The sequence below is a fragment of the Girardinichthys multiradiatus genome, chromosome 10 (assembly GCF_021462225.1).
Source record: "Girardinichthys multiradiatus isolate DD_20200921_A chromosome 10, DD_fGirMul_XY1, whole genome shotgun sequence".
In the NCBI taxonomy this organism is placed as follows: Eukaryota; Metazoa; Chordata; class Actinopteri; order Cyprinodontiformes; family Goodeidae; genus Girardinichthys; species Girardinichthys multiradiatus.
In genome coordinates this window covers 37056825-37201003 of record NC_061803.1, presented here as the reverse complement: position 1 = coordinate 37201003, position 144179 = coordinate 37056825, and the positions used below count along the sequence as shown (strand labels likewise).

Here is a 144179-nt window from a genome sequence, read left to right as displayed (position 1 = left end):
GGGGGTATGCGAAGCGTACATATTTTATTGTTCCTGGTCAGAACCTGACGAGAGGAGAAGGCATCCAAATGGTTGGTAAGGACAACAAAACATACACATATTACAACAATTCTCTTGCATATGCATGTGACCCACGTAACTGTAAATGTGACCCCAAGAAATGGCAGCCTCTGCACATCAGTAATAAGGGAAGAGCCACACCATTCGAAGCACATGCCAACGGAAACACATTCCACCACGATTGTTTGAGTAAAGAAAAGGAAAATGATTCTTCTATCTATATGGGTAACACCATGCAGTGTGGAGGCACATGGGTCTCCAAAGGAAATAATGAAAATGGAACATACTGGGTCAAGGGGGTAGCTTGGTTATGCGGGAATAATGCTTATTTTATATTACCCCCGAATTGGTATGGGGTGTGTGCTCCAGTTTTCACATCTGATCACACTATAATACTCAGTAAGGTAACGATGATACCCACAATCCCCAAAAGGCAAAAGAGAGATAGAGAAATGAAACCACACGACCCTATCTGGGGAACTAATGTCCTGGATGAATTTAAGCTTTAGCCAAAAGATGAGAAAGTGACACTATCTCTCCTTCCTTGGCTAGGTGTGGGGAAACTAATGCTGCGTGTGGAAACTTTAAGCTACCGATTAGGGCTGTTTTTGAATAACTCCATAATAGTAGAAGAGGGCCAAAACACAGAAATGAGTGCTATGCGAGCCATGATAATTCAGAACCGCATGGCTTTGGATATTCTAACCGCATCAACGGGTGGCGTTTGCGTTTTGTTGAACAACACCTGTTGCACATATATCCCAGATAATATACATTTCTCAAATATAACAGGAGTACTGAATAACCTGCAAAATGTCATGACACACGACCACCCGACTCCCAGCTCCTCTTGGCTAGACTGGATGCTCCAAGGGGGGTGGATGAATTGGGTTAAGATTTTCTTATTTGCCATAGCAGCATTCCTGATCATTCTGTGCACCTTGTCAATATGTATTATCCCATGCTGCAAATGCATGGTAAAAAGGATAGTAACTCAATCAGTCACAGTCGCATATGCAGCATTGATTCAAGACAACACCACACTGGACCCAAAAGCAGATGACTATGATGACATGTGGTAAATGCCTCAGTGTACTCATACTTGTACTTCATAAAATGACCTTATTGCAGAAAATCGAAAGAAGTTGCTGTTTAAGTGAAATGAGAAATAGTGCAATGATGACATGAACAAGGCGTTTTAATTATTTTACTTTTATTACATTTTATTTTCTTTGATTTATTACTGGTCCTTCTCAAAATATTAGCATATTGTGATAAAGTTCATTATTTTCCATAATGTCATGATGAAAATTTAACATTCATATATTTTAGATTCATTGCACACTAACTGAAATATTTCAGGTCTTTTATTGTCTTAATACGGATGATTTTGGCATACAGCTCATGAAAACCCCAAATTCCTATCTCACAAAATTAGCATATCATTAAAAGGGTCTCTAAACGAGCTATGAACCTAATCATCTGAATCAACGAGTTAACTCTAAACACCTGCAAAAGATTCCTGGGGCCTTTAAAACTCCCAGCCTGGTTCATCACTCAAAACCCCAATCATGGGTAAGACTGCCGACCTGACTGCTGTCCAGAAGGCCACTATTGACACCCTCAAGCAAGAGGGTAAGACACAGAAAGACATTTCTGTACGAATAGGCTGTTCCCAGAGTGCTGTATCAAGGCACATCAGTGGGAAGTCTGTGGGAAGGAAAAAGTGTGGCAGAAAACGCTGCACAACGAGAAGAGGTGACCGGACCCTGAGGAAGATTGTGGAGAAGGGCCGATTCCAGACCTTGGGGGACCTGCGGAAGCAGTGGACTGAGTGTGGAGTAGAAACATCCAGAGCCACCGTGCACAGGCGTGTGCAGGAAATGGGCTACAGGTGCCGCATTCCCCAGACCTGGGCTACAGAGAAGCAGCACTGGACTGTTGCTCAGTGGTCCAAAGTACTTTTTTCGGATGAAAGCAAATTCTGCATGTCATTCAGAAATCAAGGTGCCAGAGTCTGGAGGAAGACTGGGGAGAAGGAAATGCCAAAATGCCAGAAGTCCAGTGTCAAGTACCTACAGTCAGTGATGGTCTGGGGTGCCGTGTCAGCTGCTGGTGTTGGTCCACTGTGTTTTATCAAGGGCAGGGTCAATGCAGCTAGCTATCAGGAGATTTTGGAGCACTTCATGCTTCCATCTGCTGAAAAGCTTTATGGAGATGAAGATTTCATTTTTCAGCACGACCTGGCACCTGCTCACAGTGCCAAAACCACTGGTAAATGGTTTACTGACCATGGTATCACTGTGCTTAATTGGCCTGCCAACTCTCCTGACCTGAACCCCATAGAGAATCTGTGGGATATTGTGAAGAGAACGTTGAGAGACTCAAGACCCAACACTCTGGATGAGCTAAAGGCCGCTATCGAAGCATCCTGGGCCTCCATAAGATCTCAGCAGTGCCACAGGCTGATTGCCTCCATGCCACGCCGCATTGAAGCAGTCATTTCTGCAAAAGGATTCCCGACCAAGTATTGAGTGCATAACTGTACATGATTATTTGAAGGTTGACGTTTTTTGTATTAAAAACACTTTTCTTTTATTGGTCGGATTAAATATGCTAATTTTGTGAGATAGGAATTTTGGGTTTTCATGAGCTGTATGCCAAAATCATCCGTATTAAGACAATAAAAGACCTGAAATATTTCAGTTAGTGTGCAATGAATCTAAAATATATGAATGTTAAATTTTCATCGTGACATTATGGAAAATAATGAACTTTATCACAATATGCTAATATTTTGAGAAGGACCTGTATATTGTTTTACTCTGCCATGATTGGTGGTCGCCTTGGGCGGAGGGACCGTGTGAGTGTTTCCCACAATATAATCTGCTTTCCGTCCGTGGGTTTGTGCTCACACAGAGTGTTTTCTTTTACATGTATTTAATCATGACTTTATTCGTAATAAAAAAGGGGGGACTGTTAGGGTTTGAAAACTTTTGTATTGTTTATCACTCATGTCTGCTCTAAGTGCATTTCCCTCCTACATGCCACAGGAAGGGAGATGGGGATAGGAGTGAGTTATGCTTTTATCAGCAGCATCTAAGGGCTGCTCAACCAAGTCCCATTCTCCCTCTCTGTTTAAAATCAAGACACATGAACCCTAACCTTTCTGACCCCACACACACACACCCTGAATGTTTGTTGAACTGTGTGTGAACCAGCATGTATAAATAAAGAGAGAGGGGTGCCAACACTTTGTAGTTTGCACTGCAAAGTGAGCTACCCTTGCCACAAGTAAAACTGACTCTATATCGTTCCTTGCCTCTGAGTTGATTAAATAATACCTAACACTAGTATAAAACACGTTTAGTCCAAACTTTTTAAATAATGTTTGGCTGTCACTGGTATGATATAGTTGTAATACAATCATTTTAAGAAATGTAAAATTCTCTGGTCATTGGTGTAAAAACAGCTTTAGTCCAAATTTTCAAATGCTAATAATATATGGCTTTCACTGGTCCTTCTGAGAATTCTGAAAATCTATGAAAAGTAATGAAATCACACATTTAGGTAGATGAGAAAAGAGACCATATTAGGTAATTTAGGAGCAGGCGGTCTGATCACTGAGCTAAGTTAATAAAACACAGAACTCAGAGAATTCTCTCATCAAACAGTACTCACGGGGGAACTTTATTCTTCAAAAAGCGCACAGAATCTTCATCAAAATTCCAAAAGTCTCCCCCTCCTTCAGTCTTTACGGGGCGGTTTTTATACAGATACAAAGCTTTAGTGTGTATTTGGATTCTCTTGACAAATTGAAATGCATCTTATTCATTTACGTAATACATCTTGGCACTTACAACATTGCGTGTGTGCAGGCGCACACACACACAACATTGCTTTCTCTACTTTTCCGAGAATACACTCCGGCCCAACATCTGGAAAACATCAGATTGGGCTACGTAACATTTTATAATAACATTCTCATGACTGATCTGGATTATGAATTCCAATGTCACAGTGACCTGGCTGCAGTCATGAGATTTCCTGGCTGAACTGCACTAACAAGCCCATTAGTCTTTTTCTCTCGCCAAGAAGTTTCCCTAATGTAATCAGCTTGTATGTTTACTCAGAGTGAATAATTCTTCACATCTTGTGATGGTAAAAACAATAATAACACTTTAAGCTTTAAGCCTCGACAGTAACAAGAGGGAAAAAATCATATTTCACACTTTTCCGTAACAGGATACAGTTTGAGATTGCAAAAAAAACCTCAGCACAAAGAAGCAACATACAGGTCCTTCTCAAAATATTAGCATATTGTGATAAAGTTCATTATTTTCCATAATGTCATGATGAAAATTTAACATTCATATATTTTAGATTCATTGCACACTAACTGAAATATTTCAGGTCTTTTATTGTCTTAATACGGATGATTTTGGCATACAGCTCATGAAAACCCAAAATTCCTATCTCACAAAATTAGCATATTTCATCCGACCAATAAAAGAAAAGTGTTTTTAATACAAAAAACGTCAACCTTCAAATAATCATGTACAGTTATGCACTCAATACTTGGTCGGGAATCCTTTGGCAGAAATGACTGCTTCAATGCGGCGTGGCATGGAGGCAATCAGCCTGTGGCATTGCTGAGGTCTTATGGAGGCCCAGGATGCTTCGATAGTGGCCTTTAGCTCATCCAGAGTATTGGGTCTTGAGTCTCTCAACGTTCTCTTCACAATATCCCACAGATTCTCTATGGGGTTCAGGTCAGGAGAGTTGGCAGGCCAATTGAGCACAGTGATACCATGGTCAGTAAACCATTTACCAGTGGTTTTGGCACTGTGAGCAGGTGCCAGGTCGTGCTGAAAAATAAAATCTTCATCTCCATAAAGCTTTTCAGCAGATGGAAGCATGAAGTGCTCCAAAATCTTCTGATAGCTAGCTGCATTGACCCTGCCCTTGATAAAACACAGTGGACCAACACCAGCAGCTGACACGGCACCCCAGACCATCACTGACTTTGGGTACTTGATACTGGACTTCTGGCATTTCCTTCTCCCCAGTCTTCCTCCAGACTCTGGCACCTTGATTTCCGAATGACATGCAGAATTTGCTTTCATCTGAAAAAAGTACTTTGGACCACTGAGCAACAGTCCAGTGCTGCTTCTCTGTAGCCCAGGTCAGGCGCTTCTGCCGCTGTTTCTGGTTCAAAAGTGGCTTGACCTGGGGAATGCGGCACCTGTAGCCCATTTCCTGTACACGCCTGTGCACGGTGGCTCTGGATGTTTCTACTCCAGACTCAGTCCACTGCTTCCGCAGGTCCCCCAAGGTCTGGAATCGGCCCTTCTCCACAATCTTCCTCAGGGTCCGGTCACCTCTTCTCATTGTGCAGCGTTTTCTGCCACACTTTTTCCTTCCCACAGACTTCCCACTGAGGTGCCTTCATACAGCACTCTGGGAACAGCCTATTTGTTCAGAAATGTCTTTCTGTGTCTTACCCTCTTGCTTAAGGGTGTCAATAGTGGCCTTCTGGACAGCAGTCAATCTTACCCATGATTGGGGTTTTGAGTGATGAACCAGGCTGGGAGTTTTAAAGGCCTCAGGAATCTTTTGCAGGTGTTTAGAGTTAACTCATTGATTCAGATGATTAGGTTCATAGCTCGTTTAGAAACCCTTTTAATGATATACTAATTTTGTGAGATAGGAATTTTGGGTTTTCATGAGCTGTATGCCAAAATCATCCGTATTAAGACAATAAAAGACCTGAAATATTTCAGTTAGTGTGCAATGAATCTAAAATATACGAATGTTAAATTTTCATAATGACATTATTGAAAATAATGAACTTTATCACAATATGCTAATATTTTGAGAAGGACCTGTATATACAAAACAACATCAAGCAGGGGATCCGGTGAAGGTGGTGTGAAGGGGTACATATGTTTATCTTGAGCATGTGTGTGTGTGCATGTGAGTGTGTGCAAAGTAAGTCCGTGAAGCACTGTCACAGAGGCCATTGTCCTTGATGGTACGTTGGAATGTTCATCAACTGGCCACAATGTTCTGAGCAGGTCCACAGATGTCCTCAGGGAAGGGAGGGAGCAGAGCGTCATGTTTACATAACTTCCAGGAGAAGTTGAAGATAACCAGCCATCAAGGCCGTGCAGGGGAGCCAGATTCAGAAAAACAACAATTATTTGGGTTAGGCTGACACTTAATTGTCTGTCAGCCTTGAGAGTCTCGCTGGTGCTTCTCAATGGCGAATCCAAACACCCAAATTCCAGGTCCTTTCTGCCAGATCCGAGCGAGCAACTTTCTCCAAGATTTATCTCATTTCACCCCTGAATCCAGGAACCGCAACCTACCTGCGATCCTGTGTAAGGATCACATCCAGTCTGCGATTCAGCTCATGTAACATTTCAGTCTGAGTGTTGATCACTCTGCAGATACCATCATACATGCCAGGCAGCCTAACAATGGCTAGAACAGCTGCCGATGTTTTTCGAATTTCTGGATTTGCAGAAAAGCAGAAATCCTGTTATCAAACATCCAATTGTGTACACATCTTCGACATCCTCAATTGACAATATCGACAGACACACAATCGTCCACTTCTGCAAGGAGTCCATTGTGTATCCGGAGAAAAATGTCCCGTCTGGACAAGAGGGTTCCCCTTCACCCTGTCTTCTCATCGAGAAAATTTGATCAATTGCATTGAGAGACCAGCTGACCAAATTCATAACTCGGAATTTTGGAAGATATGCAAAAAGAGACTCCAAAAAAGAAAGACAAGACACAGCTGAAGCAGGGCAGATATGGGAGGGTGCGGGAGACAGAGAAAATCGTCCTCCACTGAGAGCAGAAAGAAAGAGCCTACGCTCACCCCAACGGATGTGTCTGGGTTTGGGGCCTTTTGGGTGTCCCTGGCCTGGGGGGTCTTGCGCCAGGGACTGTTGTCCCAACTAGGGTGGTGCCTTGGTGGCTCTCTGGGGCGGCAATTTGTGGTTGCATGCGATGCTTTTGGGGACCCTGTACCGGCAGACATAGGTTACTGGCATGGTGGCCGGGCTGCTTCTGGGCGGATCTGAGATGGGCTTGGGGGCTTTGGGTTCCTGGGGCGTGTCGGCTGGGGTCCTGGCTGGGCCGGGAGGGGGATTGGGTCCTGGCGGGTATGTCACCGGGGTTTTAGCTGGCGCATGCTCTGGCATCTGGCACCGGCCCAGGGGCCTTTGGTGCATCAGTGGGTGTAAGGGCCTCCTAAACGTTTCTTGACTCGCTCCACCAAAACACCCCAAAGTGGCTCAATAATATTTAGATCTGGTGACTGTGCAGGTCATGGGAGATGTTCAACTTCACTTTCATGTTCATCAAACCAATCTTTCACCAGTCTTGCTGTGTGCATTGGTTCATTGTCATCCTGATACACGGCACCGCCTTCAGGATACAATGTTTGAACCATTGGATGCACATGGTCCTCATGAATGGTTCGGTAGTCCTTGGCAGTGACGCGCCCATCTAGAACAAGTATTGGGCCAAGGGAATGCCATGATATGGCAGCCCAAACCATCACTGATCCACCCCCATGCTTCACTCTGGGCATGCAACAGTCTGGGTGGTACGCTTCTTTGGGGCTTCTCCACACCGTAACTCTCCCGGAAAACCGTAAAGGTGGACTCATCAGAGAACAATACATGTTTCACATTGTCCACAGCCCAAGATTTGCTCTCCTTGCACCATTGAAACCGACGTTTGGCATTGGCATGAGTGACCAAAGGTTTGGCTATAGCAGCCCGGCCGTGTATATTGACCCTGTCGAGCTCCCGATGGACAGTTCTGGTGGAAACAGGAGAGTTGAGGTGCACATTTAATTCTGCCGTGATTTGGGCAGCCGTGGTTTTATGTTTTTTGGATACAATCCGGATTAGCACCCGAACATCCCTTTCAGACAGCTTCCTCTTGCGTCCACAGTTAATCCTGTTGGATGTGGTTCGTCCTTCTTGGTGGTATGCTGACATTACCCTGGATACCGTGGCTCTTGATACATCACAAATACTTGCTGTCTTGGTCACCGATGCGCCAGCAATATGTGCACCAACAATTTGTCCTCTTTTGAACTCTGGTATGTCACCCATAATGTTGTGTGCATTTTAATATTTTGAGCAAAACTGTGCTCTTACCCTGCTAATTCACACTCTGCTCTTACTGGTGGAATGTGCAATCAATGAAGACTGGCTACCAGGCTGGTCCAATTTAGTCATGAAACCTCCCACACTAAAATGACAGGTGTTTCATCTTCATTGTCCAACCCCTGTACATTCCAATTAGTCCTAACCATTGAACAGTGCAGTCAGATTCAGTTATTTGTTCAAATTGGATAAAAAGTTTTTCTGTCTAAGGAAACCCAGCAGATTTCATCCAGTCAGTAACTTGCAGCATTCCCTCCTCCCGGATGAGACAGTGCACAGTCACTGGCGTTGACTTTGCAGCAATCCCTCATACTGAGCATGCATGTAGCGACAGTGGAGAGGAAAAACTCCCTTTTAACAGGAAGAAACCTCCAGTAGAACCAGGCTCAGTGTGAGCGGCCATCTGCCACAACTGACTGGGTGTTAGAGAGAACAGAGCAGAGACACAAAGAGAACAAAGAAGCACTGATCCATGAGTACGTTCTATGGGAAGGAAAAGTAAATGTTAATGGATGTAGCTCCTTTAGTCGTTTCACCTAGAAAGAAAGAACAGATCAAATCTGAGCCAGTTTTCAAGGTTAGAGTCTGAAAGAGAGCACATATACAGGTCCTTCTCAAAATATTAGCATATTGTGATAAAGTTAATTATTTTCCATAATGTCATGATGAAAATTTAACATTCATATATTTTAGATTCATTGCACACTAACTGAAATATTTCAGGTCTTTTATTGTCTTAATACGGATGATTTTGGCATACAGCTCATGAAAACCCAAAATTCCTATCTCACAAAATTAGCATATTTCATCCGACCAATAAAAGAAAAGTGTTTTTAATACAAAAAACGTCAATCTTCAAATAATCATGTACAGTTATGCACTCAATACGTGGTCGGGAATCCTTTGGCAGAAATGACCGCTTCAATGTGGCATGGCATGGAGGCAATCAGCCTGTGGCACTGCTGAGGTCTTATGGAGGCCCAGGATGCTTCGATAGCGGCCTTTCGCTCATCCAGAGTGTTGGGTCTTGAGTCTCTCAACATTCTCTTCACAATATCCCACAGATTCTCTATGGGGTTCAGGTCAGGAGAATTGGCAGGCCACTTGAGCACAGTGATACCATGGTCAGTAAACCATTTACCAGTGGTTTTGGCACTGTGAGCAGGTGCCAGGTCGTGCTGAAAAATAAAATCTTCATCTCCATAAAGCTTTTCAGCAGATGGAAGCATGAAGTGCTCCAAAATCTCCTGATAGCTAGCTGCATTGACCCTGCCCTTGATAAAACACAGTGGACCAACACCAGCAGCTGACACGGCACCCCAGACCATCACTGACTGTGGGTACTTGACACTGGACTTCTGGCATTTTGGCATTTCCTTCTCCCCAGTCTTCCTCCAGACTCTGGCACCTTGATTTCCGAATGACATGCAGAATTTGCTTTCATCCGAAAAAAGTACTTTGGACCACTGAGCAACAGTCCAGTGCTGCTTCTCTGTAGCCCAGGTCAGGCGCTTCTGCCGCTGTTTCTGGTTCAAAAGTGGCTTGACCTGGGGAATGCGGCACCTGTAGCCCATTTTCTGCACATGCCTGTGCACGGTGGCTCTGGATGTTTCTACTCCAGACTCAGTCCACTGCTTCTGCAGGTCCCCCAAGGTCTGGAATCTGCCCTTCTCCACAATCTTCCTCAGGGTCCGGTCACCTCTTCTCGTTGTGCAGCGTTTTCTGCCACACTTTTTCCTTCCCACAGACTTCCCACTGAGGTGCCTTGATACAGCACTCTGGGAACAGCCTATTCATTCAGAAATTTCTTTCTGTGTCTTACCCTCTTGCTTGAGGGTGTCGATAGTGGCCTTCTGGACAGCAGTCAGGTCGGCAGTCTTACCCATGATTGGGGTTTTGAGTGATGAACCAGGCTGGGAGTTTTAAAGGCCTCAGGAATCTTTTGCAGATGTTTAGAGTTAACTCGTTGATTCAGATGATTAGGTTCATAGCTCGTTTAGAGTCCCTGTTAATGATATGCTAATTTTGTGAGATAGGAATTTTGGGTTTTCATGAGCTGTATGCCAAAATCATCCGTATTAAGATAATAAAAGACCTGAAATATTTCAGTTAGTGTGCAATGAATCTAAAATATATGACTGTTAAATTTTCATCATGACATTATGGAAAATAATTAACTTTATCACAATATGCTAATATTTTGAGAAGGACCTGTAATTAGTTACAGTAAAAGCTCAGTCAATCGCCATGTCTAGGAGAGAGAAAGGGTTAAACACTAAAAGACAGGGCCATGTGGATCATCGGTAGAGGGTGAACATTAAGTTGTTGCCAGCAGAAGCTCGTACGATGCCCCTCTCCAGAAAGGTGTCACAAGTAGACACAGAGTAAGGCCAGGTGTAGCTTCTAGGAAGAGAAAAGAGAGAGAACAAAGTTAAAAGCTGAAATAACAGCAAATAATGCAAAATTGGAGAGTAGTGTGAGAATGTAGCGAAGAGGGTGAAAGTATTCATTATGTCCTCCAGCAATCTAAGCCTGTATCAGCACAACTACAGAGATAGCTCTGGATAACCTAAGCCATTCTAACTAAAAGCTTTATCAAAAAGGAAGGTTTTATCCCTAGCCTTAAAATTAGACAGTTTGTCCATCTAGAGCCCACTGATGGCCATTGTTATACTAAAAACCACAACGATTGGGATACCTCTCTCTGTCAGATTGACCATAACCATTGGAAATGAGGCCGGGTCATACAGGTAGCAGAAATGGAGGTTGTGTTTGCACCTCAACCATAACTGAGCTGATTTAGGCTAAACCTGACTCCCCCTTACTCCATCCAACAGGGAGGGAGGAAGGCTCCCTCTGTGATAAATTAAGCCACTCTAACTATAAGCTTTATCAAAAAGGAAAGTTTTAAGCCTAGCCTCAAAAGTACACAGGGTGTCCGCCTCACGGACCAAAACCGGGAGCTGGTTCCACAGGAGAGGAGTCTGATAACTAAAGGATCTGCCTCCCATTCTACTTTTAGACTCTAGGAACCACCAGTAAATCTGCAGTCTGAGAACGAAGTGCTCTGTTAGGAACGTATGGAACAATCAGATATCTGATATATGATGGAGCTAGATCATTAAGGGCTTTATATGTGAGGAGGAGAATTTTAAATTCTATTCTAGATTTAACAGGGAGCCAATGAAGGGAAGCTAAAATAGGAGAAATATGATCTCTCTTTTTAATTTTCATCAGAACTCTTGCTACAGCATTTTGAATCAGCTGAAGCCTTTTAACTGCATTTTGTGGACATCCTGATAGTAAAGAATTACAATAGTCCAGCCTTAAAGTAACAAATACATGGACTAGTTTTTCAGCGTCACTCCTGGATAAGATATTTCTAATTTTGGCAATGTTCCGGAAGGTGAAAGAAGGAAATCCTAGAAACCTGTTTAATATGGGATTTAAATGACATGTCCTGGTCAAAAGTAACACCAGGTTGGGACTACTTTATTCTGTGGCGGCTCTGGTTGGCAGGCTTATTTGGACCATGTAGACCCCTCTTTGTACATGGCCCTCTCCCCGGATGAGGATAGGGGTCATTGGGGACTGGGGTCGGGGTCCGGGCCAGGGTCACTCAGGTTCAGGCACGAGCCCGGGCTAGCCCAGATCAGGTTCAGGTGCTGGGGCAGTCTGCCTGTCTCCACCCCCGGAGGGAATGGGACCACCTCCTGGGTTCGGGCGCTGGTTGTCCCTATGGGGTATCGGCACCTGGACCTGGGAGTACAGAATATGTATGGGGAGCGTGAGTGAGTGTACGACGTCCATTGTTGTTTGCCTTTATGTTGGGTGCATGCGTTTGAGTGTTTTTTTTTTTTAAGATATTTTTTCGGAACTAGTGGCCTTTGTTTTTGACAGTAGGTAGACAGGAAAGAGGGGTAGAGAGATGGGGAGACGTTCGGCAAATGTCGCCAGGTCCAGGACTCGAACCTGGGACAGCCGCTTCAAGGACTCTAGCCTCTGTGTATGATAGTGCTTAACCCCTACACCATCAACTGATGGTGTAGGGGTGTAGTCAATCCCTAGTTGAAACTATTTTTGATCTTCCTCTGGCAGTGCATACACATTAATCAAGGACACCATAGTATTGTCAATCCTCCCTAACGATCACAAATCTGCCCTCTTTATCGCAGCACTCCCCCCATTATATTAAAATGCAATGTGTTTGATATTAGGGTTATCAGTCCCCCTCTCCTGGGCGTCATGGTGGCACAGTTGGTAGCACTGTTGCCATACAGCAAGAAGGTCCTGGGTTCAACTCCTGGCCAGGGCTCTTTCTGCATGAAGTTTGCATGTTCTCCCCGTGTACGTGTGGGTTCTCACCGGGTACTCTGACTTCCTCCCACAGTCCAAAGACATCCCTGTTGGGTTAATTGGTCTCTCTCAATTGCCCTTAGGTGTGTGAATGAGTGTGTGTTTGTTGTTTGTGTGTTGCCCTGCAATGGACTGGCAACCTGTCCAGGGTCCACGGAAAACCTGTAACTCCCATCTGATGCGAGTAAAGTCTGTCCTATCTTGACCCCGCTGGTAGGTCTAGGGCAATTATCTCCCCATAGAAGTGGGTAGAAGGTTTGGAAGCTGGTGAAATCGCTTCAATCCTAATAGTCCAACGTCTGGACATCTATTGTCTTCAGGTGCAGCTCCTCGTCTTTTGAAACTTCTTCAGCCTTTCTTTAGCTCTTTGCGCAGCAGTTGGCACCTGCTCTACCCAAGATTGCGCATTCCTCTGCCACTCCAGGTATTGGAGGAGTCATGATGCCGTGTCCTCTCCACTCGCAGCCGGCACCTCCACCTCGAATCCCCTCTTTGTCACGGTCTGAAGTTCTTTTGGCCCAAGATGCAAACAGTTGCTTGGGCTCAGCATATTGAAAACAGATCTCTTTAATTCAGGCTCAATGATAAGCACTTACAAAGTCGTAGGAGATTCACAGGCAGGATATCTCAGGCAGCATAATCCAAAGGAACTCAAAGACAGACGTGACAACATGACGAGCATGACATGAGGAACCAGCGAAGAATAATTAGAGGAACCGGGTATATAAGCAGGAATAGAAGGAGAGTGGACCAATGAGGGAGAGGCTAGGGTAATCAGAGGAGAAGTGGAAACAGGTGCGGGAACTAAAGGACTAAAGGAATGAATGGTTACTATGGTGACAAGAACTAGGAAACACAGGGACACGAGGGAACTAAACAATAAGAAAACCAAAGGGAAACTAGAATCTAAGGATAACAAACACTATCTGATAAGGAAGACCAGGGAAGCGAAAACCAACCACAACAAATACCAAATTAACCGGGGGAAGCAGGGAAAGCGAAGGCCTAGAATTACTATAAACTAAAACGTGAACAAGTGGAACCAAGCCTACTAAGGAAACAAATAACTATAAGCTATAACTGTTGGAAGGAACTTAAACAGTAGAGACTAATACGGAGAACTATACTAGAAATAAGGCTGGGGAGAACTATTAATATAAAAGGGAAATGAACACTGAGTAAATAATAACTGAAGGGGATCGAAGGACAAGAGGAGGGACTACTACAGCAAAGAGGAAAGGCACAACAAAGTAAACAGAAGGAATCAATAAACATAGCTATTAAACTAATAGAAACACTAAAGAGCCTAAAAAGGAAACCAACACAAAACCAGGACACCAGGACGCTCTAGGCAGGAGGTCAATGATCGACTTTGTTGTCGTATCAGTAGACCTTCGGCCACATGTTTTGCACACTCGGGTGAAGAGAGGGGCTGAGCTGTTCACTGATCACCACGTGGTGGTGAGTTGGATCCGCTGGAGGACGAGAAAGCCGGACAGACTTGGCAGGCCCAAGCGCATAGTGAGGGTCTGCTGGGAACGCCTGGCGGAGCTCTTGGCCAGGGATGTATTCAACTCCCACCTCCGGGAGAGCTTTGACCACATTCCGGGGGATGTTGGAGACATAGAGTCCGAGTGGACCATGTTCTCCGCATCTATTGTCGATGCTGCTGCCCTTAGCTGCGGCCATAAGGTCTGCGGTGCCTGTCGAGGCGGCAATCCCCGAACCCGGTGGTGGACACCGTTAGTAAGGGACGCTGTCAAGCTGAAGAAGGAATCCTATTAGCTGTGGTTGGCTTGTGGGACTCCTGAGGCAGCTGACGGGTACCGTGAGGCCAAGTGGGCCACGGCCTGGGCGGTGGCAGAGGCAAAAACCTGGGCCTGGGAGGAGTTCGGTGAGGCCATGGAGAAGGACTACCGGTTGGCCTCGAAACAATTCTGGCAAACCGTCCGCCGCCTCAGGAGAGGGAAGCAGTGCTTTGCCAGCACTGTTTACAGTAGGGGTGGGAGGCTACTGACCTCAACTGGGGACATTATCGGGCAATGGAAGGAGTACTTCAAGGATCTCCTCAATCCTTCCATCACACATTCCCTGGTGGAAACAGGGGACTTGGGGTTGGACTCTTTCATCACCCAGGCTGAAGTCACCGAGGTGGTTAAAAAGCTGCGCGGTGGCAGGGCTTCGGGGGTGGATGAGATCCGCCCTGAATACCTGAAGTCTCTGGATGTTGTGGGGCTGTCATGGTTAACACGCCTCTTTAACATTGCATGGTGGTGGGGGACATTGCATCTGGACTGGCAGACTGGGGTGGTGGTCCCCCTTCATAAGAAGGGTGAACGGAGGGTGTGTTCCAACTACAGGGGGATCACACTTCTCAGCCTCCCTGGTAAGGCCTACGCCAGGGTATTGGAGAGGAGAGTCCGGCCGATAATCGAACCTCGGCTTCAGGAGGAGCAGTGTGGTTTTCGTCCCGGCTGTGGAATACTGGACCAGCTCTATACCCTCTACAGGACACTCAAGGGTTCGTGGGAGTTTGCCCAACCGGTCTACATGTGTTTGGCGGACCTGGAGAAAGCATTCGACTGTGTCCCTCGTGATGCCCTGTGGGGGGTGCTCCAGGAGTATGGAGTCGGGGGCACTTTATTAGGGGCCATCCGGTCTCTGTACAAGCGGAGCAGGAGTTTGGTTCGCATTACCGGCACTAAGTCGAACCTGTTCCCGGTGCATGTTGAACTCTGGCAGGGCTGTCCTTTGTCACCGGTCCTGTTCATAACTTTTATGGACAGGATTTCTAGATGCAGCCAAGGGCCAGAGGGGGTCTGGTTTGAGGACCAGTGGATTTCGTCTCTTCTTTTTGCAGATGACGTGGTCCTGCTGGCCCCCTCTAGCCAAGACTTACAGCATGCGCTGGGGCAGTTTGCAGCCAAGTGTGAAGTGGCTTTGATGTGGATCAGCTCCTCCAAGTCCGAGGCCATGGTTCTCAACCGGAAAAGGGTGGTTTGTCCTCTTCAGGTTGGAGGGGAGTTCCTGCCTCAAGTGGAGGAGTTTAAGTATCTCGGGGTCTTGTTCACGAGTGAGGGAAGCGTGGAGCGGGAGATTGACAGACGGATCGGTGCGGCTGCTGCAGTAATGGGGGCGCTGTGCCGGTCCGTTGTGGTGAAGAGAGAGCTGAGCCGAAAAGCGAAGCTCTCGATTTACCGGTCGGTCTACGTTCCTACCCTCACCTATGGACATGAACTTTGGGTCACGACTGAAAGAACGAGATCCCGGATACAAGCAGCTGAAATGAGCTTCCTTCGTAGGGTTGCCGGGCACTCCCTTAGAGATAGGGTGAGGAGCTGGCCATCCGGGAGGGGCTCGGAGTAGAGCCGCTGCTCCTCCACATCAAGAGGAGCCAGTTGAGGTGGCTCAGGCATCTATATCGGACGCCTCCTGGATGGCTTCCTCGAGAGGTGTTTCAGGCACATCTCACCGAGAAGAGGCCCAGGGGACGGCCCAGGGCACGTTGGAGGGACTATGTCTCTCGGCTGGCCTGGGAACGCCTTGGGCTCCCCCCGGAGGAGCTGGAGGAGGTGGCTGGGGAGAGGGACGTCTGGGTGTCTTTACTGAGTCTGCTGCCCCCGCGACCCGGTCCCGGATAAAGCGGAAGACGACGAGTACGAAACGGAATGTGGAAAAATTCAATTTGATTTTTTTCTTCTTCTTTCTCCTTCCATTTTCCAAATGACAATAATCTAATAATGTCTCTCGGCTGGCCTCTGAGAATGTCTCTCGGCTGGCCTCTCAGCTCCTCTGAGAACGCCCAAGGGACCATTGATTAATTGATGAAAATCTAATTTTGCTGTCAGTTCTTTAAGTATTTTTTTCAATTTATTGTCCCTCCAGTTTATGTTAAAATCTCCCAAAATGATTACTTCACTGTTGTGTTTAAATCCTGTTAACAATTCTTTTAAGTTAGTATAAAAAGTTGAGCTGCAACATGATGGAGGATTGTACACTACCATAATATTAAAATTCATACGAGGTGAAAGACAAACATTTATACATACACATTCTATTAATACATGCTCATCTATTAATATCTCATTGACGTTAAATAAAGACTGTGGAAATGGTGGTGGACTTTTGGAGAACACCAGCCCCATACACCCCCCTTACCATCCTCAACAACACCGTATCGGCCGTGGACCACTTCGGGTTCTTAGGAACCACCACAGGAGCTGCTGGTCATCTTCTACACTGCCATCATTCAATCTGTCCTGTCTTCATTCATCTCAGTGTGGTTTGGCTCATCCACAAAACAGGACAGGTCCAGACTGCAACGAATAATCAGGAATGCAGAGAGAATAATCAGAGCTGACCTTCCCTCCATCCAGGACTTATACAGGTCTAGGGTCAGGAACAGAGCTGCTAAAATCTCTGCAGACCCCACACACTCTGCACATAAACTGTTCAGAGTTTTACCTTCAAGCTGCCGCTACAGAGCACTGATCGCTAAAACCAGCCGCCACAGAGACAGTTTCTTCCCCCAGGCTGTTTCTCTGTTGAACATTCAATAGAGTACAAAACAACAGCATACAGATGCTGCAAATGCACCTTTTTATTATATATGTGTATATTGTACATTGTAAATATGTATATTCTGTAATGCAAAAACAAAACCAAAGAGCAAAGTGTACCGGAGTCAAATTTCTTGTTTGTATGTAAGAACTTGGCAATAAAGCTGATTCTGAAATAAGTCTTTTATATAAATTAATACTCCCCCTCCTTGGCCCACAACTCTATCCTTTCTGAAACATGTATATCCCGGTACATCAATCATATTAGTAGGAATGTTATCAGTTAGCCAGGTTTCACTTAGACATAAAAAATCCAAGTTAGAGCCAGTTAGCAATGTTCTTATTTCCTCGCATTTGGGTATGAGACTTCTTATATTTAAATGTCCTCCAAAGATACCTTTAAGTTTAAGTGCAGGGTCCCAGACCACTCTAGCATGGTTAACAGTTTGAAAAAATAGATAATTTTTTTGTTTGTTTATTGCCTCAGTTTGTAATGTCTTTAATTTACGTCGGTCCGGTCTATGTCTCTTGGATTTTTTTTTTAAATTGGTCATTAAGTTCTCACTTTCACTTCTTTGTAACGGTTCGTTGGTGATAATCCCAAAAGTAGTATTCAGTGTAACAGGGGAGGCGATCCCAAGATCTCCAAGATGAAAATGGTCAGTACAAACGTTTGTTGACAGTGTACTGGCACCATCGATCTTCTGAGTTGATACATCAGACGCCGTAGCAAGGTAGCAAGCCGCAGCTCTCCCACTAGTCACGCCGCGCTCGCCACACAAAACAGTCTGATGAAACTGCTGTCCAACATCTTCCTGGATGTAAAACACACTCTCCAACGCATCACTGCCAACACCACTGGAGCCCCGGTCTCCAACAACTAGCCCCAGCTCGTTGGTGAGTAGCCCTTCGATACCGGCATAAGCAGATGTATTTGGTCCTGGATTAAGCTGTACATCACCTGCTAACAAGAGCAGGAGGGCCATATGTACTGATGTCAATATCTCCTTTGAGCGGCTTGATTTCTTAAGCGTTGTAGTTCGCCTCGAAGTTAGTCTGTGGATAGCATAATATATTGCAAAACGACCATGTCCGAAATAGCTCAAATGAACGGTGATTTCACTTTAAGAGTCCTGTCTTTGTTCAATTTGAAAAAGGCGACGTAGCAGAAATCCCACAACAAACAGAAGAAACAATCGAGCCAGAAAGATTTTGAGGAAGCAAGGCCGCTTTCCTTGTCTATTTGGAGCAAGCCTACCGCGTGCGGTGAATAGATCACCGGAAATCCATTGTTGACTTGTGTCTTTGCATTGTTGCTGGATCAATCCGTCAGATGACTCCTTAGTTAGAATTATACTGGGTGAAATGGCTTTAAAGTTGAAATCGTGGGAAGCAAACACGGAGCCCAACCAACCGTGTGTCGCCATCTTGGTCCTTGGTTCAAATGACATGTGTCAACAGGTGACTACCTTACCTTAGCATACAGCTTTACAGAGGTAGATAACTATCTAAATGTTGAAAAAAGATCAGATCCTATTTCAAATTCATTTTTGGAAACAACATATGAAATCTTACCCTAATCGTAGTAATATTTAAAATACTCTTAGCTGAAAGTTAAATGTAACTACACTATTTTTAAGTGCTTTTTGCATTGTCTTTTGTATACTGTAATCTAGATCATGAACCTAAGAGGGTCCAACAACAATCTGGCCTCAACAACCCTGGCGTTTTTTACTGAAACAGTACAAACCTTTGGTTTGCCACAAATGTAAATAAACTGCCTGGCCAAAAAGATTTTGCCACCTGGATTTAAGTAAGCAAATAGGTACGAGCCTCCCATTGGATAATTACTGCATGGGCAATTATGTTTCAGCTGGCAACAAGTTATTTAACCCCAAATGGGGCAATGAGTTGCCTCTCATTTCTTAAACAACCATGTCGAAAGACACATCAAATGGTTGTGGAAACGATGTCGGTTTGTTTCAGAAGGGTCAAATCATTGGAATGCATCAAGCAAAGAAAACATCTAAAGAGATTGCAAAAAAAAGGTCATATGGTCTGATGAGTCCAGATTTACCCTGTTCCAGAGTGATGGGAGCATCAGGGTATGAAGAGAGGCAGGTGAAGTGATGCACCCATCATGCCTAGTGCCTACTGTACAAGCCTGTGGGAGCAGTGCTATGATCTGGGATTGCTGCAGTTGGTCAGGTCTGGGTTCAGCAACAGTATGTGTTCAAAGAATCAGGTCAGCTGACTACCTGAATATACTGAATGACCAGGTTATTCCATCAATGGATTTTTTCTTCTCTGATGGCACGGGCATATTCCAAGATGACAATGCCAGGATTCATCAGACTCGAACTGTGAAAGAGTGGTTCAGGGAGCATGAGACATCATTCCCACTCATGGATTGGCCACCAGAGTCCAGACCTTAACCCCATTGAGAATCTTTGGGATGTGCTGGAGAAAGCTTTGCGCAACAGTCAGACTCTACCATCATCAATGCAAGATCTTGGTGAAAAATTAATGCAACACTGGGTGGAAATAAATCTTGTGACATTGCAGAAGCTTATTGAAACAATGCCACAGTGAATGCATGTCATAATCAAAGCTAAAGGCGGTCCAACGAAATATTGGAGTGTGACCTTTGTTTTTGGTGGCGACTTTTTTTTGGCTAAGCAGTATAAATCTTGTCTGCATTGTTTTGTTTTAAGAAAGTAATCAAAGAGGCACATATATAGTCATTGAACATGATTATGTAACCTCTGTGTAAAGCACAATATCTATAGGGTTCATGGAGATCATGGTGTGGAGAATGTGGATGTGGCACGCTTTATGTTGTCTATCCAGGGAACAGAAATGAGTAGCTTCATTGCAGGCAAAAGTGTCCACAACCAGAGGTCAGTTAATTTACTCCTCTATATCAATGTTTTTGTACACAGTCTGGAAAAGAAATAAATTTGAATTAAGTATTTATTTATCATGTATTTTACCTTCTCTCTGTCTTTTATGTTTTATTCCTTATATAAGTTCCCCATGTGCTCCTGTCAGTTGTCCTTAATTTTCTTTTCTTTTCCTAAACATCATCTTATCTTTTCTTCATTGTGTCCCAATTGACCAGTAGCGTTCACTCCTCCTACATGAGTACATACATTCCTTTCATTTTCTGCTTTTTACAGGTAGCCTAAATAAAGTAACTGGCAGATATAACAATCCTCAATAAATGCTGAGTGAACTTTAGTATTTCTTTAGCTATTGGTAACCCAGTAAAAGTTAACTTAAAGTTATTGACACCCCAACATGTCTATAACAGAACTGAACGACTGCAGCGAGATGTCTTCACTACAGGGACCAGCTGCTTTTTTTGTGGCATTAGAGGCTTTTAGTTTTTCATTTTTCTAACAATAGGTAGACAGGAAAGAGGGGGGGGAGACATTTGGCAAAGGTTGCCAGGTCTAGGACTTGAACCTGGGACAGCCACATGAAGGACTATAGCCTCTGCACATGGTCACGCCCTTAACCCCTTTACCACCAGCGCTGTGCCCAAACAGCTGCTTTTATCAAGTGCTGTATGATCTTGAAGAGGAGGGCTGTCTCAACCTGTCCAACAGCCTTCACATTTTGTGCTGCAACTATGTGTTCCTTCCTCCCATTCAGCAACACCTAAACATATTCAGAGATGGTTGGGATTACCACCCTCTATCAACAGAGGGGAACCTCTCTCCTAATCAGCTGTGGCATATTGGGCAGCCGTACACCTCTCAAGAATGTAACAAGGTAAGCTTTTCATTTCAATTCAATTCAATTCAAAAATACTTTATTAATCCCAAAAGGAAATTAAATGTTGTTTGTCTTTAATGCTAACATCAGGTAAAGTTTTATCTATCTGACCAATTTTTTTTCTTCTTCTTTATACATTTCATTAGATAGAAGTTCCACAGATTGAATGGGAATCCAGCGGTCTCATCCCAAGTGAGCCTAACTCTGGGGTTCTGGTTCCAGAAGTTGAATGCCCACCGAGTCCATGCGAATTCTCTGGACTCAGTTCAACTGTCAACCCACTGAGTGTGACAAATCTTGGTGTTGACTTCTATTTAGCCACAGTGTAGTACATGCACAGCATTGGCTATACTTAATCTTCCTTTTATTTATCATCTAAAATCCCAATATATTCATTTATCATTGTTGTAAAATTGGGACAAAATTTCAAAAAGCTCAAGTGTTGATGCTTTTATAAGGCACTTAAATTTAGTTTAGTTTATGTTTAACCATTTTGCTAATTGATATTAATTCCCTCTGTTGACTAAATACTAAAATGAGAAGTCTGATACATGGACATGAAAATATAGATGGTGCCAGTAATGAGTATCTTGAAGTGTCTACCATTAATTTTGTTTTGGAAGCATATTTAAAGAACACAGTTTCCTGATTGAAGTTATATAATATATTGATCTTAATGTGTGCCATAAGAATACAATTCTCCTAAACCTTTTGGTATTCCTTTGGTTTTTGAAAAGCCAATCTAGATTACATTTATAATTCAGAATTATTTAATTTTTGGAATAAAGACAGGATTTAAAAGTAAGACTTTTTTAATGATTATTTGAACAAAGCTGAAGAATTATTAGTGACAGAAATAGATATTTAGCATTAAGTAACATATGTGGTATCTTATCATTTGGACCTTGGATGATACAAATGGTTTTTTGTTTTTTATTTCATCAGCATTTGCAGTCTTGCGAACAATTCCACAACTTGAAAATCTTCAGTAAAATGTAAATTGTATGATTAATAAGTCTGTTGGATTTATTATATTATGCAATGTCTTGACACTTGCAGCTTATAGCACAATTACAGCTAATTGCAATACCGAACTGATGTGTTTCTCAAAATGCCCCCAGTTAAATTTTAAATTCCTTTTTATATTTAAAAAAAGAAAACAAGGGGTTGAGAATGTAAGTCTTACATTCAAACTAAATACATTGACTTTGTTTATAAAGACATTGGTTGGTAAAAAACAACCATTAACATACAAAGACAAACATACTTGTGTTTGGTGTTTTTAATTAACTGGGAAGTTCAGTTAACAACTTCAACATTAGCTCAACAATAGAACAAGCCAAACACCCCAATAAGGTTCAACTTTATATAAGTCCAAAATCATGGTCAATTGTTGGAATTAACTTCCCAGATCTTGGAACTGCTCAAATGTTGTGTAGTGGCAGGGCAAGCATAGGATGTGAAAACAGGTAGATGAAGATGGATGGTCTGCCTGCATTATTTCCACTCGCAATCATGTAAACAGTTTCAATTGAAGTTGCATATACTCTAGTTAGATCCTAGTTATAATAAAATGTAGTCAATCAGTTCGAAGTCATTGTCATTGGCAACCCAATCTTTTTGAGTAAGCATATGGTAACAGCAGATGGTTGATTGCATCGATTCACAAATATACATTTGCATTCAACCATAAAACACAAAGCTAAATTCCTGTCTCTACAAATCGCCAAAGGTAGCCGGTAATTACATATTTGACATGCAAGAGCACAGAACACACATGGACAGAATTTGCCTTATAGCTGATATGTCAATCTCTCTGGTTTAGCTGATAGTCAACATGTTCTAATCATTCATAAACATGTCTACCCTAACTAATGGGAAAAATCTAATTATTTTTATTTGGATTGATCTTGTAATTACACCAAATAGGTGTAACATCTGGTCTTATTTTATTAGCAAGAAATGTATGGTATGTTTCAGGTTCTAAAGACAATTTTGTTTTGAAAAGTTTTTTTGAAATAAATTATGCTAATATATGGATGAACAACATCTTTGTTTGGGGCTTCAAGGTCCTTCTCTCATACCTTTGCATCTCCTGTTGAACAGTGTTTTGTCTAACACACTGAGTGGGGAGGACCAGCAAAAATTGTACTGGCTTCCATAGGTTGACTTGGTCCTGGCCTCTCCCCATTTCTCGCTAACTGCTGGATGACTGCTGGTGTAAAATTACCAATGCAACTGAGAAGATTTCGTACTGCATTTCAATGTGTAATTTCTGTTGATCCTATCAAACAATTATTTAAAAAAGCATACAGCTTTAGGAAACTCTGCTAAGCCACATATCCATAATAAACCAAAACCTACTAATATAATAAATATACATGACAAAATTTCAAAACAAAGTTAATGATTTTTATTCACTTCTTTGTAAGAAGAAAAAAAAATTATTGCAAAGGATGACAAGACCCAGACTTCCCTCTCCCCAGCCACTTGGGCCAGCTCGTCCGGGGGAAATCCCAAAGGTGTTCCCAGGCCAGCTGAGAAACATAGTCCCTCCAGCATGTCCTGGTTCTTCCTTTGGGCCTCCTCCCGATGGGATGTGCCTGGAACACCTCACCAGGAAGGCGTCCAGGAGTCACCCTAACCAGATGCCTGAGCCACCTCAACTGGCTACTCTAGACGTGGAGAAGAAGTGGCTCTACTCCCGGATGACCGAGCTTCTCACCCAATCTCTAGGGGAGAACCCAGACACCCTGTGGAGGAAACTCATTTCAGCCGCTTGTATCTGTGATCTTGTTCTTTCGGTCATCACCCAAAGCTCATGACCATAGATGAGGGTAGGAACATAGATCGAAAGGTAAACCGAGAGCTTCGCTTTTTGACTCAGCTCTCTCTCCATCACAACAGACCAATACAGCGCCCGCATCACTGCTGACGCAGCACTAATCCGTCTATTGATCTCCCGCTCTATTTTTCCCTCATTCGTTAACAAGACCTCAAGATACTTGAACTCCTCCATTTGAGGCAGGACCTCCCCCCAACCCGGAGAAGGCACTCTACCCTTTTTCGGCTCAAGACCATGGCCTCAGACTTGGATGCACTGATTCTCATCCCGGCTGCTTCACACAACAGAGATGCAATCCTAAGGCCACCAATACGAATTCCCTCAACACCTTGGCTGCGCCTAGAAATCCTGTCCATAAAGGTTATGAACAGAATCGGTGACAAAGGGCAACCTTGGCGGAGTCCTACCCTCACCGGAAACGAGTCAGACTTACTGCTGGCAATGCGGACCAAGCTCTGGCACCGGTCATACAGGGACCTAACAGCCCGTACCAAAGGGCCCGGTACCCCACACTCCCGGAGTACCCCCCACATGATTCCCCAAGCGACAAGGTCGAACACCTTCTACAAGTCCACAAAGCACATGTAGACTGGTTTGGGCAAACTCCCATGCACCCTCCAAGACCCTGCTGAGGGTGTAGAGCTGGTCCAGTTTTCCACGGCCAGGACGAAAACCACACTACTCTTCCTGAATCCGAGGTTCGACTATCCAACGGACCCTTCTCTCCAGAACCCCGGAATAGACCTTACCAGGGAGGGGAGAGATTGGAGTGCCTGCCCCAAGGTCCCCAGGCTCCGCTCCCTCAGTCTTCAACTGAGGGAGCTGCTTCCAGAGTCCCACAGGCCAAAAGGACCCAGTAGGACCCAGCGGGTTCGAGGACTGCAGCTGCGACATGAACCAACAACCTTGCGACCACAGCTCCGGTAAGCCGCCTCAGCAATGGAGGCGCAGAACATGGCCCACTCGGACTCAATGTCCCCCACCTCCCCCGGAACGTGTTTGAAGCTCTCCCCGGAGGTGGGAGTTGAAGCTCCGTCTCCTGGGAGACTCCACCAGATGTTCCCAGCAGACCCTCAAGATTCGTTTGGGTCTGCCAGGTCTGACTAGCATCCTCCCCCACCATTGGAGGCAGCTCACCACTAGGTAGTGGTCAGTGGAAAGTTCCGCTCCCCTCTTCTCCCGAATGTCCAAGAAATACGGCCGTAGATCAGATGACACGACAACAAAGTCGATCATCGAACTGCGGGCTAGGGTGTCCTGCTGCCAAGAGCACATATGGACACCCTTATGCTTGAATATGGTGTTGTGGATGAGCACAGAAGTCCAATAACAAAACACCGCCCGGGTTCAGAACGGGAGGGCCATTCCTCCCAACCACACCCCTCCAGGTCTTACTGTCAATGCCAATGTGAGCATTGAAGTCCCCCAGAAGAACAAGGGAGTCCGGGGGGGTGCTCTCCAGCATCCCCTCCAAGAACTCCAAAAAGGGTGGGTAGTCAGAACTATCCTTTGGTGCATAAGCACAAACAACTGTCAGAACCCGTCCCCCCACCTGTAGGCGGAGGGAGGCTACCCTCTCGTTGACCGGAGTGAACCCTAACGTACAGGCGCTGAGATGGGGGGCAACAAGTATGCCCACCCCAGCTCGGTGCCTCTGACCAAGGGCAACCCCAGAGTGGAAGAGTGTCCAACCCCTCTCAAGGAGACTGGTTGCAGAGCCAGAGTCGTACGTCGAGGCTAGCACGACTATCCATAACCTAGCCATAACCTTTCTACCATGCACAACTCAGGCTCCTTCCCCACCAGAGAGGTGACATATCTTCAGGTCAAGATTTTACACACAATCTCAAATTAATTTGGCAGGTGTGTGACATTTTGTTTCAAGTAAATTTTTAGTGGTACAAGTAAAAATAATGCTGTGCAACTTCTCACATCGTAGTTCACAGATGTTTACATCCAAAATACAAGCCCGGATATTTTGAAACAAATCTACCTTCATAGATATGAGCTCTAGGTCAACTTTGATGAATATGAAGCTGTTCTGTCAATTGTGCTTGTTAACAACCACCCCTGGAAGTTGCTGGTTTGTGATTTTATTGCTAAGAAATTATTTGATCTTTTTGTATTTTATGATTTGTATTTTAGAACAGACCACAATAAAATTTTGCTATTATGCACATGACAAAGAACACATCATAAGCACACATCTCTACGTAAATAACGAAAAAGGTTACACAGATAGGCTCCCCACAAAGTATGCAATCAGGGCACCAAATAACCAATGCACAAATTGATCATGATTTCCCAATCATGTCGTCAAGCAACCACAAAAAATCATAAATTCCAACATCAACTGTAGATCCATGTTACTATAAAATTATGCGAACTCAAATTCTCTTTCTCACACACACACAAACTAATGTAGAAAATTTGACATTTGAAGCCATACACCATGCCAGTAGGTGGCGGTAATACACACCTTATGTTTTTTTTTTGTCAACCGCTCAAACAAAACCCACGAAGAAGATTTGTCCAGGAGTCACGCTGCTTCCGTGTGTCATTCATGTAACGTTTATTGGTAGTTATAGAGGACATTGAGCGGTGAACATAAACAGTACCGCTGTAATACTGGGAATGTGTGTATTTGTTTAACTGAGTTGAATCACTCAGTTAGCAGCTGCTAAGCCTAGCTAATATTAGCATATTTGACTAGCTGAGTGGAGGAAGGTTAAGGTCGTTCTGACTCATCAGGGTCCCTATCCACCGGGTAAGCGGGATTTAGTAACCTTAAAGAGCACAGAAAGCCTTCGGTAACAAGGCTTCTCCTAAAACGTCACGTCTTGGTTAGACCTGACAGAATCAGTTTGCTGGTGCCTGTTTATAACAGTTTGATGAATCATTTTGGTGAGTTTGTTATTTTACTTATTTTGTTCATGATGGTTTCATTTGATTTGGTTTCAACTGATTGCTACAGCCGCAGGCAAACATCTGTAGAAAAACGTTTGGCGGATTTTTAGTTAGTTGTTTTAGTTTGTAACTAAAGAAAAATCACAACTGTGACACCAATTTATTTTATTTCCCAGCTGAAGACCCAGAATTGCAGACACTTTCTGTTTTTATCCGAATTCTTCTGAGATGGACGTTGGCGTGTCCAAGTCCCGAGTGTTTGTCAGCTACAGCCCCCGAGTCCTCCTCTCCAAGTGAGACAAGCCTGTGTGCATGGTGGTGCTGTCATCTGCAGTCATGCGTTGTCCTCACACTGACTAAATACAATAAACAGTATGAACCTAGTACAGCAGCTTGAGATGCTTTTCATGCAGCAGTCAGGATAAGGAAGGCTGTTGTTTTCTACAAGCAGTGTGTGTGTGCACACATCATATACCCTAATCCTTAAATTAGGGGGGTTGTAATGGAATATGTGAGTGCTTTTGCTCAGTTTGTTTTATCTTTTGTCAAGTGATTGTGATGAAGTAATACTGGCTACCTTAGGAAAATCAAATGTTTCATAAAGTGGAGTTTCAACGTCCAGGAGACTGAGGTGCGAAGAATGCTAGCAAACATGTCTTCAGTTGTTTTATTGGAGACATTATTTGTTACCAGTGATGCTTTCATGCAGTAACTTTTGAGAACCCCAGATAGGCTTGAATTCAGGCTTGCTGCTGCTTTCATTTCTTTGCTGCATGGCTGTTACAGAGCTGCTCAGCAAGCAAATATGCCAAAGACTGCCCGTGACCCCAGCTAAGAGAAAAAACATTTAATATGTTGGAGAAGCATTAAGATACCTCACTATGTGATTAGGATTTAAAAAGCTGCAAAGCAGAGAGCTGTTTTAACCCTGAAATCACTGCTGGAAGTGTTGTGTCCTGTCTTAGGTGTAGCATCCCGCTGAGTGTGCGCTACGTCATGGATGCTGTGAAGGAGGGTCACAGAGGCACTGGTAAAATTGTGACTCTGGCTGCAGGCCTGTCAGTTGGGGCAACATTAGGCTACATTGTTTATCGTTACATCAGCAACACCAGCAGCAGTAAGTTTGGGTTGTTGTATATAAATCTATGAATGAATAGACAAAGAAACCCTAACTATTTGTTTTATTCTCTGATGTCCTGATCTATGATTGATTACTGTTGACAGGTCAAGGGCCTGACACTGAGGTGTCCAAAATGTTTCTTCCTGTAGAAGTCTATAGAAACATATTTAGAAGCCAGACTATGTTTCTGGATGAGGTAAGTAATTAACAACTTGTTTCATCTTATTTTGCCTTGATAGAGTTGGATGATTTTGTTGTTTAGGTTACACAAAAAGAAAAATCACACAGAATCCAAAGTTCCAGAGCTCTAGTTTTCTATCCATATTTAAAAAAAGAGATTCTTCTTATCTAACACACTATATTTATTAATTAAATAATTTCTAAAAGCATACAAACAGTAATTTACTTATTTAAAATAAACTAAAGCAGCTCAATGAGGCTGGTTGAACACATCAGTTTCTTGTCAGGACTGCTCATGGGTGTCCTTCCATTTTATTTCATTACAATTAATATTGAAAGCTTCTAGAAAACTCCTAGCAGAACAAGCCTCTGTGCTAAAAGATGATCCAAGCAAACAAAAGAGAAACATTCAGGAGTCTGAATGAAAACATCTTCTGTTTTCATTCAAAACTGAGTAGAACTGTTGGCACTCATTTTCATTTCTAGCACCCAAATATGTGCTAGAAAAACAGGAGATGAACAGAGTATTTATGTTTTCACATCTTTGGTCTTGTGCTAGTTTAATTGATGGCTGTTCTTTAATGTACAAGCACAGTTATTAATCCACTTCTGGCCTCTTTCTGTTTATGTTTCAGGTCAGCCAGAAGTCTGGAGCCCATGTCAGAGTTTTGTCAGATTTGGGGGAGCCAGGCTGTAAGGCAGCCGTATGTTTTCAGCTGCAGGGCTCAAAGGAACAGGTGCTATTGGCCCGCTGTGTCCTTGAGAACCTACTCACAGACTTTGAACCAGTGGTGGAGGTTCTAGAGGTTCCTCGGACAGCCTTTGGACGTGTTATAGGTACAATAATTTTTAGATTTGATTAGTTTTCCTTAGGACCTTTTTGCCTTTACTGATGATAAGACTGGGTCATCTCATTTCCTTGGTCTATAGTTAGAAATAGCCAGTGGCTAACTTGAGTGTATTGTGTCTCCTGCCAGATTAAAGATCTTTTACAAGGTCCAACTCAAGTGTTGCCAATTCACCCAGAATTTCACATCATCACGGATAGACATAACAACGGTCGTCATAACAAAACCTGTTATTTTGAATGAAAAGTTTCTAACATTCATTATACGGAGTATCTGAAGATTGTCCTCAATGTTTAAAGGCAGATCGCCCATCGTGCTCCTTGGCTGGAAGATGTAGAACATCTAGTGATAGAGCACTTGGTGAAAGCTGGAGCTTAATTTATTTTAGTAAGAAAATAAAAATGTGTGCACACATCACAAACAACTGAGCAAAGTCATCATGACCAGTTGGACAGTGGGTGTAAGGAGAAATGTATCCATGCATGAATTATTGATTTATTTATAAAGCAAAAGACCTACAGCTGAACATCTGCATGAAAATGGCAGAGTTCATGAAAAGACTCACTAATACCTGCTGGCGAAGTATAGAAAGTTAAAATAATAATGGATGAAGAATTGAGCCCTGTGGAATCCTACAGGTTACTCACTGTTTACATTTGCATGTGTGTGTTGCAGGACAAACAACTCAGCAAAAATCCAATTCTAACTAGGATCTTAAGCCATCTTGCTACTAGCAGCTGTGTGTGTTACAGGACGTGGTGGCGAGAGTTTGAAACTGATCACAAGAAGCACAGGAGCCAGACTAGATTGTTCCAGAGAGAAAAAGCACAGCTGTGGAGGACAGGGCTATGTGACCATCACAGGGACCAGACAGGAGGTGAAGCAGGCTAAGGTGAACCCTGACTCATTTGGATTTTGCAACTATAAACTTTTTATCAGGAGCTAGTTGGGTTGACTGCTCCTTTTGTAATATGCTTGCAGGAGATGATTCTAAAAAGAGTCAGAGAGGATGCAGTGGTGAGGACAAAGATCTCTCAATCATCTGCCCTTCGCCAAAAACGTTGGCATAAAGTCGTGAATCCAAAACCTTGTATGGAACCTGAGTCACCTCTTAGTCTAAATAATAATGGCACAGTCTCCTACACAGAGAAGAATGGACTTGTTCATTCCAATGAAGCCACAATAGAACCTATATTTCACAAAATGAAGGAGCTGAAAGACACAGACGAGCAGGAAGAAGAGAACAGCGCCTCCACAGATTCTCTCTCCGGAGTATCCAAGTTTGAAAGTCAGCCACACTGCAGGTTAACTATAATGGTTTATGTTTGACTCCAGTTATTTGACTTCTTCTCTGTGTCCCAGTTCCCAGCCCAGACCTGAGCTTCCAGCCTGATGAAAACTTCGAGGTTTATGTGTCTGCATCTGAAAACCCAAACCACTTCTGGATCCAGATCCTGGGTGTTCGCTCCCTCCAGCTTGACAAGCTGACCGAGGAGATGAACAACTTCTACAGCAATAAAAGCCCAACAGTAAGGACCTGCTGTGTAATATTCTTGTTGTTGGATGAGGCGAATGATGAGATCAGAGAGATGTTTCCAACACACTCAACATTAATTTATTCTCAAACTCGCATATAAAACAGCAGCAGCTTAAAAGTCCATCTAACCGGAACTACTTTTACATCTGCTATTTGTAACTCACAGCAACCAAAAGGAGTGCTTGTTGCTAAGATGTGTTGCTAAGCAACGCTATGTATTCACACTTAGTATACAACATTCTGTACTTTGTGTTAATCATGTCGTACTGCATGTCTGTGTCAAAGCTGTGGGTCAAAATGCAGCGGAGACATAAAGCAAAGATTACGGGACCAAAGAGGACAGAACCATTGTAAAACTGCACTGTGGACTGTACCAACTAATGATGTAAATACAATCTTTCATGAGCAACAGCAAAATTTAACATTACCATTCCTGTCAAAAGTTAAAGTACACATCAGCACATTGAAGGAGTGTGGCTTGTTTTTACTCTTAAGAATTTAGTAGCACCTGTTTTTAAATGATGGTGTTAACAGCAGCTTCAGATTAATTAAATTCAGACACTTTTGATTTCAGAACATGTTCCACATATTACAAAGTTCTCAAAAATTCGCTCATGTTTCTTTACACGCACAGAACCTTGAGTGACATTCCACTGGTAACCCACGGGGTTTAATATGACGTCGGCCCACTTGCTGCAGCTCTGACAGCTTCAGCTATTCTGGGAAGGTTTTCTCAAGGGTTAGGTTCATTAGGACCGTCTTTATGACAATTTTTGACCTTTCCTCCAGAGAGGCACTGATGTTAGACTAGAAGGCTTGGCTCACTGTCTCTGCACTAATTTAATCCAAAGGTGTTCTGCCAGGTTGAGATCAGGACTCTTTGAGGGTCAGTGGAGTCCTCAAACAACAAACTTTCTTTTATTCATGTCTTGAAGGACCTTGCTTTGTGCCCTGGTGCTCAGTCATGTTGGAACAGGAAGGAACCATCCCAAAACTGTTCCCAAAAACTTGTCAGATTGAAAATGTCTCGGTGTGCTGAAGCATTAGAAGTTCCTATCACTGGAACTAAGGAGCCGAGCCAAACTCACGAAGAACAGCCCCACGCCATAAATCCTCCCTCCACCAGACTTTAAAATTGGCACACTGTTGTCAGACATGTGCTGTTATTCTGGTAACTGCTTAACTCAGACTCATCCATTTAATCGAAAAACAGAGAGGCATGATTAGTCATTCCAGAAAAAACATCCCCAACTGCTCTAGAGATATTAAGGACATACAGGGGTTGGACAATGAAACTGAAACACCTGTCATTTTAGTGTGGGAGGTTTCATGGTTAAATTGGACCAGCCTGGTAGCCAGTTTTCATTGATTGCACATTGCACCAGTAAGAGCAGAGTGTGAAGGTTCAATTAGCAGGGTAAGAGCACAGTTTTGCTCAAAATATTGAAATGCACACAACATTATGGGTGACATACCAGAGTTCAAAAGAGGACAAATTGTTGGTGCACGTCTTGCTGGCGCATCTGTGACCAAGACAGCAAGTCTTTGTGATGTATCAAGAGCCATGGTATCCAGGGTAATGTCAGCATACCACCAAGAAGGACAAACCACATCCAACAGGATTAACTGTGGACGCAAGAGGAAGCTGTCTGAAAGGAATGTTCAGGTGCTAACCCAGATTGTATCCAAAAAACATAAAACCACGGCTGCCCAAATCACGTCAGAATTAAATGTGCACCTCAACTCTCCTGTTTCTACCAGAACTGTCCGTCGGGAGCTCCACAGAGTCAATATACACGGCCGGGCTGCTATAGCCAAACCTTTGGTCACTCGTGGCAATGCCAAACATCAGTTTCAATGGTGCAAGGAGCACAAATCTTGGGCTGTGGACAATGTGAAACATGTATTGTTCTCTGATGAGTCCACCTTTACTGTTTTCCCCACATCCGGGAGAGCTACGGTGTGGAGAAGCCCCAAAGAAGTATACCACCCAGACTGTTGCATACCCAGAGTGAAGCATGGGGGTGGATCAGTGATGGTTTGGGCTGCCATATCATGACATTCCCTGGGCCCAATACTTGCGTCACTGCCAAGGACTACCGAACCATTCTTGAGGAGCACGTGCATCCAATGGTTCAAACATTGTATCCTGAAGGCGGTGCCGTGTATCAGGATGACAATGCACCAATACACACAGCAAGACTGGTGAAAGATTGGTTTGATGAACATGAAAGTGAAGTTGAACATCTCCCATGGCCTGCACAGTCACCAGATCTAAATATTATTGAGACACTTTGGGGTGTTTTGGAGGAGCGAGTCAGGAAACGTTTTCCTCCACCAGTATCACGTAGTGACCTGGCCACTATCCTGCAAGAAGAATGGCTTAAAATCCCTCTGACCACTGTGCAGGACTTGTATATGTCATTCCCAAGACGAATTGATGCTGTATTGGCTGCAAAAGGAGGCCCTACACCATACTAATAAATTATTGTGGTCTAAAACCAGGTGTTTCAGTTTCATTGTCCAACCCCTGTACATTATATAGTTAAATCAATATTTAACTAACATTATCAAACTACAAACAGACAGCAAATGGTGAATAATCTTCCCAGCTTTTGTAAAAAATGAATTTTATTGTTTCCATGAGTTTGTTGAAAAAGTTCTACCTGCTGTTTTAACAGAGAAACAAACTTGGTTGTAGTTTTTTATGACTTTACCAGAACATCTTGGTGCGCTCTTAAAACATTTTCTACTACATTAAATAACAAGCTTGAACATATAATATGTTTAGTTAATATTTGCTGTTGTCTCAGCAGTTCTTTAAGATGTTTATATTGTATACAGTAATATTGTGACAATACATTTGCGATATATTGTGCAGCCCTGCTTTCTACTCACTGTTCTTGAGCTAGTCTGAAGGTCACATGAAGTTTGAAGGTCGGCATCCTTTCGCTGTGCAGAAGTACTCTGGGTACTCTGCAGATCAGCATCCTCTGACCCCACTCTGTGACTTTATGTGCTCTACCACTTAGTGGCTGACTTGCCATTGTTCACAGTTACTTTCACTTTGTTATAACACCATTAAGCAGCTGACTGTGGGATATTTAGTAGTGAGGAACATGATAACTGAACTCATTGAACATCCTACCATGGACCACGCTGAGCTCCTGGAAGCAACCCATTTTTTTCACAAATGTTGGTAGAAGCTGTCTGCCTGACTAGGAGTTGGATTTAATACACGAGGTCCAGGAAGTGACTGAAACACCTGAACTAAACGTTTGGGATGGGTGACATGATAGTTTTGGCCTCATACAGTACAGCCTTTTTTAATATAAATGTTAACACAGCTGGTATTGTGAGTCTGTAGGATAACGGGATGGAGACCATTGTGGTTGGAGACATTGTAGCAGCTCCGTATCGAGACCAAAACACATGGAACAGGGCCAAGGTGCTGGGAGTTATGGGATCTGGACTGCTGGGCCTTTACTATGTAGATTTCGGAGACAATGGGGAGCTTTCCAGGGACGGCCTCCACCCTCTCAGGTAAGAGATGCCATGATGGAGAGTTGGAAAAAAAATGATTAGATGTCCCGCTGAATTTGAATGTTTAGCCTCTGACTAATAAATATATTGATGGTGTAGACTTTTTTTCATAGTAGGTTTATTTAAAATTTAAATATGGATTATAAATTTATTTGTATTTCATCAAGTGAAAAAGTATGTGATCACTTACCAGCTGGCCAGGATTCTGACCTGCACAGAGCATTTGTGTTTATGAGGCACACAAGCTACCATGGGAAAGATTAAAGAGCTCTTAAAGGATGCCAGGAACCTGCACAGGGTAGGAAGGGGCTAGAAAGTGGAAGAATAATAGTTAGTTAATTTCCCTCGCTCTGAAGCTCCATGTAAGATCTCACCCTGGGGATAGGAATGATTCTGAGAAAGGTGGATGTTAATGATCTCATGAAAACTAGCACCACAGTCACCAAGAAAACAATTTGTAAAACATTATGGCATTGAGATTCTGCTGTGCCACCAAGGTTCAACTACTCAAGGGGGCACATGTGGAGGGTCATCTGGAGTTTGCCTTTGAACAGTTGAAGGATTCAGACAAGGCTTGTGAGAATGTGACCTCATCAGATAAGACGATGAGACATCTACTCAACTCACTGTGTTTGGAGGCGAAATAAAATGCCCTCTTTACTGTAGAGTCTTGGATGATTGGATGAGAACCTCCTGGCCCCCAGAACACTAAAGATGGGTCTCCCAGCATGACAGTGACCCAGAACATATGGCCAAAGTAACAAAGGTGTGGCTCTAGAAAAAGCACTGCTTTATCTGGTAGAAGATCTTTGGAGAAGGCTGAAATGTTGAGTTGCCAAGAGACATCCTTGATGATTTGGAAAGCATCTATAAAGAGGAGTGGACCATCCCACAAGCCTGAAATACAAATTAAGATTTAACATGTATTTTGTGTTTTTCTGTATTTTTTGTTGATATTCTGTCTCTGTCAAAATAAACCATCATAAATTCAGACAGCTACTGTCTTTGTAAAGATTTAAACTTAAATTCAGCAGGTGGTCAGCAATGTATTTCCCCCAATAAATAAATGTAGCTGGTTGAAAACCTAGAGAGTGATGTATGTTGAGGGCATCCAGCCCTCTTTATCCCCACTAAATGGCTTCCTCCCAATATGCACCAGGTGACCATTTCTGGTGAACATGTGTTTACTGTGTGTTTACTGTTAGGTTTAATCTGACCAGATTAGTTGCTTCTTTTAATTGTAGTCTCAGAAATACCAAACATTTATGTTTCCTTTGGGATGAATAAAGTATTATTGAATTGAATTGATTTATATTCTGTTGTTTTGTTTGAATACGCTACAGTAAATCATCCATTCAGGGGACTTGTCATAAATAATATCCTAGATCTGCAGCATCAAATCAACATTTCTGCTGTGAGAGAAATGGATTTTTTAGTGGGCTGCAGTGAGTATTCATGGCTTCACTTTACTGCAGGATATTTAAACTCAGTCAAGTGTTTTTCCTGTGCTCTACAGCTGCTGTCAGGAGCACATCTGAATGCAGCTCATGCTTCAAAAGTTATTAACAGCCTCATGCTTGTGTTGCATTAAAATTCCAGGAGTGACTTCCTCAGCTTACCATTCCAAGCTATTGAGTGCAGCTTAGCAGGAGTGAGGCCAAAAGGTAAAGTATTCATCCTAAAATATATATACGTATGAATGTATGTATGTATATATATATGTATATGTAGTCATTTTAGTGTGGGAGGTTTCATGGCTAAATTGGACCAGCCTGGTAGCCAGTCTTCATTGATTGCACATTGCACCAGTAAGAGCAGAGTGTGAAGGTTCAATTAGCAGGGTAAGAGCAGTTTTGCTCAAAATATTGAAATGCACACAACATTATGGGTGACATATCAGAGTTCAAAAGAGGACAAATTGTTGGTGCACGTCTTGCTGGCGCATTTGTGACCAAGACAGCAAGTCTTTGTGATGTATCAAGAGCCATGGTATCCAGGGTAATGTCAGCATACCACCAAGAAGGACAAACCACATCCAACAGGATTAACTGTGGACGCAAGAGGAAGCTGTCTGAAAGGGATGTTCGGGTGCTAACCCGGATTGTATCCAAAAAACATAAAACCACGGCTGCCCAAATCACGTCAGAATTAAATGTGCACCTCAACTTTCCTGTTTCCACCAGAACTGTCTGTCGGGAGCTCCACAGGGTCAACGTACGCGGCCGGGCTGCTATAGCCAAACCTTTGGTCACTCATGCCAATGCCAAACGTCGGTTTCCATGGTGCAAGGAGCGCAAATTTTGGACTGTGGACAATGTGAAACATGTATTGTTCTCTGATGAGTCCACCTTTACTGTTTTCCCCACATCTGGGAGAGTTACGGTGTGGAGAAGCCCAAAAATAGGGGACCCCCCAGACTGTTGCATACCCAGAGTGAAGCACGGGGGTGAATCAGTGATGGTTTGGGCTGCCATATCATGGCATTCCCTTGGCCCAATACTTGTGCTAGATGGGCGGGTCACTGCCAAGGACTACCGAACTATTCTTGGGGACCATGTGCATCCAATGGTTCAAATATTGTATCCTGAAGGCGATGCCGTGTATCAGGATGACAATGCACCAATACACACAGCAAGACTGGTGAAAGATTGGTTTGATGAACATGAAAGTGAAGTTGAACATCTCCCATGGCCTGCACAGTCACCAGATCTAAATATTATTGAGCCACTTTGGGGTGTTTTGGAGGAGCGAGTCAGGAAACGTTTTCCTTCACCAGTATCACGTAGTGACCTGGCCACGATCCTGCAAGAAGAATGGCTTAAAATCCCTCTGACCACTGTGCAGGACTTGTATATGTCATTCCCAAGACGAATTGACGCTGCATTGGCCGCAAAAGTAGGCCCTACACCATACTAATAAATTATTGCGGTCTAAAACCAGGTGTTTCAGTTTCATTGTCCAACCCCTGTACTTGTACCCTTGTAGTTTGTACTTTATAAAGGCCAGAATTGTACCTTTGGTCACAGTCTTGTATTCTCTTAGAAAAGATTAAAAAAAACCTGTATATACCAGCTCTATACCCTCTACGCGGTACTCGAGGGTCTATGGGAGTTTGCCCAACCGGTCCACATGTGTTTTGTGGACCTGGAGAAGGCATTTGACTGTGTCCCTCGTGGTGCCCTTTGGGGGGTGCTCCAGGTGTATGGAATCGGGGGCCCTTTATTGGGAGCCATCCTGTCTCTCTACAAGCGGAGCAGGAGTTTGGTCCACATTGCCGGCACTAAGTCGGACCTGTTCCCGGTGCATGTTGGACTCCGGCATGGCCGCTGGCTTTTTCACCGGTCCTGTTCATAACTTTTATGGACTGGATTTCTTGGCGCAGCCAAGGGCCGGAGGGCGTCTGGTTTGGGGACCAGAGGATTTTGTCTCCTGTTTTTGCAGATGACGTGGTCCTGCTGGCCCCCTCTAGCCAAGACCTACAGCACGCACTGGGGCGGTTCACAGCCGAGTGTGAAGCGGCTGGGATGAAGATCAGCTCCTCCAAGTCCAAGGCCATGGTTCTCGACCAGAAAAGGGTGGCTTGTCCTCTTCAGATTGGAGGAGAGTTCCTGCCTCAGGTCGAGGAGTTGAAGTATCTCAGGGTCTTGTTCACGAGTGAGGGAAGAATGGAGCGGTAGATCGACAGACGGATCGGTGCGGCTGCCGCAGTAATGTGGGCGCTGTGCCGGTCCGTTGTGGTGAAGAGAGAGCTGAGCCGAAAAACGAAGCTCTCGATTTACCGGTCGGTCTACGTTCCTTCACTCACCTATGGCCATGAACTTTGGGTCATGACCGAAAGAATGAGGTCCCAGATACAAGCGGCTGAAATGAGCTTCCTCCGTAGGGTGGCCGGGCACTCCCTTAGAGACAGGGTGAGGAGCTCGGCCATCTGGTAGGGGCTCAGAGTAGAGCTGCTACTCCTCCACATCAAGAGGAGCCAGTTGAGGTGGCTCAGGCATCTACACTGGATGGCTCCTGGACGCCTTCCTTGGGAGGTGTTCCAGGCATGTCCCACCAGGAGGAGGTCCCAGGGGACGACCCAGGACACACTGGAGGGACTATGTCTCTTGGCTGGCCTGGGAATGCCTTGGGCTCCCCCCGGAGGAAGTGTCTGGGTAGAGGGACGTCTGGGTGTCTCTGCTGAGTCTGCTGCCCCCGCAACCCTGTCCTGGATAAAGCTGAAGACGACGAGTACGAGTTTCAAACTCGTACTCGTAGGTGACTACCTCTTGAAGCTCATCAACAGAATGCCAAGAGTGTGCGAGCAGTAATCAAAGCAAAAGGTGGCTACTTTGAAGAACCTAGAATGTAAGACATATTTTCAGTTGTTTCACACTTTTTTGTTCAGTATATAATTCCACATGTGTTAATTCATAGTTTTGATGCCTTCAGTGTGAAGCTACAATATTCATAGTCATGAAAATAAAGACAACTCTTTGAATGAGAAGGTGTGTCCAAACCTTTGGCTATGAAATTGATTGTCAATCAGTTTTGCTTCCTAAGTGAACAGTTTGATTTCACAGAAGTTTGATTTACTTGGAGTTATATTGTGTTGTTTAAGTGCTCCCTTTATTTTTTTGTATATATATATTTACTGCTGTGTGTGTGTGTGTGTGTGTTCCTGTCTTGGCATCACAGTGAGAACCACTTTCCCAATTTCACCATCAAATTGAGGACCGTTTGTACCAAAGTGAGGACATTTTGCTGGCCCTCACGACCTATTTTGCTAACGGTTAGGTTTAGGACTAAGGTATGAATTGACTTTAGGTTAAGGTTAGGGTTAGGCATGCACTGGTAATGGTTAGGTGTAGGGTTATTGTCAGGGTTAGGGCATAGAAAGGGCTGAAAATGACTGAAAATCAATGGAAGTCAATGGGAGTCAACACATGGTCCTCACTACATATAGCAAAACAAGAGTGTGTGTATATATATATATATATATATATATATATATATATATACACACACACACACACACACAATGTGTTTATATGTATGTATACACTCACCGGCCACTTTATTAGGTACACCTGTCCAACTGCTTGTTAACGCAAAGTTCTTATCATTGTAATGTTTTCCTTATGTACAGTGCCCTGAGTGCCTTGTTGAAAAGCGCTATATAAATAAACTTGACTTGACTTTTTTTTGCAGATAGCATGTCTACAGTCAGTGTTTCTGCTTTCTTCAGGAGAGGCTTGGACTGAAGCAGCCCTGGACACATTTGAACAGTTGACATACTGCGCTGACTGGAGGCCTCTACTGGCCAAACTCTGCAATTATTCCCACTCTGATGTGTCGTCCTGGCCCAGTGTTAAGCTCTACGACAACAGCAAAGGAAAGGTTAGCCTGGTTTTTTATTTCCGTTGTCTGGATTTCCTGGTTCTGGGTCATTTCATCCCTTTAACCATATCAGACCTGCACTTTGCTGTTTAGTCTTATTTAACCCTGTTGTATCCAAGCTCTTAAACTACTGTGTATGACTTATTTTTTATTTGCAGTTAAACCCCTTTCATTAATTATAGAGATAAATAGTCCAAAAAGAAGAAAAAATGCTCTAATTTCACATATACTTGTACTCGTCATCTTCAGCTTCATCCGGGACCGGGTCGCGGGGGCAGCAGACTCAGTAAAGACATCCAGACGTCCCTCTCCCCAGCCACCTCCTTCAGCTCCTCCGGGGGGAGCCCAAGGCGTTCCCAGGCCAGCCGAGAAACATAATCCCTCCAACGTGTCCTGGGCCATCCCCTGGGCCTCTTCTCGGTGAGACGTGCCTGAAACGCCTCGCGAGGAAGGCATCCAGGGGGCATCCGGTATAGATGCCTGAGCCACCTCAACTGGCTCCTCTCAATGTGGAGGAGCAGCGGCTCTACTCCGAGCTCCTCCCGGATGGCTGAGCTCCTCACCCTATCTCTAAAAGAGTGCCCGGCCACCCTATGGAGGAAGCTCATTTCAGCTGCTTGTATCCGGGATCTCGTTCTTTCGGTCATGACCCAAAGTTCATGGCCATAGGTGAGGGTAGGAACGTAGACCGACTGGTAAATTGAGAGCTTCGCATTTCGGCTCAGCTCTCTCTTCACCACAATGGACCGGCATAGCGTCCCCATTACTCTGGCAGCCGCACCGATCTGTCTGTCGGTCCGACTTAGTGCAATGCGGACCAAACTCCTGCTACACTTGTACAGAGCCCAAATGGCCCCTAATATAGGGCCCCCGACTCTGTACTCCTGAAGCAACCCCCACAGGGCACCACGAGGGACACAGTGGAATGCCTTCTCCAGGTCCGCAAAACACATGTGGACCGGTAGGGCAAAGTCCCATGAGCCCTCGAGTACCCTGCAGAGGGTGTAGAGCTGGTCCAGTGTTCCACGGCCGGGACGTAAACCAAACTGCTCCTCCTGAAGCCGAGGTTCAACTATCGGCCGGACTCTCCTCTCCAATATCTGAGCGTAGGCCTTACCAGAGAGGCTGAGGAGTGTGATCCCCCTAGAGTTGGAACACACCCTCCCATCACCCTTCTTATGAAGGGGGACCACCACCCCGGTCTGTCATTCCAGAGGCACAGTCCCCGACTGCCATGCAATGTTGAAGAGGCGTGTCAACCATGACAGCCCAAATAACATCCAGATACTGTAGGTACTCAGGGCGGATCTCATCCTCCCCAGAAGCCCTGCCACCGTAGAGCTCTTTAACAACCCCAGTGACTTCAACCAGGGTGATGAAAGAGTCCAACCCCAAATCTCTTCCACCAGGAAATGCGTGAAAGCAGGATTAAGGAGATCCTCGAAGTACTCCTTCCATCGCCCTATAATGTCTCCAGTCGAGGTCAGCAGCTCCCCACCTCCACTGTAAACAATGTTGGCAAAGCACTGCCTCCCCCTCCTGAGGCGCCGGACGGTTTCCCAGAATTGCTTTGAGGCCAACCGGCAGTCCTTCTCCATGGCCTCACCGCACTCCTCCCAGTCCCAGGTTATTGCCTCTGCCACAGCCTGAGCCGTGGCACGCTTGGCCTCACGATACCCGTCAGCCACCTCAGGAATTCCACAAGCCAACCACAGCCGATAGGACTCCTTCTTCGGCTTGAGAGCATTCCTTACTGCCGGTGCCCACCACCATGTTCGGGGATTGCCGCCTCGACAGGCACCACAGACCTTACGGCCATAGCTACGGGCAGCAGCATCGACAATAGATGCGGAGAACATGGTCCACTCGGACTGTATGTCTCCTACCTCCCCCGGAGTCTGGTCAAAACTTTCCTGGAGGTGGGAGTTGAATACATCCCTGGCCGAGGGCTTCTCGCAGAGACATTCCCAGCAGACCCTCACTATGTGCTCGGGCGTGCCAAGTCTGTCCGGCTTCTTCTTCTTCCAGTGGATCGAACTCACCACCAGGTGTTGATCAGTGGACAGCTCAGCCTCTCGCTTCACCCGAGTGTCCAAAACAAGTGGCCGAAGGTCTGAAGACAAGACGACAAAGACGATCTTCGACCTCCTGCCTAAGGTGTCCTGGTACCAAGAGCACTGATGAACACCCTTATGCTTGAACATCGTATTCATTATAGATCACCATGACAAGCACAGAAGTTCAATAATGAACCACCACTCGGATTCAGATCAGGGAGGCCATTCCTCCCAATCACACCTCTCCAGGTGTCACTGTTGTTTCCCACGTGGGCGTTGAAGTCCCCCAGCAGAATAATGGAGTCCCCAGGAGGGGCACAATGCAGAACTCCCAACAGGGACACCAAGAAGGCCAGATACGTTCTACTGCTCGGCCCATAGGCCGAAAAGACAGTCAGAGGCCTGTCCCCAACCCGAAGGTGCAGTTTTGCGATCCTCTCATCCCCTGGGGTAAAACCCAACACGAGACTCTCTCCATGGGCCACTCCAGGGTAGAAAAGAGTCCAGCCTATTTTGAGGAGATGGGTTTCACAGCCCACGCTGTGCATGGACGTAAGCTCGACTATTACTAGTCGATATCTCTCGACCTCCCGCACAAGCTCAGGCTCCTTCCCCCCCAGCGAGGTGACATTCGACATCCCTAGAGCCAGCCTAAGTATCCGGAGATCGGGCCACTGAGGTCTCCACCTTTGTCCGCTGCCCGATCCTCTTTGCACTGGACCCTCATGGTTCCCCCTGCAGGTGGTGGGGCCCACTGTGGGATGTCCTTGTGTCTCTCAGTCGGTCTTGGCCCAGCCGGGTCCTGCGAGGAGCAACCCGGCCACCAGGCTCTCTCCGATGAGTCCCAACCCCAGTGCCAGCTCCAGGGTGGGACCGCTGCTCCACTGTACTGGGCGACGTCACGTGCCTTGATTGTGTGGTTCTTCTAAGGGTGTCTTTTTTTTTCCGGTGCTAGAGACCTTTATTTTTCATTTTTCCACAGTAGGTAGACAGGAGAGAGGGGGAGACATTCGGCAAAGGTTGCCGGGTCCGGGATAAGGGTGTCTTGATAATTTCACAAATAATTGAATTTCTTTGTATGTAATTTGCTAAATTGTACATTTGTTCATTCATTCAACTTTTTTTGAGGTTTTAAGGAAATGATGGTATTTATTCATAAGTGCTATATTCATTTATTCTATGTGCTATGTGCAGACTGGAGACTTATTACATTTTGTGCTTTGTAAAAACTACACAGCCCTCGATGAGGTCAGTAAACAGCCCTGAGATAGGGGATTTTCAGCAGGGACATTCAGCCTTCTCGTGAACCCCCGAAAAAGCTCTATATGAATATATGGACATGTGGATATTTCTAATAACATTTTAAAAATAAAATAAATTTAGCTAAAAGTTTTGAAATACAGAAAATACCTTTTACTATTGTATGTATAACAATTTCTACTGAGAAATAAATTAGAATTAAATTAGGACACCCACATTTATTTCCACTTAAAAAAACTAGAATCACACACAGGTGTCAAATCATGAGAACGACCCGTCACTCAGCACATTGAAGGAGGTTTGCTCCGTTTGAACCTCAGATATTTGCAAGTGTCAAAGAGGCTTCAAGAGAATGAAGGAAAATAGTCTGCAAGTGGAGGACATTCAAAACAACTGGCAACATCAAGATGCTAAAAGAAGTCTTCAAAAACCAATTAATTTTATCACAGGACCTACAGCAGGCTCTTCTTACTGTTGATATAAAAGTTCATATCTGTCCAAGCAAAAAGAGACTGAACAACTTTAACCCTAATGGAAGGTGTGCAAGAAGGAGATAAAGACCAAATGAGTCTAAAATGTAATCATCTGGACATCAGTACAGAGGACATGTTTGGCATAAACCAAATAAAGCAGTCCAGGAAAAGAACCTCATACCAATTGTGAAGCGTGGAGGTGGAGTAAAAAAATAAAAGCTGAAGCAGAACCAGACCCTACAACATGACTGACCTTAACTTACTGGAAATTGCTGAAACTATTTATGTGAGTTACAAAACCACATTTCCTTATAGTAAATGATGAGTTGAAAATAGTGTTGAAAATTACTTTTACTCCTCATTTATCAAAGTGGTATGAAATGTTCCCCCTGGTGTGTACGAATTGGTGATAGTTGGTGCAAAATGTTGACAGCACCATTTCACAAAAGAAAAAGTGAGTACATTTAGACCAAAACTGAAAAGGTATAAAATGGCAAAGGGATGGAGTGATCTGCACCTGGATATGTTTTTTTGGTTTGAACAAATTTAAAACAACCTGTTCACTGTAGGTCGTGGATATCGGCGAGGAGCTCATACAGCTGGGCCATGCCATCAGCTTCCTTGAAGCATTGAATGAGAGGAAGGAAAGGGACAATCTTGGCTGTCTGCAAAGCATGTTGGTGAGTCACAGTGTGGATTTAAATGTCCAGCATGAACTTGCACTCTCTCCTACATTTGCTTTAAACCTGACTTTGAAAACATCTTAAACTGGATTTGTTGTCCTCTTGTAGGATGATGTTATGGGAGCATCTTCAGAGCTCAGTCTGTCCTGCATCAGTTTGTCAGGTAAGTGGGAATACTTGGATGTAGTGTGAAAAGGGGCATACAGTCACACACCAAAATATACTAATCAGGGACTGTAAACAACTTATCCAGAGTGCCATGAACTTTGGGTCATGACCGAAAGAACGAGATCCCAGATACAAGCGGCTGAAATGAGCTTCCTCCGTAGGGTGGCCGGGCACTCCCTTAGAGATAGGGTGAGGAGCTCGGCCATCCGGGAGGGGCTCGGAGTAGAGCCGCTGCTCCTCCACATCAAGGAGCCAGTTGAGGTGGCTCGGGCCTCTATACCGGATGCCTCCTGGACGCCTTCCTCGAGAGGTGTTTCAGGCACGTCTCACCGAGAAAAGGCCCAGGGGACGGCCCAGGACACGTTGGAGGGACTATGTCTCTCGGCTGGCCTGGGAACGCCTTGGGCTCCCCCCGGAGGAGCTGGAGGAGGTGGCTGGGGAGAGGGACGACTGGGGGTCTTTACTGAGTCTGCTGCCCCCGCGACCCGGTCCCGGATAAAGCGGAAAACGACGAGTACGAAACGGAATGTGGAAAAATTCAATTCGATTTTTTTCTTCCTTCCATTTTCCAAATGACAATAATCTAATAATGTTAAATAAACCCAGTACCTTTGATTTAAATTAATTTGATATGCTTTATAGTTTTGCTAAATCATACGTTTATATTAAAAATTATTGGGTTTTTGACACTTGTTCAAAAATCAAACAAATGCCATTCCTCTTCCTGTTTGGTCTCAGGACAAATTTCAATTTATGCTGAACTGGGCATGTGGTTCCTTAAGAGGAATATGCATTTTATCTTAGAAATCCTGTTCATTATTTGATAAATCCAAGATTTTAAGTGGAGTGGATCTGAATTAGTGAATCAGTGAACTGGACCTGTACACACACTGAAAGTTGGAAGCTAACTTAAGCATTGCGTTCTTTAAGGATTTGTTGGACACTGCAGTTCAAACAGGTTCAAGGTTAACACTTAAAAAGTCTAAAAATGTATTTGATTAAAAACGCTGAAAGGTGTGTAAACCATGCCTATCCAGATTGTCTTGTCAGGTAACAAATGCTTCAGAACTAAACTTTGCTGTTCGAGTGTATTCGTTAAGGTAAACAACTGCATTTTAACTTTAATCATGTCACAGTCATGGAGGGGCCTTTTCAAACTGGTGTGATGTGACTATTAACATGTTTGTTTTTTGTCCCTCAGAAGCTGCTTCAGTCTCAGGAAGTGGGGATGATGGTGTAGAAGATGATCTGCTCTGAGAAGCATGAAGGTATTATTTTTTACTACTAGGACTTAATGAATCTATGCCTCTTTTCAATTCACGGTTTCAGTACTGCACGGCTCCACTCTGATTCATCTCCCTCTACTCCGCACCAAGAAAGCCACTATCGGGCCGGAAAAGCCAGTATTGGGAACAGTCACAAAACAGCCTGAGTGGATTGAAGGTGGCCAAAATAGAGCACATGGAAAAAGGGAATTAGAAACACTGTATTTGTTGAAATTGATGACGTTACCCCCCTGTCTTCTGGTCCAAGTAAAATAAAGAGGAGGAGGAAGTATTTTTGACCCATGCCTAACATCCTGAATCCTCATTGTGGAGCCTTTCCTACATGTCAAGTGTACTACTGTTGGCCCGGCCATTTTCACTTGTTTGTTTTGCTTTCTGGCTGTTCTCTTGTTCCCAGTGCTGTGTTGCTTGAAAAAATGTTTGTGTATTTTGTGTTCAAGATTCCGGAAATGCACTGAGACTTTGTGGTTGTGGCTGATTTCATGCTTTATTCATGTATAATTTCTTATATATGTTGGATATATTGAGGTTCAACAAATATTTTTGGAAAGGAAGCATGCAGTATTATTAAATGTTTAGTTTAATGTAAAAATGTTACAATAAGTGGTCCCACAGCCATGGATCTTTGTATTCAGATGGATGTTCGATTGATGTATATCACAAATAATTACTTATTTTATTTGACAGAGATTGTATCTTTCTCATTTTTGTTGTACATTTCGAAAGTAAACTGACGACGTTAAAAAGAATAAAAATAAAATAATGTTTTGTCTGTTGTTTCATCAGTGTCTGTATTCATTGAGGAGGCCATTCATTGGCCTTCAATTAAGACTTTTCTGTTGTTTTTGCATCTGTCCATTACCTTCAGTTGGAACTAACCAATCAAAGCAAAGTAGGCTACGCTCGCTCATGCGCTGTTGCGCCAAAGTAATTGATGTCCTTGCTAGTATGCATTTAGAGCTTCGTATAACATAGTCAGTTTTATTCACAGTGCGAGTTTGAGTTACAGCAGGAAATAGAGCTAACCTAAATGTTTTCTATATGAGGAGCTGATGGAAGACGCACGGGATTTGGTGAGTGACTTTGAGACATTTTTGGGCCTGAGTTAGCGCTCCTTTGTTGTTATCCGTTTATGCTAGCACGCTAATGCTTCTGATTGCGATATCTATTTAATAAGCGCATCATAAGCCCTGTGGGAGAACCAAGATAACAGAGTTTGACCGTAACTTTACACGCACAGTTATACGTCTTATTTGAATGCAAAAACCTTTGTGCGATTTTGGGAATATAATAAGAGGGAAAAAAAAACGATTTCCGCTAGCTAGTTGTGCTACTGCTTCTCGGCTGAACCAGCGTCAACAGTCAGTGGATTTAAATCCACCTGTATTAAACTGTAGAGGAAGTAAGCAGGTCATGGCAGCTCTAGTTGTTTTACATTTCTGTAGGTGTTTTAAGATCAGCTAGTGATATGCTAAGTTTTTAAAACATCTTTTGAATAAATGAAGCATTTTTATGACTGTTAATATATGACAAAACAGCCACAGAATAGACCACTGTACTTTTGTTTTATTTTTGTCAAATAAAAGCTAGATTCAGTTGTGTGTTCGGCTTTATAGTAATGTATAGTGTCAGATTTTTAATTAATCTGTGGATATTGATAATTTTAATGATCTGAAATCAAAATTGTTTTTTTTTTTACTATGCCTTTGCAGCTAATTCTACCATTCATCAAGTGTAGCCGAAACAGAACTTAAAACCTCTAGATCAGGGGTCTGAAACCTTTACAAAGAGCCATTTTTGCCCTCACTACAGTTAGATAAAACTCGTTTTAACAAATGCTATAGGAAATTGCATTTTTAAAGAACCACCATTTTATGGCTGCTTTTAGGTTTAATAATAAAGAGAAGCATAAAACTGCCAAAGAGGATGGATACATTTTCTTCCATTGCATATTTGTGCGGAAAATAATGTAAAAAAGCAGTACTAAAAAAAGTAATATTACTAGTACTTTTTAGTGTCATTCTGTTGTGGAAATTCAATGCAATCCCATGAAAAAACCCTGCAAAATCCAGCATTTGTTATTACATCTATATTTAAAAACAGTTGGTTCTTTATCATTTCTAGCCAGAGTTATTAAGAACCATTGTGAAAGGTTCAAAGAGCCACTTGTTGCTATGGAGCTGCAGGTTGCAGACCCCCTCTCTATTTAAACCACTAAACACTAAAGTTGCCAAATGGCTGCAAAATCAAGTACAGAAATGATGTTTTGAAAGTCATTTGGTCACATAAATGCAATAATGGTGAACTGGATGATGAATGATTCAAAATTACCAGCTTCCCTGCTCGTTCACCATTTCATACTTTTGTGGTTTTTTCCCCCTTCTGCCACGGAGCATTTTGTACTGATCGTACATCAGTTTATCCCACTTGACAGCTGAAAAGTTAAAGTAATTTTCTATAATTTGCTTAAAGTTTGCTGTATAGAAACATGGTTATATAACTCAATGAATGACTTAATGAATATACAGATACATTTCACTAAATGAGAATATACAGGGGTTGGACAATGAAACTGAAACACCAGTTTTAGACCACAATCATTTATTAGTATGGTGTAGCGCCTCCTTTTGCAGCCAATACAGCATCAATTCATCTTGGGAATGACATATACAAGTCCTGCACAGTGGTCAGAGGGATTTTAAGCCATTCTTCTTGCAGGATAGTGACCAGGTGGTGATACTGGTGGAGGAAAACGTTTCCTGATTTCGCTCCTCCAAAACACCCCAAAGTGACTCAATAATATTTAGATCTGGTGACTGTGCAGGCCATGGGAGATGTTCAACTTCACTTTCATGTTCATCAAACCAATCTTTCACCAGTCTTGCTGTGTGTATTGGTGCATTGTCATCCTGATACACGGCACCGCCTTCAGGATACAATGTTTGAACCATTGGATGCACATGGTCCTCAAGAATGGTTCGGTAGTCCTTGGCAGTGATGCGCCCATCTAGCACAAGTATTGGGCCAAGGGAATGCCATGATATGGCAGCCCAAACCATCACTGATCCACTCCCATGCTTCACTCTGGGCATGCAACAGTCTGGGTGGTACGCTTCTTTGGGGCTTCTCCACACCGTAACTCTCCTGGATGTGGGGAAAACAGTAAAGGTGGACTCATCAGAGAACAATACACGTTTCACATTGTCCACAGCCCAAGATTTGCTGCACCATTGAAACCGACGTTTGGCATTGGCATGAGTGACCAAAGGTTTGGCTATAGCAGCCCGGCCGTGTATATTGACCCTGTGGAGCTCCCGACGGACTGTTCTGGTGGAAACAGGAGAGTTGAGGTGCAGATTTAATTCTGCCGTGATTTGGGCAGCCGTTGTTTTATGTTTTTTGGATACAATCTGGGTTAGCACCCGAACATCCCTTTCAGACAGCTTCCTCTTGCATCCACAGTTAATCCTGTTGGATGTGGTTCGTCCTTCTTGGTGGTATGCTGACATTACCCTGGATACCATGGCTCTTGATACATCACAAAGACTTGCTGTCTTGGTCACAGATGCGCCAGCAAGACGTGCACCAGCAATTTGTCCTCTTTTGAACTCTGGTACGTCACCCATAATGTTGTGTGCATTTCAATATTTTGAACAAAACTGTGCTCTTAACCTGCTAATTGAACCTTCACACTCTGCTCTTACTGGTGCAATGTACAATCAATGAAGACTGGCTACCAGGCTGGTCCAATTTAGCCATGAAACCTCCCACACTAAAATGACAGGTGTTTCAGTTTCATTGTCCAACCCCGGTACTTTCCGATGAGGCTCGTTTGTCAGATTAAAAGCACTTTTGAAAATAACAACCTTCAGGCAGGTGTTCAAACATGCTCTTCTTGAAGCCCACATTTCTGTATTAAATATGTTTTTTATTTGCCTGATATAATATTCTAATCTTAAATGTTTTTTCATTGGCTGGAAGCAAAAAATCATAATTAACAGAAATAAAGACTGTCTGCGTGGAATTGATCTATATAACGTGTTTCAGTTAGTGATGGAGTTTGCTGGAATGAACTATTCCATAATATTCTCATTTATTGAGATGTACCAGTGTTTCTGTGTGTATATAGGAATCAGAACCAAAATAAATAAATGGGTGTAATGCCAAGTTGAACAAAAGACAATTTATAATTAAATTATACTTGAGATTTGATCATTTTTGTGACCTCGCTTCTTGATGAATGAAAATAAACGGAAACTTTTTTTTGTGAAATACGCACAGTATGGGACTGACTAACCACACCTGGGTATGAAATGAGGGGTCGACTTGGTGAAGTGGTATATTGACCCAGAGCAAACCACTGGATGTCTTCATGTATTGCCATGTATAAGTGGCACAGTTTGCACAGCAGCATTGGTGCAGCAAACTATGAGAAGTCTTTTTAATCATAGCTGTGTAATTTGACCAAGTTGGTTAAACTAAACCGCATCCTTTTAAAGCTAACCTGAAACTATATATATACATACAGTGTTAAAAACAAACATGATCTTTCTCCTTCTTGTCTGACATTAAGTCACACTAAACCTTTGCCCTTTTAGGGGATTATTTTTTTTCTATTCATTCATCTTCTATACCACTAATTCCATAGTGGGTCACGGGGGAGCTGGCGCGTATCTCCAGCAGTCTATGGGCGAGAGGCAGGGTACACCTTGGAAGAGTCGCCAATCTATTGCAGGGCAACACAAAGACATACAGGACAAAAAAACCATGCACACACTCATTCACACCTAAGGGCAATTTATGTCCCTTTTCCACTTGCTCGATTTGGCCATCCCGGAACAGCTCCGCACAGCTCTGCACGTGGTGTGTTGCATTTCCATTGCACCATATGTCGTATTTGTGAGCTTGATTGGGGATCTTCTTCAATTCCAAGAAGATATAAACCGAAATCCTATGATTGCCAGAAAAGCTTGCACCTCGTCGTCGTTCCAAGGGGTGACTTTTCTGGATAGTTGTGCAGACTCCGTCATATGTTTCTCTCACTTGCTTGAATACACGTTTGAAAATGGCGGTTGTTTTTTGTTGTTGTTTTTTTACGCTGGTCGACTCTTACGGCTGGCCGCACCCACGCCCAACCGGTGAACAGCCGTTTGTTCACGTCATGTACAGTACTGACTTGGCCTCGCTTAGCCCTGCTAAGAAGGAGGTACCAAAAAAGTAGGTACCGGTACTGAAATAACAATAATGGAAATGCTCGCAAAGCGAGCCGAGTCGGGCCAAATCGAGCCAGTGGAAAAGGGGCATTAGAGAGACCCATTAACCTAACAGTCACGTTTTTGGACTGTGGGAGGAAGCCGGAGTACCAGGTGAGAACCCATGCATGCACAGGGAGAACATGCAGAAAAACCCCTGGCCAGGAGTCGAACCCAGGACCTTCTTGCTGCAAGGCAACAATGCTACCAACTCAAACCTCAAGGCAAAATTGCTACATGACGATGTGTTTCCCTCTTTATGCACTGAAGCTGGCACGTTCCCTGAGTTTTTCCAGCAAGATGGTGCACCACCACATTATGGGTGTCAGGTCCAAGCATTCCTAGATGAACAGTTTCCTGGAAAGTGGATTGGTTGTCATGGGCCAGTTAAATGGCCCCAAAGGTCTCCCGATCTGACCCCCTTAGACTTTTATCTTTGGGGTCATCTGAAGGCAATTGTCTATGCTGTGAAGATACGAAATGTGCAGCACCTGAGACTACGGATACTGGAAGCCTGTGCTAGCATTTCTCCTGCGGTGTTGCTATCAGTGTGTGAAGAGTGGGAGAAGACAATCCAACACAACGGGTAGCACATTGAACGCATTTTATAAGTTGTCAGAAACTTGTAAATAACGTATGAAAGAATAAAGTTATGTTAAAACCAAGCACACCATTGTTTTTCTTGTGAATTTCCCAATAGGTTTGATGTGTCACATGACCCTCTTCCTATTGAAAAAACAAAAGTTGGATTCAAAATGGCCGACTTCAAAATGGCCGCCATGGCCACCACCCATCTTGAAAAGTTTCCCCCCTCACATATACTAATGTGCCACAAACAGGAAGTTAATATGACCAACCATTCCCATTTTATTAAGGTGTATCCATATAAATGGCCCACCCTGTATATTGAGCCGCGGTTACCACTAAATAGATCTTGCATTCATTAGTACCGTGCACTTTTTGATAACAATGTTATGTTTCTGCAGGTGGAGAAGCAATCTTCTATGGTGTTATGTATTCTCTTCATCTTTCTTTCTCTCCTCCATTCTTTTCTCCTTCACTCCCTTTATCCTTTTAGCCCCACCTCTCTCTCTTTCTTCCTTCTTAATTTTTCCTTTTCGTTTCCGTCTTTGTATCCATAACAATTGAAATATCCCAAAACAGTTTCTAATAAAGTTTCTGTTATAAATATTGAGTAGAGCATTATAGCGTTAGCTGTAATCCTCAACTTGTGAAAAGCTTCTTTTTGGCACTCGGACAGCAATTTTGAGTGCTACTCTGCCAGACAGGAGACAGTAAAAAGAAAAAACTGGGAAGGCCCAGGTGATGATGTCATGACTTTATAAGCTTCTGATAGGTTAATTCACAACTGCGTTAAATGCAGGCTCGTCCTGTGGATGTACTTAAGGCAACGCCTCAAACACTGTGCTTCCTGGTGTGACATCATGGAAAAGTCCAGAGAAATCAGCCCAGATATCAAGAGGAACACTTTGGACCCCTCCGCTAGTCTGGTTCATTCTTGGGTCAAATTTCCAGATACCTGTAGGTTCCAAGTTCATGAACTGAACTTATATAGCCCTTTTCCAGTCATACAGCCACATGATGCTAATATTCGTTAGTTGCAGCCCTAGTCCGGTACCAACATAAACTAAAAGGCCACTCAGAAAGAAAGAAGCCAGAACTCTAGAAGCAACAGAAGAAGCCAGATTGGTATTTAATGGACTCGGGCACAAAGAGCTCAATGTTTGGAGACAGGTCTTCTGGTCTGATGGAGTTTGACAATAATGACCATGTTTACATTTAGAGGAAAAAGAGGGAAGCTTGAAGCCTGAGAACAACATCCCAACTGTGAAGTACGAGGGTGGCAGCAAAATGCTGTGGGGTCTGTTGCTTCAGGAGGGACTGGTGCACTTCGCAAAGTAGATGGTGTCATTAGAAAAAGAGTATTCTGTGGAAATATTGAAGCATCATCTCAAGACATCAGCAAAGAAGTTAAAGCTTGGGGACAGATGTCTTCCAAATGTTCAATGTCCCTCAGCATACCACCAGATCAGCAGCTACTAATGGGCTGAAGGACATCAAAGTCAATGTTTTGAATTGTCCATCACTAAGTCCTGATCCTAGTGCCAGATAGCATTGGTGGGCAGAATGTCTGTGTGATTAAGGCAGCCAGTAATCTGACCCAGTTTCACTGGTTCTGTTAGGAAGAATGGGCCAACATTCCAGCAAACTAAACTAGGAAGCTTATTGGAGGAAACCCCAAAACATTTGGCCCACTTCATACAGTTTAAAGCAGTTTACTAAATACAGAAGTAATTTGTGGGAACTAATAAACATTCTGTCCTCAATTAAAACATGAAACTTTAGTCTGATTTAATGTCTAATTGTGGAATAAAGATTATGGGTCTTTTTAAACAGTGTCAGTAAATATCTTGTTTTAACTGTAGAGAACTGAACAATATGGACATTTATCAGATGCACTTTCTTTACTTGAAAAAAGAAACTTGTTGTTGAACCTTGGTTCTTTTGGTTCATGAGTGCCTTCAGGTTGTTATTGGCTGTCTTAAAAATCCCCATTGATTTAGGTGTTTCACAAATTTGTCCCATTGCTCCAACTTGAACATTGATTGTGTTTTACTACGTTTTATTAATAGACTCATTTATACATTGACATCTGTTGTAGTTATCAAAACATTAGAACTTTGCAAGTAGTATTATTTCTGTCATATATTAAGCTAGTATCAAAGAGATTTCTCTTGGAACCTCAGTTTTATGTTCAGGAATCTCAATGTTTTGTTCTGATCAGTCAATCCAAATCCTGCAGAACTGAACGGAAACATTCACACATACAGATCCAATTCTAGAGATCCAGGTAGTCTAAAGTTGATAAGCTAAGGACGAATTTAATTTGTCTGTTTTGTTTGAATGAATGGCTAATGCTGCAAATAGTGCAACTAAAATCTTTTTACAGCCAACATAACAACTTAACATCACCAGATTGCTATCACCAGATGTTTGCTTGTCTTCCTAGGCTTGGAGCTGTCAGTTGGTTACTGCATGACCTTTTTAGATGTTCGCCCATCATTCACTCTGGTTTTTGCCGTTTCCATGTAAAGGCTGAGCGCACTGCACGTTCAGAGAGGAAGCGTAGGGACTCATTCGGGATGTTTGATGGCTACGACAGCTGCAGCGAGGAGTCCACCAGCAGCTCCAGCTCAGAGGATAGTGAGGATGATGTTGTGACTTCCATCCCAGCCAGCCTGCCCATCATCAAAAATAATGGACAGGTCTACACCTACCCTGATGGCAAAGCTGGGATGGGTCAGTACTGAAAACTGCTTTATTTTTCTTCTGTTTTGAGACTCTTCACAAAAAGGGTGTTGAAATAGCAAATGGGAATGACCTTTATTGAAAAATAAAACTCTAAATTTAGCCCTGCCTGTGAATGTCAAGCAAAGCTTCAAAATAATTGGTTGGGTCTGAATAATGTTTTGGTTCTGATTTAAAAAAATATATATATAAATTGTTTCAGTGCTCTGTCTTAAAACTACGACATTGTTCATAACCTTAATGCTTTTCATAAGTCCTGACCAGCTCTGTATTTTAGACCCATTGAACTGGGACTAGGCAGCTTCCTTGACGTTGTTACAGTAGGCATTTCTCCTGTTGGATTGTGTTTCAGTTAGATACGGGCACTGTTTATTTTTTATAAGCTAGAAGTTTGACCTGACATTTGGACTATAAATAAAAATTAAAAAGGTTCCATAGTTTTGGGTCTATTTTTTGTGTTTCCTCTGCTTGGTCTAAACAATTGCAAAGAATCAGTTTTTTCAATATTATTTTGGGAGATGTTTTTTGAAGACAGATTTTCATTTTTTCTACTTGGTGTAAAACTTTATATAATGGAATTTTTTTTCTGCACCAAATGCCATTCTCTGCTTTTGTTTCTTGATCTTCCCAGCCACGTGTGAGATGTGTGGAATGATTGGTGTTCGAGATGCTTTTTATTCCAAAACCAAACGCTTCTGCAGCGTGTCTTGTTCCAGGAGTTATTCCTCTAATTCTAAAAAGGCTAGCATTCTGGCACGTCTCCAGGTAAATGAATCAGATTTGCAGCTTGTCAGAGGCTGATATCTCAATTTACTGATACTGATGCCTAGTTTGGTTTGTTTTACAAGGGCAAGCCTCCAACAAAGAAAGCAAAAGTCTTGCAGAAACAACCTCTCATGGCAAAGCTGGCGGCGTATGCCCAGTACCAAGCAAGTCAACAGAACCAGGCCAAGTCCAAGTCTGGTAAGTCAGTAAAAAGCATTTGTGGTATTTGATGAGTGTATTAGTGGTAGGCTTACTCTAGCTCTGCACCTCTTCTGGGCCTACCTAGTCGTGCCTGCAGAGAGCTTTGACTGGGGAAGGTATATCTGCAGCAGTAACACAGTGGGAGCTCCTGTCAGCTGTTTTAAGCATGTAAGTTAAAGCTACATATCAACAGGAAAGCTACGATTTAAAACTTTTGACTTGAATAACTTACTTGTTTCCACGCAACCTCAGGCCCCGATGGGGACATGCTGGGGAGACATAGAAGAAGGAGTGAGGATTGAACTGCCCAACTCTGACACCAACCTTTCCACTAAGGTTTACTGGATAGCAGAAATCATAAAGCTGGCAGGTAAGACAGCCAGAAAAGGTAAATGGTTCCAATGAATGAACTACTTGCTTATGGCGTTGTGTGTGCCACCAACCCGAGAGTGCAGTGAGCATGATGTGAATGTGTTTAAATCTCGCAGGCTTGCTCAATATGTCTTCTGCTCTGTCTGTGTATATAAATGAACTACACCATCAGCCAAACACGGATGGATCTTTTTCATCAGAGTATTCCTCGGAAAAATTGCATTTGGTTGAGAAAACCAATCAGAACTGACAAAACACTGAAGCAGGGGGCAGAAATCACAAAATGAAAGGATTGTAGAAAACACAACATAATAAAATAAGCACTTGAACTTTGTAGGCCAAGAACATTTAAATGTAGAAATATCATTACTTTGCATTTTAGGTAATATTTCTACATTTCTTGATCTACTATATACAGGTCCTTCTTAAAATATTAGCATATTGTGATAAAGTTCATTATTTTCCATAATGTCATGATGAAAATTTAACATTCATATATTTAAGATTCATTGCACACTAACTGAAATATTTCAGGTCTTTTATTGTCTTCATATGGATGATTTTGGCATACAGCTCATGAAAACCCAAAATTCCTATCTCACAAAATTAGCATATTTCATCCAACCAATAAAAGAAAAGTGTTTTTAACACAAAAAACGTCAACCTTCAAATAATCATGTACAGTTATGCACTCAATACTTGGTCGGGAATCCTTTTGCAGAAATGACTGCTTCAATGCGGCGTGGCATGGAGGCAATCAGCCTGTGGCACTGCTGAGGTCTTATGGAGGCCCAGGATGCTTCGATAGCGGCCTTTAGCTCATCCAGAGTGTTGGGTCTTGAGTCTCTCAACGTTCTCTTCACAATATCCCACAGATTCTCTATGGGGTTCAGGTCAGGAGAGTTGGCAGGCCAATTGAGCACAGTGATACCATGGTCAGTAAACCATTTACCAGTGGTTTTGGCACTGTGAGCAGGTGCCAGGTCGTGCTGAAAAATAAAATCTTCATCTCCATAAAGCTTTTCAGCAGATGGAAGCATGAAGTGCTCCAAAATCTCCTGATAGCTAGCTGCATTGACCCTGCCCTTGATAAAACACAGTGGACCAACACCAGCAGCTGACACGGCACCCCAGACCATCACTGACTGTGGGTACTTGACACTGGACTTCTGGCATTTTGGCATTTCCTTCTCCCCAGTCTTCCTCCAGACTCTGGCACCTTGATTTCCGAATGACATGCAGAATTTGCTTTCATCCGAAAAAAGTACTTTGGACCACTGAGCAACAGTCCAGTGCTGCTTCTCTGTAGCCCAGGTCTGGGGAATGCGGCACCTGTAGCCCATTTCCTGCACACGCCTGTGCACGGTGGCTCTGGATGTTTCTACTCCAGACTCAGTCCACTGCTTCCGCAGGTCCCCCAAGGTCTGGACTCGGCCCTTCTCCACAATCTTCCTCAGGGTCCGGTCACCTCTTCTCGTTGTGCAGCGTTTTCTGCCACACTTTTTCCTTCCCACAGACTTCCCACTGAGGTGCCTTGATACAGCACTCTGGGAACAGCCTATTCGTTCAGAAATGTCTTTCTGTGTCTTACCCTCTTGCTTGAGGGTGTCAATAGTGGCCTTCTGGACAGCAGTCAGGTCGGCAGTCTTACCCATGATTGGGGTTTTGAGTGATGAACCAGGCTGGGAGTTTTAAAGGCCTCAGGAATCTTTTGCAGGTGTTTAGAGTTAACTCGTTGATTCAGATGATTAGGTTCATAGCTCGTTTAGAGACCCTTTTAATAATATGCTAATTTTGTGAGATAGGAATTTTGGGTTTTCATGAGCTGTATGCCAAAATCATCCGTATTAAGACAATAAAAGACCTGAAATATTTCAGTTAGTGTGCAATGAATCTAAAATATATGAATGTAAAATTTTCATCATGACATTATGGAAAATAATGAACTTTATCACAATATGCTAATATTTTGAGAAGGACCTGTAATGTGTTCAAATGCTTTTCTCTCATTTTTAGGATTTTATTTCTTTCAACTTTGTCCAATATTGGCACCAAACTCTGTCTCCAACTAAATGCAGCTTCTGATAAAGATCTGTCTGTGATTGGCGGGCGGTGTAGTTCATTTACATACACTTTGTCATATTGTGAGCACAGAGCAGGAGAGTCAGAGTTATATGAGATTTAAATGCTCACTCCACAAATCATTAAGTTCACAGATGTATGCGCTCACATCAATCTCACTGTGCGTTCATGTAACCCCATACGTGCTGTGCAAAGATTATATGTGGAAATAATAGAAATGTTTTTTAAGTTTTTTATAATTTTTCTAACTGTCGCCAGATAATTTCTTTATGTGGGGGAGGTGCAGCAATCAAACCTCTTTACTCCAGTCAATCCTAAATACAAGCCCATCTCATTAGATTTATTAAAAAGTAGTTTTTATTTCAGAAATTCCAAAAGTGAAATTTCTATATTTTATAGATTGAGTGAATGACTAATAAGAAATTATTTTTATTACAGAAATGTTCCAGATATCTTGATTTTAAATCAGCCTTGTAAAAAACAAGAGAATAACTTAAAGGGGTTTTTTAAGGCTTTTTTATGCCGACAAGTGTTTTCAACACAGTAAATAACTTGTGAAATTATTATTATAAGTTAAAGCTGAATTGTAGATGTTTAATTTCCTGTTGCTCTGCAGGGTTCAAGGCACTGCTGAGGTATGAGGGGTTCGATAACGACACCAGTAAAGACTTCTGGTGTAATCTCTGTATCCCTGAGGTTCATCCAGTAGGTTGGTGCGCTTCGAGCAACAAACCGCTTGTACCTCCAAAAAGTGAGCATTCCTTTACACTTGGTAAAAGTTTGATCGCGAAGACTCCTTCATATTGGTGTTAACTGTTGCCGTGACATCGGTCATCTCCCTTATAGGCATACAGCATAAGTACTCTAACTGGAAAGTGTTTCTTGTGAAGCGTCTCACTGGAGTCAAAACACTGCCAACGGATTTTAATGCCAAGGTGAATCACACAGCTTCCCAGGGCTGTAGCCCAGCTCTGATAAATACCTTTCTAAATCAACTGCTAACTTGCATGTACAAAACATATTTTAATTTTCTTAACTTTAGGTTCGTGAAAACATGCAGTTCCCTTTTAAGAAGCTGATGCGGGTGGAGGTGGTGGATAAGAACTACTTGTGCCGGACACGGGTGGCTCTGGTGGAGCAGGTTATCGGAGGACGCCTCAGGCTGGTCTATGAGGATGACGGCCTAGATGACTTCTGGTGCCATATGTACAGCCCCCTGATTCACAACATAGGCTGGTCACGGAGTATCGGCCACCGCTTCAAACGATCTGGTGGGAACCTTTTCTCTAGTGCCCTATAGGGCAACTAACAATGCAGTCTATGTGATGCATAAGTACACTGTGTTGCCTAAAGTATTGGGTCACCCGTCAAATCCACCTAGTAAGGCAGGCTGCTTCTACAAACATCTGGAGAAAGAATGGGTCGCTCTCAGGAACTCAGTGTGGTACCATGTTAGGATGTTCAATAAATCCTGAGTTATGTTCCTCACGGCTTAATATTACACAGTCAGCTGTTATAACAAAGTGGAAGTAACTGGGAACAACAGCAACTCAGCCACTAAGTGGTAGACCACATAAAGTCACAAAGTTGGGTAAGAAGATGCTGTTCTGTAGAGGGCCCAGAGGTCACCAACTTACTACAGAGTCAAACGCTGTAGAGCTTTAAACTTCATGTGAGCTTCAGATTAGCACAAGAACAATGAGCTTCATGGACTGGGTTTCCATTGCTGCGCAGCTGCATCCAAACCTTACATCACTAAGTGCAAAGCGTTGGACACATTGGTGTAAAGCACAGCACCACTAGACTCTTGAGTAGTGGATTTGGAGCAGAGGGAGGATTATGATGTGGGGTAGATGTTTAGGAGTTCTGTCCCTCAGCTCATGTGAAAAAATCTCTGAATGCTTCAGCATAACAAGACATTTTAGACAAACTAATGTTTATGTCCAACATCAGTGTCTTACCTCACAAATGTTCTTTTTTAAGAATAGTCGAAAATTAGCATAAACACTGTCCTTAACCTTGTGGACAGCCTTCCCAAAAGAGCTAAAGCATTTAGATATGAAACCGGTGGGCCATAATTTTAAGCCCTATGAATTTGCCAAAATGGTTGTCTTTTTATTTCTCAGAGGACACCTCTGATCCTAACCAATTTCCTAACTCTGCAGAAATGCAGCCTCTGTGGTTTATTTTTGCCTTCAGATAGTACTTCCTGTTACTTTCTCAAACCCTCAGTCAGGCAAACTCCTGTCTACTACAGCCCGATCTTTCAAATTGTCAGTTCTTAACATCTCTTTCTATTTTTTTCAAACCCTGTTTAGTTGATTTACTTGCTCTTGTTTTCACATCCAAAATGGGGTGTTTCGCTCTAATTCTGCTAAAAGGAAAACTTCAGCAAACCTCATCCTGACAGTTCTGCACCGGCAGTGTTACTGTAGATCTCCTGAATTCAGAGGATAGGAAGCATGATATGTTTTTGAGATTCCAAAGCAGAGCTCTGTCGCTGACTGTCTTAAGTTGTTGTTTGATGCCTGATTTTCCCCTGGATTTTTCATAATTCCTAATATTATTCTAAAACTTATTTCAGTTTAAGGCAACTTTCCTGCCTTCACATCTCTCTACACCCCACCCATGCACAGTAGGTTACATGCAACATAACAAGAACACTGCAGGGAAATTCCTGGCCTGATATAGTTCAGTTCTATACATGCTTAAGTAAGCTATCATCTCAGTGTTTCTCTTGTCTCTTCACATATTGTCCGCGAACATATATCCTGTAATCCCAGTGTTATTTAAACAGGCTAAACTAATATTGGTGTAAATGTGTAAAAATAAAGTACATTTCAGTTAAGATTTCTGTCCAAAAGAGCACACAATTAAGAGATTGGGCAAGACCTTTAAGCTCCCAGGGCTTTGGTAGAGGACCTTGCGCTGTTGGCGGAGTTGCCCCTGTGCATAGGAAAGGTTTCATAGATTGAACAACAAGTTGGAAACATGCCCTATTTGGTCCATATTGACATACAGGGGTTGGACAATGAAACTGAAACACCTGGTTTTAGACCACAATAATTTATTAGTATGTTGTAGGGCCTCCTTTTGCGGCTAATACAGCGTCAATTCATCTTGGGAATGACATATACAAGTCCTGCACAGTGGTCAGAGGGATTTTAAGCCATTCTTCTTGCAGGATAGTGGCCAGGTCACCACGTGATACTGGTGGAGGAAAACGTTTCCTGACTCGCTCCTCCAAAACACCCCAAAGTGGCTCAATAATATTTAGATCTGGTGACTGCAGGCCATGGGAGATGTTCAACTTCACTTTCATGTTCATCAAACCAATCTTTCACCAGTCTTGCTGTGTGTATTGGTGCATTGTCATCCTGATACACGGCACCACCTTCAGGATACAATGTTTGAACCATTGGATGCACATGATCCTCAAGAATGGTTCGGTAGTCCTTGGCAGTGACGTGCCCATCTAGCACAAGTATTGGGCCAAGGGAATGCCATGATATGGCAGCCCAAACCATCACTGATCCACCCCCATGCTTCACTCTGGGCATGCAACAGTCTGGGTGGTACGATTCTTTGGGGCTTCTCCACACCGTAACTCTCCCGGATGTGGGGAAAACAGTAAAGGTGGACTCATCAGAGAACAACACATGTTTCACATTGTCCACAGCCCAAGATTTGGCATGAGTGACCAAAGGTTTGGCTATAGCAGCCCGGCCGTGTATATTGACCCTGTGGAGCTCCCGATGGACAGTTCTGGTGGAAACAGGAGAGTTGAGGTGCACATTTAATTCTGCCGTGATGTGGGCAGCCGTGGTTTTATGTTTTTTGGATACAATCTGGGTTACCACCCGAACATCCCTTTCAGACAGTTTCCTCTTGCGTCCACAGTTAATCCTGTTGGATGTGGTTCGTCCTTCTTGGTGGTATGCTGACATTACTCTGGATACCGTGGCTCTTGATACATCACAAAGACTTGCTGTCTTGGTCACAGATGCGCCAGCAAGACGTGCACCAACAATTTGTCCTCTTTTGAACTCTGGTATGTCACCCATAATGTTGTGTGCATTTCAATATTTTGAGCAAAACTGTGCTCTTACCCTGGTAATTGAACCTTCACACTCTGCTCTTACTGGTGCAATGAGCAATCAATGAAGACTGGCTACCAGGCTGGTCCAATTTAGTCATGAAACCTCCCACACTAAAATGACAGGTGTTTCAGTTTCATTGTCCAACCCCTGTAATAGCATCACATAGTAGCTGCAGATTTGTCAGCTAGAGGCGACTGTGGCTCAGTAGGAAGAGTAGTCATATGTCGATGTGCCCATGGGCAAGGCACTTAACCTCAAGTTGCCTACCGATCTGCGTATCAGTGTATGAATGTGAGTACGATTGGGTGAATGTGGCGCTAGTGTAAAGCGCTTTCAGCGGTCTGTATGACTGGAAAAGCGCTATATAAGTTCAGTCCATTTACCATTTTAACATCTGTGAAGGGAAACCAGCTTTGTGACATGAATTATTATTATTCCTTTAAGGCTAATTTAACATTTTTGTTTCCTCAGATGTCACAAAGAAAGCTGAAGGACAGGTCGATGCCCCTGCTCAACTGTTTCAGAAGGTAATAATATATGAATATATGCAATAAAACGAAATCTAATGTTTTTGAAGGTAATAAGCTCTGTTGTTCTGGATTGAGTTGGTGTCGTTGTGTTTTCTGTTACAGTAGTGGAAATATTGGGAGCCAAAACAGTATTGAGGTAGTTAAGTGACTTTGGTGACAGCAGGAGCTTAATGCTAGCTGCTAGCTATATTCTCACAGGTACATCACCGAGGTGCAATGTTTCACATTTCAGGGGAATTTTCACACCAAAGACATTGTTGATATGTTCACATATTTCTGTCTAATAAGTATTGATGACCTGACATCCCCAGAAAATAGGAAAATGGGTGCTATCCTTGGCCCCGCACCTTCTCCAACATGTATCGTCACCACCTCATTAACGTGTCTGAACAGGTGTGATAAAGTATATAATTGTATTCTTCCAACTGAACTCTCCATGTGTTGGATCCACTGTAGTTGGCACATTTTGGCCCAGATCAAGTGAAATAACAATGTCACCCTCCTTTTCCCGCCTTTTCTTAATAGTTTCTGTTCTGACATGTTTACATTGCTGGATACACTGTTATAACCTGGATACAATGTTCTGTGGGTGTGACTGGGTTAGAGTTAAGAATATCTTCAAAAAGCCTTAATCTCCCCCTTCAAACACTGATTTTAAGTTTTGATAGAAATTATGTCTAACCTGCAGATATCTGTAAAAATCATCTTGATCCAAGCCATGTTTGATCTGCAGGGCCTCAAAACTTAAAAATGCCTCCTTGGTGGATGAAGGAGTAATAGGTTGTTAATCCTTTCGAAATCCATCTTTTAAAGCAGTGTATTTGGCTCAAAATCTAAGTCATAGGCACACCACTTTACCTTTTTGAGAGATCAGCTAATTTGCATATCCTAATGGTTTCATTCCAGGAGTTTAGTAAAGAATCAATCATGTAATCATGAGTAGATATTATGGTCTTCTGAAGTTTGGTATCTGCTAACAATTCAATTCAGTTTTATTTGTATAGCGCCAATTCACAACACATGTTGTCTCAAGGCACTTCACAACAGTCAGGTTCATACATTCCAATTAATCCTAACCATTGAACAGTGCAGTCAGGGTTAGTTATTTATTCAAATTGGATAAAAAATGTTTCTGTCTAAGGAAACCCAGCAGATTGCATCCAGTCAGTGACTTGCAGCATTCACTCCTCCCGGATGAGCATTTAGAGACAGTGGACAGTTACTTTGCAGCAATCCCTCATACTGAGCATGCATGTAACACTGCCATAATAGGCATATCCTTTTGTGATATTGATTTCTATGTCCTTTCAACCTGCTGAGTAGGTCTTGGAACTTAAACACACTAGAGATTTAAGTTGAAAGGGAAGAATATTCATTGTTATACAGGTCCTTCTCAAAAAATTAGCATATTGTGATAAAGTTCATTATTTTCCATAATGTCATGATGAAAATTTAACATTCATATATTTTAGATTCATTGCACACTAACTGAAATATTTCAGGTATTTTATTGTCTTAATACGGATGATTTTGGCATACAGCTCATGAAAACCCAAAATTCCTATCTCACAAAATTAGCATATTTCATCCGAACCAAAAAAAGAAAAGTGTTTTTAATACAAAAAACGTCAACCTTCAAATAATCATGTACAGTTATGCACTCAATACTTGGTCGGGAATCCTTTTGCAGAAATGACTGCTTCAATGCGGCGTGGCATGGAGGCAATCAGCCTGTGGCACTGCTGAGGTCTTATGGAGGCCCAGGATGCTTCGATAGCGGCCTTTAGCTCATCCAGAGTGTTGGGTCTTGTGTCTCTCAACGTTCTCTTCACAATATCCCACAGATTCTCTATGGGGTTCAGGTCAGGAGAGTTGGCAGGCCAATTGAACACAGTGATAATGATATGCTAATTTTGTGAGATAGGAATTTTGGGTTTTCATGAGCTGTATGTCAAAATCATCCGTATTAAGACAATAAAAGACCTGAAATATTTCAGTTAGTGTGCAATGAATCTAAAATATATGAATTTTAAATTTTCATCATGACATTATGGAAAATAATGAACTTTATCACAATATGCTAATTTTTTGAGAAGGACCTGTAGATTCCACTCTGAAGTACAAGTACAAGAAAGGAATGGTAAAAGTCGCTGATGTCACATTTGATCCTTGATTTAAGAAGCCATAGTTGACATCCACCAATCCAAACAAATCCTTTGTAAAACATTACTTCCAAGTACTTAATAGCATTTGAGTCCCAATTCCATTCAGACGTGTTCTTAATTTTATCTGATGGATAGCAATTCAAACATAGTGTCTGGGTTTTGTTGACGTAGAGAGCAATCCATATTCCTCCAGTCCTGCCATTAATTTGGGGAATGTTTGATTTGGTTGTGCTAAAAATATAAGCACGTCATCTGCAAATAAGGCCAGTTTTAGTTCCCCAGATGCCCCTTTAATATTAGGCATCTGTCGTATCCGCTGGATCAGGGGCTCTAGAAAGAGGGCAAAAAGGAGTGGGGAGGTGATACAACCCTGTTGTGATCCTTTCTGTAGAGTAAATACATTGGATAAGCCCCCGTTAATTTTAATCCTTGCCTATTAATAGCTGATAGAATTTCCTATTTAGTTATTTTAGATATCAGTCTTACGTAATGGGCATTGGTCATCGTTGGTAGATTTAGTGAAGAGACAAAATAATTGATTTGGCCATTGTTACTTAATTGTGGCTGGGAGTAAAATTTTTGGTAATACTCCTCAAAACACTGTTTTATTTTCTCTGGGTCTGTTTCTATGTTAGTCAACAGGTTTCTAATTTTGTGAATCGTCCTTTCTGCTTGTTGTATCGTTAGCCTATATGAGAGTAGTTTCATTGCTTTTCCTCCTATGTACTGCTGTTTTGTAAATAACAGCTTCTTTTGTATTTCTTGGGTATTCATTTTGTCTATTTCTTTCCTTAATGTTAGTATTCCCTCTCTAGTTGTCTTTCAGGGGTTTTGAATGTTCTTTCTGCAACCTCTTAAGCCTATCGTCCAGATCTTTCAATTTCAGAGTTTTTTTGTTTTTTCAATGTGGATGTGATTGCTATCGGTTTACCTCACATCACTGCTTTCAATGCACCCCATAACATGGCTGGTGATACCTCATCATTGTCATTGAACTCCACATATGATGTTATTTCAGTTTTCCGTTTTTATTATGTTGTCCTTTTAGAATATTTGTGTTTAGCGTCCAAAGTGACAAGTAGACTGCACTGTTATGAATGAATTCCCAATTCATTCATCAATATATTTATTCTATTACTCGTATTTTTGCCAACGGATTTCCCATTGAGTCTAGTTTTGGATGAAGTTGAATATTATCAATGTCTTTTTGTTGTCATCATGTTGAAGATGTGTTTTATGGTCCACTCGGACTGTATGTCTCCAACCTCCCCTGGAGTCTGGTCAAAGCTCTCCCGGAGGTGGGAGTTGAATACATCCCTGGCCGAGGGCTCCGCCAGACGTTCCCAGCAGACCCTCACTATGTGCTCGGGCCTGCCAAGTCTCTACGGCCAGAGGTCTGACACGACAACAAAGTCGATCATCGACCTCCTGCCTAGTGTGTCCTGGTGCCAAGTGCACTAATGAACACCCTTATGCTTGACCATGTTGTTCATTATGGACAATCTGTGACCAGCACATAAGTCCAATAATGAAACACCACTCGGATTCAGATCGGGGAGGATATTCCTCCAGATCACTCTCCTCCAGGTGTCACTGTCGTTTCCCACATGGGCATTGAAGTCCCCCAACAGAATAATTGAGTCCCCAGGAGGGGCACTATGCAACACCCCTGATGGGGACGCCAAGTAGGATACTCTCCACTACTGGATACTCCACATTACCGCAAAGCCCGTAGGCCGAAACGACGATCGGAGACCTGTCCCCAACCCGCAGGGATGCAAACCTCTCATCCACTGAGGTAAACCCCAACGCATGACAGCTGAGCTGGGGGGCAACAAGCAAACCCACCCCAGCTCGCTGCCTCTCTCCGCAGGCCACTCCAGAGTAGAAGAGAGTCCAGCCTTTCTCGAGGAGATGGGTTCTAGAGCCCACAATGTGCGTGGAGGTGAACCCGATTATTTCTAGTCAATATCTCTCTACCTCCCGCACAAGCTCAGGCTCCTTTCCCCTGTGCGAGGTGACAGAGCCAGTCTAAGCATCCGGAGATCAGGCGCCGAGGTCTCCACCTTTGTCCGCTGCCCTGTCCCCCATGGTTCCACCTGCAGGTGGTGGGCCCACCGGCGATGGCTTTGCATCTCTCAATCAAGGTGTCTTGAACCGCTCTTTGTCTGACCTGTCTGTGATTGGCTGGTGGTGTAGAACCTGTTTGCCATAAGAGACCCTACCAGGGCCATTTAAACCCTAGACAACTTAGCCTCTAGGATCATTCGAGCACTCAGACCCCTCCACCACGTTAAGGTGGCGGTTCAAGGAGGGGTGATAAAGATCTACGATAATGAAATTTTCTTTCAGGTGTGGAGAACTCTGTTAAATTAAACTCAGAGGTGCCTGAGCATGTTTATGATAAGACAGCGGATGGTCTCCTGAAGGATCTCCTCCCAGTCCTGGACTAAAGCATCCGCCAACTCCTGGACAGTCTGTGGTGCAACGTGACGTTGGTGGATGGAGCGAGACATGTTGTCCCAGATGTGCTCAATCGGATTCAGGTCTGGGGAACAGGCGGGCCAGTCCATAGCTTCAATATCTTCATCTTACAGGAACTGCTGACACACTCCAGTCACATGAGATCTAGCATTGTCCTGCACTAGAATGAACCCAGGGCCAACAGCACCAGCATATGGTCTCACAAGGGGTCTGAGGATCTCATCTGGGTACCTAATGGCAGTCAGGCTACCTCTGGTGAACACATGGAAGGCCATGCCCCCGTCCAAAGAAATGCCACCCCACACCATTACTGACCCACTGCCAAACCAGTCATGCTGAAGGATGTTGCAGACAGCAGATTGCTCTCCACGGTGTCTCCAGACTCTGTCACGTCTGTCACATGTGCTCAGTGTGAACCTGCTTTCATCTGTGAAGAGCACAGGGTGCCCGTGGCAAATTTGCCAATCCTGGTGTTCTCTGGCAAATGCCAAGCATCCTGCACGATGTTGGGCTGTGACCACAACCCCCATTTGTGGACGTCGGGCCCTCATACCATCCTCATGGAGTCGGTTTCTAACCGTTTGTGCAGACACATGCACATTTGTGGCCTGCTGGAGGTAATTTTGCAGGGCTCTGGCAGTGCTCCTCCTGTTCCTCCTTGCACAAAAGCAGAGGTAGCGGTCCTGCTACTGGATTGTTGCCCTCCTACGGCCTCCTCCACGTCTCCTGGTGTACTGGCCTGTCTCCTGGTAGCGCCTCCAGGCTCTGGACACTATGCTGACAGACACAGCAAACCTTCTTGCCACAGCTCGCATTGATGTGCCATCCTGGATGAGCTGCACTACCTGAGCCACTTGTGTGGGTTGAAGAGTCCGTCTCATGCTACCACGAGTGTGAAAGCACCACCGACATTCAAAAGTAACCAAAACTTCAGCCAGAAAGCATAGGTACTCAGAAGTGGTCTGTGGTCTCCACCTGCAGAACCACTCCTTTATTGAGTGTGTCTTGCTAATCGCCAAAGATTTCCCCCGGTTGTCTTTCCATTTGCGCAACAGTATGTGAAGTTGATTGTCAGTGTTGCTTCCTAAGTGGACAGTGTGATTTCACAGAAGTTTGATTTACTTGGAGTTATTTTGTGTTGTTTAAGTGTTTCCTTTATTTTTTGAGCATTGTATTTAAAAGAGTTGTAGCTATTCATTGGTCTGGGACTAATTAATAAATCGGACTGAAAGATGATTGCTACTACTCCTCCTTGCCCAGTATTTCAAGGTATGTTGAAATTTAAATAATTAAATTTCATGCTTACGTGTACGTATAACAACGTCACTGTAGTAGAAGGTGTTTGTGTTACTGCTGCCGTACTTTAGGGTGACTGGAGAAGACAACAGCTCTGCAGATATCAGAATATTAATGCATCGGAGTACCTTACTTACTTTATTTTAGTATGTTATAATGACAGCCTTTTTTTTAAAGCTGTTTATAGATTGTTTTTTCATCTCCTGCTTGGCATTTTATCACTAAATGAAAACATTAGTTCATCATGCTTATCCCACATGATCATAAATGCATTTCATACCTACTGACTGCCAGAGGGCGGTTCTAAAGCCCTGAATGTTCCCTGTGTCCTGTTCTTCACGCCAAGCCTGTCTTGCCAGCCTGCCCATGTCTGTTTTTGCCTGTCTTGCCTGCCTGTTTATTGTTTTGGTTCCTGCCTCCTCCTGTGAGTGAGTTTTTTTTTATTAAACCTTTTTTCATTTACCGTCATGCTGCCTGCTTGTCTGCATTCCGGGGTCCTTTGTTGTACCGCGCCTAACACTTACGGCCGACAGTGTGGCTGACGTGCTCTGTGCTTCGTTATAATTGGTGATGGCGGCGTTTGCACCCCCTCTCCCAATCGCAGCCTCATGGCCTCTTTTCGTTTTCCTGCCCCGATTTCAAATTGTTCATCCAGTTGTGCCCTCAGGATGATGCTGACCTCCCTTCCTCTGGGCAGGTGGCCCCCCTCAGGCGTTCGATGCGCCGTAGTGAGACCACAGTCTCTGTGTCCCCCTCTTGGAGGAAGCAGGCCAAGTCTGACCAGGACCTGGCCACGAGGGTTGAGCAATTGTCGACACTTCCAACGGTTGGGCTCTCTTCCCCACCAAAGCCTGATTTGTCTGTGGAGGAGGATGTTTTGTCTCTGGCTGTGTCAGCCTGTCACTTTAGAGATGAGGAGGCGGCGCACTCATCCCAAGCCTCTCGAGATTGGCTCATTTTCATTTCAGAGCAAAGTTGGTGAGCTTGGTGATGGCTCTATGCAGGATGTCGTGTATTGAGCCGAGGCAGCTGCAGCTGGAACTCCCCCTAGGAGAGGTTTCTGCCCCCGGAAGTGACTTTTTAAGGCACGGGCTCCTACTCCCTTTTCTGTCTCTCCATCAAAGGAGTACCTGAGGGAGTTGGCGGGACCCAAAGGCATTGTCACGTCTCTCCACAGACAGTCGGTGTTGGCTGCCATGCATGAGTCAGTCAAGGCAGGCCCGGACCGTATGCCACCAGTTGAACCTTCTGTTGCTTCACTGATTGTGTCACCTGATGAAGCCCTGCATCTTGATGTCCGATGCCCACAGACTAAATGTCGGGTTACAGATTATCTCCTTTGGAAGGCCTACAATGCAGGAGTGCATGCCAGCCGCCTTGGCGGGCCCCCCCTTTTCTCACTGGGTCAAAATGACTATTATCGCCACCCAGTGTAATCCCAAGCATTGGACCAGGAGCTTTCCCCCTCCTGGCTAAGGGTGCAATCGAAGCTATAGACCTTCTGCGGCAACCCAGGGGCTACTATTCGACGTACTTTGTTGTGCCAAAGAAAACGGGCATTTTTGCCCCATTTTTAGCCCTAAGGGGAGCCAATCGGTACCTAAGGGTGCTTCCCTTCCACATGCTGACAACATCGGAAATTCCTCTGGCCGTTGCGAGGGGAGACTGGTTTACATTAATAGATCTGACGGATGCCTACCTTAATATGCTTGTTGCGGCAGAACATCGCCGCTTTCTCAGGTTTGGCATTGCCAATTCCGGGTGTTCCCATTCGACCTCTCCCTTTCCCCAAGGGTGTTTACTCGGTCCATGAAAGCAGCTTTCTGTCCTCTACAGGTCTCCGGAGTCGGGTTTCTTCCATACCTGGACAATGGGTTTCTATGCGCCCCCTGGCAGCTGCCTCTCGAGATACGTGCCGCCTTCTTGCTCATGTCACAGTTGGGCCTCAAAGTCAACTTGGCGAAGAGTGGCTTGGTCCCGTCCCAGACGACCACTTTTCTTTGGATGCTCTTGGACTCGACTACCTTGAGGGCTCGTCCAGCTGTTCACAGGGTGGCTGACATGCTCCAGTTGGTCAGTCGATTCAGGCTGGCCAGGTGGTTTCCCTTCATCACCTTCCTACAGCTGCTAGGCAAACTGACCTCAGTCACTTGTGTTGTACCCTTGGGTTTGCTCTTTCTGCGTCCTTTTGCAGAGGTGGCTCAACAGCTTTCGCCTGGACTCCAGGCTGCACAGGCGTTGCAGGCTCACGGTGATGTGGACGTGCCTTCGTGCCCTGGCTCCATGGCGAGACAGGACTTATTTGCCCAGGGGCGTCAATATTGGTTCTAAGAGGGCTGGTGAGCTGCATGCTCTTTCTGTTAGTCCCTCATGTCTCCGATGGGGTCAGGATGGTTCTGGTGTCACCTTGTTGCCTAAACTGCATTTTTGCCTAAGGTATTGTCTCATTCTCACTGTAACCAGCCATTGAGCCATTGAGGTTGGCTCGGTTTCACCCTCAGTCAGGTGCTGAGTTATTGTGCCCCTCCAGTGCCCTGTATAGGCAGTGGAGGCATATATTGTGGCCAAGCAGGTATAAGATGCTCGGACCATCTTTTCCTGTGATATGGCAGTTCCAGGCTGGGTTGTCCTCTTTCTAAACAACGTCTCTCCCTCTGAATTGTGGATGTCATCTGCCACGCCTACAGTGCAGGACACTGTCCGCTGCCGGTCGGTGTAAAGGCCCACTCTACAAGGAGCGTATCTGCTTCCTGGGCTGCTATGAGGGGGGCTTCCGCTAGAGCCCATATGTGCTGCTGCATCATGGGCTTCCCCAAGCACGTTCACCAGGTTCAACAACGATCTGTGTGACCGCCCCTCACCCTCTGAGCCAAGTTCTTTTGCAAGTTTCTGCTGGGCCCTCTCAGTGAGGTATGTGCTCAGGATTCCCCGTGACATAGTTCGTATTAGTCATTCAGTGCTTTCGGCACCACCCTCTGGCGGTCAGTAGGGATGAAATAGAATGAGAGTTACGTATCTAACTATGGTTCTATGTATCCCGGATGAGTGCAAGAGTTTCTGTCACTCACAATCCTTGCTTTCCGCTAGAAGATTCAGTAGGAACAGAGCCTCTGATGATGTCAGCATATATAGCTTCAGAGTGGTCATCCGTTGTGTCACCGGTGTGACTCTGTTGGTATAATTATTTGAACTGTGCATGTGCGAAGGGAACCTCTTTCAGCACTGGCCTCTGGCGGTCATCAGTGAACAGTAGTTACATACGAAACTTTTTGTTAGTATTTTATGGATTTTTTATAAACTGGTGCACACTGCAGCAGGTGTTGCCACTGTTGTTTCACCACTTGGCTAGAGGGGGCCAGCAGGACCACGTCATCTGCAAAAAGAAGAGACGAAATCCACTGGTCCCCAAACCAGACCCCCTCCGGCCCTTGGCTGCGTCTAGAAATCCTGTCCATAAAAGTTATGAACAGGACCGGTGACAAAGGGCAGCCCTCCCGGAGTCCAACATGCACCGGGAACAGATCCGACTTAGTGCTGGCAATGCGGACCAAACTCCTGCTCCGCTCGTACAGGGTGGCCCCTAATAAAGGGCCCCCGATTCCATACTCCTGGAACACCCCCCACAGGGCATCACGGGGGAACCCTCGAGTACCCTGTAGAGCTGGTCCAGTGTTCCACGGCCAGGACAAAAACCACACTGCTCCTTCTGAAGCCGAGGTTCTACTATTGGCCGGACTCTCCTCTCCAATACCCTGGCGTAGGCCTTACCAGGGAGGCTGAGGAGTGTGATCCGCCTGTAGTTGGAACACAGCCTCCGGTCCCACCACCCCAGTCTGCCAGTCCAGAGGCACTGTCCCCGACTGCCACGCAATGTTGAAGAGGCGTGTCAACCATGACAGCCCCACAACATCCAGAGATTTGAGGTACTCAGGCCGGATCTCATCCACCCCTGAAGCCTTGCCACCGCGGAGCTTTTTAACCACCTCTGTGACTTCAGCCTGGGTGATGAAAGAGTCCAACTCCGAGCCCCCAGCCTCTGTTTCCACCAGGCAATTCGTGATGGCCGGATTGAGGAGATCCTCGAAGTACTCCTTCCACCGCCCGATAATGTCCTCAGTCGAGGTCAGCAGCCTCCCACCCCCACTATAAACAGTGTTGGCGAAGCACAGCTTCCCCCTCCTGAGACGCTGGAAGGTTTGCCAGAATCGCTTTGAGGCCAACCGGTAGTCCTTCTCCATGGCCTCACCAAACTCCTCCCAGGCCCGAGTTTTTGCCTCTGCCACAGCCCGGCCGCAGCACGCTTGGCCTCACGGTACCTGTCAGCCGCCTCAGGAGTCCCACAAGCCAACCACAGCCGATAGGACTCCTTCTTCAGCTTGACAGCATCCCTTACAGCCGGTGTCCACCAATGGGTTCTGGGATTGCCGCCGCGACAGGCACAGCAGACCTAGGGTTAGGGCCGCAGCTACAGGCAGCAGCATCGACAATAGATGCAGAGAACATGGTCCACTCGGACTCTATGTCTCCAACATCCCCCGGAATCTGGTCAAAGCTCTCCCGGGAGTGGGAGTTGAATACATCCCTGGCCGAGGGCTCCGCCAGGCGTTCCTAGCAGACCCTCACTATGCGCTTGGGCCTGCCAAGTCTGTCCGGCTTTCTCCTCCAGCGGATCCAACTCCCCACCAGGTGGTGATCAGTGGACACCTCTGCCCCTCTCTTCACCCGAGTGTCCAAAACATGCGGCCGAAGGTCTGATGATACGACAACAAAGTCGATCATTGACCTCCTGCCTAGAGTGTCCTGGTGCCAAGTGCACTGATGGACACCCTTATGTTTAAACATGGTGTTCATTATGGACAATCCGTGACTAGCACAGAAGTCCAATAACAAAACACCACTCGGATTCAGATCGGGGAGGCCATTCCTCCCGATCACGCCTCTCCAGGTGTCACTGTCGTTTCCCACGTGGGTGTTGAAGTCCCCCAGCAGAGGGAGGGGCACTATCCAGCACCCCCGACAGGGACACCAAGAAGGCCGGGTACTCCGCACTACTGCTCGGCCCATAGGCCGAAACGACAGTCAGAGACCTATCTTCAACCCGAAGGTGCAGGGATGTGACCCTCTCATCCACTGGGGTAAACCCCAACACGAGACGGCTGAGCTGGGGGGCAACAAGCAGACCCACACCAGCCCGCCGCCTCTCCCCGTTGGCTGCTTCAGCGTAGAAGAGAGTCCAACCCCTCTCAAGGAGATGGGTTCCAGAGTCCACGCTGTGCGTGGAGGTGAGCCCGACTATTTCTAGTCGATATCTCTCGACCTCCCGCACAAGCTCAGGCTCCTTCCCCCCCCAGCGAGGTGACATTCCACGTCCCTAGAGCCAGCCTAAGCATCCGGGGATAGGGCCGCTGAGGTCTCCACCTTCGTCCGCCACCCAATCCTTTTTGCACCGGTCCCTCACGGTTCCCCCTGCAGGTGGTGGGCCCACTGGGGGATGGCCTCGCATCTCTCGTTCGGGCTTGTCCCGGCTGGGTCCCGCAAGGAGCAACCTGGCCACCAGGCGAGTCCCTAACCCCAGTGCCAGCTCCAGGGTGAGACCCCGGCTCTGCCGTACCGGGCGAAGTCACGTGCCTCAATATATTAGTCCTCATGAAGGAATTATTTCTATTATAAAGCAGGAAATCAAGCAAATTAGGGCAGATTTTAGCACCAGGTGTGCATCGTCATTGTATCAGCCAGGGTGCTAATACCAGGACTGAATAGGGCAGGTGGCTATGGAAAGGATAACCTAAAACACTCTGGTGTTCTTTCTGCTGTCTGAGTTGAAGCTGCCACAGAGTTGGGCGTACTTGAGCAGACATTTTATGAAAGCATGTTGATGTCTGAAAATAATCTGCTGGGCGAGAAAAAGTCTTCCTAATAAACTGTTCAATATCTGAGACCAAGCTGAATGTGAGGGTCGATCTGATCAACATATACCTTCGTGGTTGGTACTTTGTTCATAAGAAATCACATTTTAAAATTTCCTTACACCTTTTTCCTAACTAGAGTAGCAACATACCATTTTTATTTCACAATCGGGCTTTTATTAAAAATGTTTCCCTCATTATTATTCCAGGTAAAAGATGTGGAGCAGAGTGAAGAATGGTTCAAAGAAGGGATGAAATTAGAAGCTATAGACCCCCTCAACCTCTCTGCTATCTGTGTAGCCACAGTTAAAAAGGTAAGTGTGTTGTTTTGATGTGAATTGCATAATAACAGAGTGGATGAATCAAGCATAAGTTTTGTTTTTATTTATTAAACATCATCAGAAAAGCAGCCTCATGCAGTTTTTGCTCTTTAGGTGTTGGCAGACGGTTACCTCATGATTGGAATTGATGGCTCGGAGGCCGTTGACGGATCAGACTGGTTCTGCTACCACGGCATGTCTCCTTCCATCTTCCCCGTCGGCTTCTGTGAAATCAACAACATTGAACTCACGCCTCCTAAAGGTATCCTTGAGTTTCTTGGTCTACTTCAAGCGTAACTGAGCCTGTGTTCTAGAAATTCCTTTCACCAAACACTTCCAAGGCTGGATTAAGGTGCCTCCATGTGTTCTGTGAAAGGACTGATGCAGTGAGGGGGGTAAAGGTCAGCCCACCTCTGTTACACCTCTGACTCACAAAGAGATGTAGTCACAGCCCTCCATCAACTGAACTGTATAGAGGCCAGCTGGCTATGTGGGTGGAGGGAGAGATACAGTGATGATGTATGGTTTGTAGAAGCAGTCGGCAGCAGGATAGAAAAGCAGAAACAAGACTGAGAAATCATTTTCATCAAGAAGGTGAGAGATAGAGTTTGCTCGGCCAAAAACAGGGTCACTGAATTAGGTTAATCTGCATTTTATTTTTCCAAAGAAAGGTATAGAGAGACTTCCAGTGTTTACCTTTCTGAAAACTTACAGCTGTGGGGAATTTAATTATCTCTACGTGGTATTTCTAAATGGCCAGAGGTCAGTGTTTGTAGGTTCATCATGGATGTGGTTAGAGCCTTTACACAAGATCAGAGCCCAGGCTACTGGTTAGATATTTTTTGTGCTTCTCTGTTCTCCAGGGTACATGAAGTTGCCATTTAAATGGTTTGACTACCTCAGAGAAATGGGCTCAGTAGCTGCACCTGTCAATCTCTTTAACAAGGTAAGATTTCATTGCCATCTTTGTTCAGTGTACGTTAGAAGTGAGCTCTGTATGTAAATCACCTACCTTGTGCCTTACAGGAGGTTCCCAATCACGGTTTCCGGATAGGCATGAAGCTGGAAGCCGTTGATTTGATGGAGCCACGGCTGGTATGTGTTGCCACAGTAACGAGGATTGTGCACCGGCTACTCAGGATCCACTTTGATGGATGGGAAGACGAGTATGATCAGTGGGTGGATTGTGAGTCACCAGATCTCTACCCAGTGGGCTGGTGTCAGCTGACAGGCTACCAGCTCCAACCCCCTGCCTCACAAAGTAAGAACCTGATGAAGATTGTTCCTCCGTTCTTCTCTGTTCAGAACTGGTGTCAACATTATAAAAAAAGACCGATACGTGCAGAAAATTGTGAGATTGGACAGAATGACCTGTTTGACCGTATTTCATTTCATGTAATCTTAGCTTTGGCACCCCAAAAGAGGACAGCATATTTGAGACTTAATACAAGTATGTTACAAGGGCAAATAAAGGAAGACCTGAAGTTGGAGGAGAATGATAATTAGGAGGTATCCCCACCCATTTTGTAAAGCGGTTATTAAGAGGGAAATTAATTGCCACGTCAGCTTTCTTAAAAAGAAAAGGCAAAAAAGACTTGAGGCATTGCAAATAGATCTATCAAACCTAGAACATGAACACAAAGATAGGCCTAATAATAAATTATATCAGGAAATTAGGAAGAAAAAAGCTGAGATTAATGACATATATTCAGCACAAATATAAAAAAAATGTATTTACAAAACAAAAATATTCAGAAGTAGGCAGTAAATCAACAAAACTATTGGCTTCGAAGTTAAAAAAGTAGCAGACTAGAAGTGCTATTTGCAAATTAAATCTCCAAAATAAAATAGTGAAGTATAAAACAGAAGACAACCAAAAATGTTTTGAAAGGTACTATACACAACTTTATGATCAACCAAAAGTAAAATATGAAGAGGAAATTAAGCTTTTCATAGATAAACTAGAATTGCCTAAAGTAACAGCTGATCAAAATTCATCTCTGATATCAAAAATACGGCACAGGAGATAAGTGTAGCAATCGCTAAACTAACGACTAATAAAGTTCCAGGAGCAGACGAGTATCAGAATGGTACAAAACCTACTGTATAGGGATATACTAATTCCAGTATTACTGAAGACATTTAATTGTGTGCTAAAAAAAGGAGAAATACTAGGATCATGGAGGGAAGCTATTATTTCAGTGATCCCTAAAGAAGGAAAGGATGAGTTGGAATGCTCAAACTATAAACCTATTGGTGTACTCAGGATTACAGACTTTTATCTGCTATTTTGGCGAGGCGTATAGAAAAGATTTTACCAGATATAATTTATTTGGACCAGACAGGCTTCATTAAAGAAAGACAAACTCAAGATAATATTAGAAGGACCTTACATGTGATGCAGCATATTACTGACAGACAGATTGAAGCAGTGATGATGAGACTAGCTGCAGAGAAAGCGTTTGATTCCGTTGGGTAGGACTTCCTCAGAATCAGCTTTATTGCCAAGTTTGTGCATACAAACATGGAATTTGCCTCCGGTACACTTTGCTCTTTTGTTCTGTTTTTGCATTACAGAATATACAAATTTACAATTTACAATATACAATATACACATATCTAATAAAAATGGTGCATTTGCAACATCTGTATGCTGTTGTTCTGTACTGAATGTTCTGTATTGAATGTTCATCAGAGAAACAGCCTGGGGGAAGAAACTGTCTTTGTGGCGGCTGGTTTTAGTAAACAGTGCTCTGTAGCGGCGGCCTGAAGGTAAAACTCTGAACAGTTTATGTGCAGGGTGTGTGGGGTCTGCAGAGATTTTGGCAGCTCTTTTCTTGACCCTAGACCTGTATAAGTCCTGGATGGAGGGAAGGTCAGCTCTGATTATTCTCTCTGCAGTCCTGATTATTCGTTGCAGTCTGGACCTGTCCTCTTTTGTGGATGAGCCAAACCACACTGAGATGGATGAAGACAGGACAGACTGAATGATGGTAGTGTAGAAGATGACCAACAGCTCCTGTGGAAGGTTGAACTTCTTGAGTTGCCTCAGGAAGTACAGTCTCTGCTGGGCCTTCTTTCGAACAGTGTCTATGTGTGAAGACCATCTCAGGTCCTCAGAGATGGTGGTTCCTAAGAACCTGAAGTGGTCCACGGCCGATACAGTGTTGTTGAGGATGGTGAGGGGGGTGTATGGGGGTGGTGTTCTCCGAAAGTCCACCACCATTTCCACAGTCTTGAGTGGGTTCAGTTCAAGGTAGTTCTGACCGCACCAGTGTACCAGCCGATCCACCTGCTGTCTGTATGCAGACTCATCACCGTCCTGGATCAGTCCAATGACAGTGGTGTCGTCTGCAAACTTAAGGAGTTTCACGGACGAGTCCGATGAGGTGCAGTCATTTGTGTACAGAGAGAAGAGGAGTGGGGATAGAACATACCCCTGGGGGGCACCAGTACTTATTGATCTGGATCGGGAGAAGATGCTCCCCAGTCTCACCTGCTGCTGTCGGTCTGTCAGGAAGCTGTTGATCCACTGACAGGTGGAGGCTGGGACGTTGAGCTGTGTGAGCTTCTGGTGGAGGATGTCTGGTATGATGGTGTTGAAGGCCGAGCTGAAGTCTACAAACAGGATCCTGGCGTATGTCCCTGGACGGTCGAGGTGTTGCAGGATGAAGTGTAGACCTAAGTTAACAGCATCATCTGCCGACCTGTTTGCTCGGTAAGCAAATTGCAGGAGGTCCAGCAGGGGGCCTGTGATGTCTTTCAAGTGCTTCAACACCAGCCGCTCAAAGGATTTCATGACCACAGACGTCAGGGCTACAGGCCTGTAGTCATTTAATCCTAGGATGGTGGGTTTCTTGGGCACCGGGATGATGGTGGATCGTTTGAGGCAGGAGGTGACCTCACATTTCTCCAGTGACTTGTTGAAGAACCTTGTGAAGATCGGAGCAAGTTGATGTGCGCAGGCTTTCAGGCATGATGGGGAGACGTTATCAGGTCCTCCAGCTTTCTTTGTTTTCATGCGCTGAAAGAGCCTATTTACCTCTTCCTCGGAGATCTTTAGTGCAGGCAGAGGATCTGATGGTGGGGGGTTGGTTGCTTTATGGGAGGAATTTGTTCCTGAATGGGATGTGGAGGAGATGGTTTGAGGTGTGAATGGCTTCTTATCATGTCTGCAGTAGAAGCCATTCAGACGGTTGGCCAGGAGACGACTCTGTTCAGGATGGGTGGAGGGGCTCTTGTAGGCAGTCGGGTTTCTCAGACCAGTCCATACAGTTAAAGTGTCACCAGTAGAAAGGCTGTTCTTAAGCTTCTCACTGTAGCTTCTCTTGGCTGCTTTGATCTCCTTTGTTAGTTTGTTCCTGGCCTGCCTGTACCGCGCCCAATCTCCACTGCTGTGACCTTCTTCCTTTTCCCTGCGCAGATTCCTGAGGTGTGGAGTAAACCATGGCTTATTGTTTCCAAAGGTGCAGAAGGTCTTGGTCTGCACACACATGTCCTCTATAAAGTATTAAGAAAATTCAATTTTCATGAGATTTTAATTAGGACTATACAAGCACTGTTTGCTACTCCGATGGCTAGAATTAAGGTGAACGGGAGTTTGTCTAAAACAATTTGGTTAAAGCGAGGATGTCGCCAGGGTTGCCCAGTAAGCCCTCTTCTTTTGCAACTTTTGTGGAGCCTCTTAGTCAATCAATAAAACAAAACAGACAAATACAAGGGATTTCCATCAAGGGAGTAGAACAGAAATTGGCATTGTTTGCGGACAATGTATTAATATATTTATCCTACCTAAATATTTCATTGCCTGTACATGTGTCACAAATTATGATGTTTGAAAAATTATCCTTCTACAAAGTAAATGTACAAAAGACACAAGTCCTCACGTTTAATTACATTCCCCCCAAAGCAATTAGGGAAGAATATAAAGTGGGAGAGTAAATCAATGAAATATCTGGGAATTTATTTGACACAATACATTAGAAAACTAAAATTGGCAAATTATGATCCATTGATTACCAATTTAAAAGAAGACGCATAAAAAAAGAAAAATGTAAACGTTTTGAGGGACTTAAAGAGCAGTTTAGTATTAAAAAAATCCAAACTTTTATAGATTTTTGCAAATGAAGCATTATTTAGAACATGACATTATTAAAGATTACACTGAGGCTGGATCTGATTTATTAAAATTGTTTATCTCATCATACCAATCTAAATTAAACAGGAAATTGATTTCAAAGTTATATGCCGGAATACAGAGTTTAAACAAAGAGGATACACAGTAAATAAAACAGAAATTGAAAACTGAAGCAAACGTAGACATAACAGAAGACTAGGAAGCTACTAACCAAGAAATATAGAAAGTGACCTATTCTTTATCATGGAGCTCAAATGAAGTAGTGAGTGCATCAACAAAGTGCTGGCGTGGATGTGGGCAAAAATTGGCAAACCATGTCCACATTTTCTGAGTTGTCCTATTATCGAGAATTGCTGGAGGGATCTAAAACAATGTATGGACAAGATTCTTCAAACGGATCTCCCTTTTACATTTAAAACACTCTATTCTGGAATAATCCATACAGAATATAAAAAGAAAGTAAATATTAAAATGTTTAAAATAATGATTTTGGCAGGGAAAAAGGAATTATAAGACAGTGATTAAAGGTAGAAATTCCAAAAAAGGAGAACTGGTTTGACGTGATGCACAATGCATATGTTATGGAGAAATTGACCTATAGTAGTAAACATGAATCTGAGAAATTTGAGGGAATTTGGAAAGAATGGTTGAGTTTTATTAAGCAAGTTCGCTCAGACTTTGTCTGAAACATAATCTGTTACCCTTACCTTGTGTTATGTGGCTACCAATGTTTTTTTTTTTTTTTTTTTGTTTTTTTTGGTTGGTATTCTGATATTTTGTACCACAATTTTGTTCTATAAACAAAATAATCAGACATTGGACAAGAACAAAATGTAACTGAAGAAAAAATACTGTGGTGTGCAATTGCAACATCATAAAAATAAAATAAATAAATAAATACTATGCATCCATAGGTTTGCAGTAACAAATTATAATTGGTCATCAGAAACTTCTATTTAATTAAAGTTATCCACAAAGTATTTGAATGGTCCCCACACTTCTTCAAACATTGACAACTTTTCCTATCTAAAGCATGTAATTCTTTCCAGGGGAAACACTGTGAGCATTTGTTTTGTCCAGTGCACCAACTTCGACCTATGATTTATTTATTTATTTTTTTCCAAAATATTGTAAGTGTTCTTTTAGCTTGCAAAAGACACATATTTATAGTTATTTGCTCACCCTTTGTAAAATTGTACTTTCTGTATATTCTTAAAATAAAAAGCACATGATCTTTTGGAATGTCTTTTGGGATAATTGTCTCTACAGCTCTCTTAACCTCCTCCCAGAAAAGTCCCACTTCAGGGCATTGCCACATACAATGGAATAATTTACCTTTAGCATTGGTACACTTAAAACATGTCAGGTACATTTGGATTATATTTATGCAATTTTTCTGGTGTCACATAAATTCTCATGAGCCTAAATCTAGCGTTGACTAGTTGCTTATGTACTTTTGTACATGCTAATTCCCAATCCTCTCTTTAAAATATTTCTAATAAATCCTCATTCCATGCCCTCAACCTAGAATCAAAATTGTCAGTTGAGTTGGACAATAACAATCCATACAATTCTGATATAGCACCGTTTACTATTTTTAGAGAAATTATTTTCTATAACAGTTTTTTGAGGTTTAGTTAGACTATCCTGGTTAGTTCTGATAAAATGTCTAAGCTTTTTGTTAATACTTTTTGTTTACGTTGTACTGGCCTGTAATTTCCTCAAAAGACATAAGAGTATCTGAGTTTGGCCTATACAGGTCTTGTTTTGCCTCTAATCCTTTTAAAGCCCACTGTTGAAAAACAGTATCTGCCCTTCCTGGAATAAAGCACTGATTCCCCCAAATTGGAGTATAAAGAGACAAGTTATGAGGCTCCTTCACATATTTACGCACTTTAAACCAGATTCTAATCATATTCTTAACGATTGGGTTTTTACTTTTTTTAACCAGATTTGAAACCTGATCCGAATAAAGAAAAAACTGCAGTGGTACATTCAGACCCTCTTACTCCATTTCCCTCCACTGTGGGGCATTGTTTTGTTTGAAAAGAATTGTTTTTTAATTGACTGCAGCTGTGAAGCCCAATAGTACCAAATGGTTTGGACATTTTTTTCCTCCTTTGTCAAATCGCAATTGCAGTAGGGAAAACCAAATGCGAGCTTTAGAATTTTTCCAAATGAATCCTACTAATAACTTTTTAATCATTCACTAAAGATTCATAATGAAATCTGACAATCGGATTTAACGTAAGCCTAATTTCTATGCCCAAATATGTAACGTGATCCACCACTTTAAATAATAGAGCTTGTGAGGTTGAATTTTTAGCTTCCTTCGTATTAAGCAGTAGAATAGAAGATTAAGTATTATTAATGTTATAGCATAAAATTTTACTAAAAGCATTTATCAGTTCTAGAATGACCGGAATTGTTTTAGTGATATGTGAAACAAACAATAATGTCATCTACATAAAGTGCAACTTTATGTTCAGTATTGCAAAAAGATATTCCACCTATGTCAGTATTGTTTCTTATGGCTATTGCTAGAGGTTCTACAGCTAAAGTAAACAAAATAGGTGAGAGAGAGCAGCCCTGGCAACATTCTTTTTTTATCATAATAGGTTGTAAAATGTTTTTGTTTATTATTTCTGCTGTTGAGTTTAAATACAGTAATCAAACCCATCTTAAAAAATTATTCCCATATTCAAATTGTTTAAGAGCATCAAAAAGGTTAGTCTATTCTACCTTATCAATGGCCTTTTCGGCATCCAAAGACAAGAGAGCTTTGTCTGTCATTTCTTCTAGACATTGAGTAATATTAAGGACCTGTTGTTGAACCCGTCGTTCAAGTATGAACCTATTTTGATCTCCATGTATTACATATGGTAAGGTTCCTTGAATTCGACTTGCTAACACTTTATTTAAAATCTTTAGATTAACATTTAGCTGGCTTATTGGTCTCATATTTCCACATGAATCACTTGGCCTCCCAGATTTTGGCAATAAGGTTATAAATGCAGCGGTTAGCGATGTTGGTTGGCTTCCACACTGAAATGCGTCTAAAAACGTTTCCAAAAGGGGTTTGAGCAATTTAGATTTCAACTTTTTATAAAAATCTATTGGAAGTCCCTCAGGACCTGGTGTCTTACCTGCCCTCATGTCATCAATAGCCTTACTAATATCATTTTACCTAAAATCTGCTTTCAATATCTTCACAAATTTGTTTGTGACTTGTGGAATTTCCAAACGATCTAAGAATGTGTCTCGAATATCCACATTCGGTCTTTTAGAATCATATGGTTTTTCCATAAAATTCCCTAAATTCTTTATTTATCTTAACTGGATCAGTTACTACAAATACCATTGCTTTTCCTAATTGAAGTTATTGCTTTTCTAGTTTCCAACTGTTTGATTGGCCATGCTAACAATTTCCCAGTTTTTTCACCCTGTTCATAAAAGATTTGATTTAGCCTAATAATTTCAGCAGCTGCCCTATGCGCTGACATTTTTTAATATTGTGCTTTTAGAGTTAACAATTCCTTTTTTGCAGTAATAATAAGTGTGTTGATCCCCAGATTCTGGACATTTTTTATTTTTGTCTCTAGTAGTGATCTCTTTTTATGAAAATCTCTAGTTTTGGATAAAGTGTAACTTAATATATGTCCTCAAAACTGCCTTAAAAGCATCCCATTTAATCGCAGCAGTTGTTTCGGTCGTATTATATCCAAATAGTGATCAAATCCTCTGCAATGTTTTTAACAAAATTATCATCCAGTAACCATTTTTGATTCAAGCTCCATCTTGGTAGATCTCTTACAAGAATATTATCTGTACACGTAAACCCACATGGTCATAAAAGCAGTTAAGCAGAGACGAGAAAATAATCAATGCGAGAGAAATTCTTATGTTCCAGAATAACAAGAGTAAGCTATTTCACCAGATTTAAAATGCCTCCATACATCAACTAAATCAACTCTTTCCTAAAGTGGTTAATAACTGCCCAATGTTTATTGCGAGCTTGATCAATGCCTGTAGAGCAGTCCACAGCTGGGTCTAATGTACAGTTCCAGTCTCCTGGAATTGTACATTATATATGCCCCTGAGAGGGAAGATACAGTCAGAAAGAGGTCAGTGAAAAAGTTTGGATCGTCCACATTTGGACCATAAACATTTACAAGGCTCAAACTAGTCGCAAGAAGTGAGCCCTGGATAACTAAAGATCTTCCACGCTTGAATATCGGAGCTTGGTTTAGCGTATCTGTCTAGATGCCAGCCATTAGCGGAAGTCCCAACTAAAGGCAAGTTAAGTCATTGAGGCTGTGATGATACAAGGTGTGATGGTGGTGCTAAAATCACTGATAAACCGTTTCACATCAGTTGTGATTTATGTTCTTTGCTGATGAGTTTGTCTTTGTTTTGGTTTCTGCTTTCAGGCAACAGAGACACACCCCTGTCTGCACCCAAGCAGAAGAAAAAGACCCAACCATACAAAGGACAGAAGAAAAGTCAGTATGCTGTCCTGCACTTGTTTTTCTCTTCCCGTCATTCCTCCTTCTCTGCCTGTCACACAGCTTCATTTGTGCTGGAAACTTGTTTGTGTCAAAATAGTTTTTTTGGACCCAACATGTTATGATGCACAGCATAGGTGAAAAATTCAAGTCCATCAGGGACTGGTTGTTTCGGGGGACTCCTGAAACAGCAGACGATTCAGAATGGGAAAACAGGGAGGAAGCCATGGCCATCACCATGGCAGACATTGCTGAGACAGATAAACAGCTCCCCCATGACAAGGTGCCAGGGCTGGATGAGATTTGCCCCAAGAAGCTGAAGGCTCTGGATGTTTTTGAGGTGTTGTTTAGTGATGTCGCATGGAGGTCTGGGGCAGCACCTGTGCTGAGGCTTGCCAGGGTGGTGGTCCCAAACTTTAAGAAGTAGGACCAGAGTTTGTTCAAACTATTTAGGATTAACACTTCTTAGCCTCTGTGTGAAAGTTTACTTCTAAGTATTTTTAGCAGGTTCCAACTAACCTACAAAAGAAGTTTGGCTTTCATCCCAGCCAACAAATTGTGGACCAGATTTTTCCCCATGTGAAATAACTGCAGTTGTTCGGTTCTGTGGGTCTGATAAAGGCTTATAGTCCATCTGTGAAGCATCTTGTGCTGCCAGAGCACCAGGTAATGCGGTTGCCTTTAAGGACATTCCAGTACAACCAAAGCAGGAGCTGTTTCTGCTGTGGCCACAATTGATTATGCTTTTGGTCATCAAAACGCTTATATTAATCCATTTCTCATTTCTGTTCAGTGACAATACATATTTTACTGCACCTTTACCAGTCTCCACAGGTGAACAGGCCTACATTGTTACAGTTAGGCCCAACATTATTCATAGTGCTTTGAGAGTCTGTGTGGAATTTGCACAGCACAGGACCAAGGTGCACCAGCAGCTTGCCAGCAGCTGGACGGTAAAGATGGAGCTGGCTTCTGTTGCAGAATAAAACTGCAGGGATATCTTTAAAGATTGACTAATTCAAAGAGTTTGATTTGATAAATTAAAGTAATAGAGCGACACAAAAAGATCGAGTCCACCTTGGAAGGAGGTTCTGTCTAAAAGGGGTGGATTAAAAGTACTTTAGTTTGAACGATATTGAGTGTACAAGTCTGAACAAAGAACTCAAGTAGTGCATTCACAGAGCCTCGCTTTTTCCACATTTTATTGTTACAGCCTTAATCCAAAATGGATTAAATTAACGCTTTCCCTCAGAACTCTACAAACAATACCTCTTTTTTTTTGCAGATATTAAAAATAAAATTTACATAAGTATTCACAGCCTTGGCCTAATAATTTATTGATGCACCACTGCCTGAAGTATTCTTGAAAATGAAGCCACAAGATTGTGTTGTGGAATTTTCTTATCAAAGTGGGTAGAAGTTGACTCATAACAAGAGAAAATCCGGACTTTGTCTTAATAAGTTTTATTCAAAGGCATTCAGCGTTTGAATGACTCTATCACCAAGCAAGTCAGTTGAAACAGAGCCCCGATCAACATTTACACACAGTATTTATACCAGAACATGACAGTGTTATCTCAACTGCAAAGAGTTTTAGAAATATGGCCCCTAGACCCTCCCCGGGTCAGAGTTAACAAAGTTATTTATGAGGCCACCCATCTACCTTCCCTTGAAATATACACTTCAGGAAGGGTTAACCATGAAACTCTCCAGCATTTGAATTTAGAGTTCATCTGCTAATAAAAACAGAACACTAATCAAACACAGAGGTCAGAGGTGAGAGGTAGATGGAAGGTCACCTGTGAGTGATACAACACAGAAACAAATGAGAGAGGTGAAGGGAATATCAGAGCATTTTAAAAGAATTTTCCATCACACTCCTTTCTTCTGATTACAAGATAATCACAAAACTAAAAGAAAATTCTACAAAACCATCACCCAAGGAAAAATGACCTCCACCAACCGGTTATCTGGAAAGAAAGTAGCTAGAGCATAAGTAGTATCAATAGGAACTGGTACCAAAAATGGTTGATCATTAATAGCACGTGGAATCAAACAACAAACATAGCAACTATCATTTCTTATCTTCCTCACGGTTTGATGCATCAGTTGCCACCAGACATTATCAGCATGATCATAGTAGTCAGAAAAGTGATGGATCTCTCTTCGAATCCGCTGATGAGTATTATTAGCACAATTCCTCAAATTAGCCCTACATTGTCTTTGCTGTACCTTTTCCCAAATGAACACAAGAGTTATAAAAATACTTGAAATACCAATCATTAGCATCAGAACAGACAATCTTCCATTTAACTGCATCGTGACCTTGAAGTGGAATGTCCTTTCTTTTGGTACTGAAAGCAAACAGTTTTTTCTCAAAGAAAACAAATTATAAACAACTTTAAAAATAATAATAATAATAAAAAACAATCCTGCTGCCTCTCCTGAGTGGCTTCTGCGCTTCAAGCTGCCCTGTTACCAGTCTGGTACAGGTGGGCGGTCGTAGGAAGCTCCTCTAGAAATATATTTAGAAACAGGAACTCTAACCTGCTGGAAGTCAGGCTTCCATAGTCCAACTTATGATTTCTAACTTTCAGGCAATGCGATGGCCTTAAGTAGATTCTGAAATAACGTTGCACTGCCCAAGGGATTATTGTGCCCTTGTAAGAACAGTGTTCTTCAACCACCTCTTCAATCACTCGCCAGTGATCAGCTTACAGTTCTTTATCTTGTGGTGGTCCGCTGTCCTCACACTTTTCAGGCCGTGGATGATCCAGTTAGAAGATGACTCGTGTCCTGGAAGCCAGATGAAGCTGGAGGAGCTGGAGCTTTCCTGCAGCTTTCCTGCAGCTTTCCTGGGTGTCTAGTAGGATCTGATATGGGCCATTCCAGCGCCTGGACTTCCTGTGTTTTCTCCTAAATTCTCTGACCAGAATCCAGTCGCCAGGAATAAAGGACTGGAGGGTGGAAGTGGCTGTTTCTGGTAATGCAGCCTTCACCGTCTGTGAAACTTGAGAAAACACAGTGGACAGGTTTTGACAGTAAAACAACATCCTATCTTCACACAAAGATGTGGAAGAAAATTATCTTGGCAATATCCCCATGCCCAAAATAGGAGACCTGCCACACAGCACTTCAAAAGGACTGAGATTTGCCTGTGTCCTTTGTCTCAATCTCATATAAGTGAGAACAATAGGTAGAGCCTTCACAACACTTGGCTAACTTTCAATTCAAAGTCCCATTCTCAAACCTAAGTGCTTAACTACATGAACTTCATCAAAACATCCAACAAAATCAAAAGAATTGATCTTCTGACTTCACCTGATATACTAGCAATGACCATCAGCTAAATATTCTGAATATCAAAAATGTGACATGATGTTTGAGGAAGGTCTGATTACAGGTCAACATTTCATAGTTTCAGAAAACCCAAAAAGAATTTCAAAAATGGTCTAATCTGTGGAGATGTAAAATTTCACAAAAAATCAACACCATAATTTCAGAGAGGTTTTCAGAATGTGGTCTTAGGGAGCTATGCACCATTTATATAAACAAAGTACAACGTCTCTCTCGCATTGTCACTAAGTCCTCACTGGAGGTATGAGCTACCCTTTTTCCCATGAGTGCTACAACTTTTGGAACCCCATGTTACTTTATTCTGACATTCCCCTCTTCTGGCGCAGGGTCCAACCCATGCGACAATCCAGCAAAAAGTTTGTACAAAAATGTTCTAGTAACCAAGATCACATAACCTAGAACCAAAGAAATGAATTCTGACATAACTATGTGTCACTATGAATTTAAGAAAAGCAACATAAAGAACATCCAGATGTTTTTTTTAACTGCAATTCAGTTCCATCAACAACTAAACACAAACTTTAATTATTCAGTTCATCAATGTCTCACTTAGAAATTAGGCACATATCATCCTAATTTGTCTTGTACAAAGATGAGTATTAGATTAATGGACATCCAATGTAATTTGGATGAATAAACCCTACAAATTGAATCAAATAAATAATTCCCACCAAGTATGAAGGCATGACTCTGATTCTTTATCAAAAATATATTCCTTACTTTTGCATATCTTGAACTGTCAGCTAGCTTAATGGCACCAGGGAAACTTTCAATCTAATAAATCACCAATGATTCTGCATGCAAAACTAATTCTTCAAACTAGTTTAAACTATTTCATTAACCTTTTAGTAATAAAACACATAAATCTAAAAGTCATGCTACATCCTTAATTATTATACAAAAAAACATGTTTTTAAGGCAACGATCACTACAAGCATTTTGACTCTATTGTCTCTTAAACAGTGTTAAAACTCAGGAAGGGAGGTGCTGAGCGTTACCATGACAACAAAGGCATGAACCAACCTAGTAGGTGGGCGGAGTCAGGCAGAACTAACCTCTGATTGACAGCCTATGGGCGGACCCACAGTTTCTTCATCCCATCCCACATTAGTGTAACTTAAACTGCTTAGCTATTAACATGCACCTACCTGAGAAACAAGCTGCTTCTTAACTCTCCTGAAAACTCAAAGTTTTAATCAATCTGGGATTTAGAAACATTATTCTAAACATGAATTATTGTTTCATGCAACATATAAACAAACATTAATTCCAACAAAACAAAGACAAAACATCAAAGACAGACAAATGGCCAAATTTGAAGCTTCAAGAAATCAAAGAAATTTTTAACAATCTCTTTTCAGAATATGTTTTCTCAGCCATATCTTTTAATGCTATAATTGATCAATTTTGTTATGACAATCGTCAGGATCCTTTTTAAAAATGAGTGCACATAGTCCAAAGAGATCTCAAAGTATTTAGAAGCACAGCAACAGTTTTCTCTTATATGAATCCAAATTTTCTGATGCTGAAACCTGTTGCTAATTCTTTGTACTGTAACTCTGTAATAATAACTACAATCCTGAGAGTTATTGTTATAGTTCTCTTTTTGTTTGGCTCAATTTGATCGCAGCTGCATTGCAGAATTTCAAGTTAAATGCAAAGAAGTATTTTTTATTTAATTCAATTCAAATTCAAAGATACTTTATTGATCCCCGAGGGGAAATTAGAAAAGTCAGCATTGACATTTTCATGTGATACCCAAACTAAACAAAACTGCAGTGTTTGACTTAATCATAAATTAAGATAAGAAGCTTGTCTCCAAACTGGACTTTTTCCCACATAGTGTTTAAAAAAAAAAAAAAACATCATTTTCTTTAATTTGGCTATTTAAATTTTGAGAGTTGGGGAAAACTTATTACTAGAACCCCTCTTTAATAATCCAAATGCTGATAAATGTTTCAATATTTTATCTCTTAATAATCTGAAATTACCTTGTGTACCTTTGTACTCCTATGTATTCCTTTAATCTTTAAACCCTAAGAAATCAAACAAGGAGACTTGAGTTTGAGCCGACCATCCTCTTACTGTTAAGAGAGCCTTTATTTCTTTTCTTTTCCTAAAATAAAGGATTTTACTGATCTTGATTCTGTTATAAAAATCCTAACCTTGGTTCCAAAACTAAACTCTTCAACCCCAATCTGTGTCCCCAGAGTAGAAATTTTGAGTATTATTGCATTTCAAAGTCACCAAAATGACTGGAACTCATCATTGGCTTAGATCTATTTTAATAAGTAATCAGCCTACCTTTAATTAAGTCTTATAATTTCATGGACCCAAAATCTATGGCTTACAGGCTTCAGGAGTCCAGGAACCACAGGTTGAGTACTACTGCATTGAACAATGGTGTTAACTTTCTGCAGAGATTGAAGGATTGGCTAAATATATTATTTCTGCTTGGACAATAATCAGATTTAAAATTATTAGTTCACAGCTCCTAATTTACCTCAGATCATATTTGCTTCTAACACAGTTCATAAGAAGCTTCAGACAAACATTATGCTAAAAAGCCAAAAACAAAAAAATACAGATCTGTTTTAAAATAAAGAAAAAGCATCCTTAAAAACTTGATACTGTGGTGGAAAATAACTCCACGGTTCTGAAGGCCTTTTCATGCAGAGTCTTTTAGGAAGCATGAGATTAGTTTAATTTTTGTGTGGTACCACTGTCCAATCAGATTCTTTCTAAATAACCCAATTTTTTCATACTCATTTTAAAGGTTTGTTTTTACCAAGGGAAATGTGTTTAACAAAACCAATTACTCTCAAAAGTTTTAAAAGTTTTTAGCTGGTGATATCTTAGAAAACAACAAGTGTTTTAATATTTCTATGCAACACAGAACTGATCAGGTGTCCTTTCCTTCTCCAAAGGGAGAAAAAAGAACCTGCAGAACCAAACCTTTCATAGTTTTTTTGTCAGGACCTGATATAAGGTACAGTGTAAATCAACACGCTGCATGAATCAGAAGAGGGAAGAAAAAAACTAATATAACCTCTTCCCAGCAGCTGCTGTGAAAAACAATGAATTTGTACTTTCCATAAGCGTCAGTTAACACTTGCGGACAAAAACTGCACCAAACTGTAAGTATTGTGTCAGAGACTGTATGAAGACCATCTGCAGTAAAACTAAGCCTGTTTTAATGAGGTCTCTACCCATTAGATTTATGGAATACAAAATCTGACAACAGAAAATAATATCTGAAGGAGAAACCCATCAGGTTTTACGTATGCGCTGGGTTTTAAAAATGCTCCTTCATGAGATCTGTCCTGAGAATAACATAGAAACACTTGGTTACTGCTGAGTTTTGGAGATGTTGTAACTTCCTCTGCATTTTCATAACTTTTAATAACTAGAATAATTGACCCTGAATATTCCACGACGAAAGAGAACTTGTTTCTCTAAAAGAATTAACTGGAAAGTATCAAATGAGTTAAGTTATCACCCTTTTAAAGATACTTTTCTAACCCTAAAATAATATTTTAACCCGCTATATCTGTCAACGTCAAGCAAGCGTCACATGACCAGCGGTTAATAAGCGTTCTTCATTGCAGAAAATAGGAAAAGATTTATGCAAATGTGTGTGTGTTTGTACGTTACCAACATCAGTTTCTAAATTGCTCCAGAGTCAGACTGTCAGGCACACAGTCCTCTATCAGTCCAAAAAAACAACCAGGCCCTTCCCAGGTCTGTTGGTGAGACATTCAATCATTCTTTATCCACTTTAACTTCTCCAGGAGGGAGAAAGAAGAAACTTTGCTCCGGTTTCTCTTCTGCCCGCATAAGATGTGCTTTCAATATAAATCCAGTGTATCACTCTTCTGGCTCTTGCAAACAGCATGGATCGTTGTCCATCTCAGTGGGTCCAGACTTCTTCTGAGTTTTTTTTTTTTTTCTTGTAGAAAGTCACACTGCGATTTTCAACATGCAGGAAGGCAGATCTCTCTCTTTCAGGCCGTGCTGGAGAAGCGTCTCTGGCAGAGTAGCCATGGAGAAGGGCAGGTTTCTAAGGTCCAGACTCAAAAACGCAGATGTTGAACTTAAATCCCATATATGTGTGTATTTGTGTGTGAGAGAGGCAAAAGAAAAGTTTAGTATAGGTTCAGATTTTGTACAAACAAATATTATCAGTCAGTCAGTCAGTTGTCCCCCTGCCTGTCACTTCCTTCCACAACATGAACTATACTCCTTTCTAAAACAACTTTATTTTCGCATCTCTAATGTCCCTTTTCAATTTTACCTTCTTTTCCGACTGATCGCAATATTTAAGACAAACAAAACTTCCTTCAGGAAAGTTTTAACTCTTTAACCCCTTAATTGATGCACTCTGTGCTTTTTAATCTTTTCTTATGTTTTTTTATTTATTTTTCCATCAACTGTTTTACTTGAAACTTTTTAAACTATTTTACTTATTTACACTCAAACTTCCACGCTGTGAAAAACCAAACTTATCTTCCAAATTAAAGCACATTTAACACAATCATCCCCACTTTTTCCTTTCATTATTTTATAAATCAGAGTATGAAGAAGGAGACACCCCTGATGCCTCAAGGTTCCGGAACCATTTTTTTTTTACCTGTTCAGCGGCACGTCTGCCCACTGGCTTTTCTCCTTTATGAGGTGTAGAAAATTGCTAAAAACCACCCGCAAAACCCTGTGTTCTGCTTTATCTTATTGTTACCAATAAGAACCTCCCTGCAATTCCTTTTGCAGGGTAACTGGGCCCTCAGCTGATGTCCTCCCTCTCGCAACTCTGGAACCTAATTAATTAGTTAGGAGATGATGGTTAATGTGTAATAAAAATAATAATATACATTATATCATACAGAGCAACTTCTCACCCAGATATATTTGAAGACAAATTGTTCGGCTCTAATCAGCCAGACGCCGCAGGCGGACACCCGGACTCCACTACCGTAATATGGAGGTGGACTGAGGACAACGTCTCCAGGCTGGCCAGGCGTCCGTGTCCCCTCCTGCGGTCTCCTCTGGCACGTTAGATCCTGTTCGTGACGCCAAAATTGTTGTGGAATTTTCTTATCAAAGTGGGTAGAAGTTGACTCATAACAAGAGAAAATCCGGACTTTGTCTTAATAAGTTTTATTCAAAGGCATTCAGCGTTTGAATGACTCTGTCACCAAGCAAGTCAGTTGAAACAGAGCCCCGATCAACATTTACACACAGTATTTATACCAGAACATGACAGTGTTATCTCAACTGCAAAGAGTTTTAGAAATATGGCCCCTAGACCCTCCCCGGGTCAGAGTTAACAAAGTTATTTATGAGGCCACCCATCTACCTTCCCTTGAAATATACACTTCAGGAAGGGTTAACCATGAAACTCTCCAGCATTTGAATTTAGAGTTCATCTGCTAATAAAAACAGAACACTAATCAAACACAGAGGTCAGAGGTGAGAGGTAGATGGAAGGTCACCTGTGAGTGATACAACACAGAAACAAATGAGAGAGGTGAAGGGAATATCAGAGCATTTTAAAAGAATTTTCCATCACACTTGGCACACCTATATTTGGGCAGTTCATCATATTCCTTTGTCCAGAACCTCTTAAGCTCTATCAGGTTGGATGGGCAACGTGAATGCTCAGCCATTTTCAGACCTCCAGAGATATTCAGTTGGATTCCAGTCCGGGCTCTGAGTGGGCCACTCAATGTCATTCACAGTGTTGTCCTTTGATATTTTGGCTGTATCTTGAGATCATTGTTTTGCTGAAAGATGAACCATGACTCCAGTGACTCTGTGGTCAAGAGCAATGTGGAGGAGATTTTTACCCAAGATGTTTCTGTACATAGCTGCATTTATCTTCCCCTGATCACTCAGTATAGACGGTCGGCCAGCTTGAGGAACCCACCAGGACTGTTCCAAGGCTGTGATTTTTAGTTGTTTTATTTTTAACATGAATGCAAGAATCTCAAACTTCTTGAAGTTGTCATTGTAGATTTTAATGAAAAAAAATATTTATGTATTTTGAAATAAAGCTGCAACATAAAATGTGGAAAATGTTGAACACTTTCTGAGGAAAAAGATGAGCACAATCAAACCTATTTAAAAGAACAATTCATGCGAGTTGGGTGCATGTAGCTCATAAAGTTTTGCTCTCTCTGCCTCATGGGTCTGGCCAGTGGCTGCGAGCAAAGAAATTAGAAAAAGGCTGCACTGTTTAATAACCGTAATGTAATAAAACAGCTCTGTATACCAGGAGGAGAAGTACATTGAAAACGGCTTTGTCTATGGATGATAGACGTGGTTTAGACCTGTTTTTAACCAATAAATGCTCACTGGTCTATACTTTAGAAATATGAACTGTACTACATGTGATGGCACCAAAAATATTTTTAAGGAAAATAAATGCACTAAATATTCAGTAAACATTCAGACTCCGAATCTTAATCACATCTGTACTGCATTACCAGAGGCTTGTTCAGATGGGTTAATAGATGAAAGTCACAGCAGCGTGGTCCGATGGAAGGTTGCACCCTTAGCTCTAACCATTTACTTTTCTACTTGGTTCATAACTGAACTCCTCAGCTGTCATCCCATGTGTCTAATAAGCCCCTGGTAGCTGACCCGAGTCTGGCTTGGTGTTTAGAGAGGAAGATTGTAGTTGGTTGCCAGCCTTTCAGTGAGTCAGGCAGGAGGAGAAGCAGCTTCTCAGGGGACAAAGAGCAGAGTCCACCCAGTTACCATGTTCTCGGACCCGAACCCACCTCCATCTAATCCACATATCTGGCAATGGCCCAATACATCCGACAGGCTTGGAGCCTCTGAGGCTCAGCAGACAGGGCCTCGGTGTGGAGCCGCAGCCTGCTAATCCTGCCCAGTTGGACCAGTTTAAAGAAGGAAAAGTTTTACTATGTAATTTTCTCAATCTCTCATCTCCAGTTTGAAGGAACCTCTGAGCAGGGCATCTGCTGATGCTCATTGTGCATTAGCAGTACCACAACGTACTGTGACGCTAATCTGTCCCTATTTTCTCTCTCATCTCCCTGCAGAGTCTCTACTGCGAATGAAAGAGGACACAGGTGATGTGGACGAGTTCACCTTCACGCAGGGAACCTCAGACCAAGAAAGCAACGGCTCAGGCAGCTACTACATCAAACAGGAGCCGTGAGGGTCATCGGGACATGGAAGGAGCAGGATGAAGCACATGGACATACCTGTGGGACAAGACAACACAACACAGTGCCTGGAATCACTGATAGATGCAGAAGATCTTAGATAGTGTCCATGATTACTGAAAAACCTAAATGGAAACATCTCTCTGAACTGTGCTGCAGCCTCACAGCTGTGTATGCACATGCTGAAAATCCCCAAAGATCTCGACTTTGGGCATTGTCTTTTCAACCACTTTCTCTTCTCCAGAAAACGATTCCAGGAAATGAGGGCTCAGCTGCCTCTGCCTCCATCTGGGCCACCCACAGAGACCTTGAGAAGCTGTGAGAAGCAAGTATTGAGCCAGATCATTTGTTTTTTTTGGTTGCTTCAGTTGGTGTTTAGCAGCGGCGCGCCAATAGACCTTAATATTTTCCTTCTTTCCTTTGGAACAATATTGACAGGTGGGCCTTTTGTTTGTTAATTTTACTTGAAGATTTGATTTTGGGCTTTTTTGTCTTTGTTGCATTAACATTTTCAGTGGCTGTGTGAGAAATGTGTGATGTTCCAGAAAATGCTTTTCAGAGGTCGGTGGAGACATGTTGGAATCCAAGTCCCAGATGTACATATGACAGATTTCTAGAGATACAGGGACCAGTGCAGCTCAGCATTACTATTTAAGTTCTATATGTTTCCAGTTCAGTTTCCCGAAGCTTTTCACTGAGCTCAGCTATAGTTTTTGCTCATTCAAACCTGTTACAGTTGGCTTTGCACAAGCAGGTTTCTGATCAGAGTTTAGGAAGCTTTCAGTCCCAGCAGCTTTCTCTCAACAAAATGTCTTCTTTTCATTCAGAGGAAGACAAAAGCCAGTTTCCCTGGACAACCAGCTTGTTTGTAGTATGTCAACAAAAATAATCTTTATCTGGAGTTTAAATAAAGAAATCATGTCCCTAAAAGCCCTTTAGCACATTGCATTGTGTTTTTAACCCTCCATTATCAGCTCTACCAAATGTTTGCAATGGAAAAAACTTCTTTAAATGCCTAATGAGGCTTAGGATCAGAGAAACTAACAAAGTTCCCCTTGGTCTGCTGCTGATGAGCATCTCAAAACATCACCCCAAACCTGAAAGAAACAGGCAAGCTCAGAGACGCATTTTCACAACGTTCCCACCTGTACAGACTGAGCTTCAGGCTTTAATCTTTGGTTGAAGCACTGTTAGGGAGGAGCTGCACTGTTCCTGTGGAGTCTGCAGTGGCCTGTTGGAATACTGATTATACACTGAAGACGTGGTCTACTGAAGAATCTGTAGCGCCAACTTTTCTTCACTGACCTGTTCATTTTATATATATATATACGTATATATATATATATATATATATATATATATATATATACGTATGTATATATGTATGTATACATATATATATGTGTGTATGTATGTATGTATGTATGTATATATATATATATATATATATATATATGTATATATATATATATAATGTATATGTATGTATGGACACTCACCGGCCACTATATTAAGTACACCTTGCTAGTACTGGATTGTACGCCCTTTTACCTTCAGAACTGCACGCATAAGGTACTGGAAACATTCCTCAGAGAGTTTGGTCCATATTGACTTGATAGCATCACACAGATGCTGCAGATTTGTCGGCTGCACATCCATGATGCAAATCTCCCGTTCCACCACATCCCAAAGGTGCTTTATTGGATTGAGATCTGGTGACTGTGGAGGTCATTTGAGTACAGTGAACTCATTGTCATGTTCAAGAAACCAGTCTTAGATGATTCGTGCTTTATGACATGGAACGTTATCCTGCTGGAAGTAACCATCAGAAGATGGGTACACTGTGGTCATAAAGTGATAGACATGGTCAGCAACAATAGTCAGGTAGACTGTGGCATTGACACGATGCTCAATTGGTACTAAGGGGCCCAAAGTGTGCCAAGAAAATATCCCCCACACCATTACACCACCACCACCAGCCTGAACCGTTGATACAAGGCAGGATGGATCCATGCTTTCATGTTGTTGACACCAAATTCTGACCCTACCATCTGAATGTCGCAGCAGAAATCGAGACTCATCAGACCTGACCTTTTTCCAATCTTCTATTGTCTAATTTTGGTGAACCTGTGTGAATTGTAGCCTCCGTTTTCTGTTCTTAGCTGACAGGAGTGGCACCCGGTGTGGTCTTCTGCTGCTGTAGCCCATCTGCCTCAAGGTTGGACGTGTTGTACGTTCAGAGATGATCTTCTGCATGCCTTGGTTGTAACGAGTGGTCATTTGAGTTACTGTTGCCTTTCTATCAGCTCGAACCAGTCTGGCCATTCTCCTCTGACCTCTGGCATCAACAAGGTATTTGCGCCCACAGAACTGCCGCTCACTGGATATTTTCTCATTTTCGGACCATTCTCTGTAAACCCTAGAGATGGTAGTGCGTGAAAATCCCTGTAGATCAGCAGTTTCTGAAAAACTCAGACCAGCCCGTCTGGCACCAACAACCATGCCACGTTCAAAGTCACTTAAATCACCTTTCTTCCCCATTCTGATGCTCTGTTTGAACTGCAGCAGATCGTCTTGACCATGTCTACATGCCTAAATGCACTGAGTTGCTGCCATGTGATTGGCTGATTAGAAATCTGTGTTAATGAGCAGTTGGACAGGTGTACCTCATAAAGTGGCCGGTGAGTGTGTGTATATATATATATATATATATATATATATATATATACACACACACACACACACACACACAATGAAACAGAAACACCTGGTTTTAGACCACAATAATTTATTAGTATGGTGTAGGGCCTCCTTTTGCAGCCAATGCAGCATCAATTCGTCTTGGGAATGACATATACAAGTCCTGCACAGTGGTCAGAGGGATTTTAAGCCATTCTTCTTGCGGGATAGTGTCCAGGTCACTACGTGATACTGGTGGAGGAAAACGTTTCCTGACTCGCTCCTCCAAAACACCCCAAAGTGGCTCAATAATATTTAGATCTGGTGACTGTGCAGGCCATGGGAGATGTTCAACTTCACTTTCATGTTCATCAAACCAATCTTTCACCAATCTTGCTGTGTGTATTGGTGCATTGTCATCCTGATACACGGCACCGCCTTCAGGATACAATGTTTGAACCATTGGATGCACATGGTCCTCAAGAATGGTTCGGTAGTCCTTGGCAGTGACGCGCCCATCTAGCACAAGTATTGGGCCAAGGGAATGCCATGATATGGCAGCCCAAACCATCACTGATCCACTCCCATGCTTCACTCTGGGCATGCAACGATCTGGGTGGTACGCTTCTTTGGGGTTTCTCCACACCGTAACTCTCCCGGATGTGAGGAAAACAGTAAAGGTGGACTCATCAGAGAACAATACATGTTTCACATTGTCCACGGCCCAAGATTTGCGCTCCTTGCACCATTGAAACCGACGTTTGGCATTGGCATGATTGACCAAAGGTTTGGCTATAGCAGCCCGGCCGTGTATATTGACCCTGTGGAGCTCCTGATGGACAGTTCTGGTGGAAACAGGAGAGTTGAGGTGCACATTTAATTCTGACGTGATTTGGGCAGCCGTGGTTTTATGTTTTTTGGATACAATCCGGGTTAGCACCCGAACATCCCTTTCAGACAGCTTCCTCTTGCGTCCACAGTTAATCCTGTTTGATGTGGTTCGTCCTTCTTGGTGGTATGCTGACATTACTCTGGATACCGTGGCTCTTGATACATCACAAAGACTTGCTGTCTTGGTCACAGATGCGCCAGCAAGACGTGCACCAACAATTTGTCCTCTTTTGAACTCTGGTATGTCACCCATAATGTTGTGTGCATTTCAATATTTTGAGCAAATCTGTGCTCTTACCCTGCTAATTGAACCTTCACACTCTGCTCTTACTGGTGCAATGAGCAATCAATGAAGACTGGCTACCAGGCTGGTCCAATTTAGCCATGAAACCTCCCACACTAAAATGACAAGAGTTTCAGTTTCATTGTCCAACCCCTGTATATGTGTGTGTGTGTGTGTATGTATATATATATATATATATATATAAAAACACACACACAGGTTGATTTATCTAGGCCACCTAATGACTCGATGAACTGCTTTTCCTGCAGTCCAGAACAAATGGTGGCAAAAATATCTAAAGACAAGACTGGATGGGGACCCCTTTGGCAGTTTGAGCTAGACATTTACAGCTGTTTATTTACTACCTCGTGATGCCAGCAGCTTACGTGGCGATCTGTTAGCATATGCAAGCAAATACTGATTCCTTACACATAAATGTCAGACACCAAACATAGATCCATTTCTTTACTGCATACGGGGTAGTCTCATTTTAATGTTATGCAATAACAGAGCTTATATTGTTTTCTTGTATAAAATAAAATGTATCCCAGCTGCAATTTCTCAGATCATTAAAGAACTCTAAGGAATAGATAATTTAACAGAATTTTATAACTGATTATTCTGGGGCAAGGGTTTAAATTGAACACTCACTGGATGGAAATGCAGAGCAAATTTTTAAGTTCTCAGTGTTACTGGAAGATCCACACTTCTACCAGTTAGGTTCATAATCCACTTCTAAGGTTGGTTTCCTTTATTTGTTGTGGAATCGGGGGTTTTAATATAGTTTTACGATCTGCAGGGTTTGGGAAGTTCAGTTGTCTTCATGTTCACTCCTCAACTGGAGCCAAGGCAGTGCTGGAAACTCTAGTACTTAAGCCCCTTGACAGTCAAGAAACTCAACCAGTTTCACACTAAGATTGATGAAAAAATGTTTTAACTAAATTCAGATTGTAATATTTGTTACATACATTTTCACAGGCATAATTTTTTGGGGGATTTTTAGTGTGAACATATTCTCTGATATAAATTTTTAAAAAGCCACGATTAAGTTTAGCTCTTTAAATATGAATCTGAAGGAGAAACCTTCCTAGAACATTGACTACAAATATCTGCTTTTAACAATTAGCTTCAGAAAATTCCACTTTTCCAATGTTTTTAACAATTATGCTTCCTAGAAATTTACCATCCAATTATAACTGTATGACTGTCAATCTAATGTATTTTTGTAACCAAGATTAGGTTGGATTGTTTTAATCTTTTTAATAGATCAGATGCAATGATACATTTACATTTTCAGCGGTAATTTGAATAGGTTGTAATTTAAAATAAATTTCTAGTTTAAATTTTATTGAGGGAATTCACTTAAAGACTTGTGACAAAGGTCACAATTTATGTTTGATGAGGTTTTGTTTTAGAAACAAGCCTTCTCAGGTCTGTATTTTGAGTTTCTGAATGAACCCAACACCTGAATAGATCTTTTTAATCTATCTGTGGTTCATTGATGGATGCAGCTCAATTGAAACAGCTTTTAAATGAACAATAAAGGACGTTGTGTAAATCATTGCACATTAGTACTGTTTAAGGTAGGGCAAAAGAATCAAACCATTAATATCTTAGTCTAAATTCTTCTGCTACACCAGGAAAATATCAGATCATCATCAGAATCTTTGTTGTAGATAAGCTGACCCTCTAGTTTGACCCTGATCCCTGCTGCTCATTATTACCTGTACAGGATAATAAGATGGAAGTGATCATTTGAACATGATGTACAGATGCTGAGTCATATCTCAACCAACACCTTTCCCCATCTTGGGTGGTTGTAGATGTTGGTCGTTCTTCAGTCTGTCTGTGTTGATCTCATTAGCTGTGATCAGGACCATTTGGAAATCCAATCCCACCAAGAACTACAAAGTATTTTTTGGAGTGGGATGTGTTAGTTTGAGCAGGTCAGAATGTTTTTAAACACCGTACGTCTGCAACTTAAACGTTTCAGTGTTGAAAATGTATTGAAATTAGGACCAAATTTTGATCGAGAAAGTCAAGTGGGAATGGAGCTTTAATGGATTTCTACATTAGAACTTGTAATTATTTTAACGTTTTTATGTGACTTGACTTATTTTCCTGGTGCTGATTGATTTTCCTTGAAGGCATCACCTTTGGACTTCCCTGTCCTAAGGAGCATGTTGGACCCCACCCCCCTCCCCCACAGATACTAACACGGGTCTTTTGTATGTAATAGCCCTCAAATAAAATCATGATATAGTGGTGCTATATATTTATATTTGATAAGAATTACTTATTGTGTTATTGTCAGAAGATCATTGTGATTTCAGATTATGGGTGATGGGGTAAAAAATCTATTTTGGATACAAATTTTAAAAAAGTTGGGTAAATTTGTGCTGTGATAAAGCTTTGATAGACTTTGTAAATAAAGCCAATTGTTGGACCAACTACTATAGATGGTTTTTTGTTTTCCTTGTGTTACAAACTGTTTTCCGCATGCTGTGAAAGTTTATCCAGTGGTTTTTGTAAAATCTGACTTTTACACTGAATAAAAATTTTATGATGCTTTGAAATCTTTTTTTTCTGTTTCAACACCTTATCCTTGTTCAAAGCTCACCTGTCTGAGCTTCACAGATATTAAACCATGAGACCTCTGTCCAGGTGAAAAGTCTGTTAAACTCACTGCACACTCTAAGGTGCACATAACATCCTAGAGGAAGAGCTCTGATCTCATTCATTGCATACATGTTTTCTACACTGCTCAAAAAAATAAAGGGAACACTCAAATAACACATCCTAGATCTGAATGAATGAAATATTTTCATTGAATACTTTGTTCTGTACGAAGTTGAATGTGCTGACAACAAAATCACACAAAAAATCAATTGAAATCAAATTTATTAACCAATGGAGGCCTAGATTTGGAGTCACACACAAAATTAAACTGGAAAAACACACTACAGGCTGATCCAACTTTGATGTAATGTCCTTAAAACATGTCAAAATGAGGCTCAGTATTGTGTGTGGCCTCCATGTGTCTGTATGACCTCCCTACAACGCCTGGACATGCTCCTGATGAGACGGTGGATGGTCTCCTGAGGGATCTCCTCCCAGACCTGGACTAAAGCATCCACCAACTCCTGGACAGTCTGTGGTGCAACGTGACGTTGGTGGATGGAGCGAGACATGATGTCCCAGATGTGCTCAATCGGATTCAGGTCTGGGGAACAGGCGGGCCAGTCCATAGCTTCAATGTCTTCATCTTACAGGAACTGCTGACACACTCCAGCCACATGAGGTCTAGCATTGTCCTGCATTAGGAGGAACCCAGGGCCAACCGCACCAGCATATGGTCTCACAAGGGGTCTGGGTATCTCATCTTGGTACCTAATGGCAGTCAGGCTACCTCTGGTGAGCACATGGAGGGGTGTGCAGCCCTCCAAAGAAATGCCACCCCACACCATTACTGACCCACTGCCAAACTGGTCATGATGAAGGATGTTGCAGGCAGCAGATCGCTCTCCACGGTGTCTCCAGACTCTGTCACATCTGTCACATGTGCTCAGTGTGAACCTGCTTTCATCTGTGAAGAGCACAGGGCACCAGTGGCGAATTTGCCAATCCTGGTGTTCTCTGGCAAATGCCAAGCGTCCTGAACGGTGTTGGGCTATGAGCACAACCCCCATTTGTGGACGTCAGGCCCTCATACCATCCTCATGGAGTCGGTTTCTAACTGTTTGTGCAGACACATGCACATTTGTGGCCTGCTGGAGGTCATTTTGCAGGGCTCTGGCAGTGCTCCTCCTGTTCCTCCTTGCACAAAGGCGTAGGTAGCGGTCCTGCTGCTGGGTTGTTGCCCTCCTACGGCCTCCTCCACATCTCCTGGTGTACTGGCCTGTCTCCTGGTAGCGCCTCCAGGCTCTGGACACTACGCTGACAGACACAGCAAACCTTCTTGCCGCAGCTGGCATTGATGTGCCATCCTGGATGAGCTGCACTACCTGAGCCACTTATGTGGGTTGTAGAGTCCGTCTCATGCTACCACAAGTGTGAAAGCACCACCAACATTCAAAAGTGACCAAAACTTCAGCCAGAAAGCATCGGTACTGAGAAGTGGTCTGTGGTCTGCAGAACCACTCCTTTATTGAGTGTGTCTTGCTAATCGCCAAAGATTTCCCCCTGTTGTCTTTCCATTTGCGCAACAGTATGTGAAGTTGATTGTCAGTCAGTGTTGCTTCCTAAGTGGACAGTTTGATTTCACAGAAGTTTGTTTACTTGGAGTTATATCGTGTTGTTTAAGTGTTCTTGTTACTTTTTGAGCATTGTACAATGGATGATGTGAACAAAAATTACAGTGTTTGGTAGTACAAAATGTGGTCCAGTTTAGACTTTAGACCTCATCGTGAAGATTAAACCTCTGCCTCGTCTTAACTGATAATACTGATAAATGACCAATACTTATGGCAATATATTGTATATACAGTATATAGCTACAGGTCCTTCTCAAAATATTAGCATATTGTGATAAAGTTCATTATTTTCCATAATGTCATGATAAAAATTTAACATTCATATATTTTAGATTCATTGCACACTAACTGAAATATTTCAGGTCTTTTATTGTCTTAATATGGAGGATTTTGGCATACAGCTCATGAAAACCCAAAATTCCTATCTCACAAAATTAGCATATCATTAAAAGGGTTTCTAAACGAGCTATGAACCTAATCATCTGAATCAACGAGTTAACTCTAAACACCTGCAAAAGATTCCTGAGGCCTTTAAAACTCCCAGCCTGGTTCATCACTCAAAACCCCAATCATGGGTAAGACTGTCGACCTGACTGCTGTCCAGAAGGCCACTATTGACACCCTCAAGCAAGAGGGTAAGACACAGAAAGAAATTTCTGAATGAATAGGCTGTTCCCAGAGTGCTGTATCAAGGCACCTCAGTGGGAAGTCTGTGGGAAGGAAAAAGTGTGGCAGAAAACGCTGCACAACGAGAAGAGGTGACCAGACCCTGAGGAAGATTGTGGAGAAGGGCCGATTCCAGACCTTGGGGGACCTGCGGAAGCAGTGGACTGAGTCTGGAGTAGAAACATCCAGAGCCACCGTGCACAGGCGTGTGCAGGAAATGGGCTACAGGTGCTGCATTCCCCAGGTCAAGCCACTTTTGAACCAGAAACAGCGGCAGAAGCGCCTGACCTGGGCTACAGAGAAGCAGCACTGGACTGTTGCTCAGTGGTCCAAAGTACTTTTTTCGGATGAAAGCAAATTCTGCATGTCATTCGGAAATCAAGGTGTCAGAGTCTGGAGGAAGACTGGGGAGAAGGAAATGCCAAAATGCCAGAAGTCCAGTGTCAAGTACCCACAGTCAGTGATGGTCTGGGGTGCCGTGTCAGCTGCTGGTGTTGGTCCACTGTGTTTTATCAAGGGCAGGGTCAATGCAGCTAGCTATCAGGAGATTTTGGAGCACTTCATGCTTCCATCTGCTGAAAAGCTTTATGGAGATGAAGATTTCATTTTTCAGCACAACCAGGCACCTGCTCACAGTGCCAAAACCACTGGTAAATGGTTTACTGACCATGGTATCACTGTGCTCAATTGGCCTGCCAACTCTCCTGACCTGAACCCCATAGAGAATCTGTGGGATATTGTGAAGAGAACGTTGAGAGACTCAAGACCCAACACTCTGGATGAGCTAAAGGCCGCTATCAAAGCATCCTGGGCCTCCATAAGACCTCAGCAGTGCCACAGGCTGATTGCCTCCATGCCACGCCGCATTGAAGCAGTCATTTCTGCCAAAGGATTCCTGACCAAGTATTGAGTGCATAACTGTACATGATTACTTGGAGGTTGACGTTTTTTGTATTAAAAACACTTTTCTTTTATTGGTCGGATGAAATATGCTAATTGTGTGAGATAGGAATTTTGGGTTTTCATGAGCTGTATGCCAAAATCATCTGTATTAAGACAATAAAAGACCTGAAATATTTCAGTTAGTGTGCAATGAATCTAAAATATATGAATGTTAAATTTTCATCATGACATTATGGAAAATAATGAACTTTATCACAATATGCTAATATTTTGAGAAGGACCTGTATATAGACATGTTTATGTCAGTAACTCAGTTCACAGTGAAACACATACAGATAAATTCCACACAGACTGATGTTTTTAAACCTACATTCAGTTAATTATGATGATTTTCTACTTTCAACCACTGAAAACGTTACATTTAAGATTAGAACATTACATCAGGTTAATAAAAACATTAGTACAGAAATGTGGCCTTAGTGAAAATACCATGTAATACCTGCTTATACAATACAGACCAAAAGTTTGGACACACCTTCTCATTCAAAGAGTTTTCTTTATTTTCATGACTATGAATATTGTAGCTTCACACTGAAGGCATCAAAACTATTAATTAACACATGTAGAATTATATATTGAACAAAAAAGTGTGAAACAACTGAAAATATGTCTTATATTCTAGGTTCTTCAAAGTAGCCACTTTTTGCTTTGATTACTGCTCCACACACTCTTGATATTCTGTTGATGAGCTTCAAGAGGTAGTCACCTGAAATGGTTTTCCAACAGTCTTGAAGGAGTTCCCAGAGATGCTTAGCACTTGTTGGCCCTTTTACCTTCACTCTGCAGTCCAGCTCACCCCAAACCATCTCGATTGGGTTCAGGTCCGGTGACTGTGGAGGCCAGGTCATCTGGCACAGCACCCCATCACTCTCCTTCTTGGTCAAATAGCCCTTACACAGCCTGGAGGTGTGTTTGGGGTCATTGTCTTTTTGAAAAATAAATGATGGTCCATCTAAACGCAAACCGGATGGAATAGGATGCCGCTGCAAGATGCTGTGGTAGCCATGCTGGTTCAGTATGCCTTCAATTTTGAATAAATTCCCAACAGTATCACCAGCAAAGCACCCCCACACCATCACACCTCCTCCTCCATGCTTCACGGTGGGAACCAGGCATGTAGAGTCCATCCGTTCACCTCTTCTGCGCCGCACAAAGACATGGTGGTTGGAACCAAAGATCTCAAACTTGGACTCATCAGACCAAAGCACAGATTTCCACTGGTCTAATGTCCATTCCTTGTGTTCTTTAGCCCAAACAAGTCTCTTCTGCTTGTTGCCTTTCCTCAGCAGTGGTTTCCTAGCAGCTATTTTACCATGAAGGCCTGATTCACACAGTCTCCTCTTAACAGTTGTTCTAGAGATGTGTCTGTTGCTAGAACTCTGTGTGGCATTGACCTGTTCTCTAATCTGAGCCGCTGTTAACCTGTGATTTCTGAGGCTGGTGACTCGGATGAACTTATCGTCCGCAGCAGAGGTGACTCTTGGTCTTCCTTTACTGGGGCAGTCCTCATGTGAGCCAGTTTTTTTGTGGCGCTTGATGGTTTTTGCGACTGCACTCTGGGACACTTTCAAAGTTTTCCCAATTGTTCGGACTGACTGACCTTCATTTCTTAAAAGTAATGATGGCCACTTGTTTTTCTTTACTTAGCTGCTTTTTTCTTGCCATAATACAAATTCTAACAGTCTATTCAGTAGGACTATCAGCTGTGTACTGTATCCACCTCCTGCACAACACAACTGATGGCCCCAACCCCATTTACAAGGTTTGAAATCCCACTTATTAAACCTGACAGGGCACACCTGTGAAGTGAAAACCATTTCAGGTGACTACCTCTTGAAGCTCATCAACAGAATGCCAAGAGTGTGTGGAGCAGTAATCAAAGCAAAAGGTGGCTACTTTGAAGAACCTAGAATATAAGACACATTTTCAGTTGTTTCACACTTTTTTGTTCAGTATATAATCCCACATGTGTTAATTCATAGTTTTGATGCCTTCAGTGTGAAGCTACAATATTCATAGTCATGAAAATAAAGACAACTCTTTGAAGGTGTGTCCAAACTTTTGGTCTGTATTGTATATTTTCAAAAGGTACTTTCAGTCTAAAAAATGAGCCTCACTAGAAAGGATGTTCTGAATTATTGAATCTGATTGCATATGAGACAAGAATTGAAGTTTGGCTCCAGAGACTTGCCGTTGTCTCCGGCCCCGCCCACGCCTATAAGATGCTGCTGCGCAGCTTCCGTAGTTCTTCTCTTATGCGAACCGTGAGGTGGACTATCTGGGTTCTAAAGCGAAGCTTCTTTATAGAGGTAATGCCAGGAAACCAACCCTTTTAACGTTTATTTTAATTCTTCCATAATTTGATCAGCTTCGCCTTATTTCATGACAGGTGTTCCCTACTTTATTCAAACGTGTATTTTAATGCGATGAAAACCGTGTTCGTACCTCATTTAATGAGTTAAAATCCCTAACGCCTTAAGATGAATCTAACGCTAACTGCGCGGTCCCATCCCGGTTCTGTTTAGCGGATACCTATGCAGGAGCAGTCTGAAACAAAGGGGCCATGTGGCGGCCTAGAAAGGCCCGGACCTGCCGAGATATACCATACGGAACTACCTCTTTATTGACAGTAGATTTAAATAAGCGACAACTATTAATATCTGGATGACTTCTTGTGAAGGAAGACGCTGGTCTCCGCCTGCCCAGCTGTTCATGAGAAAGCAGAGAGCAGCCGACCGGCGGATTAGAACTCATTTACTGAGCAGGCAGGTTAAAGTCCAGGCCCGGGCGCTAAAACGCCTCAGTTTTTGCCGCGTCAGTTCCACGTCACAGAACGTCATTATTATTAAATGAAAGCTATGATTGTTGAAATGTTTTTCATAAAAGGAAGAAGTTAATGTATCTTAAGTTTGAAAATTACTTTATTCTCGTGACTGCGCATGCGTCCTGTACGTTTCCGCTAATGCGTTCTAATAGTTTAAATCTGAACTCCATCCTGCTCCATCAAATCTTTAAAGATGGGGCCAAACTACATGACTTATGTCCTGATTTTACCCCCGAGTTCCAATTCGGGAAAGTCGGCATCAGTCTGGACTATTTGCTGCAGTCTGCAAGTCGAACCAGCACAAAGATGGAGTCTGCAAGTGTGCAAAGGCAACCGAACCGACCTGACCTCAGTCGAAGTCGAACATGTTGGAATATTTGAGGCGGATCACTGACTCTTTTTCTTTTTTTACTTTATTTGTACCTATCAAACAATATGAACATAAATGCGTGGGCATAATGCAAACTATTACCTAATTACATCGTGATAAATAAAGAAAAGCAGGTGCACAAATATTTTGGACTAAAACATTGTAAATAATAAAGACCTTATCAAATTAAACAATTCCCATATTCAATATAAAAGTAATGGGATGTAATGTAATGGAACTGATATTTCTGAATAAAATATTTGCCACATAGAAGAAAACCTCCTCCATCATGCATTCTTCAAGTGTATATGTGCAATTCAGCCCAAATATGATATTGTTTATTAGGATAGAAATTAGTTTAATTACAGCCAACATTGACTGTCTTCCCAAAATCTGCAATCAATCTAAAATTATTGGTCCAAACATTCAATATGAGTTAAACAAAGAATACAGTAAAGGCTATCTAAATCATATGCATGCACAAATGGATTAAAGTCATCACTTTAATTTTACGTCTGAGTGGTACAGTCTGTCCAAATTCTGAGACTGTTTTCTATTCTGGCTATTTACCCTCGAGAGTTTGGTGCGTTCAGTTGGCTTTAGTTGGGTTTGATAAATCCTGGAACTCTCAGTAGATCCAGCGTGATCCATACTTTTTCAGTAATGAAAGACTAAATGGGCATGTCTTCTGTTTTCTCTAAAGTCACATTAGATAATGCTGTAGTGTGTATTAGGAGCAGTTGTAAATAAGGATTAAACTTGAGCTCTTTGCCTCCTAGCAAGGCTTCAAACTTCGATGATGAAGTTTAGCACTAGCACCTTTCAGGTCTTCCTTTTATTCTGTGAACTAGTAGTGTTTGTTCCAATACACGCAGCTTGTAACTGGAGCAGAAATAGTTATTCCGGGAGCTAATGTCTTTATAAAGAGGAACTCCTGGCAGCACTACTTAATAGAACTAGCTAGTTTGATTGGAAATGCTATATATAACTGATGTTATATCTGTCTGCATGATTGAATTAACTTTTTTGTGGGGAGGGTTTGACTTGTTATTAAATGGCATTGGATCAGGCATTGCCAACTCTGGTCTTAGCCATTTAGATGCATTCCTGCTCCGACACAACTGAATCAAAAGGCTGATTTACCTCCTTGGCATGTTAGCAAGTTTTGCAAAGGCCTTGTCATTAACCATTCATATGATTCAGGTGTGTTTGAACAGGGATGTATCCAAAAGCTGCAGGACAGTGGCACTCCAGGACTGGAGTTGGAGACCCCTGCTCTATATAAATGTACTAAACGTAATTTTGACCTGAGGTCTTACTGGATGGAAATCTTCACTGACTGAACACAGCAAACTGTTGATGGGCTAACATTTCTTACTGTAGACACTCTAAAATGAATGATGATGCACAAGCAGGATGTTGTTAGCACATGTCCCTGGTAGTGTTCCCACATAAACTGTGATTGGTTGTATGTCAGAGTAAAGGTGTGTGTGTGGGGCGGTTGGTTGCTGCAGTCCTGACCGGGTGTCTGATCCTCACTGACCTAAGCAGTGAGCGCTTTGGGCATTGTTGCTTGATGCGATGGGGTCGATACCTGCTGCAGCCGCCCCCTCAGCCCCTTGTGCCAAATGCGACACAGTGCTGTGAGTGACTGCCATGCTCATTCCTCCTGTCAACTTGAGCTGTTCTTGTTCCTCTGAGTTACTTTTTCTTTGCTGCTTCATTTTAGAACCATGGCTGAGTTGCAGGAGCGTACCTTCATTGCCATCAAGCCTGATGGTGTGCAGCGTGGCATCATTGGTGAGATAATCAAAAGGTTTGAGACAAAGGGCTTCAAACTTGTGGGCATGAAGATGCTCCAGGTGAGTACATACCTTACGCGTTTTATTTTGAGCCATGTGCACGTGACTGTAGAGAGCAAGAGCAAATACCTCTGGAGAGCTGATTAGCCAACTGAGCTATTCCTGACTTCAAAGGAGCTCAATTGGACCCTAGTGTAGGTTGTTACCTTCAGATCTGAAAGTAAATGGTAATGCTGCCGATGCAGCATGAGGAGGGCTTGATTAAAATGTGTTATGCAAGACAGGCTGTTTGAATGATAGTTGATGTCATAAATAGATCAGTTCTGGGTTACTGAGGTTAGGGGATTAAAGTAAGTGCTTAAGTAAAAGCATTTGAGAGAGAGATTTAAAGCATCTCTGTTGAACCTGTTCTGTTCACATGAACATCATGAGGGACACATGGGTTGTGTTGGCATTAGCTCTGACACAGTGAACAAAAGTTAAATGACTGTTTCTTCTCTGCAGGCTTCTGAAGACCTTCTAATGCAGCACTACATGGACCTTAAGGACCGACCCTTCTTTCCTTCTCTTGTCAACTATATGAGCTCTGGTCCAGTGGTTGCCATGGTGAGAACACAGCATAACCTGTAACTCTGAGTTGGTACATTTAAGAATTTCTGACAGAAAAATTCTAGTGAACAACACAATTTATATTAAAATTTGTGTAATATATCAAAAGATAGTTTTTGGACACTTTCAATTTTTGTTCTTATCCCTATTCCCCATCGGACCTATATAGCTTTTTTTTTATTGTGTATATTCCAGGTCTGGGAAGGAAAGGGAGTGGTGAAGACTGGCAGAGTGATGCTGGGTGAGACTAACCCTGCTGACTCCAAACCTGGAACCATCAGAGGAGACCTCTGCATTGATGTCAGCAAGTGAGTGCCATTTGAATTCCTTCTGCGATACTATTTGAGTCTGCACTAAATCTTGTGGCTTTTTCCCTTTGGCCCTAAAAAGGTCCTTTCAAATCCTAATGCATTTGAGTACATCTTGACAAAAATATTGTCAGAAGTATTTCTCCAGTTCTGCATGTACTTGAACTTTGACATCCTATTCTTTATCTATATGGTCCAGTTTGTTGATGGATCCACTGTTGCCAGCAATAACAACTTTAAATATTCTGTTGACATCTTATATAGTTAGAAGAGAAAACCAGGGGCCTCATGTACAAAGCGTGCTTGCGCATAAAAACCTTGATGTGCAATGTTTTACTCACAACTTGACATGTACAAAAATAAACGTTGCCTGAAAGTGTGGAAATCTGCTCAAACTTTTGACCTGCTGTGAAAATGTGGATCACTTTTTCAATCAACAACAAACTACAGAAAACTAAAACCCACCTAAATACACTGAAATATGGCTCCATTCAGTTTTATTTAATTAATGGAGCATCAAACCTGATGTTTTTTCATGAGTTTGAGTTTCTACGGTTTAAACAAAGCGATGAAACTGAATCACATTTAGCCTCATACCATACTACACCTCAGAAAATTATGGAAACAACCTCCGTTGGATGTAAACTGTAAAACCTCTGTTTTGCCACCTGTAGATGCAAATGTGCATTGTCTGTGTGCAGAGGAGCATTAAATGCATGTGAATCATCTAGGGGGCACTTTTATTCTCATTGAAAAAGAAAACTGTCAAATCAGCAGATTAATTCCTAACAAGTCAAGTGTGATGGTTCATAAGGTGAACAAAGCTGGAGACAATCACATGTTCATAAAAATTGCATGAAGTTGTTCTGGGATTTATCTCTGTTTTGGGGTTGTATCTTTGAAGTTTTTTTACAGATATGCCATACCAAAATTAATCCAATTATTGGTATTTTTGGGGTCCCAGACAAGAGTATTATCACCAAACCCCAGACTAATTTTATTGCCTTTTCTTCATTGCAAGCTCGGAAGCTTGTTCTCCGCCATTGGAAGTCAGAGGAACCGCCATCGTTTTCTGAATGGGTTCGGGAGGTGCTCTCCTTAATTCCATTAGAAAAACTCAGATATAATTAGATCAATTTCCGTCAGAAGTTTAGGGACACCTGGGGCCCCTTCATTGTATGTGTTCTTACACTCTCCTTCGCTTAACGACAATAAAATTGCTCTTAGAGCATAACCTACTTGTTCATCAGGCGAACTGGTCAGATACCCCTTATTCTTAAGCATGTTTTTGCTCACAGCATGGAAAGACTCACTGATTTTATTTTTTTTAAATCTATTTTCTCACTATAGAGAACGGTAACTACTGTAAAAATAACACCCTGCTGACAACATATTATTACTAATCTATTCTACTTTTTTATTATTTTATTTATTTATTCATCTTTCATTGTAATCGTTGTCTGTGTCTAGTCTCCTTAAGGGCGAAGTATTGTTCCTGGGAAGGCTTTATGTTTTTGTACCTCATGTATATTATTCCACAAATCCTATAAATAAAGGGGGAAAAATGCATGAAGTTGTGTGTAATTGTAGAATGATGGCAGCTTAAGCTCAGCTGGAGGACATACCTGATGGAAGAAGTCAGATGGAGCGTGTTTTCGGAGAGCGTACTGACCTGCTGGTACATGATGGTGAATGGCTTATTAGCCGGTTTGGATTGCCCAGGGAAATTATTTTGGAGCTCTGCACGGAGCTGACCTCAGTGTTGGAGAGAAACCGTGCGTCTCTGGTTCAAGTTCTCACTACGCAGCTCTCCTTTCTTCAACTGGAGCTTTTCAGACGGAGCTGACAGACAGGTCAGGTATTTAACAGTCATCCCTGAGTCGAGCCAAGCCATGCCAGTCATATGGGACGGCCTCATCTGTATGTTGCTCGGATATAGAAAGTTCCCCTAAATGGTGGCTCTTATTTGCAGAGAGGAGCAGATTTCTGTATGTAATCAGCTATGGACTGCACTCATACTGCTATAAGGCCCCCCATTTGGAAGTCAATATGCCTTGGTGAATAGAAAGTTCTTCACCTAGTGTGTGTGTCTGTGGTGACAGTCTTCCTAATAGAAATATGGGAGGCATATTCAAGTTGTCATAATGATCAGCATTGGGCTATGATTGAGCTCAGTGCAGCTAGGCACCACCGTTTGGAACTGATGCAGACATTGTAGAACGGGCTCGAGCCGACAAACGTTTTATTTTTAGTTGGGTTTGAGTTCCTCATGTCATTCAAGAAGTTGTTGGTTTGCTGTAATTCACTACAAACATTTCTCCCTCTGAGGGTTTTTACCCCAAAAGGAAACCGTTCAGTTCTTTAATTGTCACAGCACTGTTGCTGTGGTTATTGGATACGTGGTGGGTGCCTTCTGGCTATTTATATTACTTTGCATAGGTATTTATGGGCGGAGACCAGGTAGTGCAATCGCCATTTACAGCTGTGCAGAATTCACAAATTGGGATGTATGAAAGCTATAAGTGCAGGGACATGTCTATCCACAGTTTCTACATCAGAATTAGTTTTTTACTCTGTAAGTTTCAGAATTTCTCCCTACCACAAACTTTCAGTATGAAAGCTGCGCATTCTTTCGTACATGAGGCCCCAGAACTGCAGCCACTGCTCTAATTCATCCCCAAGGTTTTTTTGAACATGGAAGTCAGAACTCAAAAAATGAATAGCTGTTGTCTAAAATGAATCTTAACCTAAAGAAATGCATAAAAGATGAATGTAAAGATTAAAACAGGTTTTCAGTGAGGCTTTTATGTTTTTAATTCAATTCAGTTTATTTATATAGCGCCAATTCACAACACATGTTGTCTCAAGGCACTTCACAAAAGTCAGGTTCATACATTCCAATTAATCGTAACAATTGAACAGTGCAGTCAGAGTTAGCTTTTTATTCAAATTGGATAAAAAGTTTTTCTGTCTAAGGAAACCCAGCAGATTGCATCCAGTCAGAGATTTGCAGCATTCACTCCTCCCAGATGAGCATGTAGAGACAGTGGACAGTCACTGGCGTTGACTTTGCAGCAATCCCTCATACTGAGCATGCATGTAGCGAGAGTGGAGAGGAAAAACTCCCTTTTAACAGGAAGAAACCTCCAGCAGAACCAGGCTCAGTGTGAGCGGCCATCTGCCACGACCGACTGGGGTTTGAGAGAACAGAGCAGAGACACAAAGAGAACAAAGAAGCACTGATCAAGGAGTACTTTCTATGGGAAGGAAAAGTAAATGTTACTGGATGTAGATCCTTTAGTCGTTTCACCTAGAAAGAAAGAACAGATAAACTTTGAGCCAGTTTTCAAGGTTAGAGTCTGAAAGAGAACATATATGGTTAGTCACAGTAGAAGCTCAGTTAGTAGCCATGTCTAGGAGAGAGAAAGGGTTAAACACTGAAAGACAGGGCCATGTGGATCATCGGTATAGGGTGAGCATCAAGTTGTTGCCAGCAGAAGCTTGGACAATGCCTCTCTCCAGAAAGGTGTCACAGGCAGACACAGAGTCAGGCCAGGTGTAGCTTCTAGGAAGAGAAAAGAGAGAGAACATAAAGTTAAAAACTGAAATAACAGCAAATAATGCAAAATTGGAGAGTAGTGTGAGAATGTAGCGAAGAGGGTGAAAGTGGTCATTATGCCCTCCAGCAGCCTAAGCCTATAGCAGCATAACTACAGAGATAGCTCAGGATAACCTAAACCACTCTAACTATAAGCTTTATCAAAAAGGAAAGTTTTAAGCCTAGCCTTAAAAGTAGACAGTTTGTCCATCTAGAGCCCACTGATGGTCATTGTTATACTAAGAACCACAACGATTGGGATACCTCTCTCTGTCAGACATACACAATACGGTTTGTACGTCCTGAGAAGAGTTTTTGCTACCCTCTTCGGTCTAAAAATGTTCTTCCTTTGGTGGCTTGCAGTGGTGTATGGATGTGTGAGCACTGGAATGAATGAGGTGCTCCAATTAGTCCAGTGTTTTTCATCCCTGCTCTTTAAGGCATCCATGTTTTAGATGTTTCCCTGCTTTGCATATCGGATTACAATTCAGCAAAAGTCTGTTAATCAGTCACCAGTTGAAATGATCTAAATTAGGTTTGGTAAAGCAGGGGAAGATCTAAAACATGCAGGCCAGTGTGCCTTGAGGACAAGGGTTGAAAAAACACTGCATTAGTCAGTATGAATAGAAAGATTCAGTCCATTTACCACTTCTTCTCTCGTGTTTTTATTAGGAACATCATCCATGGCAGTGACTCAGTGGAGAGTGCCAAAAAGGAGATTTCCCTGTGGTTCAAACCAGAAGAGCTGGTCAACTACACAAGCTGTGCCTTCAGTTGGCTCTACTGAGCTGTTCAGGGTCCCTCTCCTCAGATCTTCCAACAGTTTGCCTCAGACTTCCTGTCCTTGCCTGTAGCTTTGAGGAACACCACATTCCCCCACCCATGTACCAATCATGATGTACGTGGATGTGGTCTTGGCATGGACCCCTTGTCATTCCTGTGTGTTAATTCCTGGAAAAACCTTCCATCCAGTCCTCAACATCTGTAACTGTAACTTGTTGACAATTTTGGTAGAGCTTGATCTGTTTTGCAATAAAGGCACATGATCCTAATTGTTTTTGTTTACTGTGTGTAAATACAGGAGTTTAAGAAAAGTAATTTAAGTGATTTTGAAATAGAAGGTTTCCACTATGTGGACCCAATGCTAAAATGCTGAATAAAATATACTTTTATTGTCCCTGTGGGGAAACTTGTTTTGGGTAGGTAAAACTGCACTAAACATTTTTAGCTTCAAGCCCTCCTGAGGCCCCCTCCACCTGCCCGGTTTGGGTTGAGTTTCCGTTTTCAAGGAGACAGGTACCCATTTTCCGCCAACACAGTTCGGAGCCCATTCTGGCTCCGATGGTTAGCTGAAGGTTATGGCAAGCGAAAAGGGTCAAAAAACGTCTGCATATTAACGCGTTCTAATCCGTAAATATGGCAAGCCAACAGTGCCACAAAACACCACTTTTACCATGCGTCTGGTTAAAACATCACGAAAAGGACCAGGACGCCCTAAAATCTCATTAAAGCGCCGTTTAATGCACCTGTTGGAATACCGGGGGAAAAATTCGTTTTTCTAGTCACTGAACGCAGCTTTTTATGCACGACAACATTCAATGTCCTGGCAAAACAGCATTTTTTTTAATGTTTTCACTTGTATTAGGATAGGATAAGAATCCTTCCTGATGCTCATAAGGACAAATGACCTACAGTTTGACATAAAGTTTAGTGTATTGGGTTTGATTATATAACGCTCTGCAAGCGGGTTGATTAGAATGCTGCAGCCACACTTACATTCAGGGTTGAACACCTGCTATTTTACACACACTATCAGACACCACAAAGGTGACACATGGACTACTGATTAAAAACTGAGGGAGTACATCCTGTGGAAGGGAGTACCAGACATAAAAACCATGTGTGACTTTCTTTCAGGGCTGATTCTTTACTTCAGTCTCTGAGCAGATTAAGGAATGGAAACCATCAGCGCTAATCAATGTTAACATTCCTCTGCCTTACTCGTACTCATACTCGTCATCTTCCTCTTTATCCGGGACCGGGTTGTGGGGGCAGCAGACTCAGCAGAGACGCCCAGACGTCCCTCTCCCCAGACACCACCTCCAGCTCCTCCAGGGGGAGCCCAAGGCATTCCCAGGCCAGCCGAGAGACATAGTCCCTCCAACGTGTCCTGGGGCGTCCCCTGGGCCTCCTCCCGGTGGGACGTGCCTGGAACACATCCAGAGGAAGGCGTCCAGGAGGCATCCGGTATACGGGTCCTTCTCAAAATATTAGCATATTGTGATAAAGTTCATTATTTTCCATAATGTCATGATGAAAATTTAACATTCATATATTTTAGATTCATTGCACACTAACTGAAATATTTCAGGTCTTTTATTGTCTTAATACTGATGATTTTGGCATACAGCTCATGAAAACCCAAAATTCCTATCTCACAAAATTAGCATATTTCATCCGACCAATAAAAGAAAAGTGTTTTTAATACAAAAAACGTCAACCTTCAAATAATCATGTACAGTTATGCACTCAATACTTGGTCGGGAATCCTTTGGCAGAAATGACTGCTTCAATGCGGCGTGGCATGGAGGCAATCAGCCTGTGGCACTGCTGAGGTCTTATGGAGGCCCAGGATGCTTCGAATAGCGGCCTTTAGCTCATCCAGAGTGTTGGGTCTTGAGTCTCTCAACGTTCTCTTCACAATATCCCACAGATTCTCTATGGGGTTCAGGTCAGGAGAGTTGGCAGGTCAATTGAGCACAGTGATACCATGGTCAGTAAACCATTTACCAGTGGTTTTGGCACTGTGAGCAGGTGCCAGGTCGTGCTAAAAAATGAAATCTTCATCTCCATAAAGCTTTTCAGCAGATGGAAGCATGAAGTGCTTCAAAATCTCCTGATAGCTAGCTGTATTGACCCTGCCCTTGATAAAACACAGTGGACCAACACCAGCAGATGACACGGCACCCCAGACCATCACTGACTGTGGGTACTTGACACTGGACTTCTGGCATTTTGGCATTTCCTTCTCCCCAGTCTTCCTCCAGACTCTGGCACCTTGATTTCCGAATGACATGCAGAATTTGCTTTCATCCGAAAAAAGTACTTTGGACCACTGAGCAACAGTCCAGTGCTGCTTCTCTGTAGCCCAGGTCAGGCACTTCTGCCGCTGTTTCTGGTTCAAAAGTGGCTTGACCTGGAGAATGCGGCACCTGTAGCCCATTTCCTGCACACGCCTGTGCACGGTGGCTCTGGATGTTTCTACTCCAGACTCAGTCCACTGCTTCCGCAGGTCCCCCAAGGTCTGGAATCGGCCCTTCTCCACAATCTTCCTCAGGGTCCGGTCACCTCTTCTCAGTTGTGCAGCGTTTTCTGCCACACCTTTTCCTTCCCACAGACTTCCCACTGAGGTGCCTTGATACAGCACTCTGGGAACAGCCTATTCGTTCAGAATTTCTTTCTGTGTCTTACCCTCTTGCTTGAGGGTGTCAATAGTGGCCTTCTGGACAGCAGTCAGGTCGGCAGTCTTACCCATGATTGGGGTTTTGAGTGATGAACCAGGCTGGGAGTTTTAAAGGCCTCAGGAATCTTTTGCAGGTGTTTAGAGTTAACTCGTTGATTCAGATGATTAGGTTCATAGCTCGTTTAGAGACCCTTTTAATGATATGCTAATTTTGTGAGATAGGAATTTTGGGTTTTCATGAGCTGTATGCCAAAATCATCCGTATTAAGACAATAAAAGACCTGAAATATTTCAGTTAGTGTGCAATGAATCTAAAATATATGAATGTTAAATTTTCATCATGACATTATGGAAAATAATGAACTTTATCACAATATGCTAATATTTTGAGAAGGACCTGTTGGACAATGAAACTGAAACACCTGTCATTTTAGTGTGGGAGGTTTCATGGCTAAACTGGACCAGCCTGGTAGCCAGTCTTCATTGATTGCACATTGCACCAGTAAGAGCAGAGTGTGAAGGTTCAATTAGCAGGGTAAGAGCACAGTTTTGCTCAAAATATTGAAATGCACACAACATTATGGGTGACATACCAGAGTTCAAAAAAGGACAAATTGTTGGTGCACGTCTTGCTGGCGCATCGGTGACCAAGACAGCAAGTCTTTGTGATGTATCAAGAGCCACGGTATCCATGGTAATGTCAGCATACCACCAAGAAGGACGAACTACATCCAGTAGGATTAACTGTGGACGCAAGAGGAAGCTGTCTGAAAGGGATGTTCGGGTGCTAACCCGGATTGTATCCAAAAAACATAAAACCACGGCTGCCCAAATCACGGCAGAATTAAATGTGCACCTCAACTCTCCTGTTTCCACCAGAACTGTCCGTCGGGAGCTCCACAGGGTCAATATACACGGCCTGTGGACAATGTGAAACATGTATTGTTCTCTGATGAGTCCACCTTTACTGTTTTATTATATTATTGTGGTCTAAAACCAGGTGTTTCAGTTTCATTGTCCAACCCCAGTATGTGTATGTACACATACTGGGGTGTGTATATATTTATATATACACACACACACACACACAGAGGAAATGGTCCTCAGGTCAGAGTGAAAACCACCAAACATCTCATCGAATAAATCCATTTTAATGGAAAATGTAAAACCTTTTTGAACTTCAGTGTACAAAGTATGTAACACTTCAAAATTTTTAATTGAAGCAACCCACATTTTAAAAAAATACATCACTTAATGTATATATGTATATATTTACACTCTATAGTGAACTTTATTATTTTAACTTTAAAACATCAGAATTTCACAATAGTAAACCTTATCAAAAGCAAGACAATTCCTTTATTAAATAAATTACATCTTTTGTTGTAAATGTCAACATTTTACAGCAATTAGTTTGTTTTCATAAACTGCTGTGTAGTTTTTTCTTCTTTACAAAAAACAACTTTACACAGTCTGAACAATAGTTTGGCAGTTCATTGTCAGAAAATAGATTTATGGCATGAGGACTGGAGAATGTCAATACTTCCGAAAGACAGGCATTAGCCAGTGTGTGTGAATGTGTGTCCTCCATCACAGTAGAGATCATAACTGAAACCACAGTAAAAGAAAACAACTATACAGCTCACATTTACAGTAATCATTTCTTCCTCGTAGAGTTGCATTATCAGAGCTGGAAAAGCCTCTGCTGGGGAAATAAACCACATGGTTTGATAAAGGAAACCAGGAACAGAGCACATAGTAGACTGTAACATCTAGAAACAGAAGAGTGGAACAAATAAGTCAGAAAATAACGGAAACATTAGAGGCAGCTGACTGACTGAAGCCTTTCCTGGTTGCTCTCTTGCCTCCTTTTTTGTCCTCAATGTCAAAACATCTGAAATTGAAAATTTTGCTGGTGATGCTGCTGGTGATGCTGCTGAGATCTGCAAAATCTCTGTTGCGAGACATGTTGTGGTCTGCTACTATAGACAAGTTAAAGTGTGCTGGCATTCAGAGTCCACCTTAATACCTCAGAGGCTCTCATCACTGGCTCCACAATCACCTCTGGGTCAGTCTACAACACTGAGCTCACTGCATCTATGCAGGAAGCAAAGATCACACTTAGAAGTTCAGTGTTTCTCCAGCAGGGTTCTGTGTCATAGGTCAGATCAGTCCAGCAGACACTGGTCCTGTGTCTCCTGTTGGCTCAAGAAGAGACAGACCCAGCTGTGTTTGTGGCTGGCCACTAGATTGTGTCACATCTGGGTTTGACACTGCAATGTCTTCTGGGTAATGTGACCATTTTTGAGCAGACCACCGTCAGCACATGATGAGGAGGGTGTGGATAAGGGCTGATGAAAGTTGGAGCTTTTTGTGGATGGCCAAGGTTGATTAGGTGTCATGAATTCTGTTTGAGATCTTTGTCAGAGCTGTTCCTCCTTAGTGAGCTCACCACTTCCTTCATGCAGTGGTACAAGATATTCTTCACCTGAAAATGTGACAGAAATGAACAATTTAAAATTTAAACCTAAATACTTTTTGACAAATTAAACTCTTTTAGGCGAGTGTCTCAAATTAGCTTCATCCATGTTCTAGTTTGAATACAGCCAGGGTGGAGTAGGTATACCACAAATGTTAGTTGATACAAATGGCTCTCACATTTCCTATTAGAAGTGTTTTGGCCCCATCTAATGGTCAGACTGTGACATATATTTAGTTCAGGAAAGTGGAACAATCTGCCAAAATTTCATTGTAGTAACTCTAAATGGTCCTCAGTATGTTTGCATGCCTGATAACATCAGGGCATGCTCCTTATGAGATGATGGCTCCTGGACAATCTGAGGTGCAACCTGGTGGAGTCAGATGGACCTAACCATGATGTCCCAGAGTTGTTCTATTGGATTTAGGTCAGGGGAGCGAGGACGCCAGTCAAGGTTAACAATTCCTTCATCCTCCAGGAACTGTCTGCATACTCTAGAAACATGAGGCTGAACATTATCATACACCAGTAGGAAACCAGGACCCACTGCAGTTACCTGCAATGAAGGTTCTAACAATGGTTCGAAGGATTTCATCCAGATACCTATAGGCCATCGTTTATCCTGTAGAGGTGTGAACCAGTTCTTCAACTGGTTTGATCAGACATTCACCCCTCTTTCAGCCCAGTCTCCCCTGCTGCAACCACCCTTATATTCAATGTCTGCCTGCTTTTCTTCCCGGAACTTCTCAGCAATCATCCACTCAATTTGCTTCAGATCTTTGACTCTGTGGTGGCATTAGCCATCTTCTACGGTGTACTTTGTTGGATCAGCAGCTTATCTACAGCTGGAAAGAAGCTGTTAGATCATCAAGTTCATCAGGGAGTCCAGCTTTATCCTAGGATGCCCCCTTGACCCAGTGCAGGTGGTGGGAGACAGAAGGACTCTAGCGAAAAATAACATCACTGTTGGACAATGTCTCCCACCCCATGCATGAAGCTGATGCAGAACTGAGGAGCTTCTTCAGTGAAAAACCGCTGCATCCTAGATGCACAAAGGACTGTTAGCAAAGGTCCTTCCTCTCAGCAGCCATTAGACTTTATAACCCTCACTGCTCCCAACAAACGTAATAAGTGTTCACATCCCTGCTATTTTTAAAGTTTTTCCTTTATTTAGTAAATAGTCTGTTGTTGTTTCTTCATGCACAATTACATTCATTAATACCATTTTTAAGAACTGTACAATATTTCTTTTTCTTATGTTGTATTTTTTTTTTCCTTCCAGTCCCTACAGTCAACTCTTAATTTTTGATTTTTATTGTTTTTTTTTTTATGTCTGAGTATCTGTATGCTTCTATTTGGCTTTTACATTTTTGCTGAGACACCTGAATTTCCCCACTGTGGGAAAATCCAGGTGTATCAGCAGTAAAGTAAAATCTCTGCTGTTGCTGAGATTCATTACCTGCAGCTTATCCTCATAGTTGACCTCCTCTTTGTTGGCCCGCAGCTCCTGTGTAAGGTGGAAGGACCTGGCCACATGCTCAGGAGACACAAAGTCATTGATGACTTGGACACAGCTATGCAGATTCTGGACCTAATAAGCAAGAAGATAGGATGTCCAGCACAGGATAAATTAACCACAGTCTAACCACTGCAAAAATAAATAATTCAGGACATTAAGAAGAGTTCCCAAATTCTAACTCAAGTGTTATTAAAAGGAAAGGTGTCCAGCTTTGTTGGAATAAGTTCCAAGCATCCAATTTACAATGAGTGATTATTTGCAAAAAATAAAGTTTATCAGTTTGAACATTAAACATCTTGTCTTTGTAGTGGATTCAGCTGCGTATAGGTTGAACAGGATTAGCAGATCATTAGATCCTGGTTTTATTTGGGTTTTACACAGCATCCATAACCTTGCTATCCATGGATGCCATCACTTACACTCATGAATCTATAAATGGCTGCAGTTCCTTGTAGAACCTATTTGATATTTCAAGGTCCTGCATTTTACAGGTATGGCGAATTTACCATATTCTCTGGACCAATGTAATAGATCACTTAAAAGTTAAAGTCCAGCAGTAAGACCAGCTTCGACCATCATGGTGGAGACATGGGACCTTTCGGTGCTGTGTAGAAGATAATGGTTCTGTTGAGGATCATTTAGGTTTTCTCACTCAAAGACTTGGCGACTTCAGGTTGCTCCTGTGGAACCCATGGATGCTAAATTAAATCTAAATCTGCTTTAGTTTAGGCCCTTGCACAGCTCCTGCATAGCAGGAGTATCTGTCTGAACTCTTCAGAAGTAGGAGTTAAGAACCCAGACATGAATGAGAGACCTCAGCTGTACAGGTCCCAGTCTAGCAGAAAGAAAACGACCCAACTCCTTCACAGAGCTGTAAATTTGAGGCTGCAGTAATCACCTGGTGCATTGCTCCTGCAGGTATAAGGACAGAGTCTCCCAGGAACTGAACAACAGTCCAGGCTTGAACTCCATGCTCATCCAGGAGTCGTTGGCGCTGCTTCCTGCTTAGGTACCATCCCTGCTCTCTGATTGGGTCTTGGTCCAGACACACATCCAGACCTTGCTCCTTACAGAGCTGAGACAGTAAAAAGTCAAAACAAGGAAAATAGTTTTTGAAATAAAAATATATTATGATACACTGAAGAGTCATTTGAAGCTGCTGCAGATATTCCATATTTCCATGAAATAACCAACCTTGTGCAGAAATTCTTGGACTTTGTCCAAGTCTCTGTTGAGGTAGATGTGCCATAATGCTCCCGGTGTTTCACTGGAATCCTTCAGCCTCCGTCGAACACCCTCATCTAAATCTTCCTCCTCAAGACGCTTTAACACTCCTACAAACATGTGATTACATGTAACTCATTCAATGCTGTGAAAAAGTGTTTTTCACGCTTCATAAAACAAATTTTAACATCAGACAAAGAAATTCATCAAGGGAAAAAAAGCTATCCAAAGTAACCTGCTGCTGTTTGAAATCTATCAGCTGTCAAACAGGTTCTTGTAAAGTTATTTCATTATTTACTATATCTGCAGGTCAGCAATAATCAGGCCTGAGATGTGAAACTGAGCTCAGCTTTCTAAAAAGTAATTTAATCACAATTAATTGATGATTTAATAAGAGGGACAATTAGTTTTCCACGTAAGGCCAGGTTGGTCTGGATAGAATTCTTCTCTGGATGAAGGAAATCATCATTTAAAGACTGCTTTTTGTTTTTAGTCAGTTTTATCTTAGTGTGAAATAAAAATATTGAATTGTCAAAACAGAAGAAATCTTGGGAAACAAATTAAAATATCACACTTTTAGAAATAACTTCTCTACCACTGTGGTCCTGAATATGAGAGTCATATCAATTATAGGCTTTAAATATTTTTTCCAGGGTTAAATAATGAAGGAATAATAGATCTAACTTAGAATCATTAAATTCAAATTAACATGTGCTGAAACTTGGAGATGATTTGGTGTTCCAACAGAAAAACGGTACCAAACACGCATCTGACCTGGTTCTGCTTTTTGATGACAAGATGCATGTGGCTAAGTTTCAATTTGTGGAGAGCTGATGAATCTAAATGTGGGTGTATGTACAAATCTGAGACCGTCTGGTTTTAAAATCAGCAAAGTTGTTGTAAAATCACCGTAAACTTGATAGAGAGCAGTTCAAATAAATCAGTTCATAATGAACAGATGCATTTTATATTTTTCCTTCATTCATCTTCTATACCGCTTATTCTATAGTGGGTCGCGGAGGAGCTGGTGCCTATCTCCAGCAGTCTATGGGCGAGAGGTGGGGTACACCCTGGACAGGTCGCCAGTCCATCGCAGGGCAACACACAGACAACCATGCACACACCTAACGGCAATTTAGAGTGACCAAAAAAGCCTAACAGTCATGTTTTAAGACTGTGGAAGGAAGCTGGAGTACCTGGTGAGAATCCATGCACGGGGAGAACATGCAAACTCCATGCAGAAAGACCCCTAGCCAGGAGTCAAACCCGGGACCTTCTTGCTACAAGGCAACAGTGCTACCAACTGCGAGCCCATTTTTCCTTCTTAAATCATATTTTTGGTTTTATTTTAACAAAATTCTGGGCTGATTTTAGAAAAAAACAATCATTCAGTCTTTTTTGAAAATAGTATTTTGAAAATAATAATATAAAGTAAAGCAAGAAGCTTGAAGTTTTACCAGTTTTTGAAAGGACTCCATTCCCTTTCGCTACTCCAACATAAACCAGGACAGACACCACATCTGAGACTTCAACATGGAGGTTGGCCGTCCCAAAGTCCTGATCCTGAGATGCAGCTACGCCTACAGTGACAGACAATCTTTAATCACAAAAACAAAAGTGAAGCCAGTGGGGGATCGTATCTGTAGAGAACATTTGAACATCACTGCAGTTTACTTAAAGGCCCGTCAGAGAATATTTCTTTGCATATTTTAAAGACGTTTATTAAACAGGTCACCAGTGTTTTCAGAAAAGCTTCATTCAGTTATTCAAGGTTACCAGACCCGAGTTCTGCAGAACTCAGAACATCAATTATCCAAAGTTTAATGAGTTCTGTCCATATAAAGGCAAGACTCCAAATACCGACTCAGGTCCAGCTTCTAGAAATTCTAGGCCGGTCTATTATCAAGCAATACACTTGTCCAAAATATGACTTCACCATTTATAACTGTAACAAAATGAGAATAATTGTGTCTTAGTCGCTTTAGAATCAGTAAAGAAAGCCTGAGTTGTAATCTGTAATTTTGCCGTTAGATGTCACTACTTCTTACACACCTAACCTTCAAGCTGTCAGAACATTAAACAGCTGATCTTCATGTCAAATCTGTGCACAATGAACAACATCAACTGGTAAAATGAAAAGGTAGCCCTAAACTGATGCTGCTGTTTTCCTCTTACCATATGCACAACACAGTCTTGGCCCAAGATCAGGCCTGACAAAGAACGATGGTAGGTGTGAGGCCAGGTTGAAGCTCCCTTCTGGATCTGAATACTCTGGCAATGGAAGGTTCTTCATCAAGTCATCGTACCTAAAAAACATGAACTCAACTGTAAAGTTATGCTTGTTTTTTTGTAAGACTTTATTATTTATAGTTTCGGCAGTTGAAAAAAGAGATTTCTAGACATTTTCCACAGAATATTAAAGAAAAAGAAAATAAGAAAATGCATCTAATGTATGCCAACAGTTACAGGGTTTCTCATCATTTCTGCAATTTCCTCTGAAATGCTGGAAACCAACTTCTTGGTTCAGAACCAACTTCTTGGCCATTTTTCTGGCCTTCTCGTAAACGGAAATAATTTAGGCAATCCTAATCGAGCTAAAACATTAATGTTTTGTCTGATTTCATTTCAGTTCACCATGTAGTAAAATATCAGGTTTGACCATTTTAGGTTTAACAGAGGAAACGTACCTTGAAGGCATCAGAGCCATGAACTCCTCTCCAGACGGCCAGTCTTTAAGTCTGTAAACCATGGGTTCACCATCTTTGGACTTTGGCCGCTCTTAACAAGTAACAGACTTTAAGTTATATTAAACAGCAACTAAACAAATTAAGTAAGAGTGAGGTCTAATTGGGCTAAACCTACTGTTAATGTCCTCAAATCCATCCCAGAACTCCTTTATTCCAGAGTTGGACACCACTTGGTCTTTGCAGTTGAGGAGGTCTCCCTGATGGTCTGCGAACTCCTGGTTAAAGGAGTCAGCCTTCCACAGATTGACATTCAGTCGCTTATGGATCCCAGACACCAAAACAGGCTACACATACACAGAAAATCCAATAATTAGATTTCCCTGGTTTACTTAAAGCATGGAAATAGATCATCTGATGGTTGGACCTAAATATACCTGTCCTTGTTCCCAGCACTCTCTGAACAACTTCCAGTTGTTCTGGTTGCGATGATCTTTAAGCCACAGCAGCCGTATGTTATTTAACCAAGAGTGGGGAATGTCTGGATATTGATTGGTTGAGTCCTCCGGCATCGCTGCAGGCAGAGCACCCGATTTCTTTCTTTGTGCTTTGACATCCTCTGTACCAACAGGGGCAGGGTTGCTGTTGTTGCTGGGGGTCATGTAATCTTGCTTTGTTGAAAGCTTGGTGGTGATGCTCTGGCGGCTGGGGGGGATTTTATTCTCCACCACTGAAGCAATGATGTCATCTAGGATATTTGGCATGGTTCGGCCATCTTTTCCAGTCTGTGGACAAACAAACAAACAAATAAAACGGCCTCGTTTTAAATTTTGAAAATACACACAGTGTACACATGAAACAAACTTATTCCAACTCCATCCTCCATTCTATTGGCATTAATGATCTGGTCTGTATACCTGCGCAGCGGTAGAATAAACAGGTGCAAAGGCAATTCCTGCATCAGTAGAGCCCAGCTTGAGCTTTCCTGCTGTGGTGGTGAGCAAATCTCTGAGTGTGGAGCCCTGCTCTGTACTGTTAGCCACCAGCGATGTGTTTTTACACTGCTGCAGGACTTCCTCCCCAACCTTCTCTTCCTTCACTGGTTTGCCTGGCAGCAATGACTGCTTGTTTTCTGAAAGAAAATAGGAGACGGGAACAGCAGGAAATTAGCGACACACTTTCTGAAATTCAAATAAACCTGTTAAGATACTGACCGTGAGACAGTGACGCACAAAAACATGAATCCATTTTCCTCACCTTTCTTTTCATCCCTAGATTTCTGCTCTGCAAGGTCAGCCAGGAAGTGAAGAGGTGACTGAGACTCAGGTGGGATGACAGGTGTGCTTTCACTGTCATTCCCAGGACTGCTGCCCCCACCGTGCCCTCCATTGGTTTCTGCCTTGGCTCCTCCGTCCTCCAGGTTCTGCTGGGAGCCCTGCTCAGCTTTCACCAGTGACAGCTTGTTACTATGGTTTAGCACATTTTGCAGAACCTAGTGGACAGAAACAACAGGCAGTTACATTGTCTACTGAAAAAAGGTCTGTTACTTGTACTATCACTTTTGTTTCCTTAAAGGGCTCACAGAAAACCTTTGTTGGACATTGCTGATATATAAATGAACTATTTAAATGTAGCAGCTGGACACAGAGTACAAATGACAATCCTGATGTTGAATTTTATCTGTCTGCACTCTGGGGAATAATGAAATATGTAGTTTTATTGCACAGTTCAGGGGTTAAAAGGGATAAGGACAAGACAAGATGTGGGGAACCTTTTCAGTGAGTATTTAAAAATAATTCAAACTCATTTAAAATATACCAAAAAGTACATTTATAGTCATGTATATAGTGCAGTCTTCTAGGTAGCTAATGCAAATCACAACACATACTTAAAGGTTCCGTAAATATTCAGAGAAACTTTACAGTGATATACTGTGTTACATGTCAGGACCTGGGTATGACTGTGGTACCTGTGAGACTCCGTTGGTTGCTGGTAGTTTGGTGAGAACATTCTGTTTGGTAGAGCAGGCACACTGAAACATGATGTTGCTTTTGTCTCTCAGGGAGTGCATGGATGTCACCAACTCTGTCAACACTAAAATAAAAAGAGGGTGTAACATTATAATTGAAAAGATTTAAAGACAAACATCCAACTATACATAGTAAAAATAACATAACCAATAATATCTACCACATTAAAGTAGACAAGAGGAATGAGAAAGAGTGCAGAGATATACTGGAAAATGATGGATTTCTGCAGGTACTCTACCTTTGCCAGGGATAATCTGTGTTGGCATAAGATGCTTATGGTCATGGGGTTGGCCTTTAACACACTTCAACCAGCCATACAGCTCTTTATCTAAACATAGAAGAATAAGAAACATTACCTGCACAGTCAACATAATGTTGTTCTTTAATATCAACCCAAAAGATTTGATCTGCATTATCTAACAAGAAGCTGTGAGATAAAACTGTGCTGTATTTCAAGTCATCTAAGTAAGCCTTGTCAGGTTTAAATAATCCTTTAAATGTTAGGTCCTGAGTTTGTTTACACTTCAAGTATTTTGGGATCAGGTGGGTCAGTGCTGCCTGTCTGCAAATATAAATACGGACCTTTGCAACTCCTTCGCTCCTTGGCCTTGTAACAGTCAAGGCAGACCACAAAGCCACATTTCTGGCAGACCCAGTGGATGTTAAAGAGTGTTGCTTCACAAGCGTCACACATTTCTCTAACCCCTCTCACTGCCCGCTTCCATGCAAGTTTGGCTGAAACAGACAAAATACAGATTCAGAGTAAAAATCTGATAAACTTTTTACAGTCAAGGCAAAAAAGTGAATTCTAGGGACTTTCACGTCTTCGGCAGGTTCTAAAACTAAACTAAATCTAGCCTCAGGAGAATCAAAAACACAGAGATTAACCAGCGAAAAACAGTAACCAGTCACCAGAACAAGTGGCTCGTCATAATAGCATGAAGACAGTATGATGAGGGTTAGTTGAAATTATGCATCAAATATAGTTTGTACTTTGAATCAATACGATGCATGTTTGAGAAACCTATAAGGGTAGGGGTAGTGCAAGCCCCCTTGCCATGTCACAGTCCCACACAAAGACCACGGTAATCTTATGACAGGAATTGTTATGGATGTATGATTATGTGGCCTTTTCTAATTATCTCTTTGCTGCCTTAATTAAATATCTCTGCCCTTGTTGCGTATCTGCTGCACCGCTCACACAACATAACTGTTGATTTCACATATGATGCAACACATAGTCAAAGATAAACTGATCCAAGAGGATGACCCCTTTAGGAGGGTTAAGAACAGGCGTAGATAAAAGCAGGAGTCACGCTCCATTCTTTGCTCCTCTCGGTTCATCCCTAAGATGGGCTGAGGGGGGCCCGGTACCGAAGGTGAATGTCACTCTGTATCTGTTCAATTGTATACTCTGTACACTGATCATTTTGGCATTAAATCTTGATTATATACTTAACCATTTCTCATTATTTTACAAGGTAAATACTTTGCTGGTTTTACTGGTTGGGTCTCGGGAACTGGAGAGAAATGGACCCGGTGGTGCACAGGGAGGAAAGAGAGTAAAAACTCCCATTTTACAACAGCCTCTCATTCTCCACAAACACTATGCTCTATCCAGTTACATAAACAATAATAATAAAAATGTGTTTTCTGTACTACTTAGTAGTACACTATTAGTATCTTTTAATTTACATTCACTTTCCTACATTGTTAATACATCGACACTACTGCATGGAAAGGGGCATATGCCACATTTTGTCAGTTTTGTGCATGAGGCCCCTAGATACACACAACATATGTAAAGACCTGACATTTCAAGTGGGTGTATTTTCCTTTAACATTTTAACTCTAAATGAGACCCATCCTTCCCTTGGGTTCACATAGTTTCTACTAGTTTTAATGCAAGATGGCGCCGCTGTTAGCTGCCTCAGAGCTTTGCTCTCTCGTTTTCTGCATATTTTTGTGGCGCTTTCTGCCACCATTCGGTGGTCTCATATAACAGAGAAGAACTTACTAAACAACAAACAGTCTTCTCTTTGCATTTTTTTTACCATCATTCATTAACGAAAGCTTCGCGGAGCGGCGGCTCTCTATGGGCTATACTGCTAGATACGGCGGAGAGGGAAGAGAGCCGGTGTGCTCGTGAAACTCCGACAGCAGGGACTACGCACACCCTAGCCATCAATACACCTGGCAAATGTGTGTTCCCTGGCCAACAAGATGGACGACCTGCTTCACCTCACCTGTAAAAACTCAGACCTCCGTGAATCTCTGCTTTAGTGAACCCTTGCAGACCGCAAGGCAGACTTATTGGGGAAAAAGTGAGGCGAAATTTGCTTTATATAAATGAAGGTTGGTGCAGAGACATCCCAGTGTTGAAGAAGACATGTAGTCCTGACCTGGAGTCATTTCCTTTAAACTGTATACAGTTTTATTCACCGAGGGCGTTCTCCTCGTTTGTACTGTTTAGCGCTTACATACCACCTCAAGGGTCCACTTCAGATGCTAAAAAACAACTGACTGAGCTCATAACAGATGTGGAGAAAAAACATCCCAACCCCCTAATCATTGCTCTTGGGGATTTTAACAGCGCAAACCTCTCTAATGAACTTCTCAAATACAGACAGCACATTAAGTGTCCCAATAGGGGGAAAAAAAAACCACTCTGGACCACTGCTACACAACTTTAGAGGATGCATATCATGCTGTCACCAGGGCTGTTTTGGGACTTTTTGACCACTCTCTGGTCCACCTCATCCCAAACTACAGGCAGAAATTAAAAGCTTCCAAACCTGTGCTTCAGACTGTTAAAAAGTGGACTGATGAGTCAAAGCAGATGTTACAGACCTGCTTTGACTGCACAGATTGGACTGTTTTTAAAACTTCAGCCACTGATTTAAACCAACTTACTGAGGTGGTGACATCATACATCAGTTTCTGTGAGGAAATGTGTGTGCAGACCAAGACCTTCTGCATATAAAATACCAATAAACCTTGGTTCACTTCTCATCTGAAGCAGCTACGCAGGATAAGGAAGAGGTTCACAGCAGTGGGTACCAGGTCTTGTATAAACAGGTCAGGAACAAACTGACCAAAGAGATCAAAGCAGGGAAGAGAAGCTACAGTGAGAAGCTAAAGAAAAGCTTCTCACATGGAGACACCTCTACTGTTTGGAATGGTTTGAAAAACCTGACTGTCTACAGGAGCCATTCCCCCCACCTTGAGCATAATTCTTGCCTGGCAAAGCAGTTGAATGGCTTCTACTGCAAGTATGAAAAGCAGCAGTTCACACCTCAACCCAACTCCTCCACATCCCATTCAGACACAAATTCTTGCCATACAGCAACCCCCCTCCTTCAGACCCTCTGCCTGCACTAAGGATCTCAGAGGAAGACTTAAATAGGTTCTTTCAGGGCCTGAAAACACTAAGGGCTGCAGGACCTGTTAATGTCTCCCCATGATGCCTGAAAGGCTGCGCCGACCAACATCACCAGCTTCCCGAAGGAGCAGCAACAGGTGAGGCTGGGGAGCATTTTCTCCCGCACAAGAATCATCAGCACAAGCGAACCCCCAGGGGTGTTTTTCTCTCCCCGCTCCTCTTCTCCCTCTACACAAATGACTGCACCTCAGCGGACCCGTCTGTGAAACTCCTGAAGTTTGCAGATGACACCGCTGTAATTAGACTGATCCAGGACAGCGACGAGTCTGCATAGACAGCTGCTACGCTGGTGTGATCAGAACCACCTGGAACTTAACCCACTCAAGACTGTCGAGATGATGGCGGACTTTCAAAGAACACTACCCCCACATACCCCCCTCACCATCCTCAACAACACTATAACTGCTGTGGACCACTTCCGGCTCCTAAGAACCAACATTTCTCGAAAATGTAGATGGTCCTCACACATAGATAATGTTCAGAAGAAGGCCCAACAGAGACTGCACTGCCTGAGGCAATTCAAGAAGTACAACCTTCCACAGGGGCTGCTGGTCATCTTCTACACTGCCATCATTCAGTCTGTCCTGTCTTCATCCATCTCAGTGTTCAGGCTTTTGTCTTCAGGTGGGCGCTATAGAGCGCTATCTGTTAAAACCAGCCGCCACAAAGACAGTTTTCTCCCCCAGGCTGCTTCTCTGATGAACTCTTGACAGTCAGAGTTATGGTAAATGGACTGAACTTATATAGCGCTTTTCCAGTCATGCAGACCACTCAAAGCGCTTTACACTAGAGCCACATTCACATGCCACATGCTCTCACACATTCATACACTGATACGCAGATCGGTAGGCAACTTGAGGTTAAGTGCCTTGCCCAGGGGCACATTGACATATGGCAGGAGGAAGCTGGAATCGAACCCACAACCTTCTGATTGCAGGACAACTACTCTTCCTAATGAGCCACAGTCGCCTTCAGAACGAGTTCCAGAACAACACTATGAATACTTGCGACTGATCTCACATTATATTCAACTATAAAGTCAATTGTGTATATATGTACATTTAAAAAAAGATTCTTTATTATTGAGAGCAAAGTGTACCGGAGTCAAATTCCTTGGCAATAAAGCTGATTCTGTACTGTAGAGCAGTGGGCCTAATAGGCAAATATGTGGCCCCCAAGCTGTGATTTTTTTCACTATTTCATACCAAGGCAGGGCTGTCTTGTATGCACTGCTTCCACAATAGCAGGAAGACCACCAGATGCTGAAATGTCAGCTAGGTAATAGAGCAGCATGGACCGTCATCTCCATGCCAACAATGTGCTGACATCCTGTCACAGTGTCACTCATAAATCACTCCTAAAAACCTGTTACTTGTTTCGATACAATGGCTTATATCAGCACAGGTCCAGAGTATGTAGGCGAAAGTTGGTCTGCAGATGTTTTGAGTGCTACGTTTTTACTTTCAAAGCGGTACACTATTTGATACTTTCTTGCCTCCACTCACTGTTGTGAATCTGCGTTTTAAACAATGAATGTGGTGAAGAACACAAATGAACACTTCCATCAGTGTCTCCACCTGGCCATCACACCATTTATATTATGCTTAATGGACCATAATAAACAGATGTTTGATTCATTCATTTGAGTACCCCTGCTATAGAGGGACCAAAAAAAACCCTACATGCATGCTCAATATACCCAGAGATTTACATGTGCTCAAATTTTCTGTGATCCATTTCCATCTTGGCAACCAAAACCTATGAATAACGACATGCGATGATACTTCATACATAACCAGTGGATTGATTTCTAAAAATTGACTTTAAATAAAACTTTAAAAACCTTATACCTCCAGAAAAATTGTTTGCCTTCCAACATTGAAAGAAGAGTCAATGTTTTAGTAGTTTTACTTTTAATTTGGGCAATTTTGAAAAATGTTTTCCACAAGATGGTGGTTATTGCCTCAAAGTAAAAAAGTGTTTGTCTTATATGACATGCACTCCCTAATAGAAGTTGTCAGTTGATTTTAGTCTACTTACCATCCTTCTTGATCCAGCTCGCGGCTATATTTTCTGTCATTACCATCTGACAGAACTTATCTCCTATATAACTGAGGATGTACTTGGCAGTGGTTTGGTCCAAGTGGCTCTCCTCCATAGGCCCAGGCACCCATAATGCAAAGGCCTCATCGTCAAACTGGTCTGGGCTGGAGAAGCCGTCCATTCGAATGACTCCATTTTTGCTGTAGGAAAGCCTGAATGGTATTGGGAAAAAAAAGGTTGGAAGATGATAAGAAGGAATTTTTGCTTGAACAGTCCAATAAAGGATCTGAAAAGATCACTGAGATGAAGAGAGCAATTTGATTTTTTACAGGAGGGGGAACGAACACAAAGTTCTTCACTCGAAACTTAAATGCAGAGCTTCTGGGAGGCCCTCCCACTGAAGCATATGATAATGTAGTAACCTTGAAAGCTTGTGCCCAGATGATGTGTGGAGAACTTCCAAACCAGGGTTGTGAGAGCACAATTATGTCCTTGTATGCATGTACTGGCGTTTATACCAGTTATATATTTGACATGATTCTAGATGAAAATAACACTCATACATAATTCAATCAACAATTAAACCAGGCTGCCACAGTTTTGTTTTAGACATGTTGGGTTAGGGTTGTTGACCCAATTATCTATGCTGTCTGTCTGTATGAAGACTGACTCACCTGGAACTGAAAGTGGAATTGATGGCATGACCTACTTTCAGACTAATTCAGCTAATAATTATCTGACCACTTGAGGGCACCACTTATCTGGGAAATTGTATTCCCAGATGTTCACTAGATCCTTAAATATAAAAGAATCATAATTAAAAAGAGAGCGGCAACAGTAATGTATCGTGTCCTGGTTGAGCAGAATACTGTGAACAACCTGGATCCCAAACAAAAGCAGTGTATCAAAAGCAACACGTTACTCAAAGACAAGAAAGGAATTGGCGCTGCACAAATTATTCTTTGTTTCCTCATTCAGCCCCACAAAAACTGTAATATACCAGCATACATGGCAAGATGGGAAATATTGAAAAGCAGCTTTATAATAGAACAACAAACATGAAAAATAATGACAAAATAATTAATCAAGCTTAAACCAAACCCAAAAGTGAAAACTGATCACGGTGCCTCTCTAATTCAGGAGAATCAGAGATATAAAATAAAATTTAGATGACATATCCTGTTTAAATATAACTTTTGCATCTGGCTCTTCAGCAAATGTTATTGTTCTGTAGGTTAATATGAAGTTATTCAACAACTGAAGCCCAAACTGGATCATGCAACAGAACCCAGCCTGGATCAGGATGTGATTGCTTACAACACTGCAAAAGTGTAAGAGTGTTGGTTTATTTTTCCATAAAAGTTATTTAAGATTATTAATAAAACCCAACAATGAAATCAAATCTGATACAATAAATTAATTATGCTTTCACATCTGTAACTGCACAGAGTTCATGTTGTTATGTGACAACCAATAAAATAAGACCAAAATCAAAAAATTAACGTCTCCTCCAGGATACAAATGGGAGAAAAACTCATTTACCGTCTGAAATAGTAGAAACGACAAAAGACGGGGGAATGTGCTGGCTCCTCTCCTTTTTTACTGCGGACAACCCGGCACTCCCGACACTTCTGAAGGTTAGGTCCAATTTCTGAACATGAGTCATCCTGCAGGAAGGACTCCCCCGTCTGTTTGAGCTTCTTCACCTTCCTCCAGTCCTTCAGCACAGAACGAGGGATGCCATCTGAATGGAGCGCACATAATTAAGTCATTATTAATAATCAGTATTTGACAAATACAGATTATATATAAATGAATCAGAATTAACCAACAATCCTGTACGGGTAACATTTTTCTATTACCATTAGCTCTCAGACACCATAATTTATGAATGTCTCACACAGAATCCCGCTGTTATAATTATAGGCCCTAACCCTGTGAAGATGCCAGGTCTTTGTGATGTCAAATAACATGTAACTATCTGCTCTAAACGTTTTCACATTTAATGTGACATTTACGCTGTAGAGAAGTGAAAAACAGCGCTATTGCGCTCCGTTATTGTGCACACCATCGTTTGATTCAAATTAAGCTTCCAGTCTTCTTGGGTTCACACCTACAATCACCTACAGTGAACCTGATAAACTGGAAATAAAGTTCAGCTTTCCTAGTACAATGTTTCTGAGAAAACCAAACTTAAAGTTTGGACTGCGGGTCAACACTGAACACCATACCCCAAAAGAAACATGGTTGGTCCAACATCATGACCCAGGGGTTTTTATGTTCATGGTTGATGATATTATGACAGTTGTGCAGCTGGTTTTGACCCACAACCTTCACGTATCTGCTGGAAAATTGATGATGAAACAAGCTGTTATTTTTTTATCATAAAAGTGAGACAAGCATTCACTCTAAATCCACTGGGAACAATCTCATGACATGTTAAAAAAAAGGTTGAGAAATAATTATCATGATCTCCTTTTGACTTTTGAGAGCCACTGGTCATGGATAACCAGTAAAAGTTGTCCCTGAGAGATATGCTGTCCCATCAATAAACCAGTGTTGGGCTGTTTCAGAAATCAATTTCATGAGACTCTCTGTAAATATTAATAACTTTGAGCGTGGGGTGGAGATCTGTTAAAGGAGCAGCATCAAATTTAAGACTGACTTTCATATTGCTGCAAAAAATGAAAATCAGGACTTACTACTGCTTGCAAGTTTAAGCTTAGTCTTCTCACGGGCTGATCTAAAGATACCATTGGGCTTCACATCCTCTTCTTCCTTCTCATGGTCTCCTCTCTTTTTGGCCATGTCATTCTGTTTCTTCTTGTAGGTTGGTTTAGACTGGCGCTTTGCTCTGCCCTCAATCTTGCTTTCACTGGTATCAGAGTCATCTCCGCCACTTTCTGACCCAGAGTCGTATGAGCGTTTGCACCCCCTCCTAGAGAAATGAACGGGTTTCCTATCTTCTCCACCTCCTCCTGCTGCCGTTGACCCAGCGCTCCTACCCTCCAGGTTTCGGTCTCGCTCACTTTTGATTCCGCTGTCTTTGTTCAAATCAATCTCACTGGACGTGGAGGCACTGAGATTGACTGTACATGGTTTGATCATATCCGACATGGCTGTAGTGTTGCATGTGCTAGTCATGGTGGTGAACAGCTTCTCTGCTTTAATGCTGAAGGAGGCTGTGGTAGCAGTCTTGTCCTCCTCAGAGTGCCGGGTTAACCAGGCTTTCTTTAGCTTGTGGTAGTTACTGGGCTGAGCGAGTAAGGCCGACCCGGAGGTCTGGCCATTAGGTAACAGACTGGACTTGCCTGGTGCTGTGCTCCCAGTTGCAGAGCTGGTGTTACTAATATCACCTGAAGAGGCTCCACTAGAACATGGTGGAGGGGTAGAGCTGCAGTCTGGACTTTTTTCAACTGGATCCAAAGTTAAGGATGAGTTTCCAGTTGGCATTGATGTAGGAGCAGCGGGGAGGTTGGTTTTCGACTGGGCTGCAGCCAAGGCTGCCTTGTGCTTTTTGAGATGTACAAAAGATGGAGAGTAAGTCTTATTAGAGTCACAAATGGGACTAGACATTAGGTTGATGCTTTGACCCTGTAGGGCTGTTTCTGCTGAATTACTCAGAGGCAAAGACAGCCCTGGTGACATGGAGCGTGAGTCAACACCTTCATGGCTGTTTCTCTCAGTTCCAGAGAGGCTAGGCAGCCAGCCTCCGATGCCAGTTCTAGCTGCTCCGAACTCATCACGAGCTGAACACCCTGACTTTGGGTTTTTATTCTGCACATCAGCAACTGATGAGAATACAACAGGGGACCTGCACAAAGAGTTTGTAGTGCTGAGACCTACAGGTCCCTGAGAGCTTTGCATGGAGGTGGTTTTATTGTACTGAGCAGATATGTCCTCCAGGTTTGAGATGGGTTGAATAACTCTGCCACCTCCAGGTTCCTGAGCAGTCTCCCTCATACGTGGACATTCTCCTGGGAGCTTCGAAGGATATGATGCAGAAACCTCCTTATGTACTGTAGCACCAAACTTGTTAGCACCAACAGGACTTTCATACTTAAGTGATGTGGCTGGACGTACAATAACAGAAGCCACTGCTGCTTGAGGCTTACCCCTAAACACCTCTTTTTTTCTACAGAACAGACTTCCTCTTTCCTGTATCATTTCCCTGCCTCGCAATCCATCGTTCATATTATTCCCACTGATAGCAGAGGCCACTGAGGTGACAGCAGCTGTGACTCCATGGAGTTTGACATCCCTGAGTTCTGGCACCAGGGTCGGGGGCTTCTGCTGCTCCACTGATGTTGCGGTGCCAGCTGTTGCTAAGCTGACCGGCTGGATGGGTGTGAGTGTTGGAGGCGACAGACGTCCACCATAGCCCCCTTTCTCCCTCTCCTTCTTGCGTTCAGCCGTCTCTTTGCGTTCCAAGGAAAGCTGTATTGGCGGATGGTAGACAGGAGCCCGGTAAAGGGATGGCATCGCCCTGAGATGGTGTTGCTGTTGCTGATGGTGGTTGGAGACTGAGGATAAGGAGGTCGACATCGAGAAGGTGTTTGAGGTGGCAGGGCTGTGACGATCCTTCCTGTCCATGCTTGTGAGATGTTGATGCTGAATAAGAGTAGCCTGCTGGCTGAGATGCTCAGTAATTTTCCCTGATAAACCCTCTCCTCCCTCTGGTTGGTGCTTTATGAGAGGAGGAGGCTTAGAGAGAGAAGCTTTGGAGCTATAACTGACCAAAGACTGAGTTCCCTGGCTTTGAACACCCGTCCCGACGCTGACCCCTACAACTGGAGCACCAAGTGATACTTTGTCGTAGTAAGAACTTTGCTCTTTGGAGGGGTACAGTCTTGGAGGTTCATTCACAACACTGTTGGAGAGTATGGTGAAGTAGCCGCTTTTCTCTGACTGGATGACATGGGGGTGAGGGTGGCTGGTCTTTGGGCTTGAAGAGGCAAGAGCTGGTATCCGGACAGGGAATGCTGGATCTTTGCTTTTCTCTCTGTCCCTGTCCAGCCCAGGATCAGTGGGGCGCTGTATCTTAGCAGTGAAAGGCGCAACCTCAATGCTCTCTTTCAGGATCTGACGGTTCTCCTCTTTGTATTTAATGCTTCGGTCTGCTGCATGAAGTACTTCCTGGAAAGGAAAATACAAATATAAGTAATTGTAAAATAGTGGTTACATAATTTTATTACTATTTTTAAAACCACTTCAAATGGTAAAAAGTACAGTACAAGCCACATTCAATCTTTCATACAGAGCTATGAAAAACATGAAGGTTTGCTCCAATGACGCTTTGTAAATGAACAGTACCAGAATAAATGAGCCACTGTTTCTCTGTTGGCTTCACAAAAATTAAATTTAAATTATTGAAGTCTCTGAAGGTAGCAGTTAGTTGGATAGAAGCTATGAAGGATTTTAAAAGAAACGTCAACAAGAACTTTCATGATAAAATCCAGACTTTGTCCCAATACATATTCTCCACAAAGCAGGACACAATGTTCCGTTCTACTGCGGTATGAATCAAACACTAATCGGCAGGGGCTAAGTCAGCTACTACAACCTTTGGCAAAAATTATGGAATAAGCAGTCTTGGAGTATGTACTTTCATTTGTTTAATTTTAATCGAAAAAAAGCAGATCACAGAGATGACAGAAAACTACAGTCATTCTAAGTGCCGACTTTCTGGCTTTAAGAAAACCCTAAAAGAAATAAAGAAAACCATTGTGGTAGTCAGTAACAGTCACTCTTTAAGCTCAAACAGGGAAAAAATATGGAATCACTCAACTCTGGGGAAACAATTATGGAATTAACCTGGAAATTTTAATTCCCAAATCTAACACCTGCATCAGATTAGATCTGCTCGTTAGTCTGCAGTTAAAAAGGGGTGATCGCACCTTGGAGAGCTGTTGCACCAAGTGGACTGACATGAGACTAGTGATAGTAACACAGGTTATGGTGGAGCCAGACTGAAGCTGACAGTTTGAGCAGAAAGAAGCAGGCACCTGTAACAACCTACCCTGCTGTTTGTACCCCTTAGAGATTATTAATGTGTGCATTAGTCCTGTTTTAAACTGTGTTTAACCTCCATTAGTGTTACAGGTGCCTATTTAAAAGGCACAAATATGCTACGTTTGGTATCGTTGTCTGCAGGACACTAGACATGGAGCAGAGAAAGCTGAGGCGAGAGCTCTCTGAGAAGGTTGGAGATATTCGTGTTACAGGTAAACGTTACAAGACCATTTCCAATCAGCTTCATGTTCCTGTGAGCACACCTGTCAATGTTATTAAAAAGGTCCACAAGACTAGGCACCTTCCAGGACGTAGACATCCTCGGGTTAAAAAGACAGATGCTGAAGATGGTGGAATAAGGTCCAGTTAAGTGATTAAATGACTTGAAATGACTAAAGGAGCTACATCCATTAACATTTACTTTTCCTTCCCATAGAAAGTACTCCTGGATCAGTGCTTCTTTGTTCTCTTTGAGTCTCTGCTCTCTTCTCTCAAACCCCCAGTCGGTCGTGGCAGATGGCCGCTCACACTGAGCCTGGTTCTGGTGGAGGTTTCTTCCTGTTAAAAGGGAGATCTCCTCTCCACTGTCGCTACATGCATGCTCAGTATGAGAGATTGCTACAAAGTCAACGCCAGTGACTGTCCACTGTCTCTACATGTTCATCTAGGAGGAGTGAATGCTGTAAGTCACTGACTGGATGCAATCTGCTGGGTTTCCTTAGACAGAAAAACTTTTTATCCAATTTGAATAAATAACAGAATCTGACTGCACTGTTCAATTGTTAGGATTAATTGGAATCTATGTTCAAAATAACAGTTTTTAGTTGGGATTTGAAAAAGGAGAGTGTGCCGGTGTTTCTGATATCAGGAGGGAGGGCGTTCCAGAAGTGGGGGCAGATCAGCTACAGGCCTTGAATCCCATGGTGGTCAGACGAGCAGGAGGCACCATGAGGCTGATCGAGTGGGCTGACCTAAGAGACCAAGAGGGAGTATTAATGAGGAGGTGGTCAGACAGATGTGAGGTGATGGATGGCCTTAAATGCATAAAGCAAGGTTTTGAATTCCAAGTGGTATGCGATTAGGAGCCAGTGGAGCTGGCTCAGGTGAAATGTGACTGGTGGGTAATGCTCTGGAGATGACCTGGCAGAGAAGAGAGTAATAGTGATCCAGACGAGATCTGGCCAGAGCGTAGACCAGGACTGCAGCGGTGGCAGGAGTGAGGGAGGTGCGGAGGTGACTAATACTACGTAGGTGGAAGTAGGTGGAGTGGGTGATGTTGTTGATGTGGCTTTGAAAAGGTAGAGTGCCTTCAAATATGACACCCAGATTCTTGAGTGAATGGAGAGACAGATGAGTTGTTGATAGTGAGGATGAAAATGGAAGGATTTGGGAGGATGGTCCCAATGAGGAGAATTTCTGTTTTCTCAATGTTGAAATTGAGAAAGTTAGATGAAAACCAGGCTTTGATTTTCTGTAAACAGTCTCTGCTGTGTGAGATCTGGGGAAATATGAGAAGTTATTATTAACTGGCTGAAAATGAATAAAGCGAGCCATCACGAGGCATAATGCCTGCATATTTATGGTGGCTCTAGCATCCTTTAAACAATACTGAAACACTTGCATCACTCTCTCCAGTCTTTGTAATTAAGGGTTGGTCCAGAGATATTTGCTTCTGCCTGGATTAACAATGTTACTGAACGTGTCTAAGCATTATTGTACAGAGCTATGCTGCATAGTAGTATACATGTTGTTTGGGTGATGCCATGCAGAGCTTTTCTTAAATAAACTTTTTCTTTTTCCAACACACCTCGATTTTCAGGTCAAATGGCTCAAGTCCAAAGTCTATAGTTGGTTTACAAAGTCGAGTCTTAAATTTGTGACTTAAGTCCACAACTCGTCATTGAGAAAGCCACCAATGATGATGAAGATAAAGTACAGTAATGTACCTGTGTATTCGTCAGATGAGCCTTGCTGTGTGGATCCAGGTAAAGGCAGTGCAGGTGGACATCCTTTCCTGTTGGGGTACGACTTTGGTCTGTCTGATCCTGTTTTATTTGAGCCAATGTCAAATTCCTGATGGGATCCACAAAGCCTTTCTTCTCCACATCTCTGCACACAGACAATTAAAATAAGTTAGTGAAGACGTTTTTGCCTTAAATTTCCCCACAAAATAACCAACCACCCCTAACTAGCACTAAGTTCTTTCTTAGCTACAGCTTGTTCTAAATGGTGCTGTTTCAGAGATGCAGGACCAGCACTGCACTCGTCCTCTTCAGTGGGTCATTACAACTGAGCTGAGGAGGTGTGTTTACACTGCAGAGGTCCTAGAACTCCTGGCAGGAGAAAGTTTCATACAGGAACATTCTCCTTTTTCCTTTTATTTTAATTTCTTTCAAAATATTTCAAAAATGTTCACAATACTGGCCATTAACTAGGGTCAGAAGTAAAAAAAGACCAGCTTAGTTGATTTATGGACCTACCCCCCAACCAGGACACACATGTCGAAAATGCTCAACCTTTAATGAATATTAAATTGGGAACATTGCAATCTGTCTGTGAACCTTGGCGGCTAAACACCCGCCTCCTCTCCAGTGATAATATCACGGATTGTGTTTCCAAGTAGATAGATTTCTTTCGAGCACCAACAAAACCTCTGGAGTGTCTGCTTCGCTTCTCTGGGAAACATTAAAGGCTTTTATTAGGGGAAAAATAATCTACGTACACCACGAGAGTAAGTTAAGGTGAGAAAGAAAATGTTTTTAACTCGACAAATTTCACAACTAGACGCTATGTACGCAGTCTCTGCTTCTCCGAACATATATAAAGAACGGCTTGCACTACAAGCCAAATTTAATACTCTTACAACTCATTGGACTACAGAACTCCTTCTTCAGTCCAAAGCTCAGTTTTTTGAACATGGTGATAAAGCAGGGAGACTACAAGCACACCAAATAGGGCAAGTCTCTGCATCCCGTCAAATCCCTCAAATCCAAACCAACGGTGGAGTAACTACCAATCCTTTTGAAATTAACCGGACTTTTGAAAAACTTTGTAGCTCTCTGTATTCATCTGAGTGTACTCCCACAGAACACCAATTTGATCGGTTCTTTGCCAAATTGGTTATCCCCACGACTGATCAGGAAACGGCCAACAACCTGGGGAAACCTATTACAATCCTGGAGCTTAATGGGGCTGTGCAGTCTCTTCAGGGTGGAAAGTGTCCGGGCCCCGATGGGTATCTTTCTAAATTTTGTTTTTTAATTCTGGAATAAATTGGCGCAACAATTCCTTTACATGTATAATGAGTCTTTTGCTCTTGGCGCTCTTCTTCAGACACTTAATTAGGCCACAATCACACTTCTTTTGAAAAAAGGACCTTTCCTGTTCTTCTTACCGTTCTATTAGTCTTTTGAACATGGATTTTAAACTATTTACAACTATCTGAATTATTAGCTCAACAGCTCGAATCTTTCCTACCCACTATAATTAACACGGACCAAACCACCTTTATCCAGAATGGACACTCCTTTTCCAATCTTAGGCGGTTATTGAACATTGGATACAATACCTCCTCTAATAGCACTGAAGAAGCTCTAATCTCTCTGGATGCCAAGAAGGCGTTTGACCGTGTAGAATGGTCATATCTTTTCTATACAGTCAGGAAATATGGGCTAGGAGACTCATTTTTGTCCTGGATTAAATTACTTTACTCCAATCCACGAGCCTCGATTAGGACTAACAATGTTTGGTCTGACTATTTTTGGCTCTATCAATCCACAAGGCAGGGGTGCCCATTAAGTCCCCTTCTATTTGCAATGGCTTTGGAGCTTCTTGCTGTTGCTATGCATTCTAATCAAAACATGGCAGAGATATGGTGTGGATGCAAAGGTCTCCTTGAATGCTGACGGCTTAGTTATATACATTTCACTTTTAAATACATCCATTCCTGACACTCTACATCAGATTTTGGTCGACTGTCGAGGTACAAGCTGAATTGAAGTAAAAGTGAGTTGTTTCCCATTAATTTGGCAGCCAAATCCTCCTCACTGCATGGTTTTCCTTTTAAGATTGCCCACAATGATCTTACATATTTGGGACTCTAGATAGATTATTGCATGGCACCCACAGTTTCAACTCGTTGGACAAATAAACTGTCCTTCAGTCCCTGACTAGTCTCTTATTTTCGCTTCATCAGAGGTAAGTCCGCACTCTTTTCCCTATATACACTGCCTGGCCAAAAAAAAAAAAAAAAAAAAGTCACCACCCAAAAAAAAAGACAATTTCACACATTCTAATATTTCGTTGGAAAGCCTTTAGCTTTAATTACGACACACATTCGCTGTGGCATTGTTTTGATGAGCTTCTGCAATGTCACAAGATTTATTTCCGCCCAGTGTTGAATTAATTTTTCACCAAGATCTTGCATTGATGATGGTAGTGTCTGACTGTTGCACAAAGCCTTAACCAGCACATCTCAAAGATTCTAAAGGGGGTTAAGGTCTGGACTCTGTGGTGGCCAGTTCATGTGTGAGAATGATGTCTCATTCTCCCTGAACCATTCTTTCACAATTTGAGCCTGATGAATCCTGGCATTGTCATCTTGGAATGTGCCAGTGCCATCAGAGAAGAAAAAATCCATTGATGGAATAACCTGGTTTTCAGTATATTCAGGTAGTCAGTTGACCTCATTCTTTGAACACATACTGTTGCTGAACCCAGACCTGACCAACTGCAGCAACCCCAGATCATAGCACTGCCCCCACAGGCTTGTACAGTAGGCACTAGGCATGATGGGTGCATCACTTCACCTGCCTCTCTTCTTACCCTGATGCGCCCATCACTCTGGAACAGGGTAGATTCTGGACTCATCAGACCATATGACCTTCTTCCATTGCTCCAGAGTCCAATCCTTACACTCCCTACCAAATTGAAGCATTTTTTCTAGTTAGCCTCAATGATTAGTGGTTTTCTTAAGGCTTCACAGCTGTTCAGTCCCAATCCCTTGAGTTCCCTTCACATTGTGCGTGTGGAAATGCTCTTACTTTCACTATTATACATAGCCCAGAGTTCTACTGTTGTTTTTCTTCAATTTGATTTCACCAAATCGAATTGTTGCAGAGGAGTCGAGATGTCTGCGTGAAAGTTAGGTCGATTCTCACCTCTGGTCTTCCTAGAGGGGGTGCCAAGCCACATGGGGTTTTGCTAATCTGATAGTGTCAACTTTTGTCTCATCAGATTGGTCTCAGCTCTGCTCAGTAATACGTCTGATGCTGAAAAACCTGTCTCCCTTATAAGGCTAAATTAATAAAGGTGAACTTGTTGCCAGCTGAAAAATTATCACCCATGCATTAATTACCCAATGGGAGGTTTGCACCTATTTGATTAGTTAAATCCAGGTGGCGATCCAGGCAGTGTATATGTGTAATTATTTTATAAAGTTTTGTTGGCACAGAATTGGATCTGACTGACTCTATTTGTTTATTTATTTCATTTTATCTCTTGTGGTGAGTGGAGGAGTGGAGTCTGTTTTGTTTTGTTTTTTTAAGGAATTGTAAGGCTTTTTGTATTGAGATATACAGGGGTTGGACAATGAAACGGAAACACCTGGCTTTAGATCACAATAATTTATTAGTATGGTGTAGGGCCTCCTTTTGCGGCCAATACAGCGTCAATTTGTCTTGGGAATGACATATACAAGTCCTGCACAGTGGTCAGAGGGATTTTAAGCCATTCTTCTTGCAGGATAGTGGCCAGGTCACTACGTGATACTGGTGGAGTCAAACGTTTCCTGTGACGGTGACTGGGCAGGCCA

At 42.6% G+C, this 144179-nt stretch overlaps 4 protein-coding genes across 13 annotated transcripts in view; 3 read left to right on the top strand and 1 right to left on the bottom strand.

Annotated features, from left to right (window-relative positions):
* Positions 1 to 26292: 26292 nt before the first annotated feature.
* tdrkh (tudor and KH domain containing) lies at positions 26293 to 45998 on the top strand. 6 transcript variants are annotated; one of them, XM_047377357.1, is made up of 15 exons: positions 26297 to 26696; positions 26876 to 26992; positions 27665 to 27816; positions 27924 to 28015; positions 28635 to 28836; positions 29600 to 29739; positions 29829 to 30135; positions 30210 to 30376; positions 33752 to 33927; positions 35527 to 35591; positions 39155 to 39306; positions 43666 to 43776; positions 43888 to 43942; positions 45149 to 45215; positions 45324 to 45998. In XM_047377357.1, the coding sequence occupies exons 2-14, from the start codon at positions 26928 to 26930 to the stop codon at positions 45202 to 45204; spliced, it is 1740 nt and encodes a 579-aa protein (XP_047233313.1). In that variant the 5' UTR covers positions 26297 to 26696; positions 26876 to 26927; the 3' UTR covers positions 45205 to 45215; positions 45324 to 45998. The 6 variants fall into 6 exon arrangements, with proteins under 6 accessions (XP_047233318.1, XP_047233313.1, XP_047233314.1 ...); XM_047377358.1 differs by having other exon boundaries at positions 26298 to 26696; positions 26876 to 27210; positions 45149 to 45998; XM_047377360.1 differs by lacking the exon at positions 26876 to 26992 and having other exon boundaries at positions 26298 to 26559; positions 45149 to 45998.
* A 143-nt stretch (positions 45999 to 46141) lies between these two features.
* On the top strand, positions 46142 to 95163 carry mbtd1 (mbt domain containing 1). Its single transcript, XM_047378156.1, has 16 exons — positions 46142 to 46306; positions 53602 to 53806; positions 54447 to 54580; positions 54664 to 54778; positions 54867 to 54949; positions 55034 to 55151; positions 57852 to 57986; positions 58082 to 58170; positions 58278 to 58506; positions 61807 to 61862; positions 73926 to 74030; positions 74151 to 74298; positions 74900 to 74982; positions 75063 to 75297; positions 83604 to 83675; positions 94100 to 95163. Exons 1-16 carry the CDS (start codon positions 46286 to 46288, stop codon positions 94216 to 94218), a joined length of 1947 nt encoding a protein of 648 aa, XP_047234112.1. The 5' UTR covers positions 46142 to 46285; the 3' UTR covers positions 94219 to 95163.
* A 10986-nt stretch (positions 95164 to 106149) lies between these two features.
* LOC124875709 (nucleoside diphosphate kinase B-like) lies at positions 106150 to 114523 on the top strand. The gene is made up of 5 exons (XM_047378042.1): positions 106150 to 106269; positions 108884 to 109016; positions 109461 to 109562; positions 109761 to 109873; positions 114144 to 114523. The coding sequence occupies exons 2-5, from the start codon at positions 108888 to 108890 to the stop codon at positions 114256 to 114258; spliced, it is 459 nt and encodes a 152-aa protein (XP_047233998.1). The 5' UTR covers positions 106150 to 106269; positions 108884 to 108887; the 3' UTR covers positions 114259 to 114523.
* A 3546-nt stretch (positions 114524 to 118069) lies between these two features.
* jmjd1cb (jumonji domain containing 1Cb) overlaps positions 118070 to 144179 on the bottom strand; it is a 150796-nt gene continuing 124686 nt past the window's right edge. For 4 of the 5 annotated variants that reach the window (XM_047378092.1, XM_047378094.1, XM_047378093.1 and 1 more), the window contains 18 exons: positions 140314 to 140476; positions 135058 to 137491; positions 133898 to 134099; positions 132353 to 132567; positions 127453 to 127605; positions 127109 to 127198; positions 126810 to 126934; positions 126098 to 126332; positions 125758 to 125972; positions 125278 to 125625; positions 125019 to 125187; positions 124844 to 124934; positions 124332 to 124462; positions 123614 to 123736; positions 122127 to 122266; positions 121831 to 122007; positions 120873 to 121004; positions 118070 to 119422 (listed from right to left, as the gene is read on the bottom strand). In XM_047378092.1, coding sequence (XP_047234048.1) covers positions 119333 to 119422; positions 120873 to 121004; positions 121831 to 122007; positions 122127 to 122266; positions 123614 to 123736; positions 124332 to 124462; positions 124844 to 124934; positions 125019 to 125187; positions 125278 to 125625; positions 125758 to 125972; positions 126098 to 126332; positions 126810 to 126934; positions 127109 to 127198; positions 127453 to 127605; positions 132353 to 132567; positions 133898 to 134099; positions 135058 to 137491; positions 140314 to 140476 — 5233 coding nt within the window. In that variant the 3' untranslated portion in view covers positions 118070 to 119332. Of the gene's footprint in view, positions 119423 to 120872; positions 121005 to 121830; positions 122008 to 122126; positions 122267 to 123613; positions 123754 to 124331; positions 124463 to 124843; positions 124935 to 125018; positions 125188 to 125277; positions 125626 to 125757; positions 125973 to 126097; positions 126333 to 126809; positions 126935 to 127108; positions 127199 to 127452; positions 127606 to 132352; positions 132568 to 133897; positions 134100 to 135057; positions 137492 to 140313; positions 140477 to 144179 lie in introns of those variants that run through there. The other variant, XM_047378097.1, reaches the window with a different exon arrangement.

What these genes read in the sequence shown, in the direction of transcription:
- tdrkh (XM_047377357.1), top strand. Translation starts at nt 26,928, where the DNA reads ATGGACGTTGGCGTGTCCAAGTCCCGAGTGTTTGTCAGCTACAGCCCC. An exon ending in ACAGCAATAAAAGCCCAACA is followed by an intron (nt 30,377 to 33,751) that starts GTAAGGACCTGC and finishes GTGAGTCTGTAG; the next exon opens with GATAACGGGATGGAGACCAT. An exon ending in ACGACAACAGCAAAGGAAAG is followed by an intron (nt 39,307 to 43,665) that starts GTTAGCCTGGTT and finishes TGTTCACTGTAG; the next exon opens with GTCGTGGATATCGGCGAGGA.
- mbtd1 (XM_047378156.1), top strand. Translation starts at nt 46,286, where the DNA reads ATGGAAGACGCACGGGATTTG. An exon ending in TGGAAGACGCACGGGATTTG is followed by an intron (nt 46,307 to 53,601) that starts GTGAGTGACTTT and finishes TTCCATGTAAAG; the next exon opens with GCTGAGCGCACTGCACGTTC. An exon ending in AGAAATCATAAAGCTGGCAG is followed by an intron (nt 55,152 to 57,851) that starts GTAAGACAGCCA and finishes GTTGCTCTGCAG; the next exon opens with GGTTCAAGGCACTGCTGAGG.
- LOC124875709 (XM_047378042.1), top strand. Translation starts at nt 108,888, where the DNA reads ATGGCTGAGTTGCAGGAGCGTACCTTCATTGCCATCAAGCCTGATGGT. An exon ending in TGGGCATGAAGATGCTCCAG is followed by an intron (nt 109,017 to 109,460) that starts GTGAGTACATAC and finishes TCTTCTCTGCAG; the next exon opens with GCTTCTGAAGACCTTCTAAT. An exon ending in CTCTGCATTGATGTCAGCAA is followed by an intron (nt 109,874 to 114,143) that starts GTGAGTGCCATT and finishes TGTTTTTATTAG; the next exon opens with GAACATCATCCATGGCAGTG.